Genomic DNA, 115,793 nt, shown 5'->3' with positions numbered 1-115,793 from the left:
TGGAGGACACAGGACAGCCAAACATAGCTATGCTCCTGCTGCCTAACCCATCCCCTTGGGTTTCCAGGACACTGCTGTAAGCAAAGCTGGGCTGGGCTGGTGCCCATGACTTTCCCTGGGCTTTGAGCGCTGTGGGATACCAGGAGGTTTTCCATCTGCTTGAATTTGCACTTGTATATGTTCGCATGGATTTACTTTGCCAAGCTCTGTACAGAGCATCCCCTGGGCCGAAGGAAAGGGGAGGAAGCCCCAGCCATGCTCTTCACCCAGCTCCCAGCCTCTGCCTGGAACCCTTTTTACTGTGAAATCAGTGTGAAGCACTCAGGCAAGACCTAGTTTCTATGACAAATCTTTCCAACTTAATAGCAGGGGGTGATTACTGTTTGAGTTACATTTTCTAGAAAATAATCCACAATTCAGATGCTTTATTCAAAACTTGACATGACCTCAGGGATGGTATATTACCAAACGTTCTGTAAAATGCACCAGACTGAGCACAGCAGCCACAGGCACAGGTCAGGGAGGAGCACAAGTGCCACGGCACATTAGATTTCACTGGAGAAATAAGTGACCTGGTTACTCAGAGCATTTTTTCTTTCCCTGATGCTGAGATTAGTTCAGAGTATGTTGCTAGATCAGGTAAGCAAATTACATTTATGTGGTTGTGAGGGAATTGCTGGGTGAGAGATTTAAGAGAAATTTATCTTGTTGCTTTTGTCCATGTCTGTGACCCTGAGGGTTTTTAATTTGTAGGACTCATCCAGGGGGTTTTGTTCCTCACCAGCTGCAGCACCAGCATCTCCCCAGCTGACCTCCACTGTGGTGGGGTGGGGTGGGCTAGCCCAGTGCTAGCTGTCAGCCTCGCCTACGAGCCAGCCCAGCACCCACGTGCAGCCCCAACCTGGGCACAATTTCCATCTGCTCTGAGTGTGCACACTTCAGTGAAGCCCTCTGGTCAAGCCCCCGAGCATAAATCTAAGTGTTTAAGCCTCCACATCAGTCCTGCTGGCAGAAGCAGGTGGAGAGATTCCTGCTGCCTTCAGCCAGACTTGCTCCAGCCCCTGGGAGAAGCAGAGGTGTTCCTCCAGATGCAGAAGGGCAGCACTGAATATTTCCACTCCCGATCTCCACCCCAGGAGCTGAGGGGTGTAGTCTTCCTAAGTGACCTCCCCAAAGTCACCCCCACTGCACCTTTCTGCTTCTCCTTTATGGTGGGGGCAAGGAGGAGCAGGTGTCCCCATGTTTGAAGGGAAAGCACCCACGTGTGAAGCACTGAGGTTTGCAAACACCTTTAACTCTTCAGCACACGCAAGAATAAAAACCCCTCTGAGAAAAGGTGCAATCCTCTTTTCAGAGCAAAGCTTTAAAAAAAAACTTTTTTCAGTTTATGACTCTCTTTAGATGCTCCCCTGTTTATTAGTTTCTGAGCTGATTATTTATGGAAGAGCTAAAGTTGAAAATAGTTTATAAAGGCAAGGATAATGGATGCAGGAAATTAAGGAGCTCAAGTACTTGGAAATTGTTCCCCAATCTGTTTTTGTGGGCTTCTGCCAGTGCTTGCTTTTATGAAACCAGCTGAACCTGGAGGAGCTCAGTGCCAGCAAGACAAGAAATAGCACAAATAACAAATGGCTCCTAAAACCAAAATGTTTTTACTTCTTCTGCTGAAACATAGCTGGATCCAGCTCATCTTTCATGATCACCCCAGAAGCCTAAGGGCCCATTGGTGTGCTGCTTTATCCAGTACAAACAGCCCAAGCAAGGCTTCAGGGCTTGACTGCTGCCTGAGCAGCAAGTCCCAGCACTACCCCTGCAGCTGGGGTGGCAAGATGAGCGCAACGGTCCCTGCAGAAAACACAGGGATTGTTCTTCAGTTGTGGCTATTACAGATTGCACTAGAAGAGCCTGGGTTTAAGGATCAGCCAAAAACTCACCCCTGAGGTGTGTGGAGCTGAGCACAGAGTGGCGATGCCCACAGCAATGGGGACAGGAGCAGGGCAGGACTGCCACCTCCCCAGGACAGAAATGCTGGAGCGTGTCACCACCTGCCTTCCTTCTGGCACAGCTGCCTGATGAGGACGGGGTCTTTTCAAGTTAATCCAGTGCAGGATGTGACCCCCAGTGCACATCACGCTGTGCCAGTATTCCCTTTGCGAGTTCCCGGTTGCTAAATTTCCTCTGGCTTCAGTCACAGCCTCCTGGGGTCTTCTTGGCTGAGCAGATCATCCATCACTCTCCAGCCAAACTAATGCAGGCCCTGGTGTTGTGCTCTGGGGTTTCTCCTACTTTCTCTTTAATTTCCCCAGTGACTCATCCATTTTGTGCCACTGAGAGGGATTTACGGTCTGTCTCTCCATGTCACTTTTCCTCCTGCTTCTCACTGTGGTGATTTCCTAGGAAGAAATACCTAGAAAAGCAGAGATGTTCCCCAAGGACTTCAGCTGGGGTGAATGTAGATGCTTCAAGACTCAGGCGGTGTGCTGCCACCAGCACGGCATTAGCACCCCATTGCTCCTGTGCAAACTGGGAACAGCAAGAGGGCTGGCCGTGGTATGGGTAGCACCTTGTCCTCCCACATCCAGCCCCAGTGAAGCCACTGGGACCCACCCCGCTGATCCTGGCAAGCTCACGGCTTGCAGCAGCAGAGCAGCACAGCGCAGCTGGGCATGGGGTCACCCAAGCCTGGATCCCATTGTGGGTTTACTCCTCCTGCAGGATTTGGGACCACTTTATTCTTCCAGCGCTTAGTTACTACCTTGTGCCTGTGTAATGCTTTGCAAGCACATCTAGAGGCTCACCCATTTATTATTAATAATCAGAGTCACCATATAAAAATACAAATGCAGCTAGAGGGAAGAGGCAGCTCTGCTGCTGAACTAAGCACCCTGAGAGCATCAGGACTGATCTCACCAGGCATCCGGGCTGCAACTTTTGCAGCTCTGGAGAGCATGCAGCATAGACATTAGCCCGCATTGCACAAAACGCTACTTTTCTGACATGTTTTCCAAATTATTCATTTCAGCCTCTACGACAAACCTTCCACAGAGCAGCATGTGTTGAGTTTAACGATGACTACTGAATCCGTCTTTGAAACTAGGTTTCAGAGAGGTACACTTAGGGCTTGAACTGCATTGGTTGCAACCCTTGCTCTGAATGTTTTTATTTGGGACGTGGCAGTCCTGAGGGCAGAGTGGTTGATCTCATTAACAGAAGGAGGCTTTTCTTAGGATCATTAGCAGAAAAGCTGTGCTGGCTGCTCAGATCTCTGCTGGCATCTACTGGATATATAAACCAACGCCAGTGCTGAAAGAGAAGCGGGGATGGGGGATCTCATTCACGTGAGCTATTCCAGTTCTGGTGATTATCGTCAGCTAATACAGCCCATCAGGCCGTCACTTATAAACTGCTAACTGTTCACACTTAGTAAGTTATGCAGAAAGCATTTGCTTTGAATTCAGACTTCATCTAGAGATTAGGAAGGGAGAGGAAAATAATTACTTGAATGAATCTGATGATTAAATCAATGGCAGAACTACCACTGACACCAGTTGGAACAGTACTTTTCAAAGTGTTTTTCATTCATCAAGACTTAATGTTTCCCTTCTAAGATACATCAGTGCCATGTGTATCATTGCCAAATAGTATGGCACTCAAACTGAGGGTAAGTATGCCGGAAAGTACACAAGGGACTGAAGAGCCCAAGGACTAATATTTAGATTTGGCTTTGACTAACGTCACTGGTATCCAGGGCTGAACTGGTCTTCAAATCCTGTGAACTGCTCTCTATCTTATGCCGAATATCCTGCACTGAATCACTCATGATTTTTGAATTGGGGTGCTAAAAAGCATCCCAATGTCCTTCACAGAGCCCTTGTGCAAATGACTTCTGCTTTGCCTTGCATCCAGGCTCATCTCAAGGGAGGAAGTAGGAAAGAAATATTGCAGAGCCATGGCTGGAGGGTTGGAGCCTCAAAGCTAGTTTTGCAGCATCTAAACGCTTGGTGTCTTGCTGCCTTCCGAGTTTCTCTTCAGCTCAAAGGAAGGGGATCTCTAAGTGGGGTGACACCAGCATGGGCATGTAAGAGGTGTGGAGCTGATGTCCCTGTAGAGTCTTGGCCAGGAGCCACCTTCTGCAATGTTTTCTTACTTGGGAAAAAGCAGCTGTGACCATGGGCAGAGCTTTCAGTGCTAGGGTAAAACAGCGAGGTAACCCTCAGTTCTCCTTCTCCTGGATGAACCCATGGAGCTATTGTTGGGTACAAGGACTGACTGACACGCTGGCTTGTGTCTTCGCATGGCCAAGACCTTCTCACCCACTCTGCACTGTTGACGAGAGGCAGCAACCTTCAGCACAGCTGGGACACAATAGCATTTCAAGTACTGTTTCAGCAGGCAGCCTGCAACTTTTGGCGTGTTTTGTGTGCGTTTGTGTGTGTCTCTGCTGTTTGTAGTCTATTTAAGACACTTCACCATTTGGTTGTATTTTTTCAAGCACACTTAAAAATGCAGCTGTAGACACTCCTGTACCTGACTTGCTCAACACTGCTGTGATTATGAGGAGTGCAGGACAGGCACAACTTTAAATCACAGGCTGGCTCTCTACTGGAGCTGCAACAGGTCCACGTCAAAAAGGATCTGGTCAAGAATCTCCCCTTGCTACAGACCAAGTTATTGTTTAAAGAAAAGTGCTAATTTGTGACAGCTCAAAGACCACAGCCAGTTGCCCTCATTCAGCTCTGCACATACAAGTCCAACGTACAGCACCAGCCAGCGCTTGTTAAAAACAAGTTGAAATCCCAGTCCTGCCCTTGCCAGTAGCAACTGCCACAAGGATGCTTACCTGGCCTGTGGTACGCTGGTCATGGCATTAGATCAGTAGAAAATTAAACCAGCACGCAAAAGAGGGAATCAATGGGTTTCTGTTGTTTAGTGCCTGAGCTGATTAGCAAGTCAGCTGGGGTGGTGGGGACAGAAACTAGGAAGGTGGCCAGAGTCGAGCACTGAGGGGAGCACAACCACCTTTTTTAGGGGCTTTTAGCCATATGATCAATGCAGCCATAGCACTGAACGGCACGCCACGAGTCAGGCACAGCAGTGCTGGACCTTCATCTGCCTCGTTTTCTTAACCCAAGAACTATCCCTTAGTTCGTCTACTCTGACAAATTTTGTTCCAATTGGCAGAAAAAGAACTTCTTGCATGCAAAAAGTAAAAAAAACACCTGTAAATCTGTGTGGTGCTCAAGACAGGAAGGCTCTAGATGATCACTTCTGGTCAAAGTGCAGGCTCTGCTTCAGCGCTGCAGAGGAGCCAAGCTACAAACAGTGACATCCTTTCCCCTATAACACGGACTTCTTACCACAATAAAGAATACATGCCAAACACGCTAATTGTACCATGGCCAGGGGATCGGAGTTAGGGTGCTGCTCTGCAGGCGATAGATGAACTACAAGCGGTCTGCCTTTGCCTGCTGTCTATACTACACACACGTAAGGCTGCTGAGTATTGAGCTTGGACAGTTTTCCTTGCTTCTGTCCTCCCCATGGCATTTACAGAGCACAGGAACGTACTCTAAGGACGGTGGCTACAACTCATGGAGAAACATCCCTTCTGGGAAGGCAGAACCCCGCGGGTTTTCTTTGCTATCTATCTCCTGGATCGCAGTTGAATTTTTCTATAGATAATATAAGAGTCAATGACTATTGGGACTCAGGCAGAAGCTCTTGAAGCTCTTTCAAACACCAGAGCACTCTGTATGGCAAATTAGCCCACACCAATCTCCTTGTTACCACCTGCCAGCCACCTAGGTAAGAGTTAAATCTAATCTCATCATTCACAACCACCTCTTTCACTTTACACTAACCATACCTTGCTGCGGAAGGGCAGGTATGCAAGAAATTCCTGTCCTACCCTTCTAACAAGTCACTGGAGTTCACTTGCTGTCAAACAGCTTCTGTGAAAAGCTGTGGGTTTTCTGTACAGCTTCTCTTTGAAACAGTACGAATACACTGCTCAACTTGCAAAATCCAGGATCTGCAGGGCAAAGTATCAGTGCTGAGAAGTAGTGAAGGGTCAAATCTTTTCCTCATGGACTTCAGGAGCATCACAGAAGGAAATTACATTACTGCTCACAGCATGAAAAACGGCTGCATTAAAATTTCATGAACAATTAGGTCTCTCTCTACTATCATTCATCTGGCAATTTTTTAAAGAAGTTCCCTTCTCAAGGCTGGGCTGAGAATGATGCCAGGCTGAGACACTTAAACCTCCTGCATAAAAGACAATTTATTTCTTGTCTTTCAGTTCCAAAATGATAGTATGTTCACTTGGGTCACAAACAGTTGAAAAAGCTGGTAAAATAGTAACATTGTATTTTTAAAGCCTGTACAAGGGAAAACACTGCCTGTCTTTCATGTATAACTCTGGCAAAGATAAAGGAAGGCCCAATCTTAGTTTCTGATTCAAAATACTAATTCAAGGCTTTAGGCTTTTGGACAAAAAAATTGTACTGATACATTCATATGAATTTATACCATGCAATCACACTTCCATTGTGTTATATTCCTTTTTTTCAATGGCAAACAGAGCTGGTTTTTAAATATTATACTCCAGATGGATTGCTGCCATCAATACAGTAATACTTGTTCTCTGCATATACATATTTTCACATGCTTAAGAGCACACGAAGAGCGCATGGTATTGCTTTACCTCTCCTTTCAGATACTCACCTCTCTTGCATGACTCCTCTAAACATGGTTAAACTCTTAGAGATGTGAGACACTTCGGATGAGCTCAAAAAGAAAATGCACACCTTGTGCACAGACTCAGTGATACCACAGTCTACACCCACACTGTTTTCCTCAGTCTGTCTGAAGAACTCTCATTTCTCATATTCATAGTATTTTAAGCTGACTGTACCTGCAAAAAAAAAAGGAAAAGGCTGCCAAAATTCTGACAACTGAGGTTTCATCTTCCTTTCCTTCCCTCCCAGTATCACACATCTTCCCTGTCACAACAATTACTGTTTTGTTATGCTTGGGAGTTTGGAAAAAAAAAATCCTCTTAATAGATCACTTTTTTAGCCTGTCCTACAGTCTATGACTTTCTGACTATCAGCACTTCCACATATAATGGGTTAAAGCAGCATTTTCCTGCCATAATGCGGTTTTCACAGTGTGGTGTTTTCAGAGTGTCTTCCAGCTGCCAGCACTCAGCTTTCAATTGCTTTTTTGGCACTTAACAAACAGCTCACACAGTCAGTCAGTTTTGGGCCGTATTTGTATGTCTGCCTCTTAGCTCCACTGTGGCACTTTCTGCAGGACTGGAGCAAACGCTGTTTCGTTCTTGCAGTCAAATTCTTGTACTGGTTGGGTTCAGCAGCTATCACCAGTGTGTCAGGCCTGCTGAAAGGGAAGGGGCTGAAAGGGAAGACCCTTTCCCCATGGGTCTCTCGCTGCTTGCAGACTGGGTCACCAAACCAGAATTCGCGCAATGGAGAAGAAACCACTCTGTGGCTCACGCAGTCCCATCTCTCCAATCACCTGGTAGTCTGGCTGCAAAGGGCTCCAAGTGCCAGGGCTCCTTGCATTTCCTCAGGGAGATGGCCCCAGGGCCCAAAGCCTCCATCCCGGACCCCAGTCCCTTCAGAGGCTGGTATTGACGGTGTCCGCTTTGGCCTGCAAGGCAGCCTCAGAGACGGTGTCCGGTTGCCCGTCCCGACAGAAAAGGACGGCAGGGTTCTTGCAGGCCCACATGGCCACCTCTCCCCCGCTCGCTGGGCTGGAAGAGGACGGGACGCTGCCCGGGGGCCCGCTGTGCCGGTTGACATAGCGTTCCCGGACGCGGTCAGCCCGGCTCTGGGGCTCCGGCCGGCGGCCTGGGACCGAAAGGTAGGCTGCCACATTGTTCCTAGTCCTGTAGCCACCCTCACGGCTGCGCCGGAGCAGCACAGAGATGTTGGGGTTGCGGGCGGCGTAGATGAGGGGGTTGATGGCGCCATTGGCCCAGGCCATCCCGCTGGCCACGGCGTCCATGGTGGGCGAGAAGGGCAGGTGGCCAGCGGCAGCAGCCAGCCCCAGGATGCAGTAGGGGCCCCAGCAGCAGATGATGGAGACGATCATGATGAGGACGGTGGTGGCTGTGCGCATCTCCCCGTAGGCCCGCAGCAGGTGCCCGTAGGTGGTGAGGGGCCGCACGCGGCTCTCGGCCAGCCGCACCGCCCGGCAGATGTTGTAGTGGCAGAAGCACATGAGGGCAAAGGGCAGGAGGTAGCAGAGCACGATGAGGGCCGCGCCGTAGGGCGGCCCCAGCCGGGAGGAGCCCCAGGGCAGCACGTAGACGCAGCGGTAGGCCCCAGGCCGGGCCTCTTGCCGCCCCTCGCCCGCCAGCCCGTACCAGGGTCCGGCCAGGGCCAGGGCAGCCAGCCAGACGGCGGCCAGGAGCTGGGCGGCGCGGCGGCGGCCCATCTTGTGTCGGGGCTGGCGGACGATGGCGCAGTAGCGGTCGAAGGAGAGGAGGGCCATGGTGAGGGTGGCGGCGATGCCCAGCCCGGCGTGGAGGGCGGCGCTGGCCAGGCAGAGGCGCTGCCCGAAGAGCCAGGCGCCGGGCGGGCGGCTGAGCAGGCTGAGGAAGGCCAGGGGCAGGCAGAGCAGGGCGCCCAGCAGCTCCGACAGCGACAGCGACAGCACGAAGGCGTTGGTGACCGTGCGGAGCTGCCGGTGCCGGGCGATCACCAGCACCACCGCCCCGTTGCCCAGCGCCGAGATGGCGAAGATGAGCAGCAGCGCCAGCGCCTGCGAAGCCAGCGCCGCCGCAGACCACCCCGCCACCCCGGCCGCCGCCGCCGCCGCCCCGCCGCTCTCATTGCCGCCGCCGCGGGACAGGTTGCCCGGCCCGCCCGCCGCCGGCTCCATGCGCAGCCTCATGCCCCGGCCCGCGCCGCGGCTGCAGAGGCGCTGCCCGCCCGCCGCGCTCCCCGCCCGCGCCGGGCCCCGGCCCCGCCAGCCGCTGACGTCGCCGGGCCGCCGTTGCCCGGGGAACCGGCCCGGCCCGCCCGCCCCGCGGCCCGGGGGCGGGGGAGCCGCGCCCCCACAGCCCAACGGCGAGGCCGGGAGAGGCCGGCCACCACGGCCAGGCTGGGGACAGGGACCCCCCCTTCACCCCACACCGGCATCATCCCCATCCCAGAGTCGAGGACGGGTCCCCACAGCCCCTGTCCCCACAAGGCCCCTCTCCTCTCACAGCCCTCTCCCCTCACGGCCCCTCTCCCCTCACGGCCCCTCTCCCCTCACAGCCCACTCCCTTCACAGCCCACTCCCCTCAAAGTCCCTCTTCCCCTCACGGCTCCATCTCCCCTCAAAGTCCCTCTTCCCCTCACGGCCCCTCTCCCCTCACGGCCCATCTCCCTCAAAGTCCCTCTTCCCCTCATGGCCCCTCTCCCCTTACAGCTCCTCTCCCCTCACGGCCCTGCAGCCCATCACGAAGGGGCAGGGGCCAGCTGTCCCCAGACACTCCAGCAGAGGCCAGGACCACTCCCCACACTCTCCAGGCTGGGGTCTCACAAGCTGAGGGGTTGAGGGGTCTGTCTGGGGACCCCCACATGGGCAGCAGGACACTGTCCCCCCGCTCTCAGCCATGCTGGAGCTGCCTGCCCCTACATGAAAAATTTCTTAGGGATGAGGATAGTTAATAAATAACAAAGGCTGTGACCCAATTAATGGCTGAAGAGCTTCCGACCTTTCTGTGCTGGGCTTCGTGACTTGCTGCCCACCTCTTCCCGGTCAGCCAGGCTGAGGGGCTGATCACAAGGGAGATGCCCAGAAGCTAGAAACACACGGACGAGTTTGCTCCTGCAAGCACAGAGGATGTGTGTGTCACTTCTTGCTCCCCCGGACCAGAGGCTGTACAGGATTTATCCGGGGGTAAACACCAAAGCCGGGAGCAAGAACCTCAGACACCAGCCCAGAAAATCTCTGTTGGCAGCACAGCCACTCTCTGAACATGGGGATTTTTGTTTTTTCCTGTTCCAAAGTTATAATTTTCAGTTTGACAGAAGAAATTCCTCTCAGACTTTTCCGTGCCAACCTTTTCTAAGCTCTCCAGTGCAACTTGCTCCCTTCTGCTGCATGAGCTACTGAGACATGATCGTTCTCATTTTCATGTCCCATTTTAACAAGGCACACTCCCACGAGTGGCTTCAATAAACGAACACTGTTTTGTCCAGAGACACAGTGAAAATTACAGGCCCCAAGCAGCCTGAAGCTCTGCTTCTGCCACTGCAAAAGCCTGCCTACAGCCCAGGGCTTGGTTTGGTTCTTCCACCTGCAATCTTCCCTTGATGGACTCTGGCAAAGCACACATTGATTGCACTCTGCTGTGCAAGCTGCCCCCGGGCTGAAACAAAATAATCAGTAAATAATTTTGCAATCAAAGCTCATAGTGGATCAGACCTTTGAATACAGCTACTCCTGTTGAAAGTTAACCACGGGGTATTTGCAGCTAATGGTCCAAGATAAGCAAGGGAGGAAGGTTTAGGGAAGCAGCATAACCTGGACACACAGCAGGGACGGGTACGAAGTTCTGAGCATCTGCATCCAGCCCCAGGATGCAGGAGGGCTCTGGCAGGGGTGAAGCGAGTGCAGTGAGGAAGGGGGCATCTGGACAGGCCTGAGCAGGGCAGGCTGGGGAAGCTGGGGCATGAGACAGAGCGGCACGGCCGGCTGAGCGGGAGGCATCGAGGAAGAGCGGGCAATCCAAACCAACAGCCACGGTACACTCGGCAGAGTCCCGGAAATGAGCTCCAGGAGTGAAAACGAGAAAGGCAGCTGGCGTTTAATAGGAAGCTCGCTTTGAAATTAGTAATTTGCAGATGTAGAGAAGGCACATAAATTTGAAGACAGCTCTCCAAGATCAGCTCCATTTTCTGTGAATAATTATTGAAAAAAAAAAGAAGAAAAAGATTATGGCTTCTCAGAGCAGCCCATATATGCTAATCACATTGCACCCAATATGCTAATCACAACAGGGGAACACGGCCTGTTATCCTGAAAGACGGCAGATGCCATCACACCACCAAAGGCTGTTCCTGTTGCTCTGGCATGTTGCAACGAGCTGTGTGGAGAAGTGGAACAGGAATGCGTGGGCAGGAGAAGCGCAGCACCATCAATGAGACTTTGCCACTGCCCAGTGGCTCAGGTCACTTGAACAAGAAGCCGTGTTTCAGCGGGTCCTCCTCTTCGACAGTGAAGGTGGCTGTACCAGTGTAAAAGGCTTCTCCCGAGACTTCCACGATGACAGCGTTGTAGTCCCCAAACTTGGCTTCCTGCAGAGGTATTAGGGTCAGGACAGAGGTGACAGGAGGTTCTCCGCTCTCCCAACCCATGAAAATGCCAGCGCTACCTGGCACGTACGCAGAGCCACCCCTCACCGAGTGCTCTGCCCTGCCCAGGTACATCCCAAAGTGTGCAGCAGCCCTTTTACCACCTCACCTTGCCTGCACGAGCTCCACACCTGCACAACTGCTGCTGCCCCTGCTCTGAGCTCGCGAGCCCCTGCACTGCCACAGCATGGGTTTGCCTCAAAGGAGGCTGACAAGCTGGTGGCTGCTTGCACCCAAAGACCAAGAGCTCCCTGGGGCATGTCCAAACCTTCACAGCCACGTGCTGCCAGATCCCACGGGCCCAGAGCTGGGCCTGGAAACCAGGATGCACAGATCCAGCTTCTACATCTCCGAACAACACACTCAGCCGTTGAGCAGGGACGAAGGGACTAAACCAGGAATCCACCCTTAGCTGCCACTGAGAACGGACCAGACTGATTCATCTACATCAGCATCGGAGATATTTCTCACCCCAGTCCTCTCCTGATGGCCGAGAGGATTTGCAGGGAAGCCACGCAACAGAACAAGGTCTTACTGTTACTCGCTTCTCTAATAAAAAATCTTGAAGCGTGAGGCTTGTGGGAAGGCAAGACCCCCAGGCACCTCCCTCCTTCCATACGCCCTTCCCCAGACACAGAAAGGCTTTTCTGCTTCTCCACTGAGCCAAGGCAACAGCACTTTTCCAGCAGTCCTCAAGACAGAGGGAAAGTCCAGCAGAAGCCACTTGCCTTCACTGCCTTCCCGGTGAACAAGGACCCCGTGGTACTGCTCCGAAAGGTTCTGGTCTGATTCAGCTGGATGAGTCCCTTATGGTACTGCAAGGCGATGCGAGCTGTCACACCTGAACCTGTCGGACTTCGGTCAACCTACATTCAGAAGAGAAGATGAACCTGCTCGAGTATTTTGGGTTTTAACAGAAAACAATATTGCTCCCCGCAGTTCTGTTTGTCACCTTTATACTGTGCTTGGGGGAAATACCCCTAGCCCAGGGGTTTGTACAGAATCCAGATACATCACAAATGAGAAGACAAAATAAGCAGGTTTGGGGTACTTTCGGATTGTAATCAGCTTTGGCAAACTAGTAGGGATGAGTGATCTGATAAATACTGAGGGTCTTTAGGGAGTGCTTGAAAGCTTCCCAGCATCATAGCAAAAGGACTGAGAGGGGAAGAGGCCACCTTCCCTATTCTCACGTTCAGTTCTCCTTACGCTGACAGAGCTGCTGGCCAGCCTGGTCTTTAAAACCTCCAAAAATACAACACTGGCCAGCTTCCAAGGCGATCTGTTCCAATCCTCCACACTCCTGACTGCTGGGAAGTCCAACCAAAACTTCCCCTGCTATTTATGTGATACCTTATCCACGGCAGACAAGGTTAGAAGTTTACACCCCCTCTTCTCTCTCCTGCTGTGTTGATCCCCAGCAGCTGTTCCCTAGATTAGGACTTGAAGAACATGCACTGTGTCTGTTGGGATCCCACCTCAGCTTCTGAACTCCTGGAAATTCCCAACTATGGGGTATGGGTATGAACCTTTTTAAAATGCCACCATCTAAGATGTGCAGAAGTATTTGTGTCATTAGGAACTAAAACTGCAAGTGTTAAGTGACACTCAGCTCTTCAGAGACATCGCGGTAGCAGAAGCAACGATCACTGCCCAAAACGAGAAGAAACAGAACTGTCCCTCGTCTCTGCAGTGGATGTAAGAAGGGAAAAAGGGGGTGCTTTGTGTGTCTGAGAAGAGCCTGTTTCTGTACCTGTTCATCTGCGAACACACAGATGTTGGTGGTGGGCTCTTCACTAAAGGCATCTTTCCCATCCGTCAGTATGGTGCCATAGAGGAAAGCCAGGTCTTCGCTTTCAGGGTGATGAAGCTTGAACTGGGAACAGCACAGACAGGTTCACCAACGTTGCGCAGCAGCTGGGCAGTCAGCAGTCTGTGCAGTACAGCTTCCTCGACAGATCAAAGGGGACGAGGCCACACTGCTGCACTTCCGCCTCTGCTCCTCCAGAAACAGAGACGGACACAGCAGCACGAAAGCAAACTCCTTGTGAGGTTGGGGGAGGACTCTGAAATTCAACATGGGGCTGGAAGGGACTCCCTCCCATCCTGAGCGTCTTGGGGGAATAAAGTGCCTCGGTCGGGTGCAGTCACCATGAAGGGAACATGCTGGGGTACCGCAGCGCTCCACCATACCTGTTTCTTCACCGCTTCCGTCACTGCGCTCGCCGCGTTGACGAGGTCTCTGGTCTTTGAAGAGCACACATCGAGGCCCAACTGCTCGGCGCTGAGAAAGGCATAGAAAGTGCCACCGTAGCCGATGTCGACCACCACCTTCCCGTGATCAGGGACGTCGATGGCCAAGTCTGGGCAGAGAGAGGGAGGGCGGTGAGGAGGGGAAACCACGCTGAGACACGGGCTCACGTGCGGAGAAGAACCAAGCTGCATGCAAGGGGGGGCTGGGGACGACGACTCAAGCGCTCCCATGCCAGAGAGCGGCGTGTGGTGCCTCACGCCATCCCCAATGGCCTCATCCTGCCTCTGGGGGACATCGGAACTGGGGAGGGATTTACCAGACACCCCTCAGCCAGGCCGCCAGCCCCCACCAACCCCCCCTAAAACCGGCGCGGCGGGCTCGGTCCCCACCGGTGGCGGCGGCGAAGGCGGGCACGCTGTGGAAGCGGACGGGGTTGCCGCTGCGGCGGCCGTCCCAGGGCACGAAGGCGGTGACGGGCCCACAGGGGCAGCGCAGGCGGACGGCGGTCTCGGGGCGGCTGGGCGCCGCCACCAGCCCGTAGTCGAGGGCGAAGCGGCCGAGGGCCAGGACGGCGTGGCCGCACATGGCGCTGTAGCCGGCGCCGTGCAGGAAGAGGGCCGCCAGGTGGGCGCCGGCAGCGGCCGCCCCGCCGCGCACCACTACCGCCCCGTACATGCCGGCGTGGCCCCGCGGCTCGTGCACCAGCGCCCGCCGCACGTGGTCCTGCGTGGCCGCCACCTCCCGCCGCAGCGACAGCAGCGACAGCCCCCGCGCCGCCGCCTCCTCCGCCGCCTCCAGCCGCGGGATGATGCGCAGCGGCTCGCCTCCCGTGTGCATCTCCACCGTCTGCAGCACCGGGCCCGAGGGCGAGTGCGGCGGCAGCCGCCGCTCCCCGCCGCCGCCGTCCGCCGCCATCGCCCGCGCCCCGGAGGGGCGGGGACCACGCGGGGCACGCCCCCGCGCGCGGCCACGCCCCCAGGAGGAGCGTTCCCGCCCCTTGCGCCTGACCGTGCCCCCGTTCCTCGGAGGGTGGAGCTTGTCCCCGCGTCGGAAGCGGAAGTGACGCGTACGGAAGTGGCTCGGTGGAGCCGGAGGGCCTGTTGCTGGGTTACCGGGATGTTCCACTCCGGTAGGACGGGGCGGGCCGGGCCGGGCGGGGGACACCGGGCCCGGCGGTACCGGGCTGGCAGTGGCAGTAGGAGTGGGAGTGGCGGTGGGGGGTTATCAGCGGCTGGACTGGGCCGGGGGTGGCGCTCGGTGCCTCTCGGCTGTGGGGGAGCCGCGGTGTGCGGCCGGGCGCGGCGGTCCGGAGCGCCGCGGTAACGCGGGCTGCGCTCTCCCCGCAGCTGTGGACATCCAGCCTGCCTGCCTCGGGCTGTACTGCGGCAGGACCGTCCTGTCGGTCAACGGCTCCGTGGAGACCTACGGGGACTGCGGGGTAAGTGCGGCGCGGGCGAGGCTCGGCCTGCGGAGGGGGGATGGCCCCGCTCCCTCCCGGGCTGGGCCCGGCATTGGCAGCGCGGGCCGGCCCGCTCCGGAGGCTGATGCGGATCCCGCTGTAAGCGGCACTGCAGCCCAGCCCCGAGGTGCCCTGGGGAGCAGGTGGAGATGAGGGCTGCAAGGGGCGGGCAGAGCTCCCTTACCGAAAGCAGGAGCTGCTCAATGAAACGTTCCCCGAAGGAAGTGCTGAAGGCTCGGTGCTAAACTGGAGCTGAGCGGAGAGGCTGCGAAAGCTGGAACAGAACGCGATGGTGTGGAGAGCTGTGCTGAAATCACGGTGTCCGCTGGTTTTAGTGGAGTACGAAGGGAGAGCAAGAGGAGGGAGGGTGGAATAACAGGGAGCAAGAAACTCTGGGGGGCAGTGGTTGTGAGCAGCCTGGTGAGTGAGCTTAGTGATGAAAGGGAGGTGGAGTGACAGCGGGAGAGGAAAAGGGAGTCTTGGATGAAGCCTTTTAAACATGCTTCACCTTTGTTTATATTAAGAAGTAAGAGCCAGCGAGAGCAAGCCAGTGTAAGCTGAGAAATTGCTGAGGTTAATGTTTCATCCCTTTAAAAAGCTTTTTGTCCCAGTACTACTTCAAGCGTTTTTTCCAGAAACTGCAGTGGTTTGTTATTTGTTCTTGGATGCTTTGTAAACACAGTCTGTGCTCTGCTCTAGGTATGCCCTAGAGGTCAAAGAACCGATGACAACAAAATCTGCCGGGAATGTATGGGATCTCCGGACCGCTATGACTGGCTGTACCTTGGCTTCATGGCCATGCTTCCTCTGGTTTTACACTGGTTCTTTATTGAATGGTATTCAGGAAAAAAGAGGTTCGTATACCCCTCCTTTTAAAGAGTTATTTAAAAATGGAAATCTCATATCCATGAGTGATCAATCTGAGATGCTGAATTGAACTGTCCAGCAGTTCAGGCTGTTGGTTGAGATGATATGGTAGCACATAAGCTTTGGGCAGCTGGAGGGGGGGTTGTTTACAAATGTAAGAGTCCTGCAGGTCCTTCTTGCCAATCACTGCCCTCAGGACACGGTCTGTATCTCTTTAACATGGTGGTGCCCAGTCCATTGGGCAATTTGGGCTGGATTGGGTTTCCCAGTAGTGGGCAGGAGCAGCCCGTTGGGTCATCCCTGCTCTCCTGGGCCAGACCTACTACCTGCGGAGGCCCCAGTCAGCGGTGCTGTGCACGTGCAATGAGAGAATGGGTTTGAGTTTTCTCTTCAGGAATATGTACATTGGGTTTTGGTCCTGATAGCATAGCTGATGTAACCTTTACATCAGCATGGTGCATCAAGGAAGTTCTGTAAAACAGGGGCTTAAAACCACAGCTGCACGTGACCATTAGGTGCTAGACTGGAACTTTTAAGAAGTAATGACTCTGGAGTGTACTAAACATTGAAGACATAGGGGACTGAGAGAGTTAATATATGAATATATACCATCTTTAACAAAGACTTGCACCTTTGAAAATTTTGCTTATATCATATGTAACAACGTCATCTCTTCTGAGACATGTGTTGTCTTATCCTCACTGCTGCTTTCTTTGAAACTGCAACAGTGTGAGTGTTGCCGTCCCTCACCTGACAGGATGCTAATGCTAAAGCAAGCTTTCATTTAAGAAGCTGGAATGTCGTTCAATCACATTTTACACGCTAAATCATCTGAGATTGTAAATGAGTTTTCACATTCAGCTTCAAATACTTAACTGTTTATTCGAGCAGCATTGTCCTATCCTTGGTCACGGTGAATATTAACTCTGTAGAAGGTTCTATACTGCATGGGCCTCCACTTCTCAGTCAGCGCTTAGATTTAGTGTTGGCAAAACAGTAGTAAATCTCTCTTTCTCCTTCCACAGTTCCAGCGCGTTGTTGCAGCATGTCACCGCCTTGTTCGAGTGCAGCATTGCAGCAATTGTTACGCTGCTCGTCAGCGACCCTGTTGGCTCTCTGCATATCCGCTCCTGCAAGGTGAAGAAGCTTTCGGACTGGTACACGATGCTTTACAATCCAAGTCCTGACTACATCACCACAGTGCACTGCACTCATGAAGCAGTCTATCCCCTGTGAGTGTAAAGGCTTTTGTACTCCTGTCTGTCCCTTCCTTTTATACAAGCGTGTTTCTGTCCATGCCTCTTCTCAAAGCTGCAAAAAGTGTTTAGATGTAACTCAGACCAATGAGTATCAATCCCCTGAAGTCTTTCATGCATTGAGCTGTTTTGTGCATGAAGCACTTAGCAACACCTGATGACTTTGAGTCACCAAAGAAGGTGGCATAGTCCAGGCTATTTAGCTGTGAAGGGTAAAACTTCATTTTTGTTCCCCTCTGATGAATCTTGACCATTTCACCTAGGAAAAGTGAGCCCATCATTCTGTGTTTACATCCTCTGATTGAAAAGTCTTGAGACTTGACTGGCTCTAACCCCAAATTCCCTGGTTCTGAGTTGAGTCTGCAGGAGAAAAAGAACTGCACATTTTAAGGAATTCCTCTTCTTTTTTTTTTTTTTTTCTCTTCCCCCCCCAGGTACACCATTGTGTTTATATATTACGCCTTCTGTCTTGTGTTAATGATGCTACTTCGGCCTCTTCTGGTTAAGAAAATTGCCTGTGGTTTAGGAAAGTCTGATCGATTTAAAAGCATTTATGCAGCACTGTACTTCTTCCCTATCCTCACTGTGCTTCAGGCTGTTGGAGGAGGCCTGCTCTGTGAGTTCTTTCCTAATAACACTAATAAACATACCTAAAAACACACACTAGCAAATGCCTTATGGGAGGGAGGGACATGACACTCTCTTTGCTTTGAGAATAAGGACACTGTTTAAGGTTATTGTGAGGAGTCTTACCCGAAAAGGTTGCTCGTTAGTAGCCCTGTCCTAACCAGGCTCCTGCCCAACACTGCTTTGCCTCTGCTGGTGCTGCTAGAGACGGTCCCTTTCCCAAAGAGGGAATAGAGGGGGTATGAGGGGAAATTACTTCAGCGGGAGTAAATTCCACTTTCTGCTAAGGTAGAGTTTGTCTGATTTCAGAGATGGATTAAAGGATAAGTTTGGGGAGATCAGCTATTTTTGGTTTAGCTTCCAGCATACTTGTCACGTGAAGGGGACAGGTGCCACAAAATCCCTGCTCAGCCTGCTTTTCTCATTATCTGCCTTTTTCAATTGGTGATTTAAGTGCACAGTAACTCTACCTAGAAATAGTCGCATCAATTGCATTTGACAAAAGTTAAATCTGAAAACCGAAGACAGAAGTATTGAATAGTTGTGCTTGGCTGACCCTTACTGCTGTGTGCGTTTGATGCGATGGTAAGAGGTGGGCTATAGTAGCTTAGTTTACTTCACACCTATGGTTATATATGGAAAAACTATCTCTGCTGAAATGTATATCATGCATTCTTTTTCCTGCTAATGTGTTCAACGTTTGCCTTTAGATTATGCCTTCCCATACATCATACTGGTGTTGTCTTTGGTTACACTGGCTGTGTACATGTCTGCTTCTGAAGTGGAGGTAGGGAAACGTGTTTCCTATGTTAAAACTCATAACATAGAATACTTGAATGAGCAGAGACCGCTTTGTCTCTTGCCTTTTCTCAGCAGTGTATTTTGCGTTTAAGCCTCTTCCTTTATGACTCCTCTTAGCTGGAGGAAGCTCCTGTGAGACTTCCCTCTTGTGGTGTACTGAGAAACTGTGTTAAGTGCTGGAAGGGCTCAAACCCAGGAGGCTTCATACAGTCTCTGTGCACAACCTATAACACCTTTTAAACATCAGGTACTAGGTAACAGGGTGAATGCTAACAGGATACTGTGTTTGTTTTGCAAGTCTTTCAAGGATCTTCTTGTCAGGAAGAAAAGGCTTGTTGTCCTCTTCAGCCACTGGTTACTTCACGCCTATGGAATCATCTCCATTTCCAAACTGGATAAGCTTGAGCAGGACCTCCCGTTGCTTGCCTTGGTACCTGCACCTGCCCTTTTCTACTTGCTGACAGCGAAGTACACCGAGCCATCACGCATACTCTCAGAAGGTGGAAATGGACATTAAAAGGAGCCTATGCCAACAACGCTGTCCTAATGATCTGGATTAAGCAATTTTAGTGCTTGTTACGCTTTGGAAACTTCTGTTTTAAAAGAAGTTATTTATGTACAAGCCTTCTAGGTGAAACACCTCTGAGTGAGACTGTATAATATTAAAAAGCTGCACTTTGTATTCTTCATAAGTATCTCATATAGATCGAAGGGAAAGTCTTTGTATCTATTTATCACTGTGAATCTGTACAAAAACCTTGTGACACATTCTAGTACAGCAGTTTGCTTGTATATGGTTATTTCCTAATACAATATTTTAGGTGTTTGAATAAAACAACAGAGCCTGGTTTTCAGTAAACTTTCAGTAAAACGAAGAGAGCTTGATCACAACATAGAGCTTGGTTTCTCATCACATACTCTAGCTTCTATCCCCCACCAGTGGAAACAGACTTTCATCTTCCTTCCATCAAAAAATAAAATATGCTGAGCATCTCCTTATTTATTCCTCATGATGCTCTAGTCTGACTGCTAGGAAGAAGGAGAGGAAATGCTTTGCAAAGTTCTCTATAAAGTATAGTTTATGCTCTATGTACTTCATATATGGAGACCTCTTCCTGGAGATGATTAAGCAGTCATAGCCTCCCCACTAAATCCCTTTTCTTATACCTTGACTATAATTTTCCATCTGAGATCAGATTATAGATTTTCTTTTCCTGATACCCTATATCTTTTGTCAGCGAACCACTTGCTGCGGGTAAGCCTGTGGAGCATCTGCTCACTATGTGTGGGTGAAGCCGTCTGCGCCTTTCAGCAGTCACCTTAGCTTCCTCCTGTGAGAGCACTTTGTGCCAGTTTCATCCATTTATCGGTGGTGCCAACAGCTCACATCTTGCTGTGTGGCCGCAGCTGTACCCATACTACAGCAACAGCAGTGGTCAGGCAGGAGTTGAGTTTAGCAGCTGAGAAAGGAACAGTGCTTTATGTAATATCACCACTGCAATGATAGAAACTGCTGGAATGACTGAAGTACAGAACCAGCACAGATTTAATAAAATGAACATCCTTATTAATTCCTTATCTCCTTAAAGAGATACATTATCTCTGTTCTACATTCATCAAAATCTTTACGTGAACACCTTGATAAGAATTGCTAAAACTTCTGAGGCTGTTCAGAAGTGAGGTTTTGGCCTTGCTGAAGCCAAATATCCACTGACAGACTCTAGTCTTCTCTCTGGCTTGTACAGAAAGATAGATACGCAAAGTGTGTATCCCATATATTAGTCACCAGTAACTTAGTGCTATAGAGGGTCTAGAAGATGCAGAGCAGTGCTGAAGGTCTAAACACAGAGGGAAGAGTAATAGGAAGATCTCAACTTAAACTCTTTCTACTGTAGGGATCATTGGCTGTAGCAGTGCAAATAACAGGGTATATTTCTATATTTAAGTAAGTGTGACAGTAATGCCTTTTTTATTCTATTTACCTATCAACATTGCTAAGGACAGAGCCTGCTAGCAGGTCAGGGGCTTTGAGGGCTGTCGTCTCAGGCTCCCTTGAGATGTCGCTGTCCTCTTTCTCCGTAGAAGGTTTGATTTCATTACACCTGATACGCCTTTCCTGATTGATAGCTTTTTTCTGTGAAATGCCAATTGACAGGTTAACTGCTTCTAAAAACAGTGTCCAAACAAACTAGGTCTTGCATGCAGAAGTAAGGTGTTATTTAGGGATTAAGGAAGTAATTGATCTCCTTAAGGAAATTGAATAAATTCTGTCTATACTGCTATGTACAAAATGTAAACTGCAGACACATGAATTTAGAGGACCATTCTAAAAGTATGGTTTTAAAAATCATGTGTTAAAATACCATTTCCATAACTGACAGTGTCATAGGCATATTTTTCTTTAAAATGTCCTGAACACAATTCTGTGTCTACATTTGCACAGCTGTCACATCAGTACACTCACAGCAGGCACGTGAGCAGCCAGGGCAGCACCGTTCAGGAAAAGCCATTTGCAAAGGTGCAGTACTGAGGACTGTATGCTTTTATGTGCATTTCCATGTATGGACTGTATGTAGTGGGTTTAAATGTTGGGCTAGGTCTTGTTTTTAAAAAGAAAAGTAACAACTCCTCCCAGGTCACGTTAGCTGTAGTAAAAGAGTACATCTTTTGATCACTCTAGAGAATCGTGTTGATTTTAAAGGCTGTAGAATGAGGGGCTCTATTACACGCAGAGCTTACAGGAAGGCAGTGCATGGACCTGGCATGGCATAACCAAACACTGACCTTCCTGCTGGGCTCCAGTGCTTCAGCCTTCAGCAAAACCTGGAATGTGAAATACCAATTAATAAACTCTTTTTATCACCTTCTCTCACTAGCATAAAAAATGTAATGGCAGCCAAAGAGTTAGGTAGACGCAGCTAAATTCATACGTGCAGTTTTGAATGACTAAGCAATGTTTTTGTGTAGGCTCCTTGTGAAGAAACCTGCCCTGCACAATTGGCACAGAAAATAATAGTGGCGCTGGCCTTCAGATGAAGCAGGATTCTGTTCTGCTGTATGTTCACCATGCTTCCCCTCTCTGCCTGACTTCCTTCCAGGGACATTCCCTTCCTCTAAAAATTCATCATTCCTCTCCCTGGTTTCCTGTCACATTACCCAGACCCAACGATTTCAAAGCAGCCTGTATGCCATAGCCTTTCAGCTTTAATATGTATAAAAAACACATTCTGTAACAAGACAATGGTCATACAGTGACCAAACCTGTGCCTCATTACAAATGAGACCTCTGTGAACCAACAAGTAAAGCAGATATCTATAGGTCTGAGTTAAAAGGAGGCTCTGAAGCAAGTGATTTGTATATGCCTAGGGCCCCTGTGTAATATCACCCCTCCCCAAGACAAGAGTATACAATATTGTTCATTTAAAGGGAAACAGCAGTACAAATTGCCCACGTGTAAAATTCTAGAGAACATAAACATGAATTAACCATATAGTCCTACAGTGATAACCATGCAACCACAAGCTGTGGGAGTTGGGGGGTCTGTTAGTTTTAGTTATCCTTTGTGGAAAAGCAAACATATAGTTCTGGAAAGATCAGTGATGCTCAGACTATTTTACAGCCCCCTCACTGTTATTATCACAACCCTTTAGAAAGTGGAAATTAAAGATAATAATATCCAGGCTGTGTTATAAAGCATGCCTAGTTCTTCTAATAAATGTACCCCTACGTCTCAATCTGCAGCAGGGTGATCAGATAGAATACGGCTGTACTACTTGTGTTTTATCACAAACTGCTAAGAATTAACGTATTCTGGGATTTAAAAAAAAAAAAAAAAAAGAAAAAAAAGGGTGGAAAATAAAAAGTTTAGTGTGTCTTACATTGATCATCCATTCTAGATTTTTTGTCAAACAGAGAATTCAGTCCTTCCAGCTTATTTTGTAGCCTGCTATTAATATCACCAATCTTTTCCTCTCGTTGTTGAATTTTTGTTGTTAGAGCTGTCACTGTGTTCAGTATTTCCTGTTCATTCTCCAGAAATTCCTGTAACGACACAGAGTTAAGAAACTTGCTTTGTTTATCTCGTTTTTCTCACAGCTTGAGACCTGTCGCTCTGCTGAAAGTTTTCATTAACTACCCAATCCTTGCATAAAAAAGCAGTTTGCCTTTATAATGGAATAACTGGTGAAAAACTTTCTTACATGATAGTTTGGTTTAATTCCTGTTCAAAATGAAGGCTGTCCCCAACTGGAAAAATATTACAAGGCTGATGAGCTGAATGCAGAACAGCAACAATGTTAATTAGATACAGGGAGACTGCACAGGTTTAAGGACTGAATATAAGACCAAGAAAAGGAACAATACTGGAAAATATTTTTGTAGCCAGGACTTTTATACAATGCTGGAAAACATAGGTTTAATACTTTGCCCCTGCTTGCCTTCAAAAATTGTAGTGCTTTATTTGTAATATGAAATTTTATTTTTTACATGGTAACTGAAATATATTTACGCGAAACAGTACGATAGAAAATTGAAATTCACCTTTTGAATAAGGCTGTCCTCCGACCATCCCTTCAGAAGAAGATCTACAACAGAGTCAACAGTTAAAATGTGGTAGATTGCTGTGCCAAAAAAAGACATAAGGACTGAAAGATATTCCCAAAAACAGGTCACTTTTTTGTTTTGAAATCATTATTAATATGTTACCATGAAGCACTGCTAGGTCATTCAGGATTTTGGCTGTTGCTGACTTGTGTTTTTCTGCTTCAGAAGCCGTTGCAAAAATATCTTCTTTTATCTGTGCATTGCACTGTGAAAAAAATTATTACAACAGAATACTTGCCACAGTTTTCTAAATAATTTCCAAATGGTTTCACTGTTTCTAGAGAGATCAGGAAGAATAAGCTGAGGTTTAGCTTATGGAAATACAAAGGTTAATGTATTCCTCTGGACATGCTGTCTTTCAACAACAGCATCCATTTCATCTTGTTGAACAAATTTTAACAGTTGCCAAAATCAGCACAAGCCAGCTATGTCTATGCTACCAAATAAAATGGATGAAGATGCTGAGAACAGCTGGAGCAGCACAGGTCGTGCGCAAACAGGGAAACTCTTCCTCACTTGCTCCCCCAAAATAGGATGGACTCATTCATGTTGGATCAGCTTTACCAGTACCCAGCTTGCACTGTCCTAGGTTTGGCTGAAACGCGTTCGGTGGCCCAGGTCAGGCACAATAAACAGCATTCCCTGGTGCAATATAGGCATCAGAAAAATCAGAGCTTCTCAGCTTGTTAGTGAACTGAAGAGGAGAGGGATGTTTGTAGTGTAACCAAGAGTTTTCTTCCTGAGGGAAATGTTTGTTTCCATAAGGATATAATCAGATAGAGCTGCAGAGTAGCTGGTACCTAGCATCTGCAGTGCTAGCACACACAGATTCAGGCAGCTGCCCTTGCAGCAGTAGAGCTCTGTGCTTGCAGGCAGCAAACAGTGCAGAGGGTTCAGATCATCTCAGAAACGTAGTCCACGTGGCTGCACAAATGTGGGTTCAGGTCCGGATGGAAGCCTGGTAACAGTTGTCAGTAAGACCACTTTTACTTCATGTGTTTTATGGGGAAGGAGATTCTACTACTCTGATAGCCTAGGGCCTGACAGGTGTACAGAATATTTTCAAAAACATCTATTCCAAATTGCACAGGCCTGTTCTACATCTCACATTCATCTCCGCCCCCTTCATGTGGCAGGAAGGCCTTTTCCTGCAATCCCTGACTGAATGCAGCAGATACACGGTATTGATTATGCCTCAGGGAGATGCCTTGCCCTTGGATGTTCCTCTTTGTTTCCTTCCAAATTAAACACAGCCCCACACATTCATTTAAAAGGCCAGGTTTGCCCTGTGCAATGTTTATGTGTCATCATCTTCCATGGCTAGTTCTCTGTGAAAGGAAAAATGAACAGAGAACTTCATACTGAGAAGGAACGCTGTCAAGCTTCAATATACTCACTAATTTGAATCTGCAGTTCTCGGTGTTCACAATGTCAAGCTTCCTGTTGATCTCATAGATGTCTCGTTCTAGCAGCTTCATACTCTCTGTATGATTTTTCAACTGGCCAATCGCAGCAATACGCTTGATCTGCAATTCGTTCCTCAGCTCCAGCTGTTAATAATAAACTCTTCACTGCTAACTGATATTTAAATAGGATTTTGGTAATTAAATAAAGTGAAAAGAGTTTTTGTTATGTGGCAGCTTTCATTTAAAAATTTCAAAGTACCATCTGAGGCAGGTATCTATGCCCTCTGACCAACAAGGAGGAAGAGATACAGAGTGGGGAAACGATTGCTTATGGTCTACAAGAAAGGAACCAGCTCTGACATAAAGTGACCTTCCTGCTGCAGGGTCACCCAACCACAGGAGCATCACTTTTCTGTCACTGGAGGCTCAGGTATACACAACTGTTTTGTTGTGCTATTCCTATTCTACTATGGTTGGAGAAACAGGTCTCCCTTTTCTGAACAGAGACAATTTCTGTGTTGATGTGGCTTCTGTGGAACTCGGAGAGATTTTCCCATTACCAGACCACTGGGGCATGAATCCTGCAATCTGATCAGCCTCTTAAGAGCCCTTTATGTAGTTTATTGAGCTTTTCTTATGCTTCTCAGTAACTAAAGACACTTTAATTCTTCCTGTTAACAGCAGAAGGTGTGACTACATTCCTCTTCCACCTAAAAGTTTTGTTCTGGCAGAGAAACAGAAAGCAAAAGCAATCTGATTGTTTGCCTGGGATGTACAGCCCAGCTGAAGCAAGCTCTGGCCAGGCTGCCAGATGCCCAGCAGCCCTAAGAAAATGGCCCCAGTACATACTGGGACTGGTTGTGAATGAGCCATAGAAATGGTCAGTGTGGGCACAGCAGGTCTGACATGCACTGTGGCTACTGCACTCAGGCTCATCAGCTGTAGCAGGTCTGAGGGTGGCTGTCACTCTGGCTGGGAGCAGTAGATGTCCCTCAGACATTTTGAGCCGCTGCAACTACTCCCACAGTTATACAAGTTTCTCTCTTGTATAACTGGTGCTGATTGGATGCCTGAAGTCACAAATGAGAAATACAGGTACAGAGGCAAGGATACAGACATATTTTTCAAATATGAGTTACTGATGTGACAGAAATTCCTGCCCTAGCAGTAGCAAGCACCTGAATAGAAGCAGGTTCACAAATGCCCTTAGTTCACCAGCTTCTTTTTGACTTGCTCACGTGCCTAAGGAATGCAAAATCAAGCACAAGGGCAGCTTGATATAAATGCAGGGTTAGAGACTGAGCTGAGGTCTGAGGCATCCCCCAGATGGGAGCACAGCAACAGAGAGGAAAGTATGTCCCCAGCCTCAGCCAGTCTCCTCCAGTCCCAGCCTCCATGGGTGCCCGGTCTTTACTGGGAAGAAATAAAGCTGATGGTGGAAACTTTGCAGAAGTAGGACAGCTAAGTTTTAAGTTATTACCATGTCCTCCTTGAGCTTCCCAGTAGTTTTGATTGACTGATGGATGGCTCTTTTGACTCGTACCTCTTCATCTTTCTTTTCTACAAAGCAGAGAAAGGGTTTTTAGACAGTGTAATGACTGAACATTAGAGTTAAGCTGTTGTAAATAAAACTAGGTTCTATCAGTAAGTGAATTGTTTAACTGGTCTGGCATTTCTTTAAAAATATTTATATAACACTTTATATTTGTGTTATGGCCATGTCTATAGATTCCAGTTGTTGCAAAGAGCTGAATTTATACGTGTTTCATAGTTCACCTGAGCCATACAGTCAGGCAGACAAAGGGCTATGGCACACTGGTTTTGGAACCAACAAGAGAAAGCCCCACTATGTAGAGGAGCCCCTTAATGCTTACCTAAAAATGATTTCCTCAGTTCTTCGTATTGTCTATACTTCTCTTCTGTTTTGCTCTGGGTTTCTTCCAAGGTTAGCCTACTTATATTCAATTCTTGTTCTTTTTTAAGTAGATTTTCAGTTGCAGTTTTAATGTCATTCTTTAATGAAACTAAATATTAGTTTCTATCTAAGCAGCTATCAATAATCTATCTAAGCAGCATTTAATGCATTAATAATTCAACATATCCAGAGGAAAAAAAAAAACAGAGAAAAGAATACTGGAAGTGATCCCAAGAGGTCATTTTAGTCCATCTCTCTGCTCTACAGCAGAACCAATTAGACCTAAGTACCCATGACAGATGTTTGATTTGTCCTTAAAAACCCTAGTGGTAGAGATACCAGACAACTGATTCCAGGGTTTTACTATTTGTGCTGTCAATGCTTTCTTAGGGCCTAACTTTTTCTTAAGTTAAATCTATTCTGTTCCCTGTTACTTGTCTCAACAAGTGGACAAGCAGAAAAGCTTATCATCTTGCTATGAATTTTTATTGGTAGTTACTACCATGTCTTCTCTTAGATTTGCCTATTTTAAATTGAAAAGCTGCAAATTTCTTCAACCTTTTTTTGTTCATCTTTACTGAACTCCTCTTGGATTTCAAAATAATCTACATCCTCCTTTAAATGAGGTGATCAATACCAGACACTGTACTCCAGCTGTGTCCTACCAAAACCAGCTAGAGTAGAGAACATACATCATAAGCCTTGCCAGGCTAGCTGCCTTTTTATACAGACTGGTTTGACAGTTGCCTTTTTCATTGCTACAAATCTTTGTTGACTCATGTTCAACTTTTCAGCTTTAGTTCTATTTGTCACTGCCTAAATACCTCCCTCATGATGGATTTGTACAGACAACTGTTTCTACCTAAACGCAAAATAATAACAATAATAATAATAAATTTTTTATTATAATTATTAATTATTATTATTATCTTTTTTCCCCAAAAATTACTTCTCCAACTTGCTAAAATAATTCTGAATTCTAGTTCTGCCCTGCAGAGGGTGCTCCCACTCTTATCGTGTTTGTCATCTGCAGATACAGTAAGCATTTGCTCTATCCTATCATCTGAGTCATTAAGGAAAAAACAGATTCATTCCAGTATGAGAGCAGACCTCCCGCAAACTAACGGGGAGCATTATTCTATTTTGTCAGTAAAGTGTGGGTAACTATTATCTAGGATGATTTTTCCAATTGTTTTTGTACCTGGGGTTCTTCAGCCTGGAAAAGAGACAACTGAAGGGACATACAATAAAGGTGTGTAAAAATCACACACTTTTGCTGGAGAAGATGAGAAGACAACAGGTATTCACTGTTTCTCGTAACACAAGAACTGCAAGATGACAATAAACTTTTGAGACTGCAGGTTTAAAACAAAATAAAATTCTTGTCCTTATTAAATAAAATATATATTATAGGTTGTTATGGAGGATAAATGTATGTGTGAGCTAAAAGAATCAATCAGTGATAGGAGAATTTGTGCTGAAGATCCAGCATAGCATAAAATTCCATCAAAAACTATTAAAGGCAGATACCATCTCCATCCAAAGAAGTTCCTGACACTTCATTTGTCATGGAGATTATACAGAAGAAGGTTCGTTCTATATTTGACTGCTCTTACATTACTTCTCCAAGCAGGACTATTGATCACTGCAGAAGACAGGATCCTGGTAGGACCAACATTGTGTCTTACCCAGTATGGCTATTTTGGGAAATGAAGTTGATTTGAGCTTCACTCGCCTATTCTTGACATGCACTTAAATATAATCATGAATAGCTCTGAAATGGCTTCAGCCACTTAACTACCTGAAGGTGAATTTCATTAGATGCAGATGATCTGAAGGCATCTGAGTTCTCTAGGTATGCTTGCTAACTGGTTCCTTCCTTATCCTTGCCTGAGATGTTACTTTTCTGATGCTGGCATTAGTATACAAGGCATTTGATTCTGCTGACCCATCAGTGACGCAAAACAAACTTAAATATTTCTTTGTCTTATCACAAATATGGAGTGCTTTCACGTTATTCCACATGTCCTTTCCTATCAGCATGTCATTCTGTGGCTTGACCTGTCTCATGTTGTTGCTCCATGCCCAGCCATAAGCATATTTTTTCAATCATACTAATATTTGCTTAACACAAATGTAACTACAATGCTCCTGGATCTGAGCTGTACATCCCCCTATGACAGGGCTGCAGCGACTTACCAGTCTGGGAATCTTTGCACTCTGTTTACATCAACATGGGGAAGAAGAACTATTAGCTCTTAAAGACTAAGCAGATCATCACCTTAATACCATTACAAATCTGTACATTTTAATCTTTCTCTGTGTCATTCCTTAGCTTTAAAACAATCTGACCTTTGGTTTTAAAGGGAAAAAAAAAAAGTCTAATTCGATGTATGTGCATCTCTTAGCATAGTGGAATCTCATCTTAGTTAGGGCCAAAGGAACACAAAGTCACAAGTTAATGACTTTTCAGTGGAAAAATACATCTCTTCTCTTTTGCTGCAATAGGTAAAAACACAGAAAGGGAGAACAGGAACAACCTATATAGACTGGGAGACTTGAAGAACAGTGTTAAGAGAGAGACAAAATGATACCCAGGAAATAAAGCCATACAAAGAAATGAAACTGGGCCCAGGATCTGAAGTAACGCCAGGCCTCTGAACTCGCTTCTTTACAGGGCATTAATGTCAAATGCTGCACTACATGTTTTTGTTCACTCTGAGACTCTGAAGTCAGGTAAGTCATATCTACTCCTGTGATCAAAGACTAGAAATATCGGAAAACCTCAAAGTATAGAAATCTGGGTATGTTCATGAGCTGTATTTTTTTTAAGGACTGTAGCAGAAAGATGGGTAAAAAGAATGAAAAAACTGAAAAATATGGAGGAGAACAGGTGAAATGGCTCCCTTGGCAGATACAGGTATGTGAAGAAGGCAGAGAAAGAAAGGTGATCTGAGTCTCATTTCTATTGTCTACTTTGATAACATGCATCATCGTGATGCTCCAGACAGAGCAGAATGGACCTGATCTGACATGATTCTTACAAAGGAATTTATGCCCCTTACACAGACCACCTCCGTGAGACAGCATTCAGAAAGAATCTTTTTGCAGATTAAAATAGTGGAGAGCAAGTGCAAGAAAATGCTGAAAGCTCCAAAAGTGAAATGGGGAAGAAAAAAAGGCAACTTCAATTGTTTCATCAAAATGGTAGGAAATGAAAGCAAAGCAGGAAAACAGTTAAAAAAAGAGAAAATATTAGAGTGTGTCACTGGATGAAAATAGTTACAATTACTTTTTCAACCTGGCTCTGTCCAGGCCACAAAGGAAAGGGCAACCCTCTAGTAACAGTTTCATCAGCACTATACTAGATGAGGGAAAAACTCTTTTAGAATGGATCATATTAAAGAAAAGACAGAGAGAGTGTCAAGGTATATTTAGCATCTCTTTTGCATATTCTGCATAGCCCAACTGCCAGAAAGAGCATGAGAATGAATCCAGCACAATTGTTTATTTAGCAGTGACAGTCTCAGCCCTGATTTTTAGGGAAGCTTGAGCAGTTACATGACCATAACTGTCTTGCGTGATATGGAAGCATAACCTCTCCACCAGCAAAATAAGAAAGATCCTCAAGGCCTTCTGTAAATCTACCTTTCTAAGGCCAGACATACAAAGAGGGTATGTCCTACACTCCTGGCATCTGATTTATCCTATCTCAAATCAGACTGTTGACCAAGAGTCAGACAGTTTCCTTGGGGATAGACCATATGCTATATACCAAAGATCGGAGAAGCGCTTGAAATCTTTGAAAGCTCTGCAATAGTTCATATTCAGCATTTTAGTGTCCTACTTTCTTTGGGAAAGAAAGCTCATCAGTGTTTTAAAGAGCACTGACACTAAGTAGCCTCAGGTTATGTCTTGCACACCATCAGTCACTCCAATAGGTTTACAACAACAATAATTCAGAGGAGAATTTGACCAGTGTCTAAAATCAAGATGTCATATTTCCATGAATGTTGGCCTGTTTACCCAAAAATGATGAAACAAATTCTACATTAACAGGTTACACATTGGGAGGCTCACTACAAAGCTAAACTGGATGCATCTCAGGACTTGAATCTGGTCCTGCACATATTTTCATTTTAAAATGGGAGGCATCCCTTCTGAGAAACACCTTCACTGCATTCTTTTGACATAGATGCCCACACGTACATGAATATGTACATGTTGTGTACCGATTCCAGTGTCTCAATCTGAGGGTCTTAAGAGCTTTTGACCATAAAAAAACCCAAAACACCAACCTGAAAAGTAGAGAATTTTCTTGAAACAATTACTGACAGATGGGTCACATTTGAGCATAGCTGCAATGAGGTGCAACAAACATGGCCAATTCACCCATCAGAAAGCTTCCCAAGGTTAATAAAAAGAACAATAAAACTTACCTCCAGACATTTTATTTTGTTTGGAAAATCCTCATTATAATTCCTGTAATCATTTTCCCTCTTACTTGCTTCTTCACTCAGGGTTTTGACTAGGTTTTCAGACTGAAAAAGCTCTTTCTCAAGGTCTTCAATCTCATAATGGAAAGCAAAATGAAGGTCAGTGACTTCTGAAATACATAGTGTCTACCTGGACCACTCAGAAATAAGCGGTTAGAGCAAAATGAGAGCAATCTGCATTTAAAACACAACATCTGCTAAGATAAATAATTGCTTTAAAATTGTTATTAATAGGAGTTAAGGTCAGATCACAGAATCACAGAATGGTTGAGGTTGGAAGGGACCTCTGGAGGTCATCTTGCCCAACCCTCCTGCTCAAACAGGGCCACTTAGATCAAGTTGCCCAGGACCGTGTCCAAATGGCTTTTGAATATCTCCAAGAATAGAGATATTTAGATCTTTAGATACTGAAGATCTTTAGACCTGATATCAGACATGATATCATGTTTAATAGCTTACAAAGAATTGGCCCTTGGAGGTTACTTACTTAGGTATCAGTTTACTCTGATTATTTACAGCATGAACGTCTCGTAACACTGCATGTAATGGGTTATAATACCTGCTGTTTAACATACCTCCAGAAGTAGTTCAGCATGCCTTTTTTTGCCAGCCTCTATTCTTTCATTAACTTTCCTGTTTATATTCTCCTCCTCTGAGAAAAAGAGTTTTCTCTGCTTTGCTAAGTACAGTAGCTTCCACTGAAGCATTACTCTAGTGATAGACACATAAGCAGAAATAAATTGAAATTGGGAGAAAAACAGAGAAGGGAGACAACATTATCAGAGGCACTGCAAGCGTAATTTAAGTGACTGGAAGACTCAAACATATATCCTGTAACTTCAGGACTACAATCAAAGTAGTTCAGATAGAAGTCTGGGATACTGACAAAATCTGGGAGACATGCATGGAAAGACATGAAAACCTTTTAAAGTGCTTCTCTGTTTGTAGTAAACTTGGAGGAGGAGTCTTAAGGTGATTAGTCTCACTTAAGTGCCTCTGTTATGTGCCTAAAATTAGTTAGTATGAGTCTGGACCAAATAACTCAGTTAATTTAGCTTAGCAAATTGGAAGGTTGGAAGGGACAAGATTTCACGTTCATAAAACCCTAGAGTTTGTAAACTGTGAAAAGGATAAAAGACAACACTGATACAAAACCAAAAAGGCACTAGCTGTCTATGTGAAAATGCAGACTGGAAGTCAGAAAAAACTGTTCTTAGTCATCAAAATAATAAGATTTTAGAATGACATCTTAATGAGAGTAAGGGGGGGAAGCAACAATGGCTTTTTGGATTGAGCATGATTATTTTTTGAAGACAAAATTATGATGTAATATTCAGGGGAGAACCAGACTGGACTAGATGACCAAGAAATCTCCAGATCTCTTTGCACTTTACATGGCAGAATAATCAAATGAGAAGTCAGAGGTGCAGGGCTAGCCTGAAGTAGCTGAGCAGACAATGGGTTTATTTTGGAGAGTTTCCTATCAACTGTAGGGGGCTAAGCACTTTCCTGAATCCACTTTTTTTCTTGGAAATAATAAAGAGGAGGTAAAAATCCCATCAGGGATCTCACACACAAAGAGGCATTCATGGAAGAAAAAAAACCCCACCAAACTATCAAGTACATAGGTCTTAATGCTCTGACAAGAAGGTATCTCCATATTGGTGTGGAATGATAGCACCTCTAGAACCAGACACACAAAACTGAGTTTAGACAAACAGTATGAACAGACCCCCAAGAGCTTCAGTTAAAATCTGGCAGTTGCTGAGAAACTCAAAACTAGCAGGAAAGTTTTATATCACTCTGATTCCAGCTACAATCATTCACTTAGATTTATCCAGCTCAGGGCTTTTTCTATAGGTACCTCACACCACTGTGGGTAGATGTGTCTTTGTATATGAAGAGTGATGCAGACTACTTCATGGCAGATGTTCTGAACATAGATAAAATAACCCTTAGTCTTTTTGTGACCTTTGCGTAACATGCTCCTGACAATTCTCTCTAAAAGTTTCCTAAAAAGACAGCTTCAATAGAATACACTGCTTAACTAATGAAAAATACCTAAGTCCAAGGAAGAAAGACAAAATGCCTGAAAATGCAAGGATATCTCATTCTTACTGACTCTGTCAAAGGATTCATCTATTTGACAGCTGGAATGCCACATCCCACCAGTCTGAGGACCTGATTTTGAAAGTTGCTCAACACACAAAGCTCCCGTACTTCCTAGCTGGAGTTGTGGGTGCTTGATACTACAAGGAACTGAGACACTTTTTTCTCATTGAATTCAATTGCAAAGCTCTCATTGACCTCAAAGGTGCAGGATCAGCTACCAATGAATATTAATTAAAATTAATTAAATAAATGTAAAAAAAACAGTTTTACAGTTTACATAAGTGTCCATATCCTGGGAAAATCCCAAATAGCTTATAAAATAAAGTAGAACATTCAGTATCATAATGATTAAAATCCACTTATACAGTAAGTTCAGTGGTTCTCGCCACTTGGCAGTATAGCAATAATATTCAAATGAAACTACGGATATACTTGAGGAGATGCCCTTTGAATTGCCATTATATCACTGAATATTTACATAGTAAGGCTTTGGTTTTATATCTCTGATATAATAGCAGCACCAAGATGCAATAATTCATTAATTTGCTGCTTTGTTTTAAAGATACAATGCACACTTTCTAGTTTATCCTACCTTGTCTTATTTTCTGTCTTCAAATCTTGCTTTAGAGATGCCAGCTCTTCTGCATAGCTCTCCTTGATATTTCTGCGGGGGAAAAAGATAAACTTTCAGAAATAATGCTGAAGATTTGGAGAGTGCTTACTCTATGTCAAAATCTTAGTACAGTTTTTCAGAATTTCCCTCCCACCAACCAGCATGCTAAGCACTTACACTAGTTGGAGAGAGACAACACGGTACCTGTGGGTCACATCCCAAAAACCTACACATATTATGGTGTTCAACCATAGCTGTGTGTTAACACGTTATTGTTTCTCAGGTTGGAAACATCAGTTTAAAATTAAGATTGCTCTTATTAGGAACCAAGGCAAATCCAGGAGTATTTTTTTCAAGCCACAAAAAATAAACAAATGCAAAACACAAGAACAGATGTTTCAGAAATGAACAATTACTCTAATGTATTAGTAGCAAGTACTATGAAAGAGTATTTTCAGAACAACAACTTCTGGCCAGATGGACAAATCAATTTATTTGAATTTCTTAGTATGTATTTTCTAGTGCATCATGTGTGGTAAATATTAAAATGCATGAACTTTGTATGTATTCAACACATGCTAAGAGAGTTCAGTACAATAAAAAAGGTTGGTAGTGTGAAGCCAGTGATTCTCACTCCTTCAAGACACAAAGGTGGTGGGAAGCACCCACTCCAAACCCCATGAGGATTTACAAAGAGGTAGTACAGGGCTTTCTTCCAAAGGTTTTATTGTTCCAAATGCAAAGCTGAATGTATCAAGCCAGTACTGTAAGACATTTTAATAGTAGTGGAATGTGTCCCAAATCATTCTCAGATACCCCTGAAAAATCATACCACTTCTATTCTGTACTTTCCAAAACTGTTGTTCGCTGTTGTCAAGTCAGTGGGTTTCCCAGTTCAGTGGGTTTAATAAGTTGAAGATTGCCCTCTTTGAATGAAACCTGACAGACTTCATTTGAAATTGCTCATTAAAAAAAAAAGAGTCGATCTTGTAAGGGGAATGGTGAGATTCTGAATACATTCCGTATTACTTTTAGAGAAAATAAAAATTAACAAGAGATCTTAATTTTGATTTCCAGTTTGGTGGCCCTGTTAAAGTGACTGGAAGGTCTGTGTGATGTACACTGAAATTAAATTATTTTGGGTTTGATGTAGAGAGATGTTGTGAAGCCAGTGAAAATTCACAGAACAAGATAATTATGCACAAACATAAAATAAAAACCTAGGAAAGTACAGGGGGGACAGGGACGGGGAAAGGGGATTTTTTCAATCAGTTTTTCTAAGAGGTCAGAGCTGCAATGCATTTTGCACAGTTCCATGTAGTCTAGTTTAAAAGTCTGAAATTAAGAGCTGATTGACTCTGGGAGAAAGCTCTTACAACCCTTTCCTTTACTACCATTAATGTAGATATCCAATTAGTGTCAAGATACTATGCGATGATTATTTCACCTCATTATCTTGTTAACTTAGTTTTATACTGTAGAGTCCATTGCACTTCATTACAAGTTCCCTCCTCTTTAGCAGTGCATGGCCACCTCCTTTTTAGCAGTGTGTGGCTACCTCATGGTCTTATTTTTTGCATCCCACATTTACAGCGCAACAATATCTCCTTTGTCAGGAAAAATGTAGACACTGATCCTAGCAAGATAAAAATGTACTTCTTTTCCTACAAAGCAGAATAAATGTATTGTATGTTTTCTTATCCAGTATGAAAAGGGAGGTGAGCAATTATTTTCTTACTTTTTAGTTATAATTATATCCGTAAGTAGGGCAACTCCATATTAACAAAACATTCCTCAGGAGGATTTAGATAACAGGAAGACCCTGAGAGCACAGCCCCTTCAGGGCCACACTGTGAAAAGAACCAGCACAATTGGTGTCACTCAAAACACAGAGTGTGTGCAAATATTTGGCTCTGCTAGGTTTGGGGGACATAAGATTAATTGGCTGAACCTTTTTACTTTCTCTTGCAAAGGATGACACTCCAGCAGAGACAAAAAGAAAAGCTCTCCCTTTTGTCAGGATTACCCTTCTTACATGACAGAATTTGATTATTAGTGTGCAACATAAGGCCTTGATCTCCTGATTCTCTAGCAAATAGGTGAACTGGGTCCAATGCAGGATATCTGGGGTCAATACACACGTGCCTGCTCTCACCTATGGCAGCAAAATCCCACATCTCTTCCACGAACTACGGGCTAACAGCTGCAGTGCTTTGGCCACGCTCCTCCCAGCCATACCCCGCTGCACAGGCTACAGGACGTCTGTTCTGCTTAGACTACACAAGCCAAAGATTTCTTTTTCAGAGCACTTCTGTGCACAGGGCAAATCTGTGCTTACTTAGGTTTATCTGAGTAAAAGCAGATTTTCTTAGATGCCACCATAAACAGGTAGTGGCTTGGTCCAAGACCTGGTACGACAGTATGGAGATCACAGACACAACTGGTTGTGAAGTTTTACGTTCTGCACTGCTTCAATATCCTTCATTATTTGTATGTTCATTGCTTGGTGATAAGAAACTGCAGATTAAATTAGGGTAACTGGCAGCTAACCTCTTTGTTGTATGAAGTTTCATACCAGCCTACTAGTATAGTTTATAAACCCATTTAACTTCCCTATTGAATGTTACAGTTCAGAATCTCTTAAACCAGCTGAACTCCTGAGTAAACGGTACTGAGACCATTTACTATTGTCTATATTGAAAGATTACATACAGTAGGCTGTCTTCAAGATTTTCAATTTCCTTCTCTAGGTTTTTCTTTTCTATCATACGATTTGCCAGAAATTCAAGCTTTTCATCCAGCACAACAGATAATTTCCCCAATCTACCAGAAGAAAAGAGAAATGTTAGATACTTTGTCAGAAACATGATCTCACTATGTAGCAAGAAAAGCCTTAGTCATAAAAATCACAAACTTAAAAAATCTGTATTCAAAAGCTGACAGGTAAAACCTACTTTCCCACCATCTCATCCCTTTTTATAGCCCAGTGTTGTTGTTCTTCCAGTCCTTGTTCATACTTCTGGTGCACAGCTTTATTTTCTAATTTAAGTTTTTTATTCAGGCATTTAGCATTGCATAGATCTTCCTTACTCTAGAAATAAGGAGCACAGATGTTAGGTTAATATTTCTGTCTCTGTTTTACCTTATAATAACATTCTATACTGCTATAGTGCCTTTCATCAAAAAATCTTAGAGAACTTTCTAATGAATCAAGATTCACAGCATGTATGTAATTAACATATATGGACATCGCATCAGGATCATGGTTCTGGATCTTCATTTCCATGGCCTCATTCAAACCAACCACTCTGAAACAGCCTGCAAGCTGTGTGCTGCTCCCAGACACATGGTACGTTGCTCCAGCTGGAGGTAGTGACTTCCACTGTGTGGACTACAAAGAGTGATAAAGTGGGAATGGGGAAGGCTTGACGATGAAGGACGCTGGGATGGTGGGCATGCGATATCAAGGTGGAAGGAAGCAGGAGACATGGGTCCTGGCTGAAGGAGGTAAGGGCAGGAAGATGGGAGAGAGAAGGGAAGTAGGAAGATGACTGGGGTCCTGGCTTGTGGTGGCAGGAGTGCAGTAGAAGAGCAGGTGGGGTGGGCATGGGATGGGGAGAATGTGGCTCCCACCTAGTGCTGCCTAATGTCAGTATGGCAGGGTTTTTAACGGACCAACGCCTTGGTTGACATGTGCACCCCACATGTCATGCTTTGTGCAGGCGTGTTCTCATTGAGTGTTTCAACAAGACAAGGTCTAGTAAAAACTTTGATCCAGAATAAAAATATCTCTCTTACCTTTTCAAGTTCCTTATCAAAATCCTCCTTTTCTTGGGCAATTTTTGATTGTAAAAGCAATAACTCAGAATCAAGCTGAATTCTATTTAAAAAAGCCAGTGCAGACATATTTAGGAGGGTATTAACAAAAAAATTATTTTAAACATTATTAAAAATTATGCATTCTTATTCTCAGACCCCTCATGTGAACGTAAGCTATGTGAATATCTGCATCCATTTGAGCTCTATTCCATTCAGATATCCTTATTCATTACTTTCCTCTAATACATCTGATGAGAATCAAACCTGCAAAGAAGGTAAGGACATACAGAACTGGCAGGCTTTCTACTGCAAGATCTTAAAATACAAGCCAAGGAAGGCTTGTGGGGAGAGGCAATATTTTCTACAGATTAACTGATAGAAAAAGTACATAGGAGAAAGGAGACAGGCTTTCAGGTAGGTAAGTCCTACGAGCAGCAGGTCTACAGGTTAAAATGGGAACGTTTGAGCATAGATTTGTCCTTCTTGCTTCTGATGGACATTGTGTCTTTGTATGTTTTACAGGATGTAGTCAGAACAAGGGATACTCGCTTCCTTTTCTAGCTTCTATACAAAACAGGAGTCATGCAAGAAGCATAAGCCTACCTAAAGAAGTGTTCGAAGAAAGAAATCTGATACAGAGGAGAGGATATCAAAAAGAAAAAAGAGGAAGAGAAAGGCCCAGCATCCTAGTAGTTTCATAGCAAGCAAATATAGAGCAGAAATCCATATCGACCAGGCTTTGAGAGCGTGTGCCAAACACTGTGAAGGAAAAAATACACTGACCAGATCCTTTCTTTAACTCCGCTGCCTAACTCGTATGTTACATCAAATAGTAGAATGAGTTATGAAGGACAAACACTCTAAAATAAAGACCTTCACCACACTGAGCAGCTATAAAAATACAGCACAAAAAGAACAGAAAGACAATGCTTCTGTTACACTCAGGCTATGAAATTCACGGTAACACACAGCTCTGCGGTCATCACCAGATCATAACTATTTGCACCCTCGAAACACAACTATGGTCAACTTCCCTAGCACAAATATTTCTACTGAAGTTAATACTCAGGAGAGTAAAGATAAGCAATTTGTAACTGCCTACAGGATCAAGGGCCCTGGCTGGATGCTGGCTGCAGCTCATTTTTTACAGTAATTACACTGTTAATTAATGGCAACATTCATTTCCTGAAGACATTAATGAATTAGTTCTGCCATGAAGAAAAATAGTAGAGTTCAGAGCAATAATTTTACCCAAGTTTCCAAGAACTCTTATTTTCTTCTTTGTAGGGATTCTTAGCTCAGCTTGTAGAGGGAAATGGGTTCGAACAAGAAGTTTGAATCACCAGGAAGAATCTCATTTTTTTTCCCCATCACTTCAGTCATACAACCCTTTAGAAGGCCTATGGCAGAGTCAGAAGAGAAGCAGCTATGGAGCTAGCCTGGATAATGCTAAATTGAGGATCTCCACATTGAGTTCCATGGGTGTAATATAGACAAGCTTAAAGAATGACACTTGGATTATTTTGCGTATTCACATTATTTATAATGCTTTGCACTTCAGGTAACATACAGAAGAAAAAGTCTCTGTGCCATAGCAAATATAAGTATTCTAGCTGATAGGAAGATGATAGCATGTGCAGGGAGCAATGACTGACTTTCCTACCACGCATATTGTTAGAATAACAGTATAACTCTGGTCCAAGGGGCACTGTTTGTGAATATTTGTTCCCTGATAGCTAATTTAGATTAACCCCAGCTGTCCTCCAAGTCTTTACTGTATGCCCACTGAAGACAGTAGAAAGATTCCCATTAAATAATTCACATACTTTATAGAATTTGGCTGGTTCTTTTTAAGTATTGGGGAAAAATTCCCTCAGAAAACACTGCTGCAGGTTTAGCAAAAAGATCAAATCAAATGGTCTAATAATTCTTACTTCTTTTCTGAGAGTGCCAGCATGTCTGTCTTTTTAAATTCCAGGTTTTTTTCCAGTTGCTTGCTTTTTTCTTTCAGTTTTGCTATGAGAATTTCCTCATTAAATATAGCCTAAAAAATATAACAGACTATGTCAAAACATAAGAAATTTCCAAAACAGCAGATAATGAATCACTTTACTGCCACTGGTCTTTTTTTTTTTTTTTTAAGATTTCGTAACATCTGCATGAGACTACTGTTTCCTAGCCACTCTGAGATTTCATAGTCAAAATTACTACAGCCTGCAAGAAAGAATACTGAGGAAACAGTGGTTAAGGCTGTATTTATTGTATTTAATCACTGAAAGCGTTAAAAAAATGAATCAATGCAGGCTGGTAATGAAAAGAAACTTTAAAAAATTGACCTATGAAACCTGTAATTTAAGGGAACCTCACTGCAGAGTTCACTCAGGTACAATTCTGGAATTTTTACAAATGCAATACTCATTCAGACAGAAAGGACTTCTACTGGGAAGGCAGCAGTGCTTCTAGCAGAAGTTGACAAGACTAGGGCAGAAAATAATTTTTTACATCTCAATTTGGCTCAACTCATTACACAAGTATTAGTTTTGCAGTACAGTTTCTTTCAGTAGTGCTGAGGTAATTCAGCAGATGTTAAACTCAATGCGTATAGTTTGAATTAACTCTGCAAGAAATCATAAAAGGAAAGATGAAGACACTGATCGTTCCTCACTTCGGTAAGTTATCCCTGCAAAAAGGCAAAAGTAGTTCTAGAGTAGGCAGGGTTGAATTGGAAGCCAATATTAAATAGGTGGCAGACAGAGAAAGCCTGGTTGTCTTTAGCCCTGTTAGCTTTGACTTTCCAGATCCTGAGCCTCCTTAAAACTGTCATGTCACCAGCGTGGAGTGACTTACACTGCTGAGCACTTTCCCAGGCAGTTCAGCGTAACATAGTCTCCTTGCTTATTTTAGTTTCTACAAACACTTTTCCAGTACAAACTCTTTCATAATATTTGAAGAGTCGTCTTTTCTAAATTTCTTCATATTTCTTCTCCTTATATCATAGTTTGCATACACTAAATACCTGTTGACTGTTATTTCTCTTTTTCAGCTAGTCCTTCAACTAGCTCCACCAGAGGCATGTGCAGGACTGGGATCCAAGTCATCCTCTCACTGACTTTTTTTAATGTTCCCTACAAGAATGTCCTGATAAATGGATTGACCAGCACAGAGTAGCCACCTGTGTCATTAAGCTGGTAAAAACAGTCTATATGGACCTTCTGTTTTTGAAAGTGACTTTATAACCAAGTAACTAACAGTTAATAATGTCAGTCAATTAGATATCACGCCAGCTTATTTTTCTTCTTAAAAGGTAGGGACTGCATTTCTCTATAAATTCCCCTCACTTTGACCAATAATTAAATTGAATTTTAATCTTTGCACTAATGAACCAAAACAATTTTATATATAACTTACCGTTGAATTCAGACTTATCAAATGCTGTAGGTCCAAAAATTTTTTATTCAGGTTTTCAAATTCATGCTTTTTCTTGGAAGTTTTTGCCTCCTGAATATCGAGGATTTTTTTCATTTCTCTCTTCTACATTAAAAATAATACAATTAATTGTGCAATTTACTGTGCATTGTTTAAAAATTTATATTAAAACATCTGAAGCCTTCCAAAATTAAATGAGCACAAAATTTACACTGGAAGAAAATAATTTTCTGCAAAAGCCACAGCTATGTACCAAATAACAAAATTCTATAAGAAAAAGAAACAATAATTGATTAATATAACATGCAAATTAGGACCTGATCTGTCAAAATTTCATGTGATTTTATTCCAGTGTTGGAACTTATTATACCATATTTTCTATTAGAAAGTTTTCTTTTAATCTGATCATCTGTTTTTATGTTATCGTTCAGAAAGGATATACAAATATACACAACTGAAAGTAGGGCAGAATACAAAAAACAGTAAAACCTTATCTCCGAGCTTGCTGGCAAATATAGGTACCTTTATTTTAAGCAGTTTGCCTGGAGGGGTTGAATTCCCAGTACATGATTATTTGTCCCACAGTCAGTAAGAAGCACCAATACAGACATGACATTCTGAGATGTGCTGCTAGAAAACAAATTTCATATACCACGCAATTTTCATGTGGTATAGGAAATTTGATGTGTGTGTATACATATATATATATATATCCACACCCCCCACACACACATAAGCACATGTATACGGAAGTCAAAACAGCATGTGTGCACCCAATGTCAAGAGAGTCACTCTTCTGTTTGTGCTGCTGTGGAGACATATGTTAGCTCCATATGAGAAAGCAAAATACCACATCTGGAATAATTTCTAAGGTCATTTCGGTTTTGGCACTATATAACTATCTGTAAAACTGTGAAGTACATTTCAAAACCTTTACCATTTTATCACATTCTTCTTTCTCTTTCTCAAGTTTACTCATTTTTTCAGCTATTTTTTCTTTCAATTCTGCTAATGCTGCCTTCGTCCTGATTATTTCTCTTTCTGTATCTCTCGTTTTATCACAAGTCTCAATTAAGAGAGCATTTGTGTTAACTTTTGTTGCCATCCTTTCATTCAGCAAGTCTACTCTTTCTTTATACTGTGTCCGCAAGTATTCTTGTTCCTCACTGGGGAAAAATAAAAGATGAAAATAATATTTCTTACCATTCATTCAGATCAAAGACTTGGTTCAGATGTTAGTTGAGATGAATACTTGCCTATCCATACATTGGCAACTCAGTCTACTATAGCACTATACATACCATAAAGCATGACATGCACGGGTACCTGTGATGAAGACCATCTGCGACCTTGCATTCCAATGAAATGGCTTTCAGTTATTTGTATTATGACTTTTTCAAAGTTTTACTTTTTCTGATGTGATTATTTTCCACAAGTTTCATTAAAAATGGAAGGGCTGCTTCCAAGCACTGAAAGCATTAAGAAAGCAGGCTTCCCCTAAGAAAATGCATTGGGATTTATTTTTGAACAGCTCTAGCCACACGGCAGAAGGTGACAGTAACATGAAATCTGGCAGGGAGAAAACAAATATCTCCCAAGTCTCTCTCTCCTCTTGGGGTAACTCTTGAAGAGGAAGATGGATCTCTAGCACAGTTACTGATTCAGAGTTCCTTCCGCATTTTTTTTTTTTAACTGAAAACTATGATTTTTGTTTGTAGTAGTTCCTTAACATTAATTGTTGAAAGAGAAAACTCTCCCTGCCAGTGTGAGAAGCAAAGCTGCAGAGAGTTTTCCCTAAGCTAGCTTATCAGGGCAGGCAGCAGCAGGCAGGCTCTGCTGTTCAAGAAGCAAGATCTTAAAAATCAGGCTTGCTGCTGCAGCAAAGAGTTGCCTAGGAACATTTGCAGCTAGCTGCAGGGGTGAGGGACAAGCACTACTCACCATGTTTTGACAACAATTCAGTTCTTAATCATCCCGCCAGTATGGTTCTCCTTGTTCAAATGAATACATACCACAGTGCAGCATTCTGTCTTTCACAAAGGGTTTGCTTCTCATACAGTAATTCGATTTCATCAGCAATGCTTTTCAACGCAGTCTGCAGCTGGTTTATCTTAGCAGCACTAGACTCACGTGCAGCAGTAACAAGAGCTAAAAAATAAATACGAAATATGCAGAAGCCTCTTAGCTATAAAAAGGTATATATGAGATAATGCATTAAGGGATTGATCCATAATCTTTAATTCACTACTATAGGTACTGTCACCTGGTAAGGGATAGCTGTGATTCTAAGACACTAACATCCCTGAAATCACATACTTTATTTCAGTAGTTTAGTCTTACCACATTTTCCCTGAGTCATCTGCATTTATCAACGAGAAGCAGCCTGCTGTGTTCTCACAGAACAACTGCTCTTTTTCATACTATCTGAGAAATTCCCTAGACATATAGTGAACTGATAAAAATTATTCCTTTCCCCCCCAAAAAAATCTTCTGCCCAACCAGCTCTGGCAGCCAGCAACAAGGAGCAGGATCAGCTTGCTTGGAATTCCATAGCATTTCTCCCAGAAGAGCCCCCGCTGCGTGAAAGTGAAGAGCCTGCACGAAGAGGCGCTGTGGGTAAAGCTCCTCTGTGCAGGGGCGTTGTACTACAGCATCTTTGCAGCTTCTGAGGTAACAGTCACATTAGTGTCCATCCACCCACGCAAAAACACTTAGGCGGTGCAGAATGGGAGCAGCTAGTATAAACAGCCGACTGACTGCAGAGCAACCACATGCTATAGGCAGAGAGAAGGTGAGGGAGGAAACTGGTTATAAGAAAGTAATCAACAAACATAGAATGTAGCTGGGGGGGGGGGAGAAAAGCTCTGGTTGCTGTTTCATGATGAACCTAAAGCTGGTCTAACTCCATAGTACTCCAAAAGGAGTAGTCCTGCTCTCCCTGGCCACCCTGCCATGTTGCCATCCCTCCTCCTGTGCCACCACTAACAGTCACACAGCCTCATGCTTAGCCAGATAAAGAACTCCAACTCCCTTGCTTCTCCCAAAAAGAAGAAATCCTAACATTCATCTAGATCAACTCCCTGACCACTTCGCTTTGTGACTACAGTGCAAATAGAAGGGCAGCAGCAGAATATGGGTTGGTCATCTTAAAAGTGAAGCCATACCTGGGGAAAAAAGAGAAATAGAGCTCAAACTTTATTTTCATCCAGGTACCTACATTTGAGCTAATGCTGTAACCTCCCTTCATAGCCAGTGGAGAGAAAGAGGCACTTCAAGTTCATGATTCTTCTGACTTGCTTTAAACACCTACTCTAGGGTTAGATGAATCATGCCTAGAAGTGCCTCTTTCTCTTTACTGTCTGAAAGAGACAGTTGTTGATAAGTTTTTGGTCAGATGAACCCCACCCAAAAGTAACGTCACATCAGATAAGCATTATTAACCCTACTTCACAAAGAGGGAACTTGCAGTGCAGAGCACTCAAGTGCTCCATCTCAAGTATCAGACAAAGGCTGCGGCACGGCTGGGACCAGAACTGAATGCTGCGGTTCTCCAGTCATTCCTCTAGTGCTTGTGCATGGTCTTCAGTGAAGATATCTCTCATTTACACTCTTATGTGAGAGAATAATCCCTCACAGTATCATACACCAGCAAACACCTATCTTCTTTCATTAATAAGTTATTATTGAAGGTGATTTACCTTTAGCAGTAAGATTTATTTTATAGAATACTTCTAATCGTTTAAACGCATGGAAAATTCAATTCTCTTGTTTTTTTCAGAGCTGGTTAAGTCAGTACTACCTGTCATCTCTGCAATAATCTCTCCTGGAAAATTCTGCATTCTGAAGCGAAGATTGCTGTTTTTTATAGTCTCCTCTTCCAGGCATTCAAGGGTATGCCTTCGAATTTCTTCCTGACAATTAAAAAATCCACAAGTGAGAACCAAGTAATATAACAACAGATGAAAAAGCACTTCTTCCTTACAAAACCGTTATTTCATAAATTTTAGTTAGTTGATACCAGATATTTTCCATGCCTAGATATATCATTCCCCTTGCTCATACTTGCTCTCTTTCCTCCTTTCTTTCACTTTTCAAAATACCAAGGAGCTTGTTTTACAGTTAGCTGAACAAACCTGTGTATCTCCAGGAACTGTTGGCTTCTGACTGTTAACAATCTTCAGGAAGCTGTTACCTACATCTCTGATACAAAAGCTGTGCTGGCAGGGAAGGTCTTAGCTGTCAGCTTCTGCCATCGTGCATGGAAGGTGTTATTTAAGCAACAGAAGAGCCTCATTTCCCTGTGGCCTGAAGCCATACTGACAAAGGGGGACTTTAGCTGGCCTTGAGACACACTAGAAAGTCATCTTCTGGTTCATGGTTAATGGTATGAGAAGGGTCATTTTTAGAGTGATGGTAAAGCAAGAGAAAACAGACTGAACTGAGGGTGGGAGAAGCCCTCAAACAACTGAATCCCCAAATTTGTATGACTGAGAATTGTAGGTGGGTTGATGAAGCCCCAAATGTCTGAGAAAAGAAATCAGTTCTTAGATGGATGTTGACTTTGGCATCACAACTGATGCATAAAACCAATCCTATCTTTCTCCTTCAGTTTTGCCAGCAGTTACAATCACCAGCTGAGACACTGTGGGAAGAAAAGATACCGTTGAATTTTACTGTCTACAGAGAAAATACTATATGCATGCATATAAATTACTCTCATTTCCTTGGGAAGATGAAATATTTAGAGGTGTAAAATAAATGTGTAAAAGGTTTTAATTTCATATGAGTTACATCCTCAATTAGCTGAAGCAGTGAAAAAGAAAACAGCTTTATGATTTCAGCACGTTACATAAACCACTCATCTGATAGACTAATGTGGAGCTGGTCTGAAATAGATGATTTAGAGGCATACTGAAGGAGAAAGGAAAGTTTTACAAGATTTACACCTACCTAGACAAATACATTATGGAGACACTTTTAAAATACCTTCTGTTTGAAGCCATTCTGTCTTTAATGGCTTCAGAGGTCTTACAGCAAAAGCTAGCTACCTATGAACAGCCATCCTCAGATCATAATTGCTGTAAGGTCTCTTATTATCACACAGAAGGCAATTGTTTCAAGGAAAGACGAATTGTTAAAAAAAATCCCTTTGCACCTAGGGATAGGGCAAACCACCTACCTGCTGAACTCCGTACCATCTGCTGAATGCACTAACACTAGTGGGTGTATCCTCACAGCAGCCCTGAGAGGGAAGCATTATCTTTCTCCCTTGCACCAACGGCGTTAAGGCCCTTATGGTGTAAAAAGCTCTACACAAGTAGACTTTTGCCTTCCGGTGATTTTTGTGATGCTCCTACTAAATCGCTGTAGGTTCAGAGCTTACAACTCTTGCACAAAAGCAAACTATGAAGGCACAATAGTGCTGGGAACAGAACTTCAGCCATGAGTCCCAATCTACTCTGCTGAGCATAAGACCCTTCCTCTTTTTACTTCGACAGAAGCCTGGACACTCCTCAATATAAATGGCATCTACTGTTCCCCCATTAAAACACCAGCAGGTAAGCTAAGCCTTCGATCAGCTGAGTGATCCATGCTGGTCAGGTTGGTTTGTTCTATTATAGCCAAACTTCTGCAGGCAGCAACGTGCATGCAAGCATCCACCAACTTCACTCCAAACTGCCTGTCTCTCTCTTAAGGTAGCGTATAGCTCACACAAGAGAACACTTCTAGTATTACAACTATAAAAGACTGATTTCATGGTTACCAACTAACTCTTTCCCGTATTCTTAAAACTAAATATTAGATTTTTCTTACCAATTCCTTAATAGCAGCAATAGTATCTTCAAGACACTGCACAATTTCCCCACTGAATGCAGAGTCTTCATTTTTCAAGTGTTTTTCTAAATGAAAAATACAGAGGAACTAAAATTTATAGTTTTTAATCTTCAAATATTGCTCTATTGTTCTGCAGTAATGATTCTGAAAGAGAAGGATTTATTTTTAAATTATTTGCTAAATCTGTTTTGCCTTGTTCTAAAGTAGGTCAGCGTCTTTCACACTCCTCCTGGTACACAGAAAAGGCAGATGCACAAGTGGCATATGAAGTCTGCAGGACCTGGTAAAATTTTCAGTCACAAAATGCTTCCAACTGAAATTCTGCAGAATTAATCTTTTAAAAGAGTAATTCAGAGAAGTTTACAGAGGTTATTAAACTGAAGTAAAAGCTGTGGATCAAAATAATTTCCCTTTAAGCAGGGTGTAGCTAATCTTTAGAATTTTTCCAAGCAGTCATGGCTTCATTATGTCTCTTTCCAACCAAAAATACTAATCCGGATTCATCAAAGCCTGAAGTGAGATTTACATTACTCCAGAAGCTACTCTTTGTATTGTTAAATTTAATTTAGCTTGAGCTGGAATAATAATTGCAAGGATTTGAATTAGTCCAAAAGATTATTGTACCTGTTACAGTGGCATGAAATTTTTTTATACTCTGATCTTGTAACAGAGACTAAATCCTCATAGGGGGCAAAAAAGAAAATTCTTAATCCAAGCGCAAGTGAATTTGTAGTGAAGACAAGGCAATGAGCCAGCTGAGAGCTCTGTTTTTAATTTGACCTACTAACTTGTTTGAAAACTAGCAGCTGTCTCATTTCACTAGGATCTTTATCCAGAGTTGGTGGGAACGAAGGCCAGGAGCAGCCGCTGCTCTGCCCTACCTGCCCATCTTCAGGCCTGATGATGATCACCTACCAGTATGGCATTTTCTGTGAACTCTCAGCACAGAGATGTCAGAACACAAACCCATACATGCAGCAAACAGGAGAGTGGGTGGTGTAATTTGCAGAATTTGCCCCAGCTTCACCAATTAGTAGTAATTCCAGACAATTCTTTCTAACAGCAGCAGTCTGAAGTCACAGTCTTTTTACCATCTGCAAATCAACAGAACTATGAGCGATTTTCCTCAGAAACAGAAGAAAATTTAGGGCACATTGTGCATAGATGAAAAATCCATATTAAAATCTAATTTAAGTTCTGCTTGTGAAGTCTTTTTTTCCAGTCCTTCACGTCTTCTCTCTTCCAGACCCCCTCTTGATTTCTTTTTATCTATTTGATTTTCTCTCCTCTTTTGTGCTCTCTCAAAATCTGTACTTCCTAGATGAAACATCTCCTTCAGAAAAAAGTTGTGATAAAGTTTTCAGATATTTTCAATTTCTTTCTATGCCTGTTATTAAACCAAAACTAAATGCCAAATGGAAACTAACATTAGTGAAGTATAGGTTTCCCAAATGCAGGGGTTTTAATAAAAAAACCCCAAACCCTTAGAAAAGTCTTGCTATTTTTTCCTACATGCTGCTCAAAACTCAGCCAGCCTTTTATCCCACCCTCTTCCCTGCCAAAACTCTTCTCCTAATCAAACCTGTAAGCCTTTTAAAAGTGGCATAAAAATCAAGGTGATATGCAAAAAATGTCAGCTATCCATTTCCCATCCCTCCTGGCCTCCCTCATTCAGTGCCACAGGCACAAACTCCTGGCTTCAGAACAGCATCAGTTCATCCTCCCTGCACAGCAGAGTATTACTTGCATACCACATTCTCAAAAACTATAGTCACTGCTTTGTCCCACGTTAAATCCCTCCTCAACCCCCCGGCTCCTTTGGGCATGGGATGAACTGCAACCTGACAGTGGCCAGGAGGGAAGAGTACTGAGACCATGGACATTTACTGGTGAAGTGTTTCCACATCATCTTCGATCTCATCCTACAGCTTATGTCACCCCAAGCCATTTGTCTCATCTGCGTATGCCTTTTTCTGACCCCTAGGTTACAAGCTCTTTGAGGGACATTATAATTGTACAGCCTTTGAAACTAAGCTGGCAATGCCCTGCAACCAGTCTCAAAGGTAAAAGGGAAGCTCAGCCCTAGCCCCATACAGTCCTTAGTCTGACCGCTGAGGCCTCCAGAAGTGAATATTTTGTGATATACATCTATGACCACAAGCTGTGCCCAATCCTGCCTATTTATAAAAAAACAGTTTTGTTAGACAAGAATAACTTTCCATTACGGCTAAACAGATTTGACAGCAATGGGAAGTTTTGAATGTTCTGAAATTGGAAAATTTGAAATGATAACCAGAGGCAGTGTCCCCCAGCATGGAATCCATCCCTCAAGACTGCTCAGCCTTAATACACATCTGCCCCTACCTCTTAAAGAACAGTACTTTAGAGACAAATAAAACTTGTTTGAAATGTATCTCCTGGTACTTAGTTTATTTGGTGCTTTTTCTCTGGCTAACTTTATTACTCGTAGCGCAATTTCCTTGCTTACACTTGAAGCAATCCTTCTCTTGCATGGTGATTAATCTTTCCTTCTAAAGCAAATTTATTCTGGTTTTAGTCATTGCTTCATCTCCTTCACGAAGGCCTTTACTCCAAGTTACTGATTGCTGAATTGTTGCAGTTTTGCATCTCCGTAATCCATCCAGCTACCCTGAAAGCAGGCTATATTTCTTACAAGAGACACCGTGATAAATGTGATTCTATAGGTCTATCTTCCAAGAAGGCCCAACAGCTCCATAAGCAGGTTCTTGTCTGATATGGCGCAGGAAAAAAATTAACATTCAAGACAATTCAAGGGCTTCTAACATCTCAAGACCTGAAAGGAATGAATTTATGCTTTGAGCATATTTAAAATTTCCTTCTTCCTTCAGATGCCATGCCACATGCTCGCTTGAGAGGCTGAGGGGACCACAAGCATCTGTCTCGCACCACCTGCCACAGCGCCTGAACCACCGTGCAAAGTGAGTTTGCTTTCTTAATGTGCCACCAGACTTGTAGTGGAAGGAGGATTTTTCTCAATGCTGCCCTACAACGTCAGCACTGTTGACAGCGAGGAGGTTTGTGTTACAGGTAGAAACTGCAGCTGTCCATGAAAAGTCTTTTTTTAAGCAAGGTTTCCAGAAGTAAGATGTAGTAGAAAGGCTTGAAGAGGAAAAACCCTAGACATCTTCACATATGTGCTTGCCAGAAAGTCTTGGGAGTCCCACAGAGGAACCAGATGGCCCCATATGTGATAATAGAACCAAAAAGACAAGGAGGAAATGCATTAATAACCATGGCAGCCATCTCATTTAGAAACACACAACCTACACACAGCTCTTCCCCACCAAACAGTCGCAGTGACTATTCCCTTCAGATTTTATGTTTTCTACATTAAGTTTACCTGCATAAAGAAGACTTTATGTCTTCTACATTAAGTTTACTGAACCAGGCTGCAGGTAAACAGAAAAAGACAGTCTGTGGCCACTGCAGCCATGGAGATAATGTTACCCATATTTTCTTAGGCAGGTATTTAAAACGGCAACGAATGCTAAGGCAAAATAATACCCATTTTCCCTATTAAGCCCTGGCTCCACACATCCCCACAGTACACAATATGTGAAAAGCACAAGGTTTGGGGCTTTCCCTGCTTGTTCCTGCCTGGGGCTGCGAGGGACGTTGTCCCTAGGGAGACCAGCCCTCTCCCCACTGCCGGGGCAGGAGGCACCTCAGCAGCCCCCCAAGCCCTGCGCACACCCACCCAGGCTCTGCAGGCGGCTGAGGGCGGCCGGCGCCACTGCAGAGGATGAGAGTGCTGTGGCGGATGGACCAGGCCTCAACATGGCAGCTGGGCCAGACCTCAACATGGCGTCCGGGCCAGGCCTTGCCGTTGCCAGGCAACCGGGATCTCAGGGCCCAGGGCCGTGCCCCGTCCCCTCACCCCGGGGCAGAGGGACAGACCTCCCGGGGCTCAGGGTGGGTCTGTCCCCCCGACAGACCTCCCAGGGTTACAGGGGGGTGTAGCCCCCACCCTGTGCCAGCCTCCCAGAGGTGCTGACGGGGAGGTCGTGACGTGCACAGGTGTCCAAGGGAGGCCTTGGGCGGCAGAAGACCTCACTGCCTTCCCCATGTCGCATCCATGGGGACAATGGCCGGGTTGTTGTTCCTTGTAGAAGTCATTTTTGGGGAGCGGATGATTGATCAAGAATTTTCTCCATTGTTGCAACCTTTGTGCTTCTGGTTCGAGGCTTTCCTCTGTCACAGACAATGAATCACATCAAGATTATATCAAAATATTACAATAAACCTGGAAGAGTCTTGGCCAACACAGGAAATGGCCTTCTCACAAAACACAGTGCATACAGTACTTTTAGGTCCTAGCAGTTAAACTTGGTAACTTCTGGCCTTGGAGACTATGCTGGCATCCCAACCTTTCAAAACATGTAAGATTTTAAAATATTAATAGTAAAGCTTAGATTCTTTATTTGCTTTTCCAAGCCTGCAGGCTGCAGTTGAATTGCATTTTGAAGCTTTCCCATGGATCTTTTTAAATGTAGTCATCTGGGTTTGCAGTCATCTGTGTTTTACAGTTATCACTAAAAACAGGGGCTCTAAGAATAAATATCCTCTGTTCAAAATTGAAGATAAAACAGTGATTGTATGAGGGAATATCAGGTGGCACTGCTGATTATTTCCATGTGAACTAAGTTCATAGAGACATATAATCAACAGGATAATATCACCTCTTTTTAATTCTCTAAAAAAGTCTAATAGAAAGCGCTGCAACTTTCCTCTGGAGATAACCAGCTTGTTAGGAGATGGCCCCTTTCTTTCCTACATATTTATGGCTGCTGCCACCTTGCCAAGCTATTACTGGAGACCTTCTTCATTCACAATCAGTATCGATTTATGGCTCAGCAAGAGACAATCAGCAAAGGTGGTGCCATCCTTCACCTCCAGCACTCTGAGAAATTGCTTTGGAAATTGAACTGTGCCAAGAACAGCCATGTGTTAAATGATCTGCTGTTAATCCTGTATGTTGGGTACGTACACAGGACCTGATCCCAAGTGAGATGAGCATCCGCTTCTCTGCCTGATATTTGCAGGAGATGGGGGCAGTCAGTGTCCACTGCCTCGTAGACTGCAGTAACACTCTTCTGCAGTTTGAGCATGCAAAGTATCTCCAGTTAACCCCCAGAACAGATGGATCCATATCTTCATTTCACTGCAGGCAGAATACCATTACCTGGGTGAACATAGTAATCCCTGGAACTGTTCATAGGCCTGGACTAGTAGAAGACCTATCCTATCTGGCTTTAAAAAAAAAAAAAAGTCATCTGTTCATTGCATGACAGCCAATTTGGTAACTACAAGATAAAACTTTGCTAGGAAGAAGGGAAGGCCCCTCTTTTTCTGTAAATCTTTTTAAGCCTTAGGCAGGAGTCAGGCCTCAATGAACTCAGTGGTTGCAGAGTGCAAGCAGTTTTGTACCTGACTGAAATTCAGGCACCTCTGGGCCAAGTAAACAAATTGATTTCTATAATACAAAAGTACTGGGGAGAAATTATCAATTCTCTTGGTGAATTTAGCCCCTCAACTGGAAATTATACTTGATGAAAAAATATAGGTTGTTTCCTTTTCAAGGAATGAAGCATTTCTAGGTAGTGTTTTAACTATTCTTCCTGGGTTTTTTGAAAAATTATGGTCCCACTGTTGCGGTCATACAGATAGCTTCGTAAAATTTATCAGTGGAACTGTAGATTTTAATGGAAAAACAATAGTAACTTTCCTGTTTCCTAATGAAATATAACCATTTTTTCTGCAAAACCAGCCTCAAAATCAGGACATCTGATAAGAAATAGTAACTTTTTTTCCAGCAGATATTTCAAGACAGGGCTTCACTAGAACTTAAAACACCTCCACAGTTGTGAAGGACTTCAAGCTCTTTAACACTTAACAGAAAATTTCTAGTGGCTCTTACATGAAAGGTCCTCTGCAAGGCTATCTCCTCTCCTAGAGACAGGCCTTTTCAGCTGCCGTCGTGCTACCTGTGCAAGACCAACACCACCTTATCTGCAGATGTTGCTTTCAAACTCCTGTCAAAGATGATGGTGGTAAATATGGTACAGACATATAAAGCGCACACGTAAGCAAATGATAGGTCATAAACTGAGGTGGTTTTACAACTGCAGCAGGACATTTAAGCTAAGAAATACTTTGATTTCTAGCTCTAGATTTATAGGAATTTATTGCTGCCCTGTATCAGAAATCACTTTAGCTACTGCATTGACCACCAAATGGGGAAAGTCAAATCCCTGCCCAGCCTTATGGTGAGAGTAGCTGGGTGACGCAGCACCAGTTTAGAAGAGCTACCGGGATATTAGGTCTGAGTAAGCAGGGGTAATGCTGTCTAGGAGGATCTGCTCCCTCCTTCCTTTTAATAAACTCACAGCCTGAACATGGATAAAACAAATACATGTTCAACATGAGTGAAAATTTACATGTCTCATAAATTATCTGCTTCCTGACAAGTTTATTAGAGTAAAAACTAAGTGAATTCCCATGGATTTTTACCCCTCTATTTGCTTATGCCAGAAAAAAACCTTTTGGTTTGTTTGCACTCATTTCTATTAACCTATCCATCACAACCTGAATCTAATCTGGTTACCCTTTTCCCTGTGTACAAAATTATGTCACAGCAAACAGGATTCATCGAGGGAGACATGGACCGGTCTTTATAGCATCTTCCTAACTCCCAGGAAACAAGAGGAGCCCCATGTGAATTTGGGAGAGTTGATGAACCTTTAAAATTTTGTCACAAGTCTAATGATGGCTTCATTGGTGCCTGGTTGCTTGTGCTGAGCCTGGAATACCTTTCTTGGGATCCCAAAGATTAGTCGTTAATAATAAATGACAAGGGCACTCTTTTCTTCCCAGAGAGAATAGGCCAAATTTTGAGTTCATATGAGCTGCTCTGACTTCAGTAGATCTACTTGTCCATATCAGATGAGCATCTGTAATATTCTCTTCCTGCTAAGTAAACACAGATACTCTCTAATAGTTAATGCACTAGTGCAATAATTGCTGGGGGAAAAAAAAGTGTGTGATTCCCTGCAATCCTCTCTTGTAAACTCACTTGCAGTACAAAAAGAGCCACATGGGGAATTGTCACTGCTTATTTTATCAACTTATTTTATCTGCTTACTGAATGTAATCTCTTTCCTACCTTGAATGGCTCTTAGACTCACAGTGCTGGTTTCTAACTCCTGTTTGGGAGCTAGTGTTAATTTCCCTGACCAATAATAAATTTTAATTTCCAAACCAAAACCATGGAATGTAATTTTTTCCCTCTGTCAGCATTAAGCAGCTTAATTAAGCACCAGCTTAAACAGCTTTCAGCCTTCCTGGTGTTTACCCCCAGTGTACGTGTAAAAAGCAACTATATCGCCCCTTCCCAGCCTTCATTTTGCTAGCGTAACGAAGCCAAACTCTCCTGGACTCCATTCCTGTAATGGCCCCTACATTCCCTTGGATACCCCCAATAGCACTTCTCTGCCCCACTGAGCACTTTCATACTGTGTTCAACCAGGGTTTTCTCATCAATATTTGTTTCTAACCAGCAACCTTCTAGCCAACAAGAGAATTTTCTGTTATCAATCCAGGACATCTCGTTGCATTTGTGATGCAAAATATCGTCCCATTTTTATTGCTCATGGGCTTCAAAATTATCCACTTCCTTCCATATGGCATCCCAATGGTCTCCTCCGATACTTCACCGCTTTGTATCTTTAGCAAAGCTCATTAGCATCCTCTGCATCTGGGGTATTTTATTTATTTTCATTTTATGTATGAAAAGTTGAAATATGGCTGATATTTGGGAAACTTCAGTACTGACCTCTCCTTTTAATGCTACCAATTACCATCTGCTCCTGAAGATCTCCTTAAAATCTTCTATTAATCAAAGTTTTATCTGCTTCACTCATAATTTCTCTCATGGCACCATATCAGAGACTCCGGGTACATGACTCTATAGCAGCTTCTCTGATTTCTTTTGCAAAACTTAAGTTATAATACTGTAGTTCATCCTGCATAACAGAGACCACTGCATTTCGCTGTAGAAGGCAGACTTACTCAGGTCTCTTGTGACTGGAGAGCTGTAGGAGTACCTTTGACTAAACGGCAGTAAAAACAATGTTTTCTTTTAATTTGCACTATTGGTATAGCATGTGAGTCATAGACTTGTGATTGCTGTTGGGAAAGTGGGCGAGATAAAACACTTGAGACGAAGAGAGATTCCTGATGTCAGAATTAAAATTTAAGCTTATTTCTGAAAGGCTGGTGTTCAAAAGTGACACCAGTAGTATCAACATTTTGTACTCCTTAAGTTTTTTTTAAGCTGACATGTGAAAACTTGGAGTATACTTTTTGGTAGTTTTACTTTCCATAGTTCATCACAGCTTTATATTTCAGATGAAAAAAGTTGTAAATTGTCTAGGTTTCAAGGGGAGAGAGAGGTGAGAAAGGTTGCCGGGACTTCAAAATGTCCAACAAGAAGGAACAGAAGAGGTGCTTCCTCAAGTGAGTTCTTCTGAGAAGGTTACAGCCCCACCGCTTCCTAATTAAGTGCTGCAAATTTGCTGATAATTGACTAGTTAAGCTGATGTTCTGCTGGTAACTGTTCAGTGATCACATTTAGCCTGTGCCAAAGGTGATAGTTTTTCACTCAGTGTAACAGGCTAATAATCATGTGGATGGTGGTTTCTCCAAGCAAGCATCTGTGGAATTATAAGAAATGAAATTAGGCCTCATGTCTAACTTGGCAAATGAAGAATATTTTGTGTAAAGACATCTGCTATTCAAGTCACTCCACTGCCTGGATGTTACATATCCTTTTTTTTTGTCACAGCTATAAAACATTATAGACATTTTTGGACTGGTCTGGGCTACTTTACATCAGTTTAGCTAAATTAGAGGGCTGTACAAAAGAAATAAAAACGTGACTAATATCCTCTTTACAGCTCCCTCATAAAGGGAAATGTATGCAGAGGGGCCCTACTGTGAATGACAATTAGCTTCACTGGACTGAATTATTTTTTCAACTTAAACAAAAAGAGCCACGAGGAGGCATAAATTGCAACCTTGAGGCTGAATCACTTTTTGATATTCAGTGAACATGAGAAATGAGTCTGACGTGCTAGTTAAGGGGCAGTCAGGAGGGAAAAGCAATGAAAGCATGCCTTTGCTTTCATTGCACAGGGCTACTTTGTCTTTTGGTTTTCTTAGATAGATTCCTTCTGCAGCTCTATCCCATCCTCTTATTTTATCCTGGTCCCTTCGGCATCTCCCAGCATTTTGGCTGAGGCAGAGTAGGAGCGAAAGGGAAGATGAGAACACGGGCAATGCAGAGATGGGCACATCCCAGTCAGCGGGGGCTTGCCAGGGTGCTGGACAGAACAGTCTACCCGCATGCCTGCCTGCCCATGTAACTTTGCCTTGCCTTCCACACACACGGTGATGCCCCCCGATTATAAATCTGGCATACTTGTAGATTTAGCACTCTTTCTAGGGGAGCTGCAGAGGTGGTGAAGATAGCTGGGCTTGCAGCAGGTTCGGGGGGCTCAGGTGCCTTTTCTGGCTCTACAGAGCTCATCCTCCCCCAAAAACAGCTACCCATACAAAGAAGGAAGTAGAACTGTAGAAGTGGCAAGTCACAGGCATCTGACTTGCTAGCCTGCAGTTACTTGGATTAGATCCTGACCAGAGGAGAACACCAACAGACAGCGACCTGACCGTTCACTTAGGAGCAAACACCGAAGACAGGTAAATGAACAGGTCAGGTAAGAGAGAGAAGCAGGTCAAGCCCATGTACCTACTACAGTCAAGTCCCATTTCCACGCACACCTGTGGAGGAGTCTTTCCCCTGCCAAGGCAGAGAACAAGGTTTTGCCACTCTCTCCTGTAAAGGTGCTGAGCAGCAAGAAAGCCTGGCAGAAATAGAGACCATTCCTCCTTCCGTTTTCAGGCACTGCAGCTATTGACTCTTTTATCAGTGGACATGTCTCACCCTTATCCAAATACCATATGTCTCGCAGTGGCTGCTTGTGCCAGCCAGTCTTACCAGGCTCCTTCACGCCAGCAGCCTCACTCCACTGATTCCCGGCATCCCAGGAAGCTCACATGCAAGTTCACTGATGGAGCACCTTTTAATTCTGTGCCTGAGAAAAGAAAATATTAAGAAGAGCCAGGAAGAAATACATCACACTTGGTGTTTGCAAAGCTGCACTGGGCAAACACATGGGCTTGCCACATATTTCCCTGGGCCCATATGGAGAAGGAAAGGCTGATAAGCTTACAGTTGACTGACTTGTAACCCACCACGGCAGGGATGGGAGCCAGCTGCCATCTGAAAACATGCAGGGAGATCGCAAAAGCTGTGGGGAAGAAGGCAGACTCTCTTTAACTGGATTAGCTGCGCACAGAATGTTATATCATCCTTATCTCCTCCCAATTCCAGGACTTTCCTAACACTGATGTGTTTTATGATCCTACTCTCACTAGATTAATATTAAAGAGCAGAGGAAGCATAAAAGAGATCAGCAACAGCTCAGAGGCAAATACATAGGTTAGAAGAGAGTGGAATAGTGCTGAGGCACTGAGACGCAGGGAATCAAAACCAACGACCTTAGAGAGTACTCACATTTCACATCAAACTACCAACAGAGTATTCATTTCAGGGTACATAGACAGATATTCAAGTGGCATAAAGCACTGACAGAGCTCTTCAGTAACTATCGAACCTCTCCTTGACAGGCAGCAGTTTAGGAGCAGGCTTATAAACTTTCTGGAAGGTACAGGTGAAACCATGGAGAAGATATTTTAAAGTCATAGAGCCAAAAAAGACACATTTGTAGGTGTAGATGTTCTAACAAAATTTTTTCTCCCACCAGCACGCCACTCCTGATTTCATATCCCCAAGCCAGAGTTAAACTGGTTTGAGTTCAAATTAGCACAGTCATTTGGGCTGGCTTTCAAAGGTAAGCTCAGCAGGTAGACCTGTTTTCTTCCTTGAAAGGCAGCACCATGTTGCGTAGATCAAAACACAGCTGTCTTCCTTACATCAGCCAGCCAGTTCCCAGCCACGGAAAGGACTGGTCCAGACCTGTCCTTGCATCTAAACAAGCCTCCCAACTGAGGCATCCACCTTAGAAACCTCTCAGCTTCCTCTCCAGAAAGGGAATATCAGCATCTCAAACTAGCCAGAGACAGAGGATGAGAGACACTGCTTGGGCAAGGTATTTAGCACACACCTAACTCCAACCACCTGAACAACCTCACTTGGTTAGATGGGTCTTCAAAACATCCATACACTTGCATATCTTGTTAAAGCAGCCTTTGAACTAGGGGGACAACCTGACTCCTGAAGCACTAGTGATGTGGTGTCATGTCCAGGTTCCTCTAGCAAGGAATGTTCTAAAGGCAAAAGAATGGTGTAATGCCCTCCCTTCCCCCACCACTTCACCCAGGCACTGTGAGCTGCTTCCCAGGTTTCACGTGTCTAGAAAACCTCACAAGTTTGCAGCTTTTACCAGTCAAGCTTGTCTATGGCTGCTCTTCACTTTGAATGCAAATGAAGATCAGAAACAAAAGGGCTTTACAGCCTGTGTACCTCAGAGCACAGCTCAGCGCACGAATGTGAGTTATTGTGGTAAGTATCTTCAGCCATCTACTGTAATCACACAAAAATATTTTAAAACATAGAGCTCAGTGGTTTTTTTTCCCTCACTTGTTTGAAAATAAAAAAAATGGAGGTATAACCCTTCCCCATAGTGTTGCTCTATGAATGAGACTTACCAGGGAACACTAAGGTCATCACAAGCTTTCGCTCCCCGTACACACAGGGGCTCTGCCATTGCAAGTTGTATAGCAAGGCCATGAGTTAGCAGAGATTTGCAAACAAGGCTTATGGGAGCTACAGGCATGATGGCTTTCTGCAAGCTTCCCTGTTCAAAGGTGTCATGGAAAGTGCCGCTGCGATCCAGGTGAGGTGATAGTGGCCACAGGCAGCACAAGCAACCCAAGCCCTGGCTAAAGTCCTCTGCTTCTGGTGCATCCCAGAATGGTCTTCCAAATTAGTTCCACCCACAACATTAACCCATCCCAGCTGCTCAGCAGCCCTTGCCCACTTGCAGGCTGTTACCGCCAAATATATGTAAAGTCAGGGTGGCTGCAAGGAAGTTTGGGAGCTGAGTTGGAAAGGCAGGATGTGAGAAAAGATAGAAGTAAAGGGAAGGGGTTCAAGAGGTGGGTGTGCAGGTGTACAGTCAGGGCAATGAGGGCCTGGAGTGGAGGGCTGTGGGTTTTGAGAGAGGGCGATGCTGGAGGAGACAAGAATGGGGGTCTTGGTCTCTACTGATTTAGGCTTTTCAGAATATTTGGACTGCCAGAAGGTTTCATTTCATTTGATTTCCAAGTATACAGGAGATGTAGCCTTTAAATTCTGCTTAGGGTTTGGCATTGGAAAAGACTAGTCTTGGATATAACGGCATTGGTGGCGCTCGGGAAGAACACATTTATGGGACCAGTGGGATTGGACATTAAATGTGCTCACTTTCAAAATTAACATGTTGTTATCCTACAAGTTGGACCCACATCTTGTAAATAATAAGAATTCTGAAGGTCAGTCTTTATCCTCAAGGACACTCGCACAGGCTGTACTGTCTTCCTCAGAGATACAGGGTATATACTGGCCACTTCAATGCACTGGCAGGAAAGTCTAAGAGACAGATAAAGCTGGGGGTAGATGTTGAATTTTAACCCCTGGCTGCAAACTACACATGCTGAAACAAACATATTCCATTTGATCAAAAGCAACATGTCTCACTTTGAGGCATTTGGTTTTTCATTGAGAAAAAATGTTCATATCTAGCTGCAGGTGACATTTAAAAGACACTCTAGTATTTTCAAATAAGAGCAAAGACGACTATTTAAATATAAACCTTAAATGAAAATAAGGATATTTGCGACTCCTCACATGAATTAACTAGCCCACAGTCATACCAATGTTTCTACCAACTCCTCACATGCGTTTGGGTTGTACGTTTATACACAATCAAACAGAACTGCAGCCTGACCTAGGACAGATGTCACCACAGCCATGTGTAACTGAGGTGAAGGTGAATTAAATGAATGAATCTAAGGAAAGACTTCAATTCAAAAAGTTCACGTAAGTGTTTAAGGATCTAATTCTTTGTGGAAAAAATAAATTCTGCATAAATACTTTTGTGATAGAAAAAGAGAAAACCTGCAATTTGGCTGAAAACGTTTTGATGTTCACATTTTTTATACAAAAAAAAAAGATTTTCTACAGGTATGTTCCACAAATAGGCACATCATTCAGCACTTAACCAATTGTTTGTTTTGAAGCACTTTAGATAATGTTCAACAGCTGTTTCTCTTGTCTGATGGCTCTCAAACACCAAATGCCAGTTTTTAAAACCCTTCACCTTTGGACAAGAGCAAATGTTTATTTCAGTTCCCAGCCTCTGGGTTCAGTATTGATCCCACAGTTTAAAGCAGATTTCGAAGAACAGCTTTGGATAAGAGAGTAACATGACGCAAACGAAATTGAAAAGGCCTTCGTGTTGTGCTGACCCCTCCCATCGTGTGTTGCTTATGATTTGCACAATGTGCAAATGGAAGCAGAGACAATTACTGCATGTTCCTGTTATTTGCTAACACCACCAACAAAAAACCCCAAACTATGTGCTCAGACCTTTCTTTTATTTCCGTGCTCATCAAGATGTGAAACTGATAGATGAGCTATGTACTACAGATGACCTTGTCAGACTGCTCCGTTTTGTAAGGGCAAAGTGTGTGCAGATCGCGAGGGGAGAGAGAGAGAAAATGCTTCTTTTTGCGCAGTATGTGTCCAGTTTGCATATGTCAAGATAATCCCAGTGGCAACAAGAGGGAGAACTTTTTACATTTAGTAACATTTATTTCTGCATTCGGTATCAAGTACATAAGTGCAAATATTCAGAGTCCATAATTAAGTCCATTAGGAACTACAGAGAATGTAATACAAATTGTAATAAATTTAACATGCTGGAACTTTCCAGTTACCATACATGTAAATCAGCCTGTCAATCCCTTACGACAAAAGTACTGGGTTTTATTTTCATTTTTTTGAGTTATACAAAACTGATTACCATAAGTACCGATTACTGTTTATTTTATTTGTGCTGGAAAACACTAAAACATCAGTCTACAATTCTATATAGTTAATAAAGATGAATCCAACCAGCAACCCAGTGACGTAGAAGCAATTTTAACTATTGCATCAGTGCGCTAAGCAGGAAAGCCCCTAGCCACATGTAACATTAAAAGTTATAGAAGCAATGCCAATAGAAGGAGGAAAAACACTAAAAAAATAAAATAAAAAAGGTCAATATTATTTAGGCTCTCACCATCATGCACTTTATAAGCAACACAAAAAAACACATCTAGTACACTTTTCTCTTTACTATACTTTAGTGCTTGACACAAGTGATTGCAAATATTCTAAGTGCAGAAGCAGCAGGGGAAAAGCACTGCTTCCGAGTTTTATGTTTCTAAGATTATGGTGTCGAGAAAAAAAAGAACGATAAATTTGCAGTAAAGTGTAAGAACAGAGCTGTTTCACTCCAGATTCCCCTGTTATTCACTACTGTAGTCGATGAATTCTTGATGTCTGCTTTACTCTGCCTTTCTCTTAGCACCTGGGATTTTAGCTTGAATCCTAGAAATAAAGAAGAAAAAAAAAAAAGGAGGATTATATGGTCAGGCAGCTATTCCATTCCAGCGGATCCCCACTTGCAGTCTTATCCAGGGGTAATCTCTTTAGCTTGCGTTCAGTGTGTTGTCGCAACAGGTGGACCAGAGTCTAATAAGAAAAAGGGGTGATGCCCATCTATGTGTTCTTACAGGCCCCAAGTTGCAAATGGCCCAGGTTTTGGTGGTTCATATAACCACGGGATATGCTCAGCGATATTCTACCCGCTTCATTATTCTACCATGGTCTATTGTCTATTGGAAACCAGGAATGAAGTTTAAAAAAGAATTTTCAGTACAGACTTTTAGTCCTGCCCAAGGCTTACGTGGGAGCAGAGGTTTTGCAGAATCACAGAAATACTGGCTGGAAAGGACCCCTGGAAGTCTTTGAATCAACCTCCTACGTGAGGCAGGACTATCCCCAATGCTAAATCAGGTTGGCCACAGCTTTTTGGTTGGCTGCATCTTGAAAACCTCCAAGAAAGGAGGTTCTGGCACCTCCTTGTGTAGCCTGCTCCAGTGCTGTCCTAATCCCCTAGTGAAAAAGTTTCTCCTAATGTCCAACATCAACCTCCTAAGTTGGCTTTATGTTGTTGCTCCTTGTTATAACACCTGCCACTACTGAGAAGAGTTTGGCTCTATCATCTTGTAACTTCCCATCAAGTACTTACAGGCTACTATGAAATCACTCCTTAGCTCCCTCCTTGCCAGGCTAAACAAGCCCAGTGTCCTCAGCTTCTCATTGTGGGTCACTTGCTCTCTGTACCTCACCATTTTGTATCATTCCATTGGATAGCTGTTACTCAGCCAACTTTTCCAAAGCCTCAGATACAGACTGCTGAGATGCATGGATCTACCTTCCAGTCTAGCCATTCTGCTTCATTAATTCTCAAGTGTTGAGAACTCTACCTAGACCTTCACTGTGCCCTTAGGGATCCCACAAACGCTTTTGATACAGGCAGAGTATTAGGAACTAGAGCAGACTGCATCAAAACTTTCATCCAGGTCCTCCGTCCATTCCACGGTGGTTTGAAACACTCAAGATCATGGTGCTTCCAGCTATTTTCTTTCTGTAACAGGGTGGTGTTCAAATTCCCACTTGGTTCATTAACGGTATTATTAACTCTAAAGGACAGAGTCCCTGAATGCAAAAGCCCAGGCTTGGGGTGGTCAGTGGGGAATGGACTTAACACATTCCTTCTGGTTTGTCTTGGCCAGGTAAAAGTATGGACATCAGTCCCTGATTGGGCTGCTCTGTTGATGGCTCCCACAAACGGCAGGAGAGGGGAGAGAAGGACGTAGGGTCACAGCTCTGCCTCAGTCTACACTCAGCTGAGAAGGCCTGTGTTCCTCCAGGGATCTGCCCTCCCGCAGGCTGCTGCATGCCAGGAGCTGGGGAGGACACAATTCACAGGGCACGTTGTCCCCAGGACCACCCAGCTCTTAGCCACCCCCAGTGCACCGCAACCTCACAGCAAGACTTCTGGTCAAGTCTGCTGCTGAACTCACTTTGCCACAACAGTGTTTATGTGGGTCCGCACCAGTCCCAAGTATTGATCAATCTGTGCCTGCAAAGAGCAAAAGGAGACCAAGTCAATCAGGCGTCAACAAGGCAGAACCACCCAGACACCTGAACTACACCACGCGGACAGACTTACCTGGTACTTGTCATATACAACGGGGAGAGTAAACATAGACACCACAGCTGAGGAGAAAAAGAGCACACTGTTATATTCCTGCCCATCTGATTCCTCCAGAGAAGAGACCTACTTCAAACAGTGACAAACATGTATCATGCCACTTGGTTGGCTGATCCACCAGGGATCTTTGTATTGAAAGTGAACTTTGCTCAAACCTCCCAAATATGGAATTTCCCATTACTCTGGGACTAGTAGCTGCAAAACCATAAAACACAAATTAGTTCTAGCAGGAGGGACAATGTAATGGGAATAATGAATATTTACTGGAAAGGGAAATAAAAGTTGATGGTTTAACTGTGGGGAAGGCACAACGAGGATAAGCTGTTTTGTCTAAGTAGAAATCATGACGGAATTAAAGTTAAAAATAAATTTTAAAATAAATGTTGATTTTTACCCATTATCAGAAGGGTCAAGCCATTGAAGAGGGCTCCCACATAAGTCAGCAGCCACATTAGTACTGCAAACTAAATTAAAGACAGATCATTACATCACCTCCAGTGTCAGCGTAAGAAGAAATTAGTTCACTTAACTAGCTAACATAATGGCACATTAGCCTTTTTTAATATGTAAGGGGACTTGTTAAGTAAGGCACATTAGGAACTCCATTCTCCGTTCTGCTGTTCACTGCTTCTCACCCTCTTAGCTGAGCTTTCACGTATATTTAGGGCTTAATTGCATACATTTAGGACTCTGCATTGAGCATGGCAAGGCAGACTTCTGCATCCAGTTTTGGTGATGGGAGGGGTCATCCCACACAGGTTAATCACAGCCCCACAGTGATAATCCCAGTGACTGAAAACTCTTGAGGCTGGGAGATGGGTACGTTTTTCTAAAAATCTTTAGTAATTAGGAGCCTAACCCATGTCTGCTCTCTTAATGATCTCCCCTTTGCTCTGAAGAACACCTACTTGGGTGTAAGGCTGAAAATAAATAATTATCTCAGCAGGGAGGGAAAGACCATCCTCCATAGCAGAAAATGCCACCATTAGAGGAAATCCAGATTAACAGAGGTATTAGAGGGCAACACACCATTTTGTGGCAAAGTCATAGAAACCATAAGACAGAGATGCTTCTAGAACTGCAGTGGAGCTAAGTTGGTCCTGCAACTTTTATAACTCCTGTATTACGGATCAATAAATCCAAATGCAGATTGCCAAGCCTCTAAACTGCTGGAAGCAAGCAGTTTCGAAATCAAAAAGGAGAGCAACTTTTATATTTGGAGCTACACAAAACTAGGTTTTATGATGACACTGTCAACATGGGAAGCAGCACTTTGAAATGTAGACTGATCCTCTAGAGAGGGGTTAAAAATAATTAAGGCAATCCTACTTTTAAAGAATCCACGAGGTCCTGAACGAGAAACAGTCTCCTCAGCTCTTTGACTGTACTGTTGACGTATAGCTGGAGACAGTCTGTGTATTTCTGAATCTGGTCCTGTGAAAGATTCATTTCCATCTCCAAGTAGGCTCTGCCAGAAACACAGGTCCAGTTACAAACCCAGGCAGGTTTCACCTGCCATTCACGCTCGTGCCTGTCTATCCCATCGCTCCCTCCTCCCCAGACCTCATTTCTTTGCGCTGCAGCAACGTGTCCCCTTCCTGGAGGCACAGAGCCACCAGCACACACAGTCTTCACCTTGCATGACCCATGTCCCTCAGGAATTGCGGGCTGCACCAGGGCTGTTTGCCTCCAGCCTTGCCCTCTCCCCACGCAGAGCCTGGTCTTGATGGGATTTCTCTCTACTCCACCCAAAGGGGGATGCAAATCCTAGGTGGGGGGGGTTTCCCCACAAACTTCTGTGCAACACTGCTGCTGCAGAAGGGGACATCTCTTCCAGCTGGCAGCCTCTGGAGGAACAAAAGCTGCTGTCTGGCCACATGTCACCTTCGGCAGTGATGCCCCCTTCTCTCTCCTCCATCCCTCTGCCTGCCCTGCATCTCTCTCTGAGCTATGCCCATGTCATGAGTCACATCTCAGAACTGACCCAAGTGAAACAGACGGTGCAGCACCCCAATAAGACTTTTTTTCAGTGTGTGTGTTTGCAAACCAGATCCATTCCATGACCTGGTTTACCAACTTGTTGGCACAGCAGAGGAGAAAAGATCACTGCTCCCCTGGAGCAAACCACCCAGACCCTGCAGAGGGTGGGGAGGGCACCGGCATTGGCACTGGCACCATCACCTAGGGTAATGGATTGCCACATCACAGCCAAGCAGTGCTGGAGAAAACATGTAAATAGTTTCCCTCTATGCCCAATAGTGTGCCCAGAAACAATACTCTTCCTGCTTGCAGAGATACTGTATTATCATTAGCTGTAATTAAACTCTTTTTCTCTGTTTGCTTAAAATTTTCTGGGTCTTTTGAATTCCAGGAAAAAAATTCCCATGTCTCAAAGGACGATGGCTTTTGTGTTGGTTTTTTTTTCCCCCAAGGATCTGAGCCAATGGAGCCTTACAGCTCTTGAGACACTGGACAACAGAAAAAATTATTTCCCCTGTTATGAGCAAGAAAAGAATTTTATCCAGTACAAAAGCAGCAGCTAAAGAAATGTGAATTGCCACTGGGAATGGATCCTTTGCAAGATAAACAGCCCCTGGCCATGACTGCAAAGCACTCACTTGAAGGGGTGGCCCTCGTCCGTCTTCTGCACGGCCTGTAGGACCGATTTGTAGATTCTGAAGCTAATGGTAGCCGAGAGGCCGGCAAGGGCCAGGTAGGCCACGACACTGACGACGCTGAATTGGGTCAGGGAGAAGAGCAGCAACAGGAGGCTGCCAAACACGATCCCTGTCTGCTTGATGTCACGCCAGTACAACAGGTCGATAGCTGGGGAGAGAAGACCAACATGTTAAAGGCAGGAGCTGGAAGGGCATCAAGGACGACCACCATGGCCACTGCAATGCTCGGAGTCCTTGCAGGAGGGTAAAGGAGGAGTGATGCTCCTGCTCACATCAGCATCGACAGGAACTCCTCAACAGAAGGAGTTAAGTGACTTCAGCAACACAATGAGGAAATGACAACTGATGACCTACTTGAGATCCTTGTATTGCATGTGTCTGTGTCTGGGTTAGATAAGATGGATGAGTATCTCCAGCCACAGCACTGTGGGTCTCTTGCAGCAGCAAGGCAAATGCAAGCTGGGGTTTGTGTTGTTGCTAGGATTGTATGGCAAGTTTTCACCCTCGCTTGCATTTACTTACTCTGGAAACTCTGGACTGTTTTTTTGTCACAAGTTCAAATGCCAAATGCTTGATCAAAGCATTTTCAAGTTTGGGTTGTTGATAAATAAATGAGAAGGTTTGGGGTTAGCCACAATAAACCACTTTCCCATTCAAAGTTTTGACAATATGATTTTGATATTTCCTAAGTTTTGAGAAAGGAAAGGACTCCTGGTTTTACCACTGCTAAAGAGTTACGTGGGTAGGAAACCATTTTTCAGATGGGACCTTAAAATACATCCCTTTGAATAAATCCCTTAGAATAAATCCCTTTTGCTACTGCAAATCCAACCATCTCAGAAATATTGAAAAGAAACTTTCTGCTTGTTAGATAACTTTACTTGTGTAGATCCATGGGAGGTGTTAATTAGAACAAAGCAAGCGCAGAAAACCATTTTCAACCAATATATTTTTACATTTGTGAAGGAGTTAATTTTGGCAGTGTTTTTCACCCAGTTTGTATAGTTTATTCCAACCCCTCCAGCAAACAATCTTACCATCAGCAATAGTCACTATAAAAGCAAAATTTTATGAAACAATTGCTGAATATCCAGTCCACAAAGGTGAATTTAATTTCTTTACACCAATAACCTGTTTCTGAAAGGACTCTTCAGCCAGCCAAAGAACACGCTCATGACAATCTAAACAAAACAGCTTTAATTGCACACACTGCACAAGTCCTCATGAACAGCTTGAACACAGCACCAGCCAAACAGATTTCATAGATGCCACTTGTCAAATCATTCTGAACAAAGAGTAAATTCAGGAAAACTGCAATCTGTCAAAAAAAATTCACAAATACAAAAAGAAACAAAATTAATCCAGCCTAGTAGTTCTTATCATTGAATCTCCAAAAATTGTGAGTCACCATGGCATGTTTGCCTTGAGTCAATGAGCTATATTACTCATTACTATTACGCATATTAGCATTGCTTTTCAAAGTGATGGGCTTGAATGCAAAAAGTGCTACTGTATTACTGAGCTCTTTTCTCTTCATGCAACATTCACATCCTACCATATTCTCCATCAATATATACAGTAAAATAACTCTTTCATATTTTTAAGTGTCAGCGTTCAGCACTGGACTTGTGATCATGAGCACGCATGAACAGATCTATGGACTGCATAGAAGCCAAGGGATGGGGATCTTTGTGGTACGTGCTGGGGCCCTGGGTGCTGACTTTACAAAGCAGGGACCAGGCCAGAGTCTTTCCAGATATCTGCCCCAGTCTCCTTCCTGCAGAAACCCAGAGGCATGGACTAGGGAATGCTCCAAAATGCAGTTACAACATAGTCAGAGCATGCACCTATGTCGGGGATTTTAGCAGCAGACCCAGCTGTATTGATGCAGGCAGCTGGAGCTCCACCAATTGCTCACAGTTTTGAGGTGCTGGAGTATGCAACTCACAAACCATCCTTACAAAATGGCATCCAGAACATAAGTGTGCAGTTTTTACCATTTTTCATATTCTTTTTCAGTCAAGGCGCTGCAAAATTCTGCAGCACAGCACAGCAACTGGTGTGCTTTCACCAGCAAACATTTGAAGAGGAGGTATTATTCACAGCCTGATCATTTTTATGCTTAAAAATTCCTCTGTCAAAGGACAGTATTGGAAATTTATGCAAATCTCACTTTTTGAGATACTTAAATACTTTTCTATCACACAATACCTTCATGTTAAATGAAATGAGCACAGGTGAGCTAGCTCAGGATGCTGTACATGGAACATCATCTGCTGATGTAAGAAAAAAGCCATGCACCAGGGGAAAACACTACCTGGGATGTAGGCAGTAGACAGGCAAACAAATGAGAGCTGAGCCAAAAAATAAAGAAGTCCACTTCAGCAGAGTTTCCTGAGTTAATGCCAACTGATGATAAAACCCAAAATGAGCAACTAAGCCCTGTCTCTTTCTTTCTATGATCTTCTGCCTCATATTTCTGCAGACTGGAAGTGGGCTGTATTCTGATGCAGAGAGATGCCAAACTGCATTTTCTCACTCCCCTCAATAAGGAAGATGCCGAATGACTCAAGACAGACTTGACCAGGTGCGTGTAGATCTTGAAACCTGCCCCTTTCTGCCATGAAATATTTACTAAGCTGTATCAGGTAGGGAAAGACTTGCCACAACTCAGAGCAAGATGGACAGAGGCCAAATGACACAGTTCTGGGGATATGTGCATGCGCGAGAGGAGATGGAAAGGCAGCTGGCCTCTTTTGCCAGCCAAATGAGACTTGGGAGAGAGGGATCCTGTGCCTTTTAGACCCGAGGCAAATATTCCCATGTGCATGGAAAAAATATGTGCCAACTGCTAGGTGGAAAATCTCAGCACATAGGAGGGAGATATGAGTTGAATGATTTTTACGTGGCTGTCTCAGTGCACAGGTCCAGCCTGGGGACACACACAACCCCCTACACACAGCCTGCAGTAGGTCAGTTAAGATTTTCAAGGGCAGGAACCAAATCTGCCTTCTCCTCATCTCCCTTGCAGGGATGGGGAGCTGCGGCACTGCTGCCGTGTCCAGCTGTTCAGGCGGGATTTGCTGCTTCCACAGCCATTCCTCCTCCTTCCCCTTAGGGAGAAGGGGGTGAGCCAAACCACCTTGCAAAAGGGAGTGCAGGAGGGAGGTGAACCTCATGGCTCCTTGGGCAGGGGAGGAGAAGGAGAGTTCAGAGCTAGAAATCAGTGGAGACTTGTGGAGTCCAGCCATGGTCCATAGGCTTCCCTGGAGAAAGCACTTTTTTGCCAACAGCCTCAGGGATTTGAGCTGTATCAGTTCCCCTGGAATTTAAATGCTGCTGAAAACACCTGAGCTACGTGTCAGAGCCATGTTTGCTCCTTCAGTTGCAGCTTCAGTCACTTCAAAGGCTTTTTACATTATTTTTGTCCTACATTTCCTTACATAAACAAATCTCCCTTAAAAGCGGTCAGAAGTGCACTGGGTGCAGAATTCCCTAGCTGGGATCCTTTGCCTGGCTTCCTCAGGGTGCCATTTTCTTCTATAACTGTTTACGCCAGAGCAAAAGTACCTGTCACGTCGGTGTCTGGCACTGCAAATAGATACCAAGGGGCAAAGCCATGAGAAATCTGCCCCTTTACCATCAGGTGAACCCAGGACTGGGTGCATCAACCCTATGCACACCCTTTTTTTTATTCTGAACAGGAATGAAAATGAAAGATGAGGTTGTCCCCCACATTTATATGTCTGCTTTGAGTTTCATCTCATCCTATATTCATATAAAACTGATTAAGACAGCAAACAACTCCCTCAAACACTTGCTGAGCCCATGGGTTTACTGCACTTCAACAGGTCACGAAACATAAATGGTGGCCCGCGTCTTTGATGAAGGGTAACTGCCTGTTCATGCCTGCATCCCCTCCTTCGCACGCCGAAGAGATGACCACCCAGGCTCAGACCAGCCTCCTCAGCATATGGGGACGCAGTATGAGGACGGTGGGGCCAGGAGCTGAGCTGGAGCTGCACACCTTCGCAGACACATCTCTCTGCGGAGCCACTTGCCAGCACGTGCTGGCCCCACACTTGGCCAGGCTGAGACAGGCTTTGAGTCTGGCTCTTACATAGGTGCAGTGTTCCCCAGATAAATTAGAGGACAAGGGAGCCCTCACAGCATGAGTTAATGACATAATAATTAAATGCTTCAGTCAATCTTTAGGGAAAAATTGCCCCATAGGGCAGGAATAAAAGGTATAAAAGGTCCTAGTGTGGTGAAGGGTCCTGCAAGCGCTAGGTGTGTTGCAGACAGCGTGTGTGTGTGTGTGTGTGTGTGTGCACGGCACAGCCCAGACCTGACTACAATGGCATGATTCTGAGCAAAGCACGCTGAATATTCATGAAGCAGGAGGCTGGTGCCACGTGAGCCTGTCGATATGTGATGTGCATGCAATTGGACAGTGGGTCAATCTGCCTGGCTAAGCAAGATACACTTCTGAGAGCCAAAATGCCAACTTCAGACCACCTAAGGCTTGCAGCTAGGATTTGCAAACAGCATTTTGGAAAACAGGCACTGAAATCAGCCTCGGCTTCACTGAGGTTTGGGTTCCTTCTGTTTTGAAAATCCCAACTGTAAAATCCTGACCATGCCCATTAACATGCAGAAGCTGTTCAGCTGTAGCTTTCCATGATCTCCCTTTAGCCTCCTGGAAGGAGGGAAGCAGCGTCAGTCACTTTGCACTCTTTCCAGTACAACACACCAGAGCTCTGGCTCATTTATGGAAGTATAAAAGGAGTGTGGGTTTTGCCAGAACTGCCTCAGACTCAAAAGCATTTGTATTTATTAAGGAGGACTTGCCAGCCATCTCTAAGACAGAGGTGATGCAGGTCACTGCAACTGCCTTTGAAGAATTTTTCTGGAGAAGCATGTCTGATGAGCTATTTATCGGAAAGTATCACCATGTTTTTTAACTGACAGCAGAACTTGTAAAATGTTACTCAAGTAGCCTTCTGCTTGAAAGAAAAAGTTTTCAAGGGTCCCAAATCAGTGTCTCAGTTTATGGTATAATTTCATCTCATTAAACTAATGTGAGTTCTCCATTTGGGGCCAACCCCTAGACTAACAATTCACAAAAGTAAACTCTATGATACAAGCAACCACTTGTTAATACGAGCAGCTGGTAAATACCCGTATTTGTGAGGCAAGCTAAAAGTAACCTCACAAATATAAGTAACAGCAGCAGCGTGCAATGCTTGTGCCAGCAAGGAACTACTCCTGAGTTCAGTGCCTGAAAGCTCTTCCAGCTCTCATCATGGCTTTCAGCAGAAAATGTTTCTGCTCCTCAGTATTTGGCATCATAAAAGCCAGAAGACAGACCTGGGGGCTGGAAAGGGCAGTGCTGGAGGCAAGGGGTGAAGGACTTGGGATGGCTGAGGTGGACTAAGTAGTGATGCTCCTGAATCCATTCTCCTCAGGACCTGGTGAAAACATGAGGACTGGGCTCTGGTGGTTTACGTGGTCTGCAGAAGCACCATAGTGTGGGGCAGCTGCAGCCCAAGGCTCCTGAGTGGACATCCCAGAGGGAGAATAGAGGATCCAAACCAACTTGTAGCTAAAACATCCTCCCACCTTCAGACTCCTGCGTGGTTATGTTTTTGAAAAATACTTTTGTGAGAGAAATGGGGATCTTTCCAGTCCATGTCTCAAAGAAAGCATTTTAAGATGAAAATTAAGATCAACTGAGCACAGACGACAATTCACATCTTCCACAGCTTCTCCCTCCCTCCCTCTGAAAACCTCTGTTCTTTCCTTCTGACTTTGCAAGTTTTTCCTCTACTGCAACAACTGTATGAAAAATGAACATGCATCAAGCAGCATTTACATGGAAGTTAGTAAAAAACATGTGTGCAAAACCCTTGTATCCAGCCTTCAAATGAGGCCCATGGGCCTTGATGATGCAATAAAAAGTTATATGCTCTTCAGCATACTAATAACACTCTTGGATGTGACCAAGCTGCCTTCCCCACAATGGAGGTCCCATGGGGCCTCTTTAGGAGGTAAAATCAATGGGTTGTACAGCTTCATTCCTTATGTAATATTAGTATTAAGTAAGTGAGAAAAACCTGTCTACACACAGCCTTTAATTCTGTATACAGTGTAATATTATGAGTTCAAAAATATAAATGACTTCATAAGTCATTTCTCAGACCTACTGGCAGTGAAAAGATCAGGAAACCTAATTTAAGAAGGGCAATCTTGTTTATGGCATTGTTGCAACAATATAGGACAACAAATGCAACAAAGCTGTAAGTCTTCGAATAGAAGTAAATATTGCTCAGTCTCAAAGAAATTCCAGTTTGCAGCTTTAACCACAGGCTGTAGGACCAGGCTTTCCCTCTTCTCTCCAGTGAAGGATCCAATGTGGCCATTGCTCCCCTCACCACAACAGATCTGACTCAAATGTAATACAGATGGATACACCATTTAATGAGCAGTCTGGTGCCTTCAGGAGACTGCTGAGATTAACAGCAGAGCCAAGACAGAGTATCTGTGCTGTTTCATGAGGCATCTCCCCTTATCCTTTATCTCCAGCCTTGAGGGATCTCTCCATATTTCTTCTACCTCTTGTACACACTTTGTCCATTAGCTTCCTGTCCTCAGTTCAGCTTTATATCTTTATCATTCACCTGCCCTAAGACTCAGCTTGAAATTTCAGATCTTCTTGGTCCCTGAACTCTGATGAGAGGAGACCTGGAGCAGGAATAGGACCAGGGAAAAGGAAAGTCTTGATATAGGATTCCCCCCATGTTATATCCTACTCCATCTGCAAGATCAAGATGTGAGCAAAAAAGTATTGATTGATTGCCTTATGTGAGGCACCAGAATGGGCTTGGGTAGATAGAAGAGGATTGGCAATAAAAAAATCAGCCCTACAACCATGGCGCACACAAGTCTACGGTAGTATTATTTAGCATTATTATTATTATTATTATTGTTGTTGTTGTTGTTGTTGTTATTAATGTTGTTATTGTTATTATCATTTTCACACGAGAGGTGCCTGAAGACCAGGATTTAACATAGCGGGAGGAGAAAGCCTCCGCCACACACCTTCTGCTCATCAAACCTTATTACTATCTGCCTTGGCCAGTTTCTATGGAGGATGTTATTGACCTCACCTTGACTGAGCAGAAACCAAGGAGACCAAGCAGAGTCCCCTGACTGCAGTCTCTGAATGCACATAATGCTATGGAAATGTTAAGATTTTCCTGAGATCCTCCTGGACCAAAATAACAGACCTGGATCCCTCCTAACTCTATCCAAACATTTGAAAATCTGCAGATTTCCAAAATGAATGGCTCAGACCCATGTTATTTGTGAGAATTAAATATGACATGGAGAGAATATCCCTTTAGATATCAAAAAAGCCTCACTAAAACTCACTTCCCAAAGAACTAATGAAAGCAAAAGCAGCTCTCCAATGTTGCCTTCAGCTATTGCCCCATCATCACCATCTTGCTAGAGCTTAAATTACTCCTCAGGGAATACCTTAAAATAATCTTACTTTTGGGGAATTTTCTCCGTGTTCTCGCAATGAAAGAATATTGTCTATCTATTCTTAAAATAAAATAAAAAAAATTACATTCACACATGGCACAGCAGGTGTACAGAGTACATTTTAGCAGAGCTATTGAAATCTCACTGATTTTTGATACCACCTAGGTCAAGGTGTTTGTTGGGATGGTTGGTAGTCGAACAGTGTTAGGCTCATCTAAGAGAGTTTGTCCTCTGACTTCAAGCTCTTGATCTTGCAGTCATATTGCCATCAACAGGAATGTGCTTGAGGAAGGATTGATACAATTTCTGCAGCAGCAACAAAAAAAATGAAAACAAATCTGAAAGTGGAAACAATCTTGACAAATTTCATTCAAATTTCACAGGAAATCAACTGTGAAATTAGGAAGTCAATTCCTCAGAAGTTAGTGTAGCTTTGTGAAACTATTAGCTAAATTGGTTACATCAGATGATGACTTGCTTCCAAGATTTTAGCTCTACCAAGGTCCAACATAAAAACCAACTACTGGGACAGATCTTTCACTGCTGAAAAGAGGGAGAGCTCATTTGAGCAAGACAAGTGGACCCCAGCTGAGAGTTCAGCCCACAATATTTTCAGGAAAGCACTGAAGGTACCAACTGGCTGAAGTTACATTCTCATGATAATAGCTGTAATTAGACAGACTTCAGAACTGTCAATAAGATTATAGATTAATAGCATGCATCCATATTATTGCCGTTGAACTTCTTTATCAGTCTTAAAGTGGGGAACGTTGCCATGAATAGTTGGTGCAGCTTCTCAGCACTCTTTGGAAACCAATTGATATATCAAGCAAGCAAGGAAGCTGGTTCTCTGGAAACAGTTGCCAAGAAAATGCTACTCAATAACTCCAGTCCCAGCAGAGTTATGTCAGCTAGATGGATTTGATGAAGTCTGCAGTCCTTTTCCACGTTAAGTTATAATTATAATGTGGATAATATTTAGGATCATTTCTATGAACGGTTCACAGGCTTTTTTCTCTGGATCTTTCAGATTTTCTTTTTTGATAAGTCTTGTAGGAGGTTGAGCAAGCATGTCACTTATGACCACCCAAGAGCTGGTGTGTAGAAGAAATAGTGGAAGAGGGAATACTCATGGGGACCAGTGTACTGACATCATATAGCTCCACCAAGTTGGGGTGCAAAAACCTTCCTAATCCAGAGAAACCTCTCCAGCAAGGTGTGGGGATAAGTCCTGCCGAGCTGGGCCAAGTCCCTGGGGAAGGCACAGAGACCTGCTCCACCACCTGAACCTGGAAGCACACCTCATCCCACAGCTTCCCTCTGGGAACTGCGCACTGCGATGCATCACGCGGCTGGCACTGGCTACATGTTGTTATGCAAAGGCCCACATCAACCAGCATGCCCAGTTGGAGACCTTTCTCCGCACTCTCATGCATTATGCATGGCTCCATCCCAGCCTACATCAAATGCATCACCTTCCAGTGTGAAAGATGACTTGGGTGTGGAAGTTGGCTGCAATTCCCCAAAGCCGCATCTGATAATATTTTGAATGAAGCCTATGCCCAGCAGGGGCGAATTACTCTACCGCTGCCCCACGGGGCTGTATCATGATCTACCATTGACATAATCATGCTGTACCTGCAGGATGGATAGGTAAAACACATTGCAATATTTCTAAACATATGTAGCAGCATCGATTGCTTCATTGCAAGGGAAGTAACGGTATGTAGATTTAGTAGGGCAAAGCCAAAGCTTCACCAAGTGTCCCTGCAGCTTCTCAAGATCCCCACCCAATTTTACACCAATTATAAGTACTATAAGGGCAAACCAATGATACAGCTAGTTGCAGGCTTGACTGTTTATTAATTAAAACTTATGTTAACCTCAACATTGTTTTTCCATAATTTCAGTAAAAATATGCTCTGTATTTACTGAGGTTTGTGTCTGCATCTGTTACATTTACAGACATATTCGAGAGTTTTCAGAAAGGAACCATAATTCCATTGATAATGAAGTTGGCAAAATTATACAACTCCAGGTTTGCATGAAACTGATATTCTGGGTTGAGACAGACTACATGAATAATAGATATTAAAAGAATCAATGAATCAAGTCTTTAGTCTTCATTCTTCTGAATTTTAAATTCCTTCTATTTTATCTGGACTGATCAAAGAATTTTGCCGACAGAAATAATATTCTATGATGTTTTCTGCAGGATCATTTTTGAATCATAAAGCACCACCCAAGAAAAAGAAAAAGATATGCAAATGATGTGGAAGTGAGGCAAGTGATTTATTTTAGCTGCGTTGATTTTTTCAGATCTGGGGTTTTTTTCAAATCAGCATGGGACATGTTGTGTCATTTAATTTTCAGCAAATCTACCTCTTGGTTTCAAAAAGGAGAGCACAGAAGGACAGAAAGCCTACTATTCTCATTAGTTATTAATTCAACAATAGCAACATGCTTTTTGTTATTTCCCCCTTTTTTAAATTATGAAAGAATATAATTTTTTCTGATAAAGAGGGAAAATATTTTGTTTGCCTCTAAATACAGGTGGTTCAGCAATCTGACTCAGCAAATTAATGTTTTTATAAGGATCAGCAAAATATTGAGCCTTTTTGGAAACAAAACAAACAAAAAACCCAAACCCCATCTAACAAGGAAGTTTATCAGAAAAGCTCAGATGAAACGACCCTGAAGTTTGGTTGTGGCTCTCCCATAGAAGCTTAATGAATCATGCAATCCTATAGAAAACCCTAGCCCTTGATTAAGGTATGGAAAGCCCGAGCTGCTGGAGGCTGGCATTTAACAGGTGCATCTGTTTACTTTCCAGCTACTCGTCTTCCGTAAAAAAACCCTCAGATCATAAATACAATTAGGTGCTGAATTAAGATTGCAAAAATATCAAGCTCCCTAGAGACCAGTGTCTGTCTGAAAGATCTCCCCCTGCCCTCCCCCCCCCAAAAAACACTTTAGGAAGGTTTCCTAGCTTCTGTTATATTGAACTGCGTTTATGAAACTATGTATGCAAGCATCCTGGACCCTTTAATGAGATGATGCTAGATCCTGGTGAGAGCATAAACATCATGTACTGTCTATTCAGCGTAAACATGCACCTTAAAATTAAAAAATACATTCAAACAAAGCCTGCCCGAAGCAGACAGCAGCCTGCCGGCAGGATCAGCCGCTAGCTTTTCTCCCTCTAATCTGCCTACCGAGCAGCGTCACAGAGACTGTCTTTTATCAAAACAAAAGCTGGATGCTGGCTGGGAAGTGTGAAGCCGACTAAAAATGGCTGAAAAGCTGTCCAAGGCACCCGGGAAGGTAGCCAGCCCCACCCAGCGCAGACACCGACCCGCTTAAAATAAGCTGAAAATAAGCCCCAAAGGGAGATGCTATTGTTCCCCTCGCCTACTCGGCAGCAAGACAACATAATCGCAATATTTTGCCCCCGAACGGCTCAGCGGAGTGCTTGAAAGCACAACGAAGGGATTCTTTTTTTTGAAAAAAAAAAAAAAATCCTACAGCAAAGTACAAAGTGGGTGGCAATGCCACTGCCGCCTGGGTGCTATCGCACTTCTTGCCGAAGCTGCGTTTTCTTTGTGTTGACGCTAGGCTAAGCCCTTGCTATGGGTGTGTCCGTGGGCAGGATGCACCGAGGCACCCAACGCAACTGCCTCGAACCCTCGCGAGCCCGAGCAGGCACAAATTCACCGTCACCCAGCTTTCCTAAAGCCTGAAAGGTATAAAATCATGCCAGCGGCAGCCCAACGGAGAGAGTCAGGGATGAGAAATGGTACCCTAACAGCAAGGGCGGATGCTTTGGGAATGAGCTGTAAGGTGGGAAGGAAGGTCCTGTATCCTGGATGCTTTCAGGGTGAGACAGCTGGAGATGGGAGAAATACATTCAAAGAACAGAATTAAGGGCTTTGTATCTTTCTTTCTTAAATTACCCCCAAAGAAAAGCTTCACAGGGAGGGAGAGAAAACAGCATGCAAAGGCCCACAGGTGAACAATGCAAAAATGGATGGATCCTGCCTTTGCATCCTCTGACATGCAGTCCTTCTAGCATGCAACACTAGAATAGATATAATACCCTGACATTTCCAGTTGCTCCAAAGACAGTCCATCTTGGTGGAATCGGCACTGGCTGGCATCTCGGAGAGCTGAGGATTTGCCGGTCCTTTCGTCGGAGGCTCTGCGTTACCAGTCAGGCATTCCCGAGCATGGGTGGGCTAGCGGGTATCGCTCCCGTCTCCCCACTCGGCTCCGGACTGATGCTGTAAGCAGCACAGGCGGAGGGGGGAGGGCATATTGTACGCGCTGCGGTCTCCACTGCAGCAAATCAGCAGTGTGATGTGGTTGCCCTAGGGAGCAGGCTCCTTTGAAAAGGGGATGCGGTCCCCTTTCAAATCAAAAGCTTGCGCTCGGCGGCTTAGCCTCCTAAGCTATCGAAATGGTTAAGGCAACCTGACGGCAAAGAAATAAAAACAAATTGGGTGTGGGTGGAGGGGGTGTGGGGGGGGTGAGCAGTGTTTCCTATGTAGTTGTATGGTTGTGACTATTCATGTTCCAGAAATTTCTTGAGAGTGATGAAATCTGGTGTTTTCTTCATTTTTTTGAGAGGGGCAAATTTCCCCCTACCCCTGCAGGTTTTGATGCCCCCCTCTCCTCTGCCCAGCTGGGTGAGGTCAGGGAGCAGGCAGAAGAAAACCAAGGGCAGGATCCAACCCCAACAGAGCAACCCCCATTTTGCTATTTTTTCAAAACTATTCCAGAAACAGAAGAAAATAGCAGAGTACCCACACCACTGGGGATCACCTTTCTCCCCCTGCAGGCATGAACACCCGCAGGCACCGGCTGACCCACACAGCCCCCCAGCCACTCGTGCCAAGCCCTGTTACACCGGGATGCTGAGTACTGCAAGCTGCACCCAGGTTAGGGTGTGTGGGGTATGAGTGCTGCCTCCTCTCGCTGCTCAAAATGCTGCATAAACCAGGATCTGAGGTGCAAAGAGTGCAGGTATATGGGACAATTTGTGAAAAAGTGTGTGCTCTTTCTAGTAACTGTGAGCCCAATAATGGTTGAATTTTAACACCAGCCCTGACACTCCTCCCCCAGGTAAAACACTGCCCTTGCCTCAGTTTCCCCATCAATAAACTACTATAAGTAGCCTCGCGGATATGTCTCAGCTAAGCAATGGCCACATGGTACCTGGTAAATACTTGGAAAGAAAATGCTTTACATCCACCCAACCTATTTGCCTTTTCAGATTTTGCGGGGTGGGGTGGCTATTAATCACAAAGAAACTCCACAAAAAGTCACCCCATTTCACTGAAGAGTGACCTGAGATACAGCGTATCAGACTTGGTCCAGTCATCACTGGCAGAACAATCCCAACTGGGGATTGTTCTCAGCTCTGAAGTTGTATTTAATCTTTTAGATCCTGCTAGTTTATGAAATAATTTTACTTTAGCTGTTATACTTTACATGTTATACTGCGTTTAGCTTTTTTATACGGAAACAGACACTAGCACAGACACAGTGGGTCACATACACATCAGCATGGGGAACAGACTTTGAACATTTCTGCTCTTTTGGCTCCAAAAACCAACGGTCTTTAATGCCCGAGTTAACAGAGATCTCCTCCAATGGGCAGTAGTAGGCCACTTATCCTTCCCTCAGGTAACTCATCTCATAGAAGAAAGCCAAAATTTAAGGAGAGAGTCACCACCGTGTGATCTTAACCTTTACCTAGGAAACTCTGCTGGGATCACAGAGGCCAATAGCTATTGTTCATGTTCTAAAACCGTCTTTGAAATCCCCCAAAAGCCTTGCTCTAGGCTTGAATCCAGCATCTTCAGTCCCCTAACATGGAAATAATTAACTAATTGGTGCAGAACTGGCTTCAATTGTCATTGCACATAGTAAGATTAAATCATCTACAAACAATGTTACAAGTCTTGATTTTGTGTTCTTCCTGGCTTTGTTTAAAAAAGGAAGAAACAGGTCGGCAAAGGACAATTTCTCAGCATGGACTGATTGGTTTAGACCCTTGGCAAGAGCAGAAAATATCCCTATTGATATGTTTTGCCTTGCACACTGTTTGCAGCTCTGCAATGGGGCTACTAGCACCAATCCATGATATGAGGTATTTACAAGAAGTGTATATAAAACAGAGCCATCATTCACATGAAACTCCTAAATCTTGGAGTCCCTGAAAAAAAGCCACAGAGACCTCAAGCTTAATGCATCAGTGAAACTCATGGCTATTGGGCACGTACCACCAGCAACACAGTCGTGAGAAGACACAAAATCTCTGCTTAGTCTCACTGTAACCCACATTTCTCAGTCAGGTATAGAACACAAATTCCCTCTGGACAGAAGAGTGGTCCATGTACATTTAACATCCCAGTGTTGTATGAAACAGTGATGATTTCTCCTTTCCTTCATTGTTGGTAGGGATTTTTCTTGCCCCAGACTTCAGGTCTCTATTTCCTTCCCTAGGCTATCAAAACAAACCATACCTTCAGCTTTCCTGCTTAAATTCTTACTTCCCTTTGGAAAACTGTCTCTTCAGACCTAGCCCATGTGATTGGACTGTCCAACGCTACTTCCAGAGCTATTTTAATTCATGGGCACCAGAATCCATCGCTTTATGACCAGTAACAAGAACAATGCATTTGTGTCAGAAACAGAACTGAATTGGAACCATGAGATGAACATACTTAGAAAATGCAAATGGGCTAAGAAGGTCTTCCGGCGTGCACTCACTTATCCCAGGAACCGAGTCAGGTGAGGGACAGAGGCAGCACCTGGCATTAATGCTGTATGTGTGTCTACATAGACTTGCACAAAAAGTTTAACAAAATCCTAATCAGCACTGGGTGGATCCAGGACTAAAATGGCAATTGATAAAAAATGCATTTCTACAATGAGAATTTAAATTATGCATTCAGTAAGTAGTGAGCCAGATTTAGACTAAGCAGTTGGCCATCAATAGAATGAGGGTGAGAACTACTTCTTTGCAACAGAACTAAACCAAGATCACCAACTAAACATTTACTGGGCAGACTGGAAGGCACAAATAAGCATAGCCCTGCCTGGATCTTAAAAGGGTGAGACATGCACATCTTGGCATCAACCACAGGATACTGCAGTGTTGGAGGAGAGTTCCTGTGATCATGAATAGAAGCAGCATTAAAAGCAGTAAGTGGAATTTGCTTCCCTTCCCTTCAGAGCACTGTCCATGGGAAGTCTCCTTCTGCTGCAGGATGTTACTGAAATGATTACAGATCTTAAGATGTTTTAGTGAGGTCACCTAAAGCTCAATGTTGATGGCACAGCCACAAGCCAAGTGGGCTCATCAGTATTTGCCTGCTAAGTAGCTCTGCATGTATGTAGGATGTGTGGAGTAAGGACTCAGTAAAATAAAGTTACCTGGTTGCTTTCAGCCCATCCTAACCTCCCATTGAGGGAAACCTCTGCCCAAGTTAACACGTGTTGGGTATTTCTGTCTGCCTTATTTCTTTCCATTCCTCCAACCCCAGCAGGGATTGCTGGATGAGGTGCAGACTGCAGCTCAGCAAAGGACACGGACACTGCCATGGTGTGTTGGTCACCAGGGTTGTGCTGCTTACAGGGACACAACAAGCTCCGCATCCGTACTAACTCTCCAGCCCTACCTTGCTTCCCTCCAAAGGTCCTCCCATTTCCACAGTGACCCAGCCTGCCTGTGTGCTGCTGCTGAGCTCTGATGAGTTCAGAGTTAGCAACATTTAAGGCTTTTTAGGTAAATGTACTTGAATTGACATAACAGTCCATAAGAACTCAGAAGTACCCACTGTTCTACCATGGGAAGGATCACACATGGCTCTAAAGTTCAGGGCTGTCCCTTAACAATCCTGCTGGAGGGCAGGGTGGAAATGAGCATTGGTTTCAAAGAATATTTAATGATAACAAATTCAAAGATAGAGCTGAAACCGTTGCCAGTTCTGCTCTAAGTGCAGTGACTTTGAAGACACTTTGGACTGATTATGTTTTTCAGAACAGCGCTCTGCATCACTCCACATCAACGCATCGTGGGACACATTGAGGGCAGCGCCAGATCTGCAATGTGGTGCTGTAAGATCCTGACATTTAGCACTTTAGGAGAACAATAGCATTAAGGGAGATCATTGGGTTTTTCTTCTAAGCTAATTTGTTCTTAGCATTAGCAACAAAAATAGAGGGGATGCTATTTTAAAAAGTTACATTAATATGTCTTGAAGCTCTAAAGAGCAATGGGGAATTTTTACCCAAGTACTCCAAGCCAAGGGCAGCCAGCAATTACATTTTCGTGAGGAGGCTGTCAATAGCAGAGGGATGTGCCAGATCCTGGCTCTGCTCTCATCCTTCCCGCTGTCCAGCACTCATTCTTGCACAACACATTTTCTGGGCTGCAGAATCACTCAGAGGCATCTCAGGTGAAAAGGCCATGAGCTGGGAGAAGCTGACAGCTATTTCAGGTCCATCACTATTCACGGTCTAGGTCGTACATAGACAGCTTTGTCCTTGCTGTCTTTTGCCCTGGGTCTTTGGTATTTTCTCTTAGGAGATTAATTACTTCTCTTTCTCAGGTCTTTAGACCACAAAAGGAATCAATAAGCTGGTAAAAAAGACAATAAGGTCTTAAACTGGTGCAGTTTAAGTCTGGAGCCGAATACTCCAGTAATAAAAGAAATCTGTGTCCCAGCACATCACATAATGTTCCAGCTTCCCTGAGATTTCTTTTAGAAGTCTTGAAATGCCTGGGTTTATGAGGGTTTTTTAAAATCATCAGTCAAAATATTTGGGTTGTTCGCAGGGCCAAGAAGTGTGTTTTGAGATGTGTTGCTAAGCTTCTGCTCTGCTGCCTCTGTTTCACTTTCTGCTCAGCAGATCTGTTTTTCATGCCCATTTTTGTTCAAAGTCTGAAATTCTTGTAAAGTCTTCGGCAACAAGGTGTTGCCAAAGAATGAGGTGGCCTTTCTTTGAATGCTAGTAAACGAGCCATTTGGGGGGAAGTCCTTAGATTTGGCGCTATTGTTAAGAAACAATTTGCTGGTTTGGTTTTTGAATCGCTGATGTGCAGTCCCTCAGCAAACCTGGTAGAGATCCTCTTCACTGGCCATCCCAGTGATGGCTGGCATGTCTGCAGTGCCACTTGAGCTCACTGACTACTGCAGGCAACAGCACATCTAATACATAACAATCGATTTTGATTTACTCCTGGCTCTTCAGCAGTGGGTAATTTCTCTTGGTTCTTTAATGTTATTTTTGAACTGTGAGGATCATAGAAATGAAGGCTCTATTCCTGCTGTTGACCTAGAAAAGTCTTCTGATTCTTTCCAGTGGGACTACTTTTTTCAATTGCTGAGAACCTTAAAATCGAATGTTTCTCTCCTGTGCGGGAGGTAGTTGGTACATCTTCATTCCTCCTTTAAGATTTGATCAGTAAAGCTGATGAGACTCTAAAGCTCTGGCTGCCCTACTGCATTCCCCCATTAGAGCAGGGTCTTACGGCGCTTGCAGCCTACCCCCATTTTCAAGCCTGCCGCTTCTAAGCCAGTGCTGCTAAATTTGTCTCCCTTAAAGCATTGCTGGTGCTGCAGCTGGCATTATTAATTCCATTTCATTAACTGATCTTCCTAATGGACTGGAAGACAAAAGAGAAGACAGTCCTGAGACCACAGCGTGGCTGGGCCTCAGGAGATCTATGTTCAGTCCTCGCGTCTGCCACAGGCTTCCTATGTGACCTTGGGAATCATCTCTCTTAGGTCCCTGGGTCTGCTTGGTCTATTTAAATTTGGGGCATCATCTGCTTTTTAAGCTTTATTCCTGCAGCACCCAGCACAACATCTGTTGCTCTAGCAAAGGAGCCTCACACATTTTTGCAATACAAGTTGCAGGCAGGTGTTACTGGCTGTCTTCTTGGACCAGTGGAGATCAAGCAAGATCATAAAGATGAACTGGGATTGCATTGCTCTTGGAAATGGTGAAATCCTGCCTGGTGCTGGGATAAGGATGCTGGGGGACAGAGGAGCCTCCTCTTTGGCCAAGCATGCCCAGAAGAAATGAAGACGACACACTTCTGGCAAATTCTCGAAGCAAGGTCTGGTGGTCAGTGCCTGAGCTGGGGAAACAAGGCCTGGACTTTGCCACGTGGGTGTGCCACAAGCCACCAGGGACCCTGTCCCTGCCTGGGCAAGGTCCTGTGCTGGGGGCAGAGGAGGTGGCCCTGGAGCAGCTCATCTCACTGGCTCTCCCCCTGCACTGGTGGCACCCTGCAGGGCAGGCACAACCCCTCTGAGCTGCTTTTCTGGGAAGAGGAGGCAGTAAGAGGCAGGAATAAAAGCGTGAGCAGGGACCATGCCAGTAGAAACACACAGGCACACGGTGTGGTGGTAGCACAGAGAGAGCCATGCCCCAGGAAGGCAGCCCTGCTGCAAGCCCAGGCAAAGTGCCACACCAACACAGCTCTGCCACACAGCAGCAACAGACAAGTCTTGCCTGGTCAAGTCCTGCCCTTTGCTCCTCTGCATATCCAGGTCCAGGGCTGAGGCAGCTCCAGTGCAGCCCCAAGAAAGATGTGCCCACAGAAATGCCTGAAGCCTTGCTTCCAACTTACAGGGACCACTCCTCGCTCCTGCCCTACTGGGATCACTCCCAAGTTTTGAAGCTCCAGGTGCTGATTCAGGGGCTGGGATGCTCTGTCCAAGTGCAAAATGCAACTACAAATTGTGCAAACGCGTCTGCAAATTAAATCAACAGCCTGCAGGCAGAGGCTCAGGACACTGAGGTTTCATTTGCAGCAGTGCCACAAGCCCTTAATTCAGGTTGGGATTCTCATAAGCAGCCAGGGGTGCTTGCAAATGAGCTGTGGCTTGCAGCGTTTCTGCTGGTTCCTCTGCTCCTGTACCCACCGCTCCTCCTGCCGGCCCAAACCAGGCAGGTGGGAGAAGGTGCAGAATGATTTACTGCAGACCAAGCCCCTTTACCCACCCTGTTCCCAAACAAAATAATTTCCTTTGGGGAAGGGAGTCACCCAGCAGGCCCTGAGCTTCTCACCCCTCTGAACCGTGCTGAAGAGCTGCTTTGAGCATCTCAGGATGGACATCTTTGCATCCCCCACCACTGCCCCCACCCCACTGTGCAGGGAGGCCAGGAGGATAAATGCATTAGTGGTGGAGGTGTGCGGATGCTGTGACTGTGCACACACCGGCTCAACCGACACACAATCGTCATGGCAACCCCAGCCTTCCTGGGAAAACAGCAACAGACCACTAATACACCGCTGGATGCAACAGCCACAATTGCCTGCTCCATGGATGCAAGACACCTGGGTACCAAAATGCTGTCTGCAAAGGGAGGGATGGTGCTCACTGAGCCACAGCTCTAGATCATACTCAGGCTGGGAAGTCAGCTGCTAATATGGAAAAATCTTGGCCGAGGTTGCAGAGGAAGGGGGGACAGGTTGGGCAGGGGCAGGTTGGAAGGCAGCCGCTCCTGTCCTGAGCAAATGCAACCCTACAGTGCTTGCAAAGGTGATGGAGGAGGCAGAGAGTGTGGCTGCTTATTGCAGCAATGCTAACAGTGCTGCGTGGTGCGAAGGGCTGATGAACGAGGAGTGCATTAGTACTGTCCAAGGGGAAAAAAAAAACACAAAAGGAGAGATGAAGGACATAAAATACTGGTGTGCAAGACAGGAATGGCAGTGCAAGGCTGTGGGAGGTGGAAAGCAAAGAATATGAGCAGGGCTCTGGTGAGAGCCAATATAAGCAGTGGCTAGAGAAACGCTTTGGACAGTGAAGCAGCACTCTGATTTTTAAATGTTATTATGGGCCTCTAGGGTAATTAGAAGAATTAGATCAGGAAATGATGTGCCAGAAGTGTTGCCTGGAAAGTGGTCAGAGTTGTGTTTGCTGGGGACATGAGCAGGGAAAATGGTTTTGTGGGGCACTTTAGGACATCGGCTGGAAGAAGAGCTACACAGAAAAGCAGTGATGGTTTGAGTATTGGGGGGGCTGGCCCTGCCCCGGCACGTCCCCTCACATGGGGCAGAGGGAAGGGGAAAGGGTGGATCATATGTATATATCTTATGGAAGATACCATAAGCAAGGTCAAGCAAGCTTCCAGCATCAAATCAGCAAAAATATGCAACGAAAATCCACACCCTGGAGCCAGCTCATTAGGAACTTAACATCAGTCATCCCTAAAACTAGATATCTTATGCATACAGATGCAAAATGAGGAAAAAGAGAAGAAAAAAATGCAGAACCCAGATAAACCCACTGAATTTGTGGAAATGGGTTTCTCTGAAAAACAGATTCCATCTCCGAGTACTTGAATAACATGTATCCTTGCTCCCCCTCTCTGCACACAATGAGAAAGTCCTGATTTGGATGCTGACGTCCAGTATCTGAGAAAAGACAATTTCATTTCCCATTCTCAAGGCCAAAGGATTAAAGATAGATCAGCAAAACTATTTCACATTTAGAAAACCAAACTAAAAGGCCTAAAGAATTCAGATTTCCCTGATGATACCATTAAACACCATAAGCCACATTTTCCTGATTGCTTCTGCAAAGGAATGATAGCTCTCTGCTCTGGGATGAGCATGAATATATAATAGGAGGTATAGAGTGAATTTGAATATATATATATGTAAAATGGAATTATTTTGCTGTCTTTATCAATTAATAAGCAGCATGAGAGTTCACTGGACAAAACTGAACAAGGGAAAATGTTTTCCTTATATCACAGTACATTTAACCACTCTGCTTCAATAATGGATAGCACGTGGATATGGTAGAAGTAGCAGCAATTTCAGAGTAACAGTGTAGATTTGCAGAGATACAGAAATAGCTGTTATCCCAGAGCACTGCACATGAACAATGCGGGGTGGAAGGATAGCATACTACATTTTCTGCATGAATTGTGAATTCCCTTGCAACAGGTTTGGCTTTTGCAGAAACTGGGGAATTCCAAAGAGAATAGTAAAACAGGTCTGGGCGAGCATTGCAAAAGGTCTGCTGGGATTTCTGAACTGCTTTCCCTAAGTGTTTCACACCTTGCAAACATTTAAGTACATGGGGCTTTGCTGAAACTCCCTGATTGAGACAGGAGCCACCAAATACCCCTTGGTACTGTATCAGATACCTCATTCTTAATAAAAACATCCAGGGACCAAAAGCACGATATCCCTGTGTCCCATCTAAGGCTTTTGCATTTCATATGCCAGATACTTAAAATTAATTTCTTGCAAATGAATCAGAGATAAAACATAATGGCATGACATTAATTTTAAATTATGATAAATTCAAGAAAACAATCTTTGCACATGCAAACAAAACAAACCCAAACCCCAAACCCAAATGCCATATTTTGTTTTGGATGAACCTCATCAGGTTCGTACAGGTACAGTAGACGTGATCAGCTCTTGCTGAATGCCAGGCAGGTCTCTGAGTCCTGCTAGTCCTCAGCACCTGCGGGTCCAGGCTTTGGAAACCTCATCCTCTGAGTACCCCTAGCTTGAAGCTGAGAGACATCAGCCCTCTAGATTAGGATGTCTAGTACTGGGAGCCAGAAGAGAAGGGATTGTACTTCATTTTGGAAGCAGCAGCTCTTACCTTTTCCAAAACACTTGCTTTTTAACTGTGCTTTTTTTCCTCCTCTTTTTCCCCAGGTTCCCTGACAATTAAAGTGATCAAAGTTTTCTGTGAACCACAGCTTCTAAGTTTCAGATAAATATAGCCATACTGCTCTGCGTTTGTTTGTTTTCCTCAGGTTGCAAACCTGCAGTTGAGACCTACTTATTTTGGAGCAGGGAGAGCTGCTGCTTGTCAGCTGCTTGTCACCACGTGCTTCAGCAACCAGGAAGGAGCACAGCCCTGTGCGCAGGGCGCAGCTCCGCACCGCTCGCAACACGGGGTCCAATCCTGCTCTGGCAACTCAGAGCAAACTAACCAGCAGCCCCCGTGCTGGCTCGAGGAGCCAGAGCAACTGTGGAGCTGGCAGAAAGCAAAAGGAGGTGTGATGCATGGAGACAGGCTGCTTACAGGGGTGCACGGAGGGGATGATGGAGGTGGCTGTGGCTGAGCGTATGTGACATGCCCAGCCCACGCTGACACACAGGGGCACAACCCTGAGCCCTTCGAGACACGGTGAAGCTCTGTGGGCTCCGGGGTATGGATGAAACCACATGCAAGGGAAGGAAGGTCCTGGTCCCCTTTCACTCACCCACCCACACATACCTACTCAGCCCAGTACAATTTATTTTGGCCTCCCCATTAGCTGGGAAGTAAACGAGGCAATTACTTTACACATGTGAAGTGTCAGAACCCTTTGGCCATTTCCCCAAAGCTAAATAATTAATGAAGGGCTCTGATCAGCGTGAATCTTGTGGAACCATCAGACAGCACGGACTGACATTTATTTTTACTTCTTGATGCCTGAGACAGGGCTTTGTTAAGAGGCCAAGGATGGATGGGCTTCCCAGTGGCCGAAATGGGAGACTGTCCTGCAGCCAAAAGGGCTTGGCCTGGGGTTTGTTTTGGAAAAGAAGTTTTCTGCCCTGCTTTGTGCTTAGGCTGCCACAGACAGAAGCAGCCTTCAAAATTTGAATGCGTTGCAAGTGATGGAGGTTAAAATACACTTCTTTTCCATGCAGGAAAGACATCCTGCATAAGTATCACCCAGCAACTTGTTAGAGGCACCGCATCAAAGAGGCTTTTTTCCCCTCTCACTAACAAACAAGGGTCAGCTAGAACATACTGGGTCTGCAGCTGCCAGGGTTCAGGCTCAGCTCCTGCAAACCAGCCCACCGCAGCAGAGCATGGGCTCCCGCAGCAGGATCAGGCCCCACAGAGTCATGCCTGCAGCAGCAGGTCTCTGGCTTGGCCTCCAGCGGCACAGAATGCAGGTAAGCCCTGCAGTGTGAGAGCCCTTCCAGCGAGAGACTGCTGCACGAGAGCTGCGGGCAGAGCTGGTGGCTGTCACTTAAGGTCCATTTTCTCCTGAAAACTTTTTCTTTCTGAACAACTCCCCGTGCAAAACATGCCAGCCACCCAAAAAGCTGTCTTGAGCCCTGCCTGTGCCATGCAGGTTTGTGTGAGCCCCTGGCCTTTCCCAAGCCCTCCCTTGTTTTGCCCTCAAACTGCAAATAATCTGTTTTTTACCATGACCCAGGGAGGAGAGAGACTGCCCAGCAGAAACACGGAGCTATTACATGAGCAAATCGGGTATCTTTGGGGTCCTGAAGTGCAGAGGAGGGTATGATCTTCACCTCTCCATGGAGGAGATGAAGGTAAAGCAAAGGGATTACATTAAAGCTGAACTCTCCTGACCCCAAATGCCACTGCCATAACGACACCAGCTCCAAAACCCACTGTCCCTGCCCTGCCTCATGCATTTCACCCCTGAGCAGAAAAGGGGCATGTTCATGGGCTAGGAATGATGCTTTCAACCCCTGCAGCAACACCAGTCAAGCACTTCGAAAAGTTGCCTCTCCACGAAGGGATTTCCTCCTCACCCAGAGTTTTGTACAAACAGGAGGTAAAGGACTCCTTGCAAGGAAAAGCAAATATTTTGGAAATCATGTACTTTAAGTCTATGCCTGGTTTCACCTCATCCAACATATGTTTCCATGGAAGCAGAGGAGGGAGCAGGCAGCCTGTGGCTACAAATCACAGCTACCTCCCTGCCTGCTCCCGAGTCTGAAGAGACAAATGGATCATTAAAAATAAAACAAAACTTAAATTTAAAAAATCCCTTTTGATGGTAGATAGCTGATATGTAGTGCTGCAATATTGCTTTTAGGGACCAGGGTCGAAGCGCATCACAGCTGAATGAAGCTGAACTTGGGCTCATTCTCAAGAGGAAACAGAGTATGTGCTGAATAAAATTATTTTTGTTCTTTTGTTTATCACATTGGTGTAGTGATTGTGTGAGCACAGAGAATGGCAGCGCAGCACACAAAGGGGGTTATATAAACGGATTAAAAAGATGTTTTCAGCATGGTTTGGAGGAGAGTATTGCAGAGAGAGACCAAAACAAGGATGGTTTAGGAAATACGGATTGTTTAGGAAAATGAAATGTTTATCTGTTGATCCAAACCCAGTTCTGATCTCAGGAGTGAGTCTCCTGAAGTCAGTCTGTCTGTCAGTCAGTCGCTCTTTGTCCTTGGAGCAGAAACTTATTTTTGACTACAACCACAAAGTTTTCCTGGCCTTAAACTAGCATCTTGAGGCATCACTGCATTCAAACAAAACATGCAGTTCCTAACAGCTTGCAAGCACGTTGCAAATACATCTTCTTGCTGCTGAGCCAGGCATGTTTCACTGGGAGTAATTACCCTATATCCTCAGGTAAGAGCTGCCTCTTACCCAAAATGTTGGACTCGGTGACTTGAACTCAGCCGCTCTGCACAGCTGCTCTCAAGTTGGATCTACCTGGTCGCCTTGCGTCGGCTCCCAGCAAGGCAGCAGGGCTGATATATGTGCAGCCATTACGTGAGCAAATGCAAAATGTCCTTCCTGCATTTACCCCCCCTCAGACAAATATATATCTGTTTTACAGCAGCCTGCCTTCTCCCAAGAGGCAGCAGAATTTCACACCAGTAGATTTTTTTTTCTTTCTTGACTACCAGGCAAGAAAAATTAGGCACACTTACAAAAACTGCCAATTAGAAAACATAGTTGCAGACTCTAGTGAGTTAAAAATCCCGAGTTTTTAGTGCTTGCAAGATTTCCTCCCCACAGCTCTGTGTAATGGATTTGGAGCTGTTTTCTATAGCTGCCTGAACGCTGAATTTCTGAATACTGTGATCAATACCGTATTGAATACCAATACCTAGGATCTAATGACAGCTCTCTGTGCATCTATTACTTAAGTTTAGTAGATAGCTTTCAGGGGGAGAACAGCAAAAATTGAAAGAATGGGTCAAATCAACTTGAGTTTGTTAGATACTACATCTGAACAGGGAAATACGTGAGATGAAAATAAACCTATTGAGGAAAATGAAGGAATTTAGCTTGGACCAGGACTGACCCTATTTCCAGAGCCTGAAAAGGTCCCAGACAACTCTATACCAGCAAATCCCAATGAGCAAATGGCAGTATTGCCAAAGGTATCATTCTTGCCTTTTCTAGCCTGTGAAATTCACTGCTAAAAGGGGGGTTCAAGCCAGCAGACCCAGGCAGGGCAGGGCCCTGCAAACGCCTTCATACACAGGCTGGAGGCAAAGTCTGCACTGGTGCCGAGTACCAGCATTCCAGCAGGACCTGCAGGGAGTAGGGGAGCACTGGTTTGGTTTTCATCTCTGGTTAGTGCTTGGTTTCCTTCTTCATCCCACCAACAGGAATTGCCTGGTGGAACTGGTTGGTGCCATGAACTGTGATAATCCAGGATTTCTTCCTTTTTTGAAAATATAGGTATCAAATCATAATAGTGATTTGTGGCTTGTTTCTACCTATGCCATTGATGAACAAGCCATTGAGTGTCCACTGGGCCCAATGGCCTGAAGGTGAAAGGCTCCTGTATCCCATTCCTAACCCTGAGCCCACAAAAACAAGGCTCTGCAAGTTGTATAAACATGTAACTCAGCAAAGGAAGGACAGTGCACCAAAATTCTTGGACCAAATAGGAATGAACTGGAAGGCGAGCAGAAAACTAGTGCAGATAAGTCTGGAGGATATCAGAAAAGCATTTGCCTCTAGACAGTACAGGATATTGATCTGCAGAGTCACATAGCAGCACACGCTGGACAGGAAGCATCCCAAATGCATCAGGAATTGGCTGAGGGAAAGGGAGAAAGCTGTCAATAAAATCAAGAAGTGTGGCAAAGAGAAGAGGAAGGAGGAGGCTAGCAGGGCAGCTAGCACTGGAGCCACGGGTGTTTACCTCGTGCTGTGTATCAGTGACCTTGAGAGTGATGCCATTATCTAATGATGCCAAATTGTAGGAGGCACAGAACAATTTAATTACAAATGGCAGATTAGGCTTACGGTCTGATAAGCAGCTCATGGAATTCAATGAAGAGAAGTTTTAATGAGATTAAGTGACAAAGCCATCACTTAGAAGGAAGCATTAAACAGACTACAGAGAAGGAGAAAGAACTGGGGGCGAAGGCAAAGAACTATTAAAACCATCTGTGTTATTAAAGGAAGAGTAAACAAGGCCTCCCTGTGCCTCTCAGGGAGAAACAGAGATGATAGTAAGGCGTGCTGGCACTGCTGGTGGGAACTCTTCCCTTGAACGTATCATACGCAGCGTCTGAGTCAGGCTTGGGGGGATATTGATGGAGCGCAGCAAGGGAAACCCAATGCACATTTAGGACCAACACAAGGAGCAAAGCACTGACTGGCTTGGTATGAATTACTGCAAGGAAGAGGCCTGAGGGGAAGTCCAGGAGGCCTGGTGCTACTGGGGGACAGCAATGGGTTGGAGCTGGACTTGATGGAGAAGACTTTTGCCATGGCCCACTTCAAGAGCAAATGCAGCAGGGCATTGAATGGTAGCAACCAAGGAAAGAAACAGGCTTGCAGTTAATATTTCAGGCCAAGAAGGGCAGCTTTTAAATAATAATAGCTACCGCTAATGATGAATAATTAAAGCAGACCATTTGGTCCTCTGGCCCTTACATAGTTACGTTCCTCTAATGTACAGCAGAAGCATCATTTATAATACGCAACAGGAGGAATCATGCACTCACATGGACTGGCTGTGCTTCTTCTCCTACCAAACCCACTGCATCCTTCTCCACGAGCTGTATTTAAAGCTGAGTGCAAATATAACAGGAACGGGAGCAGCTTTCAATCAGGCTGATGAGGAACGTGGGGCGCAAAGGCAGCCCTATCTTACCGTGCAGCAAACAGCCTGGCACCTCTGTGCAAGGGTAGGGATTGGAGATAACGTCCCCTGTTCACGTTACCTACAAGTAACGGGCCAAAACAGTTCCTGAAGAGGAGAGACTCATCTCGTCTTTCAAAGGAGGTGGTCAGACTTCTGTATGCCTGTTTTACAAAGCAAATATTAGACACATTTTCTCATCTTTTCTCTTCATGATGGGACAGGTGCAGTTGGGAGTACGTGGGGCTGACTGACATTGCCAGGCATGTAGTGACTCACCAGCACAAGGGTTTACCAATTCTCACTCCTCAAATGGATCCAGTTAGGGAAAAGTTTTGGGAACGAAGCAGAGCAGACCCCAGCCCCCTCGCTTGTCTCCCATCTCCCTCGCCTTTCCACCCTCCTCTCCACGTGAAGGGTAACATCATGGTGAGGGGATGGGGGGACTGAAAAAAGGAGCAGGCACCAGGCAAAGCAGGGCTGACCCTCAGCCAACGCAAAATGGTGGAATTTCCCGATTTCATGTATTAAACAATAACTCCTTTGACTGAAATTCATCCTGCAAACTCTCCAAGGAGAGGACCTTACTGCATGCTCGTATCTTGGCTAACGAGCTTGGCTAAGATCCTGATCTTGACTGGGTGTCCAGGCACTACAACTAAAATAAGATCTAAACCCAATAATCACTGCAGAGCTTTCTATTTCCTTATGAAATCAGGGAGCAATTTGTGCGTGTTAAGAAACATGTCTAGCACTACAGCCTTTCAAAGTCATCTGCTATTCCCCTGACTTCTCTTGCAATGCAGATTATCCAAATGTGGATCCCTGGGTTCTCTCTGATACAAGTCCAGTAAATATTTACATCCCCTCTCTTCCTATTTTGGTTTGAAATATGCTAAAAGGATGCACAGGGGGTGCCTCAGCATTTTACAGACTCTTCACTTTGGTCAGCAAAAGCAAAATCCTGCTGGAGTGACAGACGAAAGCATGTTGCATTCTCACCTTTCTGGAAAGAGTCAAACCCCCACAGTTAAATCTTGTTTAAAAAGTTTCATTGTTTCTTGTTTCATCCCTGGAGGTATTTAAAAGATGTTTGGATGAGGTGCTTAGGGACATGGTATAGTGGTGGTCTTGGTAGTGTTAGGTTTATGGTTGGACTCGATGATCTTAAAGGTCTTTTCCATCCTATACGATTCTGTGATTCTGTGAAAAACCTGCACAAAACCAAAGTATGTGGCAGAGCCTTCTTCAGTTATTCGATTTTTCAGATCTCTTTTCCCTTTGGTGGGGATTACCCAAGATAAGCTAACAGAGATGGACTCTCCCCATTTCTTAGGGTCTGTCACTGAGGAAGGGAGAACCGATCCTGGGAAAACACAAACCTCGGTGGTTTAGGATGCACATGCTTTGTGCATGCTTCCTTGTTTGTCCCCGTTTTCCCGAGCCAGTGCTGATAGGGATGAGATAACTTGGTCCACATGCCTGGTCACACCTGGCTTGACCTGGATGTAAAATCCCAAGGAAACCCAAGCCCAGGCTGGGAGGGGGCTGGGAGTCCTTCCAACAAGTCCCTGTCCTTAGTGATGGGGACCAGGACCTCAAGGCTTACCACAGCATGCCCCAGCAGGGACATCCTTAGAGACGGGTCAGCCACAAACCCCTACTGTAACAATTGTTTCATGGCATTTGCTGGAAGTGGATGGGATGGTCTTACCCCTGTGTGTGAGTGGGGCTCTCCTCTAGTGGGGATGGCATGGGGGCTTGCTTTGATTTTGGCTCCAGGAACAGGAGGGAGCATTGGACTCTGCAGGAGCCCAAAGAAACCAAGGACGTGGTGTTTGGATGCGGCTGAGCACAGCTGGACATGCTGATACCGGCTTTGTGAAGGCCCAGACAGTTCCTGCCGTCTGTGTTTCTGCTGCATGATTGTCCTCTTGCTTTCTCTGCAAAACCTCCATTTAGCAGCACTGGGAATTCTCTCTACTGAGCAAGCACAAAGCAGGCAGAGGGGGAAGGCTTACATATAGGTATGATACATATCTATGTCTGACTCAAATCCACGAATAGAAACTGCAGATCTGAACTCCACCCTTGCCCACAGGGCAAAATCAAAGCCTGCATCTGAATAAATCCTGAAAATCTCAGCTGCTAGCATCTCCAAATCAGAGCAACAACAACAACAGGAGCTGAAGCCAAGTGCTCTGAATATTTTCTTCCAGAATACCCAGGAGAGCTCAGCTATATGAAGCAGAGCCATTTACATAGTGTTTGAGGCAACATTTCTAGTTTTAGCAGACAGAGAGGTGCCAGGAAATTATTCTTCTCCCCAGGCAGGTCTCAAACCACAGTATAGCCAGGCCTGTGATTGATCTACCACATTGATCTTTTCAGCCCATGCCACGTAGCATCAAGCATGTGTTAGATGGCTACTGCTCATCCCAGATCCTCCTCTTAGCTACTGCTGTGGGTTGTAGCACAGTGAATACTGCACAGGCAATGCTTCTGCTCAGACTGTCCCCGGCAAGAGGGTCAGATCCTAACCACACTGAAGACGAGGCTTCAGTTCCCTCCCTTCCCTCAAAACACAGTGGTGTAGTGCAGAACAGCTTGATGAGACATTGTTTCCCTGTTTCTATGGGATTTGAAGTGGAGGGAAGAGGGGGGGGATACCTCCAGACAGGTGCCCAGATTGGTCCAGGAAAGGGGCTCTCACCTGGATAAGGAGCACTGGGGGAAGACATCACAAAACTTGTGATTGACTTTTAACCGGGGGAGCAGGAACAGAAGAAAGCAAGACACTTTTAAAGAGAGTAAGAGGAGACAGCATATGCTCCAGACAGAAGTGGCTGACAAGGGTTAATCTTTCCGACTTCATGGCTCTACCTGCTATATCACAGTTGCCCCATCAATGCCTCTGGCCCTAGACAGCTGCCTGCTGGCCAATATCAGTTCTTTGCAATACCTCCCCTCAAAGGGAAGGTCTGCCATCACAAACTGAGCTAATCTGGGCCCACGAACATCACCAAAGTCACACCTGTGTGCATGGCCAAAACATTCACTCTCTCCTTTACAAAAGGCTTGCACCCAGCAGCAACCAGCACTTAAGGGGTGGGATGCCAGGCCAGATCCTCCATGAAATCTGTGACACTGGGGCGTCCTTTGGCGTTTTCTCTCCAGCACCCTCATTTATTTCCCTTTGCAATGTCAGTTTGCCAGGCCAGCTCAATGAATAATTCAGCACTATTAAGCATGTGTCAAAGCTGCTTCGGCACTTAGTAGGATCAGTTCTTAGGCCCTTTTCTCCATTTAAACTTCATTCCAACATAATCTCCCCTTCATTGCTGCTGGAGGAGCAAGATCTACAAGTAGAAAGCACATTGCCATAGCTATATGGAAATACAGCTATATATATGGAAATAACCCCTTTGATAGAAATGGGGTGCTGCTAACCATTCTGTTCAATGCATGGTGCCTTGCTGCTCCTGCTCACTGCCATTTTGAATGATGGAGAAGCCCACTATTTTTTTACAGACATCTATCAGATATAAGGGTCAATAACAAGGCAATAAGGAAAATCTCACAAACCAGGATTCAGAAAAACCTGGGGTCATTTCCCAGTTCTGTTGTGTATTCCTGGTGTTACTGCAGTGAAATCAATTCATTACAAATATAAATATTACATAACAAATCAATTAATCATACGATAAATTAGTCAATCTCAGTCCCCTTTTCACCAGCTTTTCTAGACAAAATGCCTTTAAGATGGGTGTACACATGTTTCAGCATCCTATGTGTAAGATGACAATAATATCATCTCCTTTCTTGCTTTTCCTGGAGATTTGGACTGTTTCACCGTCCCTTGCTGCCAGCCTGCAGTGCTGAGAAAAGTGGGGCTCTCAGTGTGGATAAAACCTGTAGGTTCACTGCTTCTAGTAGTCCTGCCACTGTGATCAAATCATCTGTATTTCAGTCCCCCAAAATCACACTACTCAGACCCTTTCCCTGCAAGGACCAAGGGCTGTTTCTCTGGAAGATCAAACATAACTGCACACGCAACTTCTGACCTCGTTTGCATGTGCAATTACCATGTCTGAAAGCAGCAGGCAGCAGAGTCAGCACATAATATCCAGCTGCAATAACTGTCTGTGCAAATAAAGTATAAGGTGAGTGCTCATTTCAGAAGGCACAATTGCTACTATGGCTTTTATTAAATCCCACTCATTTTATGACTCCCTGGTTGGAGCAATAAACCTTTCACTTTCAGCTAAGGGTATACATGGGCCTGCTGTTGCAGCAGCGGCAGCAAAGCTCCAGCAGCTCCAGTGCAGGCATCTGAGATGAACAGTGATGGCAGCCCACTCTCTTGCTTTGGAAAGTAACTTCCATTCTTTGGAAAAGCTCTTGCACTTAAGCTAAGGAAGTAAGCATAGCTGCTCTTGTTTCAATGGTACATTAGCTGACAAAGTAACTCTCAGAAATCCTGACTATTGATCTCTGCTGGCTTTTCGGTAAGCTCTCATACTCTTCTCCTTGCTGGCTGCCCAGATACAGACCTTGTTTTGTGGATGTTCTCAGCATTTCATTAGGATGTATGCAATAACTCCCCCCTGCCTCTCTAAGGAGCTGTCTATATTTCTAAAAGAGAGCAGAAAATCCTGCCTGTACAATGCCTGCCTCTGCTGACAGCACTCACTGAGTGATCATAGATCCTAGGCTGCTTTTAAATGAGCTGCTGTGAAAACAGTGTCTCCAGGACGGTCAGAGGCTGGGTTTTGATCTTACACCATTGTGGATCCCAAGTAACATCAAGCATGGCAGAGGGTTGATACCAGGCAGGCTGTGGGTGGTATCAGACCTTGGAAATCTGCATTTGTTTTTCCCTTAAATTCTGCAATCTCATTGCACCTTCTATTCAGAAGATAAGAAGTAATTAAAAAAATTTACATTTTGCTCATTTGTATGAAATGTGCTGCTCCAACAGTGTTTACATCTAGCCAGATGATGTAGCAACACCAAGAGCTGTTTCCCTGGCAAATTATTCTTTAGGATCCAGTTTGAAAGGGGACAGTCTTTACTGAGATTCCTACTTTACCTGGCAATCTGGATAGTCTAATGCCAAATCCTTAATGCAAGCTAAATTTGCTGCCTTGGAAGTCTTCTCTCCCTAAGACATGGCTTTTTGCAAAGGTAATACTGATTATCTGTGTCCTTTTTGTGCCTCTCAAGTTACCCCAGCTCTAGAGGACTCCTGAGGTCACCTCTCACAGTAGTTTGCACTCTAATGAACTGAGTTGTGCATTAGTTTCATATGAACTGTGAGAACAGTTCATATGAAATCTTTTCCAGCGATGTTAGAGAATTGCAGGAAAGTACTAGAGGACTGGCAGCACCCAGGTGGACCTAATCAGTGCCCATGTTACAGAAGACTCCTATGGGGAGCTGCAACATGAAGCAAACTCCAACACCAGGTGAAACCTTTGGAAGAGATCACCAATTTCACATAAAATCACATGGCACCAATTGAGAAAGGGTTTCTCTGAGCGAGTGATACCAAAGGGCTTTCAGTGCATAGATCTGTAAGTCAAGTTGAAGCTGCAAGGAAGATAAACCCTAAAATGAGACTTCTGGGAAAGCAAAGAGCCTTTCACCTAAAAGCAACCTAATTGGCAGGGGTTTTCCCCATGAAATATTCACTGCCATGTAATGTGGCTTTCAAAATGCTCATGCTTTGCATCTTCTGAGCCCTGAACGTGCAGGAAACGAATGCTTGGTCCTCTTGAATGGAGAAACACCTATTTCAGAAGCATGGGGATCTTTGTATGCCCAATTTTCATAAACAATGCTTGGCTGGAGCCTCCCAGACTCATAGCACTTGTGAAATATATCATCACTACCAAAATGACAAACCTTCGCTTTCATTGCTAGAGCTGATTTAAGCAACCTCGACATCACCAAATGTCCCCACCACAGGCAGGCTAGCATTTGGCAGACCTGTGGTGGAGGTAGAAGATTATTGCCATCCAAACTGACCTGTCCTCTTGTGCTTTTTTATTTTCCATACTTGTTTGTATTCCTCACACACAAATGAAGTGCTGTGAAAGAAAAACACCAGCATGACCTCTCACTGCTACAGTTCCCATGTAACCACCGAGCTGCTGTCAGAGCCAGAGGGGGAAGAGGATATCTGTGATACCTCTCTGGAAAAAACAGTGGGTAAAATTGCCCATGTTGGGTAAAGGTCAAGAGAGTTAGGAAAAAATTACTGCAGAGGAATAAAACAAAAGAAAGTGGTAATCAAGGTAAGATTAAGAATCAAAATGACAAAAACACCACTCTTTCTTCAAGGGAGAAATCAAGCCCTTTGAATTGTTGGATCACTGCATATCCGTTATTTTCTATATTGTTCTGAACTAACGTGAACACAGCAGCTTCCCAAGGAAAAGGAAAAAAAATAAATACCCTTTCAGTTAATATTGCTATTATGTCCCAATCAGCAGTGCACTCTCAGAAGCTAAGGAAAAACACCAGTAAAATCAATACCTACCTCCAGGTTTTATTCCCAATGGAGATCTATCACACGCTCTCCCTTCGCTACAGTTAAATATGTTAATTTTAACCTCATGCTATCTACCAGACACAAATAGCAATACTCAGGGAAGTCCTTACTCTGCTTAACATCTGAAGAATTAGAGCTACCCTGAAACAGGCAGAGATGTTCAAAAGTTTGTATTTCACCTCTCCTTGAGAATTACATGTATTTTATATCACCAGACCTTAATCATAAATTTAAATGTGACTTGAAAGGAGTCCAAACTCTTCATTTGAATTAATCAATGAAACTGGTGAAACCCCATGATTCCCAGCTCACAGAGCACTGCAGAGGTTCAGAAGTAGCATTTCTAGCAGATCAGAAAACAAAATATTCCAGAAGTTCCCTGCAAAACACTACATTTATGAGACAATTGCATTAAGACGCAAAATATTCTGTGTTAATAAAAGCAAAATGTTTTGATTTTTCCTTTATGTAATTCGTATTATAGTATATAAACTTCTCTAAGCACCTTTGGAGCTAAAAACTTGAATTGGTATGGAGGAAGCTCTTTAACATCATTTACGGAAAAGCCTTGCAGGCGGTATAATTTTTCCCCTTCATTATATATGGGTTGGTTTTTTCTTTCTTGTTTCTGTATGCCCAGAATAAATGTCTCTCCTTACTATATACTGTGTCAGCCACAGAAGAGCTATCAATAGGTGTTAGATTTCTCTGTCAATAACAAATTTCTGAGATCTGCTGGGAGTATCCAGGCAAAGCATTGCTATATCTAGACATCTGGGAAAAACTGGTTACCATCAGATTGTCAGTGTCACAGCCTTGCCGGAAAGCTGAGTCATTGATTGCTGATGCCAAGAGACACTGAAAGGGACATGGTGTCAAGATTTTGGCTTTTAAAACGTGCTTAAACTGTGAGTGATTCTGCAATTGAGGTTTGTCCGCATGAACAGAAAAATCACTCGTGAGCAGAGTGGTTGTCTCCTTGCAGCCTTCCCCAGGAGCAGGACTGGGCCGTCCTTGGGTGCTCAGTTTGGCAGGGCATGGACATGGATGTGGACATAGACATAGACACAGGCAGAGCGAGCAGTGGGCTTGTGCAGCCCAGCTTGCAGAGAAAGGTTTTCACACATTACACATCTTTCTTCTTTGGACCTCTTCTCAGCAGGTTCCTGTTTGTATACAGATACCCACCGACTCGCTGCGCTTGGCTTAGACTCTGCCATTCATGGGTTTGATATTTAAACATTTGACATAATCATCAGGCACCTGTATACAGTCAAACAAGTAGCTCTTTTTTTTTTTTTTTTTTTTTTTCCCTTTACTGGTCAGGATGTAATCTTGACCTGACAGAAACACTTTATAAACACCATCTTGTGTCATATCTATCAGAAAGGTCTGTATGCTTCTGTTTGAGTGCTATGACTTATGACAGCTCTTCAGAGGCAGTCCTTTGCTCTTAAAGGGAAGATATATGAAAACAGAACGATAAGGCCTATAAATTTTTATAGCTCTGTACTTAACTCACACACAGGCAGTGCAGTGGATAGCAGTCCCAAGAGAAGACGTAGGATCCTCCTACATTAAGCTATGCCCAATTTTAAAAGCACCTCTGAGCATCCAGCCACTGTGTTTAAGATGCTTTGACACTTACGCATTAGAAGTTTGACCTTATCCAACACATGGAGAGTAATTTTCATCAGCACAGCCAAAAATGAGGGGAGGAAACAGATGCCAGAGGTGAAATGGGCCAAATGCTCAGGCTATGGACAACACAGGTTGTGATGTGAAGGGCATAAAATTTATTGAGACATTTCTGAAGGTCATATTAAGGTCATGCTCTTGTATATGTGCATGGTGCTAATCGTGAGAGGGCATCATTACACTTGGTGGTTACTGATCCCAGCCACTGCCCAAGCAAACCATCATTTGGGGAGAGGAGAGAAAATCGCCTGTTCTTTGCTTTGCTCTGATCCTTTCCAAGGCTCAGGCATCTCCTCTAAGTGACCTCTCCTCACTTAGGAGACCCTGCTATGCTCCCACCAGACCAGAACTCCAGGGAAAACCCCAGAGCCAGCATCTGACCATCTATCAGCTCTCCTTGTCCCCTCTGCAGAGAGGAGAGGTCACCCTGCAACCATTCCTGAGGCCAGAAAGTGCCAAAATCACTCCTCCCTCCCTGAAAAAAATGGTCTGGGAGGAGTGGAAGAGAAATCACGTACAGCACAAACCTGCCGGTATGCACACTGCTCATTTCCACCACCATGACCTGCACGTCTCCAGGTTTCTCCAGCTCAGCTCCGGTTGAGTTATCACAGCTTGAATGTTATAACAAGCTGTCATGTGGCAGCTGAATTGCATTAACTGGCCAGAAATGGGAAGGCAGGCCACAACCTGCTGCAAAGGCAGAAACATTTCCAACAGCTTGGCCCACAGTGAAAAAGGGTAGCTGTGAAGTTCCCTCTCTTTCTCAATGGGCAGATGAACATGACCATGAGTCGCTGCTGGGGCAGCTCAGCTGGGATGGGGAAACTCCTCCACTCACAGTGGCTGGAGAAGGTGTCTGGGACCCCACTGCCTTGGTCATTCAAAAGTCTGTGGAGTGAGACCCTGCAAAATGAGGCCATCCAAATGTGTCTGCAGAGTCCACGTCATCACAGCTTGCTGTTTATGTCCTATCATGTGTCCAGAGTAATGTTTTAGGTTCCTTGAATGGAGCATAAGCAGAATTGCAAAGTAGCTGGAAGTCAAGACCTATTGGTCTACAATCTACTGCAAAACCTCCCAAAATATCAAGAATATACTGTGGAAAGGTGAATCCTTGGTATGAAACTAGTTGCAGTAAGAAAATCGCCCCTCACTCCTGGCTGCAGCTCTGCATGCCTCAGACACTTTAATTTAAAACTGTTTTCTTACTCTTTATTGGCCATTTTTGGCCAATAAATGGCTAATTGGTAATTTTTCCCATAACTTTGGGTTGCTAGGCCACAAAGCCAAGGAGGAACACACATCAGAGCAGAGAGACAAGAGCAGGCTGGAGCATGCCTTAGCTGCATTCTCTCCTGCCTACCACCTTAGTCTTAAATTCATCCCTGACCTCACATAAGGGCAGTCAAATAGAGGTATGGAAAGAGAAGACTGGCCTGGACAACAGACTGATTGCCAGCACTCCAGGTGTGGCCCTAGCATGGGGTTTAGCAATGCAGGTATCATTTCTTCCTCTAAGATGCTCTATACTTAAGCTATTTCACTGTTTTGCAACTGAGAGTGCACTTTATCCATTCCTAAAGAGGGTAGGCTGAGGAAAGGCACTGCATACAGCAGAGTATGAGGAGATTTGTGAACCAAAGTGAGCGGTGGGGTCAGACAGCCCAGGAGAAAAAGAAACCATTTTGCTCAGGGGAAGAGTCCAGACGATTTCTGGAAAAGCTGTAAGTCATGTCTGCAGGATCTCTTGCACTCAATACCTGCTCATGGTTCTTGGAAAACACCCGCCCCCCTAGATTCATCTGCTCTGCATTAACTGAGCAAGCCCACTTCAGCTGGCATTCAGCCGTCTGAGCAGGAAGCCATTCAAATTCTCCATTTCTCAGAAATGGGCGAGATTATCACGGGTAACTCCATTTTTTCCACTGGGCTCCCCAAGCCTTCAAAAATTACTCCATTCTTGTTATCATGCAGATAATTAACAGAGAGTCAAATGAGTCCAAGTAGGGCAAGATGGGTCAGCACAGCCTGCTACAGAAGTCTGAATAGACATTTCCAAGCAATATGGAAGAGATCCCTCTTGCAGCAATAGAAGTCAATGTCATGCTGCTGCAGTGGGCTCTACGAGCCTAGTCCCAGCCTGTAGGGCAGGACATCATCAGCATGGGGACAGCCTCCATGCCATCACCCTCTCCAGTTCTCTTCAAGAAGGATTCAACTGGTGGTAGAAAAGAAAGAAGGGACAACAAGACAATTCAGACAGCTCGAAAACACAATCAGAGAGGAAAAACTGAAGAAGCTAGAATTGCTTAGCCTAAAATAAAGAAGGATGGAAGAACGGCAACTGGTTTTAATAGACACCTGTGAGCTGGTGGAGGATCTGCCAACAGAGGCCTTTCCAAACAAGTCACAAGCATCTGTCAAGAGTGCTGTACCAGGGATCCTGGCTGCGGGCCAGGAGATGGGCTCTCTGGACCTTGTGAAGTTCCTGACAGCCCACTCTATGCAGCTACATTGAGTGGTATCACTCCTCTACCTTGCTCTGCAGTGTGCGTGCAGCTCCTGGAGCTGAGGGGCATCACGGGACTGACCCACATTTGCAGGCTCCAGCTCTCAGCTACCCTCAAACCTCTGCCTTTGCTGAGAAGATGGACAGGTAGACAAGGCCCTGAGCAACCTGCTTTGAGCAAGGGGACGGACCAGAGACCTCCACAGGTCCCTTCCCACCTAAATTATTCCATGTGGGAGGCAAGTGCACAGAGGTTCACCAGTCTACTCCAAGATTTCACGGCAAGGCCAGGCCAAGATTCACATGTTTACTTCTCCGGGCAGGTTTTACCCCACTCCTCCTACAGCATCGCAAGGTGACGACACTCCAGCCCCAGGCAGGGCATCCCTCTCCCCCACACCTTTTCCAAGCAGGGACTTTCCAAAGGATGCAAAGCTACCAAAGCCCCATAAAAAGCAAACTGAAGCAGGCAAAACAGATGGGCAGGAGTGTGGAGGCACTTACAGCAGATGGCACTAAAATATTAAACTAACATTACCGTATGCTTAAGCCGTGGCCTGGCTTGCTGCTGATTGCAGAGCCAGCCTGGTGAAAGCATGCAGATGAGAAATGAGCCTCGGATTGCTAAATCACCCTACCAAACATCCCCTTCCCAAGGAAAAATGCCTCACTAGCAACTCCTCCAACAGCAGGGACATGCTAACATGATGCAGATGACATTCTGCTGAACAAAAAGCATTCCCAGTAACTTAAGGTCTCTCGAGATCTCTGCTGGAAAACCATCTCCTTAACAAACTGTGTAAAATCAGTTTGTCTGTGGCACCAAACTGGGGTGGACACAGTGAGAGATTAAAGGGAAAAAGCCCACACTGCTTTGTGCTCGTCCACTGAGTGACAGCCCTGGACACCATGGGATGGCACGAGAGGTACCAGGGAGGAGGGGAAACGTTCTTCAATCCAAGGCATTTGCCAGTGTCACCCCAAAACCAGAAGTGATCCTGACTGCAGCTTGTGACACTACCTGAGAGACAGCGGGCCACATCATAGAGATGGGTGGCCATGAACCTTGGTGTCCCTCATGGGTGCTTAGAGCCACAGCAGCCACGAAGGGTGTGTGGTAAGGACATGCCCTTGTAGGGGACTAACCAGATTAATGTTACAAAAACCTTTCATAAGGCATAAAAATCAGAATGCCTCATAGCAGGGTGGCATAGGACTGTGCTGCAGAATAAAGCATTTTAAATGATTAATTTTATTTGACTGCATTTCCAGCAGGTCCTGCCAGTTGTGCCATCTAGCATGTGAGTGACAGCACAACCCCACAGCCCCAGGCCTGGGTTTTCCTTTTCCTATTCTGAATTTCACCATAAAATCAAAAGAAAAGGAAAGTAAACATTACTATAAACGTCCACATCTTTTTCTTTTTTTTTTTAACCTGAGCTCAGACATCTGATCTGAAAGGTAACAAGCTGCTGCACGTTTCATTAAATGGATCAAGCAGAAGGAATGTCCTAATATTGTCACTGAAGGAGAGGCTGGAGAGAGACACGATGCCCCAACATAAGGGAAATCTCTGCCCAGGACCAGGTCCCCAAGCTGTGGGACAGCAGCATGTGGTAAGCCAGGCCACCCTGGCAGAGCGCTACTGACAGGCACTGCAAGAGAAGACAGGAAAGGACTCAGCCAAAACGCTCCCTCCCAGCCTGCCTTGGTCCAGGCTTCTTTCGGGCTTCTTGCAAACTGCCCCGGGCCAAAAGATGCACGTTTCCAGGAGAACAGGTCTTTTCTGAAATTTCCTGCATACCCAAGCCATGTGCAAGCCCAGCCTGGACATCACCTGGGTTATGCAATGTCACAGCACTGTGCAGGCCACACCAATCAGTTGTATTATTTTCCAAAGTTTGTGAAAATCTGTTGCAAGACAGAGTTTTCTTAGAACAAACCTAAAAATCTGCATTCCTTGCCCTGGCTACTGGAAAACACAAATGCATCTGGTCTTCCTTCTCTGTGGCTAAATATTAAAAGAAAAACAACAAAGAAACTGAGCTGGCAACCTCCTTTCTGCAGAGCCACAGCCAAAGGGGCTCTAAGCCCTGTTGTGTAAGGGCTGTGTCCACCTCTGGAAGGAGATGCCAGTAGAGATGTGGGGGCAGTGACAGCTGAACAGCAAATGTCTTGCTACAGCTCTGCCTTCCCCTCTTTGCTCCACAAGAGGCAAGGGAATTAGTAACACTAACGTAGGTAGCAACTGCACAGCCCTGGCCAAAAGAAAGCCTGTGTTGCAGCAACTAATGTGATCTTTCTGACCGTGCGGAAAAGTGAGCGAGGCTGCTTAGCGGTTAATGGCACAGGAATAGCTCCACTCTTTCAAATTGTGATAGTCAGCTCCAGTAAAATGGAGGTAGGAAGTCACTGCCCATTTTTGTTATTGCCACTGGATGGCAACAGACGTTAAGCAGAGACATTGAGTTATCACTGTGCAAACCACTCGTGCACTTGCTGTGCCTCACTTTGTTATTTAGGGGAACGGCCATGATTTTGGCACACCTAGCAGGCCCACCAGAAAGGTCTCTGAGGAATTAAGCTGCGGGCTAGCAGCAACACAATCAGCAAGACTGTTCCTGGGGTCAGGCTGAATGCTGGGCCTTCACTTTGTACAGCTTCTCCATGTATTTCCTGGAGTCAGCACTCAAAATCAATTTTTGTCTTGCCAGCCCAGGGCAAACCCTTCTGATGAGCCATGCAAAGTATATTTAATGCCATGGATATAAGTAGAAGACTCCCTGGTGGTATTACAGATTCCTATGAATCTCCAGAAGTGCTGGGCTAGCACTGACCTGAACTCAGGTGGGACTTGCCATGGCCATTGGAGGATCAGTCCCCACCTGGACTCTGTGAACATCACTAAAACCATTCTGTCCTAATAACAATGTGGTAGCATAACACTTCTGAGGTGACGTGTAACAAGGAGGTAACAGGAAACAATGAAGGTTTTTCTGCTTTCTCTCTTTTAACGAGTACATAGTCATACCTTGTTAGTATTCTCTTAATGATAGATATCTATAATTAAGATAATCCTCTTAATTAATGAATGATGATACTGTTCTTGCTTTGGGTAACATCGTTCTGCTGCACCGCCGTTGTGCGGCACTGCCACATCTCCCTCTATTCTCGTCATGCTGGCTGAGTGTGGCCCGTGCCAAATGCCTGCCAGGTGCATCTGAGTTGGTGTATGACACATATGATGCCATGATGAAAAGCTCTGCCAAGACCTCAAGTTGATGCTATGAAGGCAGTCCCTGTCCCCTTGGATGTGCTCTGCTACATCATTTCCCTGCCAGCCGATGTGGCTCCAGGCTGATGGAGCCTGGGAGGACCCATGGGGGATGCTCTGGTTCCAACAAGCCAGTTAACACATCCCCCAGTTCACCTCCAATAACTGAAAAACCGCTGAAGGGTTTCACGTGAATTCTCCGAGTGAGGGACAAGCTCTCCTTTCCCAGGTCAGGAGGAGAGCCCCATACTCTACCTTCAACTTAAAAATTTAACCAGTGCCCAGACACAGCAACCCACACAGCGAATACACGTGACTGGAAGGTAGCTTAAACTGGACCCCATGATCATCTGTATTTTCTTATCGTGAGCCCACCTCCCCATACCTTGAAATTTGCTTTAAAAAGTTACACATGTTTTAGCAATAATCTTCTTGAGAGGCTTTACGTTTTTGTTTCCCTTGCCTTAGGCACCAGAGTGTCTCGAGGGAGAAAAGCACATACTGAAATAGTCCTCTACACACCGCCAAACAGTAATGAGCTGTCTTGTGTCTGTCCTGGAGGAAACGTTCCTGCCACTACAGGAATACAGATAGAAGACATGGACACACTGCAACGCAGGGAGAAAGTCTGCTCGAGCACACAGGGATTTTCTCTGACCACCATATGAGAACAAGCCTCTGCTAGCATCAGTTTAGCCAGTGACAGAAATTAAATGAGACACAAAAGTTAGGCCAAAAAAATCTGAATACGATCAAGGGGGGCTGAAAATTGTCATGGGGCCTGAAATCTCAAAATTGAGGGACAGGCAACTAGCTGCCCATGTGGTACTCCCCAACTACTTTCCTCAAATCCAAGACCAAATTGTTAGTCATCTGCCCAGAACCACACACAGAACACAATATGGTTGCAGAGACCCAAAGCTGGACACAGCAGGAAGGGTGTGTAAGGTAAATTCAATCAACCCTACAGGTTCTAGGGTTTGGGCAGGGCCTGGGCCAGTCCTACAAAAAGGGAATTTGGGAAGGGGGAGAGAAATGATTGGAGCTCATCCTACCTGAGAGGGAGCTAAGAGATGCACAACATGACATTGCGAGTTCTGAGAATCTAGCAGGAAAACATACTTACAAGCAATAATCACATGTTTCTCATTCAACCTATTAATGTCATTAGTTAATTACTGCTAAGAATATCAGTATTAACATATTTTATTGCACCGCAGATCTTGCAGTCCTCAGCACATCGTGCAAGTTCAGGCTGTTTCCTCACTAGACTTGCATGCTTGGGTTCACAGCGCTAGATAAATCAGTTGTAAAACTGTGCCACTTAAACGTGTCTGCCACAGCTCCAGGCCATCATGTGGCCAAACGTCTGCACTAATGCGGGTGGAGGAAAAAGATGCTCTCTAAGCAGCAGGGGTGGGATTCGACCCCCTTCCATCTCTATCCAGCTGTTTGCAAGGAAGCAGCAGCTCTCTGAATTGCAAACCCCCATCTGAGAGAAGAGCCGTGGACAGCCGCTACCTCCCAGCCCAGCCAGGGGAGACAGCAGAGGGGGAGTAGGGCAGGCATGGGGCAGCCCTAGCGTCCCTCCCTCCCATACCAGCCTACAAAGCCACAGGTACACAAAGGTTCTGGGCTATTTAGAGCTGGCATCTTGCAAAGAATAAAATGCCTTTTTCTCTTGTGCACCTTGTGAACTAAGTCAGTTACAGGCCACAGGGACCCCTGGCAGTGTCACTGTGCAGTGACCGTGTGCTATCCTTTGGTCCTCAGGGTTTAGCAGCTCAAACCAAAAGCTGGTTGTGGCTCTAGAGGTTTGGTGGGTCCAGTTGGACCTCAGTGCCTGGCATAGCAAGGCCAGACCTGGCTGGCTCTACACTGGCTTTGAAGGGATCCTATGGGGAGACAAGTGCCCTTGTGCTCACCTGAGTACCAGGGAAGTGTCCTGCCCTTCCTCCTCCCAGAGCTGGATTAGGGAAGGGGCTTTCAGAGGGGCACACAGGATGCCCCCCATGGCACGCAGAGCTGGGATGAGCACCCCTAAGCCACCCGCCTCCCTGCATCAGCCTGGAAGCGTACACAAAACCCTCATTATTCAGGATGGAAGGTGTCAGCCACCATGAGAGAGATTCGTTTAAGCTGCACCAGCTTCAGAAACACCCAAACCCACCAAATCCCACCCCTCTCCTCCTCCGAATCATTCTTTTTTCTTAAATGTATCTTCAAAAACATTATCCTCACATTTCTAGGAGGGGCAGGACCACCTCCCTGCTTGTACTCCTTCCCTGGGGCAAGGCAGGTACTATTTCAAAGGAAAAGATCATTTGTTGTTCTTTGTCCTCCAGATGCCTGATGTATGAATCAGCCTTATGTTACTGGGGTTCCTGCTTGATCCGGTATCTATATGCTAAAAATTATTGTTGCTAGTATTTTTTTTTTCCTAAGGGAAAGGAAAAGGAGAAAAAGAAGAGGATAGGAAGGTCAGAGATGATGCATGCATTGTTACAGGCATGCCCAGCTTCGAGCTGAGGTTACCCAGTGCCAGCAGTTCCCCCTGCTCAGCACTACTAACATCTCCCCTGCAAGGAACAGGCACTTCTCCCTCCTGCCCCTTCTCAGCAGCACTGCAAAAAACAACATAAACATCTGCATTTACCTTTCTGCTTATTTAAAAACGGCAGTAGGAGCGAAGCCAAGGGAATTCTTTTGCCAGAGTCCTTGGAAGACACTTTACTTTGGTTAACAACAGTTTCTTCAATGGGTTTCTTCAGGATTATTCTTTCCTTCAGCTCCTCGGTGCTGACGGCGGAGGTCGGGGGCTCAGCACCTACTTTTGGTGCAACAAAGGAGCATTTCAGGTAGGATGCAGACTCTGCCAGGTTTTCGCTGTTCATCCTGCTCTCTGTCATTTTACTTGCTTTATAGTCTGAGGCGTCAGCGCGCGAGCCGTTCTCTTCCTTGATAATGTCCATGACCATGGGCTTCATCAGAGGGGAGTCCTGCTCCCTCTTTGGGCTCTCTTCAGAGGCCGACGAGGCATCGCAGGACTCGATGATGAGCTCACTGTCAAGCTCGGCCTCCCGCTCCTCCCGCAGGATGCTGTACTGGATGGAGGGGGAGGCAGGCGATGGAGGGGGCCCTCCGATGTGGCTGAAGGTCATGTAGTTGGAGTGCAGCACCTCCTCGGCAGCCAGTGGGTCCTCTGAGACCAGCTCAATCTCTGAGTCTCCCGACTCGGCGCTGCTGGCTTCGTTATCCAGGGGTGAGGAGACGGCGGGGCGCCCAGGTTTGACCCGCTGGTCTCTCTTCTCAGTGGAAAGGGCTGGCGACCGCTGCACCTCCGGGGTCTCAAAGGAAAAGGTTTTTGCTTCCTTGATGGCACTGATGAGTTCATCCTCCGACAGGCTGCCTTTGCCCTGCGACTCTGAGCCAGATGGTTCTGCCACCCAGAAAGAAACAGGAAAAAAACAGAAAAAAAAATTTAAAAATGAGGTTTTCTGGCTGCTTAGGCAACAAACACATTAGATTTCATGCCAGCACAGATCCCTGTAGCAGGGCTGATAACACAGGCAGAAAGTCTCCCCATCTGGGATGACTAACAGTAATAACAGCTTGTCCTTACAGAGTGTTTCCCATGCACATATTCCTTATAAAAGAGGTATAATTAGCATAATTTACTGAGAAAAAAGCTGAGGCACAAGCCAATGCTGGTCAGTGCTTGGCCAGTGGCTCAGCAATATGGTTTTCACCAGGAAAATCACCAGTCATGAGGAACGTGGGCTCAGGCCATGCGTGACAGCATCTGACTGTCACCAACTGATACGGGTCTGTTCCGGGGACAAACACGCACACAGGGCTGGTGGGCTCCTGGCACTGCTGATCATAACAACCCATGTGTAGTTACTAGTAATTTTGTCAAACTTTAACTTTCAGGTGTGAAAAGTTCCAGGTCAGAAACTTTTCTCAGACTTTTTTTTTTTTTTTTGCAGGGAAGTGGGTGGTGAATTCTCTGTTTGCTTTTATCTCAGTTGGGTCCAAGAATGAAACTCATTTTTTATTGTAATTCTTAATGATATTAAGAACTACATTAACCAAAATAATGACTGACCAACTTGTCATCCAAAATTTGAATCAAAAAAATTTCTCTGCATTTTCTGGCTCACACTGGAAGAAAATATACTCAGAGAATGAAAATGAGCAGTTGCAAAGGCTGGCTGGTCACCCAGGATTAGCAAGGACCCCACAACCCATACTAGAAGGGAACCCACCACCAGGCTTCCCACCTGTTCTGCCTTCCTGTATTATCACTTTACCACGTGGGATTTTGTAATGAAATAACAAAGAAAGTAAAATTGCATGTAAAGTGTTCACAATAAGAGGCGATGGAGGCAGCATGAGGTGCATCAGCAGCTGTCTTGAGTTACTGCATGGGGAACAGGCTTCACTTTGTCATTCACAGAGCATCAGCCAGCCTCAAACCCAGACTGCACCTGGTGCATCAGCAGCAAGGCCAGCCAGGCCACCTGAGCCTGACTGTGCCAAAGGGGACCACGGTGGCAGTTTGCACCCAGTGCCCTGCCGGCGCCTGGCCACTGCCACCTCCTGATCGCTGGTTTCCACCTTGCACTTCACTGATCCAGAGATTGCTGCCATCCACACACAAGACCCTCCCTTTTCGGGGAAAAAAGGGCTGAATTCCCCAGTCATGTTGGAACAGCCATCAAGCACACATGGAAACTTGTCCTCTGGACTCTCAAGTGGTCATTCACTGATTTTATATCATTATTAACGTGACAGAGGTCATTAAGTGGCATTGCAGGTGATGAGGGTTCAAGAAAGCCATCAGGAAAAGAGACTCCCAAGTTTCCTCCTGCTGGTGCTGGTGAAGAGGCCCATGGCAGGACACGGCCTGAGTCCACACGTCTGGGGACCACAGCAGAGTGGGGGGAGTTTCCAGCCCCCGGCTGCAGGTGTGGGGAGGCCTGAGCTGACCTGCACCCGCTCTCGGTGGGTATTTGCCTTCAGCCCAGCCCTGCTTCGGGTACAGCCACTGGCATTGCCCACCCGAGCCCACCCAGCTGCGCTGGCCACCTCTGGAAGCTCCTCTACAACAGAGGGTGGGAAAGAGATTGTATCAGAGGTGACCTGGGGCAAAACCACTATTTTTGGCTATTTCCAGACTGAATTTCTCATGGCAATAGCATAGATCATTTCTTCCTGATCAAATGGCTTCCCCAAGATGAATCAGGTAAAGGGGGAGGTTTTAATGATAGCACCCAAGCCATGACATCCTGCTGGGAGATGGGCAAGAAAAACAACGTTGTCACACCCCTCCAAGCAGTTGTGGTTTGTGCATCTGCCAATACACGTCATCAGCAGTTTTGAGCACATATTGTTGTCTGCACTAAGCATGTCTGCAGCTCCTCCGACAAAACAGCTCTCTTGTAAAACATCCCTCTCCCATGAGAAAGTCCTTCTGCAAGCCAGAGTATGGCTGCAGACAGAATTAAGGTGTTTGGGACCTTTACAACACACTCCTGTCCAGATGCCAGGAAGTTTCTGTTGAATTGGACACACTGAGCAGGAGCTTGTGCATCCTTTTCCTCCGGCTGCAGGAAGCCCACATGAGCTGCGCCGCTCTCCTGCATTACCACATGTAAGCATTTTCTCCCTGAGCAATGACTTAATCCGGCACACATCCAAACAGGCATGTGACCACCAGCCCTGGTAGCGCAGCAACGCGCAGTCCCTCGGCTTCACCCCTCTCCTGCCCGCACTGGCAGTTTGTAACTAACTCTCAGCCACGGCATTTACCTTGCGAACAAAAACGTCCTTTGTGGCCAGCAGCAGGGTGCCATATTTACCTCTGGCATGGGGAAGCATATAAATACCCACCGCCTTTCAGCACCAGCGCAGCATATGAACAGACCACGTCTTCCTTCCCCAGAAAGATGATGGCCCGTAATTAAAAGCAAACTGTTTTCAGAAGTCCTGATCCAAGCAGGGGGGAACTGGGGGCTTTGCCAGGATGCTTGAGGGGTATCTAAGAGTGATGACTTTGCTGGGTCACTGGGTAGAAATAGTGAGGGCAGGCTTTACATTTCTTCCTCGCTTATGAAAGTGGAGCCTTGGCGCAGCGTGTCCCCGACTGTGGGAACGGGGGGAAATCCAGAGAAAACACCCTGTGGGGGCCAGCCCCTAAAGGAAGATGCCTGCTTCTTTCCTTAACGCGATAGATAAGAAGTGCTTCTGGCTTTCCAGCAGCCCAATGCAAGGCAGCAGGACCTCCCAGGGCTGTTCAAGCAGTGCTGGGGATCAGCTTTGCCCACAGAGAGGAACATTTCCATGCTGGCCATCACGCCAGCCACACCAGTGTCTCCCAGTAAGGCAGCAGCCATGAGGCTCAACCACGCACTATTCAGCTGTTACGATGGGATACGGTTATCAAGTGTCACGAAGCCAGCCTTGAACAGTCACCAAGGACTGAATAAATAACAATTAGGGCCCAAAGTTCTTAATTACCTCTTAGTGCAAAAAGCGTAAACTGATAAAAAATGGCATGCCTCAGAAGTAGCGTCTGATGTCACCAAATCAAATACAAGAAGAAAAATGTGACTCTAAAGTCTATTTATTATCTAAAGTTTCTGGCTGATTCAGGCAGGATAAACACACAGCTGCGGTGGACTCCTTCAAGCTCTTTTTTTTTGTTTTTTGTGAAAGTGTGCAAATGCATACTTAGTATTTCTCTAAGGGTAGGTATTAGTATGGGTGGAAATCCCAGACTGCCATTTTAAGGAAATTCCAGTTGATTTTTAAATACTTCTAGATGCCACAAAAACAGTGAAAATTTCAGCTTGGGGATGTTAATTGTCAAATGTCAAATGTTTATTGCCAAAGGGCTTTGATCCAGGATGTTGAATTTAATTTCAAGTCTCAAAATTCTCAAGTCTCAAGTTTCCCGTCACAGATTTTTATTCCTTTTTAAAACGCTATACTACTTTCATATCATAGCAGTGCCCAGCAGTCTGTAATAGGGAAAATGAGGAATAGATATTATGTACTACTGCAGTAATCAGTAAGAAAATTTATAAATGAGGGATTTTGGTGCCCCCACAATAGAAATCAGGAGCCTTTAAAAGAAACTGGCCCTTTGTCCTTCCAGCCCCCTCTGTAAATGGGGGACAGCGTTTCCCTCCTCAGCACTTTCACTTGAAAACAGTGCTCGTTTTTAACAATTTAACCTTACTCTCTGCAAGAGCAAAGAGGCGTTAGAACACCCATTACAATTTAAAAAAATGAACCCAGACATTCGCAGCGCCTTGGTCCCACATACCCCATTTCCTCTGGGGAGCACGGCTGGCCAGGGTGAAGAAGAGACCCCAAAATCCTGGGATCCAGCCAAACTGTTGCCTGGCTGACAATACCCCCAATGATACCCACCAGCTCACAGCTTCCCCTCAAGGAGGGGTCTCTGTGGGGACTGGGCTTAGCAAGACCCCCCTGCTCCTGAGCAGCTCTCAGCAACTTATTTCTGTGGATCCCTGGCCTTGTCTTCCCCTCTTTTCATACAGAAAGGGCAGCATGCCCCAAGCAGTGTGTTAGTGATGGGCAGCACGGTTCGCATCCCCCTTCGGTTCGGCAATGCAAAGTGGTGCCCAAGCAGAGCAGAAACACGTCCAGCCATGAAGACTCATTAATGTCTGCTCACACCCCCTTAGACCCACCCCACAAACCCATAGTAATTCTCCAACGTGCAGGGCTACAATTGCAACCACTCGCTGAATACCAAAAAAACCAGTGCCATGCACCAGCATTACCTGTGCCAGAGGATGGTGGCGTGACAGACCCCGGGCTGTCATCTTCTGGCTCCGACACCGTCACCCTTGGTACCACCTCATGGCTCGGCTTCAGGCCAGTCTCTGGCTGAGTGGGGCTCGACTCTTTGCTGGCAGCTTCCCCAGCGCTTTCTATCTCGGTGAGTGTGATCTTGACGGGGGCTGTAACCACGGAGGCACTGTGCTGATCTCCAGACCTTGTATCTTCAAGTGGGTCTTGCTCTTTGGCTTCCTTTGTGCTCTCCAAAGCTGTCCGCTGAGGTTCAGCAGTGTGGCTGGACCTGGTGGGTATTCCCCGGTACTTATCGATAAGGCCTGGGCTCTCATCTTCTGAGTCAGGGTCATGTTTTTCTTGGTATTTTATTTCTTCTGGTCTACTTATGTCCATGTATTTATAACCTTCTACTTTCATGGGATCTGCTAAGGTTTTATCAACTTCAGTAGACTCTGCAGGAGTCATCTCTATTCCTGAATCTGAGCTAAACAAGCCACGGGACTCAAACCCAGTCACATCTTGAACAGGATGCCCCAGTGTGTTAAACCCCTCTGTGCTGCCCGAACAGGGAATGGGGCTGTTTTCCTGCTGATAAATACCCGTGAAATAGGTGGAGTCCCGTGGGGTGGTGTAGTGGACATCCGAGATCAGAGAGGTGTAGAAGGAGCTGTCACCCCCATTGGCAGTGGAGCTGTAGTCAAAGAGGTGTGATGAGGCTGTGACACCTAAAGCAAAGACACAAAAAACAATGCACAGTGAAGAGACAAGTGCCTGCACGCATCAATCTTTCTGCAAAGCCGTACTCGCTCCCCGCTGATTTTAGATTCAGTTTGTGCACCAGGCTTGGCTTTGCTTCCAAGCTCTTTGGGACTGTCTCTTACTATACCTTTGGGCAACATAGTGGCACATCTGTCAGACCAGGCTTCCAGCTGCTGTTGTATCTTAAAATAGCTATAATGATCCTGATAGCTGCTAAGAGTTCCTGGCCAATGTTTGCCCAGCCTGTGCATAAAAATCTCCAGTGATGACAATCCCACAACCTCCCTCACAATCTGACTCAGGGGCTCACCATCCAATATCCTTAAAAAAAATAATCTGATGTCCAATACAAAAACAATCCTGAGCAAAAAGATTTTTTTTTAAATACAGAGAAATGCAAGAGTTTCACCCTAAGGAAACTTTTCATTAAGAAAAAAAATTCTGCTGGACAGAAATTGAGATGGAAAGTAGGTAGGCAGCTTTAGATTTCATTTTCCCTTTTAAGAGTAGCCACCCTACATTTGTGAAACACCAGGGCAGAGACTAAACATCCTCATTTAGTGATTTCCACATGCCCAGAAAGCCATATCCTGTGTGCATCATCTACAAAGCCTGCCAGCATGAAAGTGGTTAAACCTCTACCCACGCCCATGCATCATTTTCATACACTGCCTCTAATTCCCTCTGTCATGCTTTAAGTTCCTGGGGATGATGCTAATT

The 115,793-nt window shown here is 44.9% G+C and overlaps 4 protein-coding genes across 6 annotated transcripts; 1 reads left to right on the top strand and 3 right to left on the bottom strand.

Moving 5' to 3' along the window:
* Positions 1 to 6,882: 6,882 nt before the first annotated feature.
* GPR135 (G protein-coupled receptor 135) lies at positions 6,883 to 8,922 on the bottom strand. The gene has a single exon (XM_072865519.1). The coding sequence runs from the start codon at positions 8,920 to 8,922 to the stop codon at positions 7,642 to 7,644; it is 1,281 nt and encodes a 426-aa protein (XP_072721620.1). The 3' UTR covers positions 6,883 to 7,641.
* A 1,098-nt stretch (positions 8,923 to 10,020) lies between these two features.
* L3HYPDH (trans-L-3-hydroxyproline dehydratase) lies at positions 10,021 to 14,571 on the bottom strand. Its single transcript, XM_072864385.1, has 5 exons — positions 14,019 to 14,571; positions 13,569 to 13,738; positions 13,129 to 13,251; positions 12,100 to 12,241; positions 10,021 to 11,314 (listed from the first exon to the last, which is right to left on the bottom strand). The coding sequence occupies exons 1-5, from the start codon at positions 14,542 to 14,544 to the stop codon at positions 11,193 to 11,195; spliced, it is 1,083 nt and encodes a 360-aa protein (XP_072720486.1). The 5' UTR covers positions 14,545 to 14,571; the 3' UTR covers positions 10,021 to 11,192.
* A 110-nt stretch (positions 14,572 to 14,681) lies between these two features.
* JKAMP (JNK1/MAPK8 associated membrane protein) lies at positions 14,682 to 19,785 on the top strand. Of its 2 annotated transcripts, XM_072865693.1 has the most exons (7): positions 14,682 to 14,758; positions 14,976 to 15,067; positions 15,788 to 15,942; positions 16,981 to 17,187; positions 17,646 to 17,827; positions 18,549 to 18,625; positions 18,938 to 19,780. In XM_072865693.1, exons 1-7 carry the CDS (start codon positions 14,746 to 14,748, stop codon positions 19,154 to 19,156), a joined length of 945 nt encoding a protein of 314 aa, XP_072721794.1. In that variant the 5' UTR covers positions 14,682 to 14,745; the 3' UTR covers positions 19,157 to 19,780. The 2 variants fall into 2 exon arrangements, with proteins under 2 accessions (XP_072721794.1, XP_072721795.1); XM_072865694.1 differs by lacking the exon at positions 14,976 to 15,067 and having other exon boundaries at positions 14,684 to 14,758; positions 18,938 to 19,785.
* Positions 19,786 to 61,056: 41,271 nt separating this feature from the next.
* Positions 61,057 to 114,883, bottom strand: RTN1 (reticulon 1). Of its 2 annotated transcripts, none has more exons than XM_072865709.1 (8): positions 114,302 to 114,883; positions 109,141 to 109,923; positions 65,970 to 66,177; positions 64,681 to 64,819; positions 63,746 to 63,815; positions 63,310 to 63,356; positions 63,161 to 63,219; positions 61,057 to 61,619 (listed from the first exon to the last, which is right to left on the bottom strand). In XM_072865709.1, exons 1-8 carry the CDS (start codon positions 114,777 to 114,779, stop codon positions 61,577 to 61,579), a joined length of 1,827 nt encoding a protein of 608 aa, XP_072721810.1. In that variant the 5' UTR covers positions 114,780 to 114,883; the 3' UTR covers positions 61,057 to 61,576. The 2 variants fall into 2 exon arrangements, with proteins under 2 accessions (XP_072721810.1, XP_072721811.1); XM_072865710.1 differs by lacking the exon at positions 114,302 to 114,883 and adding an exon at positions 110,246 to 110,290.
* Between the last annotated feature and the right edge of the window lie 910 nt (positions 114,884 to 115,793).

Source organism: Ciconia boyciana, chromosome 6 (assembly GCF_034638445.1).
Source record: "Ciconia boyciana chromosome 6, ASM3463844v1, whole genome shotgun sequence".
Classification (NCBI taxonomy): domain Eukaryota; kingdom Metazoa; phylum Chordata; class Aves; order Ciconiiformes; family Ciconiidae; genus Ciconia; species Ciconia boyciana.
The sequence above is the reverse complement of the archived record's forward strand: the minus strand, read 5'-3'. Positions and strand labels throughout refer to the sequence as shown.

Excerpts from the sequence above, each read along its gene's own strand:
- JKAMP (XM_072865693.1), top strand. Across the intron at positions 17,188-17,645 it reads CATGAAGCAGTCTATCCCCT|GTACACCATTGTGTTTATAT; the intron begins GTGAGTGTAAAG and ends TTCCCCCCCCAG. Across the intron at positions 18,626-18,937 it reads TGTCTGCTTCTGAAGTGGAG|TCTTTCAAGGATCTTCTTGT; the intron begins GTAGGGAAACGT and ends TTGTTTTGCAAG.
- GPR135 (XM_072865519.1), bottom strand. The coding sequence starts at position 8,922 with ATGAGGCTGCGCATGGAGCCGGCGGCGGGCGGGCCGGGCAACCTGTCC.
- L3HYPDH (XM_072864385.1), bottom strand. The coding sequence starts at position 14,544 with ATGGCGGCGGACGGCGGCGGCGGGGAGCGGCGGCTGCCGCCGCACTCG. Across the intron at positions 12,242-13,128 it reads GTGTGTTCGCAGATGAACAG|GTTGACCGAAGTCCGACAGG; the intron begins GTACAGAAACAG and ends TTCTGAATGTAG. Across the intron at positions 11,315-12,099 it reads CGGGAAGGCAGTGAAGGCAA|CCAAGTTTGGGGACTACAAC; the intron begins GTGGCTTCTGCT and ends CTCTGCAGGAAG.
- RTN1 (XM_072865709.1), bottom strand. The coding sequence starts at position 114,779 with ATGACTCCTGCAGAGTCTACTGAAGTTGATAAAACCTTAGCAGATCCC. Across the intron at positions 109,924-114,301 it reads GCCACCATCCTCTGGCACAG|AACCATCTGGCTCAGAGTCG; the intron begins GTAATGCTGGTG and ends TCTGGGTGGCAG. Across the intron at positions 64,820-65,969 it reads GACGAGGGCCACCCCTTCAA|AGCCTACTTGGAGATGGAAA; the intron begins GTGAGTGCTTTG and ends TGTTTCTGGCAG.